Genomic DNA, 106,972 nt, shown 5'->3' on the forward strand with positions numbered 1-106,972 from the left:
ACTGTAGCTTGCTACACACGTCCCTTCAGATTCAGGGATAAACCATTCTGACGCCATAGGTGTCTCAAGTTAGCAAACGCGGCCCGAGCCTTGCAGATTCGTGCATTCACCTCATCTGTCACACTGCAATCAGAACTAATACAACTTCCAAGGTACGTAAAACGCTCCACAACTTCCAGTACCTCTCCCTGGATTGTAAGGGGCGTGTTCAGTGACTGCACGTCCACAAGCATGACCTTACACTTTGTGGGTGCGAATCAGCAGATATAACACAGAGAACTAGTGGTACTGTTTTGTCGATGAAAAAGTAGTCATTATCATCATTTTTAGCCGTAAGAACCGCATACTGGTGGTACAGTGGTTGTAGCTGCCAAAGTTTCGTTCACCGATGATTTAGGAAGTGGGTTAGGTAGGCGCGCATTGGAGGCGGGAGCTGCTCAATTCGTGTGTAGATACATACCTGTCAGTGGAGTGCTAAGTGGGAGGACTGTGAAGGGAACTATGCATTAAATGCAATAGATTGTATGCAAGAGCGTTATTCAGGGCGCGACTGTCTGACAATGTCTCCAACCAATGATGTGACCTGTCTCGGGGTCCCCATCCAAGAAGACGGCAGTGACCAGAGCAGCTGGGTTTGCTGGTATTAGCTTTCATACTTCGTTGCCTCGCCTGGCTCAGTTCCATTTTCCACGTGGTTGTGCGAGTATGCATTTAATCCACAGTGCAACCACGAGCCATGCTAATCACGCCATTCGAGCGATTGGACTCGGATTGGTGACAATTAGACAAAGTGAGTCGCTGAGGATGGTAGGTTGATACTCATTTTGTCAACTTAGGGAGATCGGATGGTAACTGAATCGCCAAACTTTCACAACTGTTGCGCGACCAGAATGGAGTCGTGTACCCCAGTGAGAAACGTTGCTCACCACTGGCAGCTGATTGCTGTTGATGTTACAACGAATGAAGGTGTAAACCCGGTGGACAGATCAACAGCCAATCGATCTAGAAACAATTGCACTCAATTGCACTCAAGCTACCAGTGTAACGGCGACAATACTGATGGGAGAGGCATGCAAGTAGTATGTTTTTTTCTCCTGCGACTGCAACGTGACCATTGGTGCCTCGGGAAGTTTCCGGGCCAGACGCATCAGCTCCTCCACACTCAACTGGCCAGTTATTCGCGCTAACCGCAACTATGCGCCAAGCGCCGGCTGCACACCTTCGACGAACTGGTCCGACAGCAACTGGTGGCGCGAAACTCCGTCCAGCCAAGGCAAAGCGCGATCCAACGACTGCTGCAGGCTGGCGAAGAACACGGTCGGGTCAGATCCGTGTGCCATTCTGGCCGTCTTGAACCGCCTCATAGCCTCCTGGTGGCCGGCCGGCCCAGTCCATCTTCCGAGGGCCTCTTCTGGCCGTATTCAGGGGCCGCCTTCGCCCGGCCTCTGAGGAGGGTCCTCAGCGCCGCCAACTTGCCCCGGTCGGTATCCAGTTTAACAGCTTCCGCGACCTCCTCAAAGTCCTCCACAGAGGTCCGAACATTCCCACCCTCAAAGGGTTGTGGCCATGGGATTTTCATCCGTATCGTGGTCATCGCACCAAATGGAAGGAAGAAGGCCTTCGCTGCGGAGTTTTTATTGGAAAATGCCAACTCAACGGTTACAGACTATTGGACAGGGGAGCAAGACTCTCATATGCATCTTGTTTACAAAAACTGACTATCAATCTTCTCTTTGAACGCGTCTTCCTGAACTTTCCTGAATATTCATTGACTGTTGCTGAAATCCAAGCAAATGCTCCAAAGCGACTCCACCAATTCTGTAAGAGATCTCACTTTTCAAGAGACGCAAAGCGAATCTACAAGAAAACATACTACTCACATTCCTCCCCCATCGGTAGTACCACCGTTACACCAGTATCACAATATATTACAGTTTCCGGATGGCCAGAAATGGGTGGTGACCAGCGCACAACCAAAAGAGCCATCTCAAGCTGTCCGTACATTCATTCCGAACCAACCATCCATAAGGAATTAAGAGATCTACTTTTCAAGAGACGCAAAGCGAATCTACAAGAAAACATACTACTCACATTCCTCCCCCATCGGTAGTACCACCGTTACACCAGTATCACAATATATTACAGTTTCCGGATGGCCAGAAATGGGTGGTGACCAGCGCACAACCAAAAGAGCCATCTCAAGCTGTCCGTACATTCATTCCGAACCAACCATCCATAAGGAATTCTATGGGACGCAGTCAATTGGATTGATGTTTCCACGTCACTTCTTTCCACAAGGCTAGACAGAGCTCAGGAGGCAGTATTCTTCCCGGCCTCGGAAAACTAGTACGTCGGCATGTATGCTGGTGCCAAAGATTACCGCTTATCTCCTCGACTGGCATTCCAACTGATTGACCTGGATAAATGCCATGGATTCTATCTGGTCCTTGGTTTGCTGTGCCGCCCACTATTGTAGATCAGTGAGCATGACAGGTTGAGACTGTCCTGTAATGAAGACGATGATTGTCACAGCTTTACCTGAGCACTGGGTTTTCCTGAAGCTAGAACCTTCAGGATAGTAAGAGAAGGGCCAAGCTAAAAATGCTTCATTCAGAGCGGACCACATTCTGACCACGTAGTCAATTAGTGATACATCAGTCCAATCGATGTGGTGTTGGGTTCTTTCGAGTTACTCGTCTCTGTGTAACCAACCACAGCATACGCGGTTTAACCGACAGTGGGCTGAGCGGGTCTTCATCGGTGTACAACATTTCAAATGTGAGACGACTGGATGTACCTGTAATTCTCCAAACAAAGGAAGCATCATCATTTCCATAAAACGAAAATACTGTCCCGCAGGGTGAAACCTCTCACTCATGTGTTCGCGGAGAACGCGACTAGTTGCGGTAAAGGTGTCCATTGCTCCACTTAGGTATTCCAACAGCAGTTAAACTCTGAGGAACAAAGTTGGGCGAGATGGCCCAAGTGGTTAGAACGCGAATTTACTGGCCGCAAGGTCCGTGGTTCGAATCCGACCTCTGCCTCTCGACTCCCCCTGTCTAGGTGACCCGGCATTATCCGAGCCCTTGTGCAACCTCCCGCTTGTTGACTTGTTTATCACCTTAAATCAAGGTCATCATCATCATCATCATTGTCAGCTTTAATAACCGCGTACTTGTCGTACAGTGGTTGTAGCTGCTGCAGTTTCGTTCATCGATGATTCGGGGAGGTGGGTTAGGTAGCTAAGCATTGGAGGCGGGAGCTGATAACTTAATGCGTAAATACAGGACTGTTAAGTGGGGGGATCGGGAAAGGAGCTATGCATTGAAGGCAATAGCTTGGATGCGACATAGAGGGCGCGACTGGGTCATGTCTGACAATGTCTCTAACCATTGATATGGCCTGTCTCGGGGTCCCCATCCAGTAAGACGGCAACGACCAGCGCAGCTGAGTTTGCTCGAACAGCAGCGTGCATCTCACCAGACTCCAGACGGGGTTTCGAACTCGGAACGCTCCGGTCACTAGGTGAAACATTACGCATTCTGCCTGGAGCGGCTGAACAGCAGTGTGACTAGGACTAACTTTTCGTAGGATTAATTAACATAGGAACGGTGTAGCTCGCCTGATTGTGAATGGGATTCTTCACCGGTTTTCATTGTTTCTTTTCCCCTTAGGTAACTGTTGCTACTGCATCTTCTGTTGTCCTTGCTTTATGGCGGACCTCTTCCATTACGCGAATTCCATGCCATGGGCGATGGCAATACTGCTTGGAATTCTGTTACTTCCACTCAATTTTTTTCTGTGGATCCCAATGAGAGCGAGAATTCGTTACAAGCACAAACTGGAGGGATCCTGCTGCAGTGACTTGTGTTGTCTACTGTTCTGCTGTTGGCCCTTCGTCTTGTGCCAGATTCGTGATCAAATTCAGTACCTACGATCCCGCAAAAAGTGGCAGTTGGGTTATCCAGACGAAGTTGGTGGGATGTGGCAGTGGTGCATATCGTGTTGCAAGAAACGTGCGAAACGCGAGGAGGGTAAAGAAGACGATGAAGCAGAGGAGAGTGAAGCGGACGAGAAAGACGACGAGGAGGATGAAGACACGAGTGACGAAGAAGAAGAAGAGGATGAAGAGGATGCCTCGAAATCTGGTGACAACTGATTGGATGCCGACTTTTGATGTTTTCATCAATCGAAACGAAGGGTGCGATTTTGTGAACCTTCCATTCTTGTTGGGAAGCGGCAAATAGTTACCGGACGACACTATGCCATCAAGTACAAAACATGTTGCCGGAAAAATCGATTGTCATTTTAAATATTCAAATCTTCTTATCGAGCAAGAAGAATAGATGGAAATCAACAAGACGTTTGCTGAAAGGTGAGCACAAAAAAACGAATGTGAAACTTTGTACGAAGTGAGCGGATTCGAACTCTAGAATGGGGTCGTGAAATCGGAGTTTCCGAGGGAGCGGAATACACGCTAAATCGTGAATTTTGTGTGTTGCCCAGTAAATATTATCTTCATTTGCTTCACATGGGAGTGTCTTTTCTTCGCCGCAGTCTTTCGAGTAGAATTGCCGTGTAGAGTTGTGGGAGGCTTTATCCCGAGCCAATATCCACGAAACAAAGTAGTTTTATGGCGAGAAAGCTTATAATTAGAGACTTTTTGTCCCTGAGACCATCAGGTGGGACCATGGAATGTGGTGCGGTGTAGATCGTGAGAAAAGTATCAACATTCTGCGACGCGTGAAGGTGTAGGAACCTCTGAATGCTTGTGATGGACCAACATCAGGTGCCTTTATCTACTCTTTCCTTCCCACTACTTTAAGATCATAGTTAAATAAACATGTTGGTTGTACGGCAGTGTACAACAATCTCTGAATATCCTCACACATAGAGCAGTCAAATGCAAGAGACAAAGTACGGATCTTCGAATCATGTGACTTCGTATTGGTCAAGAAGCACCTCTATCTGAAAAGACTACCATCCGTATGGTACTGGATCAGTAAGCCACTCTCGGGTCTACCAACCGATTCGGCACAAACGTGGGGTAGACGCCGATTTGGAAACGGAACAACAGCTGTGATCCACCTCGGTGACAATTTCGAATTAGGGGAGGCAGTTCCACAAGTGGGCATTCGGGACGACATGGCCCAAGTGGTTAGAATGCGAATTTACTGACCGGAAGGTCCGTGGTTTAAACCCGAACTCTGCCTCTCGACATCCCCTATCTAGGCTTGGGCAACCTAGCAGTATCCCAGCCCTCGTGCAACCCTCGGGTGGCATGGAAGCTAGACACCGGAAGGGTGCTACAGCTGAACGATTCGGACAGTCATACCGAATTAAGGGGATTTTACAACTGTTGCGGTTCTTTCCTACATCTTCAATAACCTCATTTGTCAGCCAACGAACAGAAAGCACACCGGGATTTTGCCAGCGGGTCACAGAACACTGACCACTCTTCCGTTTGCTGTCGGCTTCTGTTTCTCTAAACTACTGGTCTAGTTGTAAGGTCCTTGAGCACTTGTGCGACACCTTCAGCTTCCCACGTTGTGCAAATCAGGTGAAATATTTCCCGGTTCGAACACTGCTGTAGATAATCTGACAATATAAGTGGTCTTTCCAGCTTTTAGGTCATCTATCTTCACCAGTAACAGCATAACATCAGGGATAGGAACCAGTGCCTCACTGCTGAACAACCATAAATTAATTCAGAGTTTTATAATCGTGAAACAAAGGAAGGGACCCAGTGCTAGTCTACCACAACCATTCTGAGGAACGTACACCTCAAGGCACTCATCCATAACAAAAACCATTAGCATCGATAACCAGTCAAAACTTGCAGCGTCTACACAGGGGCTGTCTCGCAGACCCAGTTCCGGAAGGCATCGACAGCACCCAGATTTGTCGTAATCTCTTTCATACCCCTCTGCCAGGCCAAAAGTTCACCATCTCTCTGCTTGCGCTACTCTGAAATAGACACGCGAATAGCACGCTTTTCGGTAAATGACGACTCAGCACGCGCAGAACATGGTCAAAGCTTGCTTTCTAAATGCCTCACTGTGTATTCCTTGGCATTAACCAATACGCGGTGTGATTCCGAAATACCGGTTGTCGAAGGTCTGAGGACGCTCCAATTCTCCTGCCCACAGCACGAACTTACAAAGGGTATATTAAAGGATGGGATGACTTCAGTCAGTTCGTCGGAAAACACGTTTTCTTTGTCCGCGAAGTCGAGAGCGATGTCTTCCGCATATTCCAGATCGACACGGTTCTAGGGAGCAGCTATATGAAAACCAGGATTCTGAAAACCTGAAGATCGATAGTCGATCACGAAATGAAAGAGGAAGAGTGAGCATCCTTGCTGGACACCTTTGTGCACGGAGGTTTTTGGGAAGCTCCACGTACACTCCAACACATCCGCAATTATGAGAGTACGACGCATGCCTTGCGTGTCAAGTCGACTAACAAAGTCGTAGGTAACCACTCACAAGGTTGCTGAAAGCTCTTCGACAGCCCACGACCGGTTTCGCCCTTCTTGGGGCCAGCTCATCAGGTAGGCGCAGTCCCCCAGTTTCCCTCAACCTTACGTTCGACTTGAACCTCGAAAGTCCAAAAATACAAAATTCTGGGCCACTTACAGGTATGACAGAGCATGAACAACTAGTCAAAGGCGCAGTCCCCAGTTTCCCTCAACCTTACGTTCGACTTGAACCTCGAAAGTCCAAAAATACAAAATTCTGGGCCACTTACAGGTATGACAGAGCATGAACAACTAGTCAACGCAACCGCTACCAGTCTGAAATCACGCCTGCTGCTCTCGAGTCAGTGCTTCACAGGCCACCGCAAGGCGACGAAGAACAGGTGATGCGGAGATACAAACGGAGTCAAAGTGATCCACCCATGATTGCTGCATTGACTACGGGCTGCTTTGTGAAAATGCACTATTACCGGTTGTCTGAGATAGTTTCCGTTTCCGGATGCTGGCAAACAGATCAGACAAGCGCTGGGTACCTCGTCGCAGTGAACCAAAAGCGCAGGTTGAAAGCTACGAGCTCGGTGATGCTTGGGAAAACATGTCGTAGGAGGTCCTAGATTCACTGACCACAGTTCTGGTGTAAATAAAAAAAACGTGAGCGAGTGACACCAGATAGCCATGACAATTCGTGTTCCAAGTGGTCAGTCCAGAATCAAGGTGTCCTCCACCTTCGCTCACAAGAGGTATTCAGCGATCGGTGGCACAAAGCAATCGAAACAGTCTCCAAGCATTCCTGGCATTCTGGTTTATCATTCCTTAGCTTCCGTGTCCACCAGATCTCACAGTCGGCGAGCACGCTGGCTTTCACTTGATGTCTCATAACTCGCCGGACTAGGGACAAGAGTTCTCCGAAATTCCAGTAACACCAATGCTTGAGTGGAGCTGACTATTTCGTGCCGCAGGTGTGATTCCCAACACTGTGCAAATAGGTAGCGACCTCGTTTCAATGCGAACATCCAAATGTAGAATAGTTGAATGAAAGTCTGGATCTGTGAGCCTCTCAATTGATAAGGGAGTTGTCCACTGTTTAATTGGCCATGAACATCGAAGAGATAGAGGACTTCGAACGACTGCATGTACGGCAGTCGGTTAGTGATCCAAGCCATCAATAAGGAATGATGATTTGGGATCTGTGAACGGCCCGCTGTTTGGGGACATCACATAGACAGAGTCTCGATTATTCCGGGAGATGGCCCGGCGTAGAAACAGTGCAGTCAGCACACGGCTGAAGCGGTCGCTCACCATTGTCCGTATGTACCGAGTTCAATAAAAGTACACCCAATTGAGCTTCAGATGTGGATTTGAATTCCTGGAAATCAGAATGGTATCTCAGCCTTCAACTCGCTGTAAAAGGATATTCAAGGCGACACAAAAGTTGCCTTCGGTGATGACAGAGCCACAGTTACTACACATGTTTCAATTTCCAACTTGAAACACCAGTGGAGTGCTTTGGCCAGAGCTCTAACCACTGACCAACATGATATGAGAATGCGAGTATCATACGGATATTTCTAGGGGCGAGAGGGCGAATTTACTGACCGGAAAGTCCGTGGTTCGAATCCGACCTCTACATCTCCACTTCTCCTGTCTAGGCTTAGGCAACCTGGTGGTATCCCAGCCCTCGTGCTTCCCTTATGGTGGTACGGCAGCTAAGCACCGAAGGGGTGCTACAGCTGAACGATTTTTTTACGGATATCTCTAGTGGAGCTCAGTGGGCCACGAAGTTGCATAAACTGCTACACCACAGTGAGATAGAGCATCGTGGCGGCATCTGGGCTTTGTTCCCATGGTGTAAATTCCCATCGTTCTGGACAGTGGCACGCCAGCCGCTGTACCATAAAACCACGCAAGAAGAAAGGGAAAAACTTGTAGTTACAGACAAAAAGATTAAGAGCCTTCAAACAGCAATGAAGTAAACACATTGGAGCATCATGTTGGACTAGGAAGCCACCAATAGTCAGCATTCTTTGGCAATCTTGTCTAGCTCAGAAACACAAACACGGTTGAACGTAGTCCAGCTAAAAGTGGCAGCATACACGTGATTCGAATCGACTACTTTCAGATTCTACACATACCAAGAAAATCACATGGAACCCAACCAGGAATGCACCCAGTTTTTCCACAACGACTTTCAATTAGCGCTCCTTGAAGTTTTCACCGGCTTGAGATGCGGATGAAAAACAGCGCCTTTGGTGTGTAGGGTGGTTAGGCATGTGTGGTCTGGTAGGCTTTGCCCGGTGCTGTAGCGATTCTAGCCCTACCAAGCAGCCGCCTACGTACGCATCACTTCGCTGCGTACATGTTGAAGCCAGTCCATGCGGTCATACTGCAGCGATACCGCCGAACAAAAATGTGGATGGAGGCATCTGAGGTGTCCAGGAAGTGACCTTCTACAAGACATCCAAAGGCGAATCTCCGAGTGAACAACGCCCAAAACTTGAAACACGTGAACGCGTGTAAATCAATAATGTTTAAGTAACAAAGCATTGGCTACAAACATAGCGCACAAACAGATGAAGCCTCTATTGGGACACAAAAGTATCTCACACATGTGATCAAAGGCAGTTTTCAAGATGAGGGGGCGGGGGATGGGGAAAGACATGCGAAAAAGCGACCTATCCGAGAATCTGTCAGTCCCGGAGACCATTTATTGAAACTAAAACGGTGGTATGAATGAATGTTGGTGGTGGTGGTGTGTGTGTGTGTGCGGCTACGTGAATGACACGGAGCATAATTATTCCAGGAAGAATGGAGACAAACTGAGGAGAAATTAGAATGATGCGAGTCAGCATCAATCGTAGAAAAACAGCGCGAACGACAAGCACACGAATGAGGAGGCTAAGATAAACAAATGCGGAACAAGGAACTACTCTAAAGTCATGACCCGATTAGATTAGAATGTGGCGAATCACAATAAGTATCAAATTGATACCATCACTAATAAGCGTGGTGGTGAGGATAGTCTTTTGAAAGCAAAACCAACAAATGGGTGAGGGGAATGGCCGCCGGGTAGAAACGATCTTAAATGGGGTGAGTGATTACCATGGCAGAGCACACTACAGTAACACAGAGCACTTTGTGTGAAAAATGGTGAGAGAAGGAAGGAAATGCGGCGCATTTTGTTGTTGAACATTCGGTGAGTCGATGAACACGAAAAGAACCTAGAGAGCACACAAACACCAAAAGAACACCATTGTAAGGGTGGGACGGACTGAAAACCGCTAATCATCGTTGTCATAATTGGCGCAGTACCAATCTCTCACGATGTTCGGTCGGAACCGTGGCATATGGTTCGGCTAACAGATAGTGACTGGATACCTGCTCACAAGGTGTCTCATTGGGGGTATACGAGTCAGTCAGAGAGTGGCAAGTGTAGTCATTCGCGAGAAAGCGTAACGAAAAGTCTTGGGAGAGTGTCTCATTGTTGAGCGATGATAGCCTGTAGATTTGGGACTCGGACCGATCCGGTATCCAACAGGTTTCAGCATCTGTGAATAGAAGAGAGATAGGCGGGGCAAAGGGGAGTAATGACTTGAGAAAGTAGTTCTCAAGCGAAATCCAAAAGTCAGAATTTCGCCAAGTCAGCTGAGTTGTACAACTTTTTATCTTTATTTCAATCCATCATATACAAAGATTGAATGCACGCTGAAATAAGGAGAGACAAAGGGAAGAGGACAAAGTTGCAAAGCCAGCATTTCGGATGTACGAAATCGTTGTTCATATCTAAGGCAAAGTAACGTATGACCTGAAACAGGTGTGGTACTAGATCAGTTGAGAAATCAATTAAAACGTCTGCTCTGTGTCAGTGGCGATAATATCCCACCTGACTCAAATGAGACTGATGTTCCCGTGCGTGCTCTTGATTGTCTTGTTACAAGACGTCTGAAATGAATCTCTGACCAGAACACGGAGATTATAAAACTGTAAAAAATCATTTAAGTTACATTTCACTTATAAGCGTGTCATTATGGACATTAAGAAAAGTGAGTGGATCCTGTATGAAAAAAACAGAACTCTTCGTAAAGCCATTTTGACCAATTGTAGTCGCTATCTATCTTTTTGTTCCTATACGAGCTGAGACAGCCAGAACCAACGTACAACAAATGCCAATAAGAATGATTAAGCTAGTCCAGGCTAGCACGAGGGCTCGGATACCGCCGGGCTGCCTAGACAGGGGAAGTCGAGAAGCAGAGATCGGGTTCGAACCACGGACCATCCGATCAGTAAATTCGCGCTCTAACCACTTGGGCCATCTCGCTCCAGGCTAGTAATGGCTCAGTTTTTAAGGTACGAAGTGGAACGACCAATCTCCGAATCTCGACCGGTCCTGTCTAGGCTTGGGCAACCTGGCGTTAACTCAACCCTCGTGCTTCCTTTGAGTGGCATGGCACCGAAAGGGTGTTACAGCCGAACGATTGTGTGTGTCCAATCGAAACAAGGATACAAGAAGAAGGCTATCTAAAATGAAACTTGTTCGGGTTGACATTCTGCACTATTTGTTAAAATATGGATTCGAGCAGACTATTAAGTTGACGGAGCCTCAAGAAGGGCGAAGAAACCGGTCGTGGAGTTTCCAGCAACCATATACGGAAACCTGTTTTTTTCAACTAGAAATAGTGACTGAAGTAGGTTCAAGAGGTGCGTACATCTGAAAATAAGACGATACACAGAACACCAACTCACGCCGTCGCCTTTTTGATGACCACACAGATGAATCGGGCATCAAATCAGTCTGCGTAAAAAAATAGCCGTGTGGAACACTGAAAATCTCCGCTTGGGGCAACAGTTGTCCAACCTGTTCCATAGGGGTGTCAAAAGGATCATTTCTAACATCACCGGGCATATTGAAACGAGGGTTCATCAGGGTCAGGGAGTCGAATTCGTCCTGTGAGGTCAGCGAACACACTGAGTAGGATCGAGAGTAGGAAGTTTCCGAATTCGGTGTTTGCATCAAACTGTCCACATCCGCGGTACCATTCGAATCAGCCGACGAATATAGCTTGTACGCATGACCGGGATCAAACTCATGTGTATCCGGAATAATGGATGGCGCTTGTTTAGTCTAGAGAAGAGGGGCACAAGGCAAAAACGGTGATACAGTAGACATTGTGACCTCACACCGAGCACCGAGCAACATGTTCAGCCGCAAAAGCATGAAACGAGCAGGGTAGGTGATTTACGCATAAGCAATTGGACGGCGGTGAACCGAGTCAAACCTAGGACATGTGTCAGTAGTTCGGAAACGTGGTCCCTAAGCGCAGAGGACATAGGGAAGATGCCAGTGTTTGATCATCGGTGTCTCCGCAGCATTCGTCGGGTCTGGTGGGAACATCGGATTAGTAGTGCTGAAGTACGCCAGATGGTCCTAGGAAGAAGGCTTTTTGATGACCACACAGATGAATCGGGCATCAAATCAGTCTGCGTAAAAAAATAGCCGTGTGGAACACTGAAAATCTCCGCTTGGGGCAACAGTTGTCCAACCTGTTCCATAGGGGTGTCAAAAGGATCATTTCTAACATCACCGGGCATATTGAAACGAGGGTTCATCAGGGTCAGGGAGTCGAATTCGTCCTGTGAGGTCAGCGAACACACTGAGTAGGATCGAGAGTAGGAAGTTTCCGAATTCGGTGTTTGCATCAAACTGTCCACATCCGCGGTACCATTCGAATCAGCCGACGAATATAGCTTGTACGCATGACCGGGATCAAACTCATGTGTATCCGGAATAATGGATGGCGCTTGTTTAGTCTAGAGAAGAGGGGCACAAGGCAAAAACGGTGATACAGTAGACATTGTGACCTCACACCGAGCACCGAGCAACATGTTCAGCCGCAAAAGCATGAAACGAGCAGGGTAGGTGATTTACGCATAAGCAATTGGACGGCGGTGAACCGAGTCAAACCTAGGACATGTGTCAGTAGTTCGGAAACGTGGTCCCTAAGCGCAGAGGACATAGGGAAGATGCCAGTGTTTGATCATCGGTGTCTCCGCAGCATTCGTCGGGTCTGGTGGGAACATCGGATTAGTAGTGCTGAAGTACGCCAGATGGTCCTAGGAAGAAGGAAGTCTCCTGCGATAGATGAATTACTCACGCTTCATGGGTTGCGTTGGTTGGGACATGTACTGCGCATGCCAGAAGACCGTCTGCCTCACAGAGATCTTTTCTCCCAGCCTTGTGCTGAGTGGAAGCGACCGAGAGATGGACAGTGTATGACCAGGCAACGAAGCACGAAAACACTAACCAGTAAACTTAGTCGGGTGGGCAACTGCCACCTCCCCGGATGGGGACCCTGGGACTCAAATCACCAGTGGTTAATGACATTGGCGGAAATGGCCCAATCACGCAGTCAGTGGCACTCGTGCATCAAAGCTACCGCCTTCAATGCGCATCTACCCAATTTCTGAACATGCATTCGCCTCCAAGGCTCGGCTGTATGTTCCACTTTTCCGTTTTCCAGGGGATCGAAACTGTAGCAGCTGGAACCAATATGTCTATGTCACACGGTTTATGGCTGACAAATTAAATCCCAAAAATCAACTTTCAAACTTTTAAAGAACAGACGTTACCGAAGGGTTTCTCTCCAATTCCTTCCTAAATCTTCCTATTACAAGGCTACTCGAAGGCTAGTTTGAAAGTGTGAGTCTTTTAGATCCAAAATGTGTTTGCATGACCTTAAACAGATATCGATTTTATGAGAACACTGAAAGATTTAGCGCGAAATAGTGGAAAGCGCATTGACGACGGCTGTCCCACGGGTGCCTTCCGCTGAATCGAAATGTTTGAACTGAAGCATGGGATACAGTGTTGTTTACCGGCGTGAGTGTAGCTACGTCTACCTGATATAACTACCCACTCCTTTGGGATGCTACGCTAGCGTTGGTGGAGCACCAAAGAATGTCAGAAACGGTATTAGGTAGCTTCTGATGATCTCCGTCAGCTGATTCCCCTTGAACAGCACAGGTGCTACCTAATCGAACAGCTTTATTAGCATCAGCTATCCGTAGTAAAGGCTACGTGAAAGTAGAGGAGACACCAAAATAGAATAAGATGTGTTGGACCCCGGGGAGTGATGAGTTCCTCAACAAACCAAAACGGGTTCAAATAAAACGGCAATCGATTGATGCTTTCTGCCTTTCTGCTTCCGTCTTTTGGGCGTTGGTCGTCATACTGGCCACTCCAAACTCGAACTCGACAGTTTCAGTCTTTTCTGCACACACGAGCCAGTCATCGGCGAAGACAAGACCACCCACTAAGGTGCCAGGAAAATCGACAGCCCAGTTGCGCCGTCGACCATTCAAGAACACTGTCCACTGCCCTGATGAACAATATTTGGGAGAGTGGATCTCCCTGCCCTAATCCTCTGCTGCATTAAACCTCTCAAAAGAAGAAAACTGCTACAGCATTCCCATAGGATTGTTCAATGTGACAGTGCTCCAAACTCTCCGAACCCGAATAAGGACCTTCAAGATGTCAACACAAAGGTATGGTTAAAAGCACTAGACGAAGCAAGTTGTACAACAGTCAGATAGCTTCAAAACAATCGTCTCGATGTAGAAATGCAAAGTGGAATGAAGACAGCTAAAACCACAGCTTTATCGACCACCAAGTGCTTTAGGAAAACGTGGACGAATAGATGACACGGAACTTGGTACAACTTGATTCGCTGGAGTCGGATCTGGAGCCTTCGAAACTAGAGTAAACAGGGGGTGACATAAATACGGTGGACAACCCTGGATAATGACAGTGCGTTGAAACTGGAACGGTGAAGCCTTCAATATTCAACACTGATCTAATGTGCTGATCAGAAGAGATCTTGTCGACTGACTCTCCACCAACTTGGTAACTTACTCAAATGGCCTGACGGAGCTTTTTTATCAAAAGGTGAACGTTGAGAAGCTATGAAACCACTGGTTGTTCAGCGAACCCATCTGAAACAGTGTAAACCGCGTTCTTGTTGTTAATTTCTGTCCAATGTCAGAAGGCCTAGTCACGGCGGAATGACTGTAAGTAGATTCCCAACTTGATTGTGTTTCTTTCCTCATAATAATGTCTTCAAATAAATTATGGCTGCACGGCAGCGCAAGACTATTGCTGAACACCAATGCGCTTTAGAAGATATTGGTGACGGATGCGGGCACGAAACCAGTTTTCATAAACTACTCATGAGTAGCTCGTTATTAAGTGGAAGCTTCCTGTTTCCAAAATGCACCACCGAGCAAGAGATGTTTTTGGCGATAACCAAAACCCCGCTGATGTTTCTGCCTACCAACGTTTAATCCATCTTCCAAAACAGGCCTAGAAAACAACACTCATTTCGGTAGGAGCTGATCCAGGGAGTGTACTAAACCGCGAAGTTTGTTTACCGCAAATCAAATTCTAGTCGACAACAAGACGAATTATGAAAGCCATTGCCAACAAACTTAGTTGCACCGGTTAGTGTGCCATCTCCCTGGGTGGGGAGGCCGAGACGGGACACACCAATGGTTAGAGACATTGCCAGATATGGTCCAGTCACGCCCTCAAGGTCACTCATGCGTCCGAGCTCCCCTACCGATCTCCCGAATGAAAACTCCACTGACACCAGTGTGTTTACGCATCAACTTCGTGAGCTACCGCCTCCAATGCGCACCTATCAACCCCCCAACGAACGACATTGTGGCAGCTATAACTACTGTGTTGGCAAATAAGCGGTTTTTTACAACTGAAGATGAGCCGCGTCTTTCGATCGATCAGAGATGAAACTGCTGACCACCGAACTACGGCCAGACATCGGTATCCAAAGGTCTGAGGATACAAGTCACGTCTGAGTACCGCACTGTAGTTCCCTGAGCCTCAGTGATCGGGTACTCACAGTGCCCAATCAGCCTTGCAGACGCAAGGTCACTTCTTGGATATCCTTAATTTCCTTAGACTGCTCAAGAGCTCCAAACCTTTTTCTTCGAAGAATCGAATTCAATTGAAGGGGATCGGCAATCTTGGTGCCGAAAAATTGAGTCAGTGACGGACGTAAATGTATCCTAAAAACGATTCGAAGTTTGCAGTCGAATGAAAACTGACGGTCACGATAAGCTTGACAATTTTTCGTTCCAGTGTTGGACAGCAAGGTGGGAATAAAAAGATGATTTCTTGTCAAAATGTTCGACAACAAAAACTTACCCACTCCAATTTGGAGACGACAGAAGAGCCGTCATAGGTGGCGATTTCGCGGCCAATCTTAAGTTTATCGTTCACGAACTCCGCTGAGTTAGCCAAAGTCACTCCCCCATCGATATGCACACCCGGTTTCCAGTTCAACTCCAAGTCTTCTAAGTCACAAAGATGATCACCGCACGGGTTGAACAGCGAAGGTTGATATGTTGCATCCGAAAGTTCGGGACCGACTGGATGAAATGTCTCTGCGATGGAAGTTGAGTAAAATATTACGCGAGAAGGATTAGGGTACAACAGCAAAACAATGAAGTAATAAAGTAGAACATCACTTATCCGTAATTATGGATTTTGTAGAATGGATACCTAGAGTACTCCTCGCGTCCTTGTGTGATTATTTTGGCTAGTTCACATCGGGAGGGTTTATATATCGCTGGAGGCGAGTTTCGCTTTCAGTACAGCGCACCTGGTAAATAAGGTCAGATAATAATGGACGCACATACTGGCGTGCGCTTTTTCCCGACACCTCAATTGACAGTCCGGCAATGGCTTTAGTGGTACTAATCCAGACCTTTAAAGAAAAAGAATTGCAAGTGCAGTGCTTCCCAACTCTGTTTGGGACGAAACAGAGCATTCCGGAATACAGGGTAAAACCCTGTACCCTGAATATACCACAATGATTTCCTCAATGTGGAGTGGGCGAGATGGCCCAAGTGGTTGGAGCGCGAATTTACTGACCGGAAGGTCCGTGGTTCGAACCCGACCCCTGCCTTTCGACTCCCCCTGTCTAGGCTTGGGCAACCTGGGAGTATCCCAGTCCTCGCGCAACCTTCGGGTAGCATGGCAGCTAGGCACCGGAAGGATGTTACAGCTGAATTATTATTATTATTATTATTATTATTATTATTATTATTATGTGGAGTATGGTATCATTTCTTGGTTGGATCGTCCGCCACACTGCTGAACTTTGGCCATGATCGAGCACGTCGTGGACACTAGAGGTCTTATGTCAGTACGGCAGGACACACTTGCTGTCGCTCGTCAGAAGGGTTTCGTGTTGCCGCGCGCGAATTTGCACCATCGACTCACGACAGCGACTAAAACACGCGACAAAATTACAAAATCACACATGTTCCTTTAACCATAACTCCATTCCCTGTAGATCAGATCAACTGATTTTTCATTATGGAAGCATGAATCCCATCACAAAGTAACACCCAAAATCGATTGACTTTTGTTAAAACTACGATAATTGGGAAATACGCACAAAAATTTGGATCATATGATGGTGCCATAATGGTGAAAGATTTCTTTTTTTCATATTTTTGCTTCAAAATCCTTGCAGATCACGAAAGGGTGTCTCGATTCCCTAACATGTTCATCGCTTTTAACTTCTCTAACTCAGGTTAAGTGTAGCTTGCCGTACGACATAAGGGAATTTTATTTTTACCAAAGGTTCAACATCAGTTGTGAGTACACAACCCCGTTCGATTCCACATTCCAAGTGAATTTATTGTCCACAATTTGAGGTGGCACCCTCATTCGTCCCACAGCGCTTCGCGGGACAAGCTATTTTCGACTTGCTTACTTTCCTGCATATAGGTCCTTGCCAGGGAGCGACATTGTTCACAGCTTAAGTTTAACCATGCCAATGTGCATTTTTCTCATAGTGTCCTAGGACTCTTGCGCGTTTCCCCATTCGCTTAGCTCTCGACAGTGTGTCTCAGTCCGAATACAATGTAGATCGCGCTTAACAGCCGGCTTTTGACTTGCTTTTGGTTTGCTTATCTACATGCAGGAATACTTTATCCAGTGTAGAAACGTAACCAGTCTTGATACCGTTCAGTGTTGTTAATTGCTCATTCTGCAGTTAAGCACAGATCCCAATCGATCGAGAACACATCTGATGTTATAAAACGCTGTGTGGGCACAAAAATTCGGAGGTTTAAGGATTCAACTAAGAGATGTATGTCGGGTTCGGGAGATTGATGAGGATAGCGGACAAAGCTTGCTTTCTGTGATTGTTCCTCTTGGCTAGGACATAAAAACTAACTATCTAGGACATCAAAACTATATATGGTACCACAGTTTACGTGAAAAAGATTAAAACCGGGTGTGTGTGTGTGTGTGGGGGGGGGTACATACACCTTAGATGAACGGAAATCAATCGAAGGGGGTTTGAATTAGGATTAGGTTGTTGGGTCACGGAATCAGACAAGGGACGTCAATGTCAGACAGGCTTATGGGACCAGAGTTTTCGCAGGCCAGTTCAAGTTCGGAGGTCACATAGGTTTCTTTTGGACGCAAAGTTGTGGATCCAGCGGTCGGATTCCAATGACCTCTGCGATTGATAATAGTCTGGATCGTACCAGTCGTGACCAGTTCAGAGGTACCCCGTATATAGTATTGAAGGCTTGCTCTTTGTCGATGACAGGACTGGTTTCGTCCAAATGTGATGCAATTGCACTTGAGCCTGGTTTCTTCCAACTACCACTCAGGGACACGGGATTGTTTTCCCACATTCTGTCCGTACGACCTGCGTATGATGCTCGACACGAGCATACAAATGAGTACACACAAAAGCTGGTGGTATGATGTAACAATTTGTCCTTTGAGCGGAAACTGATGATGGGGCTAAAGTTGAAGCTCAAGCACAGAATAGCAGCCAAGTATGTCGTATCAACAGGGTTTTTATAAATTAGTTCAGCAACCGAGTCACCTTTGAATGGAAGCCTCATTTAGACTCGCTTCTTTCCAACAGAACATTGCATCGGTTTGGGATTAACTGATTTCAGTCTTGAGTACGAAACCTTCAGGATATCATTCCTGCGTTCCAAGAACCTCAGTTCCTTCTTTCATGAAGGAAACTACTCATAAGGTTGCTGAAAGCTCTTCGACAACCTTCAGCAACCTTGTGAGTAACTTCCGTTATGAAAATACACTGCGATATCTCGAATATCGTGCCAACTGAAACATGAGGCGGCCTGTGTGCAGCACTTTCAGTTGTAGAATATCACAAACGAGAGATTCAGTTGAGTCTCGTGAAAACCAAATTGATTTGCAAATGAGTGTGTTTCTCAATTTGCTATTCTTTTTTTGAGACTAAGAAAACGGCTTGACAACGCGCTTCTGAAGAACAGGATGTACGATGCGCCATCATCTGACATAGCAACATCAGTGTTAGCCTGACGCTTCCCTGGCGTAAATGAGATGATGGATGAATCTCTCTTCTCTATCGGGGCAAAGATCCGCCATTGAATGCACCAAATGAAGGTCGAATTCCGAAGTTCGAGTCCGATCAAAACATTCGAACACTCGATTCTTACGGCAGCCCCAGTAGGGGGAAACAGAGACGTTCGCTCATCGCAAAAAAACAGCTCCGAAATTCCATCCTGTCTACCCGACCAAGTCAGTTTTCAATAACTTCAATTACCATGAAGTGTTCCTCGTTCTGTCAAGTCCTGATGGTACTCCTAAAATTTCCTTCAGAAACCGTGCTCCATCACTCGTCCCGATCATCCAATCCGCTTCGGTGGTCCTCGGAGAATCCATATCCCAAAAAATGGTTCCTGGTCTGATCGGAACAAGTATCTTCCGCTCTCATTCTGTCCAAGGGGTCCACTCTTAAGCAAACAACTCTGGTAAATACATAGCCTCCTGAGTGCGCATCAGTATGGATTCGGACGCCATTACCCCACTGGGGACATGGTATTAAATAGTTGGTAAAACTGGTAGTGCAGATACTAATGGAAACAGGACGACTTACCCATAGTCTCGGGGGAGGTGGATCGTTTTCTTTTCAGCGAGTAACCGGGACGGGGCAGTCGGCGCATAGAATGAGTCTGTGGTGAGGTCATATCGCAAACGGTATTCGGTGGAATGCAAGCCTTTTCGTGATTGAAAGACATGCGACCAGAAAGATCTTCACATGGGAGCGGTGCACTGAGACTGTGTGCATGGGAGACGTTGTGGTCGCTAGCAAAACTGGAAAGATGCGTGAAAAGATGAAAAAGGTTAGGCGATAAGCATCACACGGACACAAGTTAAAAATTTCATGTCTGCATGGGGATAACCGGATTCTAGATTCTCCGAGTACTGGCTCTGAAGTAAATAAGTCGAGAGGTTCGGTGTTGTCGTGGCAAGAAAAAAATCGTTCAGCTGTAAAACCCTTCCGGTGCCTGGCTGTCATGCCACACGAAGGAGGCACGAGGGCTGGGATACTCCCAGGTTGCCCAAGCCTGGACAGCTGAAGTCGAGAGGCTGGGTTCGAACCACGGACCTTCCGGTCAGTAAATTCGCGCTCTAGCCACTTGAGCCATCTTGGCCCCCCTCATCACCACCAAACCGCTGACAAACAGGAAAGTGGAGTCATTCTTAGTCCTAACAACGAAGTGCAAACGAAAAGACCTATCAACTGTAAGGATGAAGCGTTAAACCGGTTGTAAATGATGAGTTTGAATTGAAAAGAGAGAGAGTGATCAGAGCCTGAGAACAGCCACTTCGAGTAGGTCAGCTTGTTCTGTTCGTCAGTCTATGTGGCCTATTTGAATTCGGTGATCGAGACCTCTGAGGAATGTTGGATTAAGAAAAAAACAATGGGAGTTAGGCTGTTTGTCAAATGTGGATCCACTTGCACAGAGTGAAACGGAACAACAAAACGACTATGGTGTGTGCAGCGCGCCAGACAGAGTTAAGTTGGTCAGCACCGGCGGCGAAAAAGTGAACCATTACCACGCCCAAACGTTCCGAGGGCAGAAAAGGACAAACGAAACAACCTAAAAAGAAATTCTCGTTCTGACCAGATATTCCGTCGGAATAACGGATCAGACGAGCACCGTCACTCTTTTTTTTGACGACACATACAAGGTGAGAATTTCCCTCAGAAGCTTTCGCTGGAGGTTCCGACATTACCGTCGACACCATCATGATTACTTTTACTGTCATTATTATTAATATATTAATATTATTTTTGTGTTCCTTACATACGTATTACCTACATCGTCATCATAATTTTTTGCAAGCAGTGAAAGTAACACAAACGTAAGGGGTCAGCAGCGGCTTGTCTTCAAACGACAGCACTGACACGACCTCTACTCTATAGGGTGAGTTTCTTCAACAGCTCAGGGATCGACTGACTCGGCGCGCTCAACTACCACCACAACGGGAAGCCGATCGGGTAGCCTGGAAGTCGGGGTGAGATGTGACTTTGGCAATTCCAGATGTGGACGACCACCTAATTTGGTTTTCATGTGATGGCCACTTTGGTCCTCAGTATTCGCACAATGGAATAGAAATTTCGAGAGCCATGACGTGTCTCTGATGGACTAAAGCAATCGGACAATTGAGTTCAGAGTACCAGTCCAAACTTTTGAGCCCCATTTAGGCATCTCTGAGTCTCAGCGATGCTGGGAAATTATTCCACCAGACATTTCTGCCAGAGGTGCGATTGCTTCAGTGGACAATGAAATTTAGTGAGCTGCAAAAATGTGAAGGTAGATTTTAATTGTTTCCGGTTGGAGCACATACACAACAAAATGCAACATCTTGGCGCAGAAAGTTTTATTCCCCTCTTCGAGGTTTTTCAGCTAAAAGCATTGTGCGGCTAATGGGCACCGGTCACTGTGGTCGGTAAACAACAAGATAGATTTTGGCACCAGTTCCGGGGAGTACGTTTGCAAGAACTGTGGCAAATGCTGCGAGCTGGCTCTTTGGCCCACCGTCGAATTCACGTCCATGAAAGTGTTGGCACGAATGTTGTCGCTCATTTAGTCCGTCTTGGTTGTTTCCACCGGTCTCTGGTAAGGATTGGCCAACAAGCACACCGTACTCATCACACTGTAGATAAGCATGACCGAGTGAAGATTACCGATGCACATCACAAGTTACGGTAACTATTATGCCTGGGTGATAAATTATACCCGACTTGCAATACGCGAACCGCGCTGTCCGCGAGACTGCACAACAGCTTTGATTAGCTTGCGATAATTTGTCGTTCCGCACCTTTCAATTTAACAATTTAAGTCTTCAGAACGCGTTTATTCAGGGATTTATCCGCAATAGTTTGAGTTCCAGTACAACTCGCTGGGGACGAGATTTGGAGACGCCTAATACTGTCATGGTAACCCGGCGATCTGCTGTGAAGCTGCTCAGTCGGAGAGTTTGGTGCATGCCACGCAGTTCTGTCGGATCAAGCATGATACTCCAAAAACGCCTCTGCCGTCCGGAAGTTGAGATGGTCTGCTTCAATGCCACCTAGTCCCTTTCCATAGCGAGCGTTATATGAAGGACACCTTGTACCTGATTTGCGAATTTTGACAGTACTGACGAGGTCTGCGTCGTGAGAAGCATTGGGCATTCTTCGTCCTTTCATCAACCTTTGAGCTCAACTCATGTGCTCCCGCATAATACATTCGGGGACGTTTTCAGTTTGCTGGAAAGATTAGTGGTGCCAGGCGCGTTCGGTTGAAACGTTGCCTTGCTTTTGCTTCCTCCGTTACATCCTTCCATACCAGTCGCCTGTGTTCTTATGTTCTTAAAAAACGATCACCGTAATGTGTGATACTTCTGACACAGGGCTTGCGAGACCAGACACGGGAGTTGGAGTGTTGCGGCGGTGTGTATGCCAGTGATTTGGGAACGGCAGCTGATCACACACACGCGACGCTCTTAGCAAATAATCCAAATGTAAATGGACCAAGATATTGATCGGATCGACCGACAGCGTCGAACCGAAGGTCATCACTCATTGTCAGAGCAGGCTATGTTCATTCACCATAAAATACCCGAGTTCTGGTGAGGTGTTAAACCTGACCTAATCAAATCAAATCAAATTTGCTCAACTCGACACGGTAACACATTACAAAAAACACCCATTTGGGGCCTTTCGTTGGAGAAGTTCGGAAATATTAACATTCAAATGCGTGAAGTGCTGGGTATTACGTACGAATGCCAGTTGGAAGTCATGGCAACACTACCAAAATCTGTAAGAATCTTGGAAATCGAAGAGTAGCTTTGCATAAGTCCATAACTATCTACCGACTGACACGTAGCTCATCGGAAAATAGCCAAGGGCAAAGTCATGAAAAGACAGGCTGAACCTTACATAGCTTGCAGATACAAAGTGCCCTCCCTGTACCCCCGTTTAGGCGCAAATCGATACGGACAGCTTGAAAAGACTGGTGACATCAGGGCTCACAAAATCAATGAGTAAACGTGTTGCTAGGATTTTTGTAGTCAACGAAGGCAACACTTTCCAATCTGATAAGACAGGTCTGGGGACAGGATAGATAGACAAACGGAAACAGTTCAACCAATCCATTCAAGAGGCATTCAGAGCTAGAAAATGCTTAGCTAACTACTCCACCTCCCCAAATCATCGGTGGACGAAATTGTGGCGGCCTCAACCACTGTACGACAAGTACGCCGTTTTTACAGCTGAAAATGACGATGATGATGACTATTGACCATGCACTTTGCAACGAAGTAGAACTTCATTGTCAGTATTTTTGGTTTCTCCAAGGTGATTGTAAATACTGGGGGTTAAAGATCACAACAGTGATGAATGAAGGTTTCACACTGAGTAACTAGACAGCCGATCACGCTGAGGTTTAAGCGCAAATCCAGTCCAAAGCTGGTTGCGTGGAGCACAGATAGGTGGCTTCGCTTTTCATCTGCGTGTCATTCGGTGGAATACACGGTCGTGGACAATATTCGATTTGATGCTCTGAGCCCAGGTTGCTGGAAGCATCATCAACATTAGGTATAGTCAAGTAGTGCTATTGGCTATTGGATAGGTGGCCGAGTTTGGCAATCGACTTGCAAAGGTTTCGCCGCTATGCGAGGAAACATCATCAGCTCGAGGTTTGGTTCACATCCACAAATTGACTGAACTGGTCCTTTCAAGGTTTGCATTAAAGCTATGCAACGAACCAACCAGACGCAAGATAATCGGGCCACAACGCAAAGCACATCCCAAAAGGATCAATCCAGTTAAGTGTAAGGGCAATCCTGAAACAACCAATCACGGCGCGGATATAAACTACTCTTTAGAAACTGTATATAAATGGAAACAGTCACGCACTGAAAAGGTCTCCTCGCAGGGTGAGTAAGCCAGTGGTCAAGCTCGGTGAACGGGCCAACTGCCAACTGCCACCTGACCAACGGCCCATTAACCCACTCGAGCTACCAACATTTAGACAATTTGCCAGTCAGTACCACGGGCTCGTATGGAATGAGTACAGTTGTAAAGTGCAGAACAATGAGGATTGTGACAATAGATGAGTTTTATGAGTCGTCGGAACCAACTAGCAACAAGCTAGTCTTGTAACCGTAGGACACTTGGGGGCCAATTCGTTACGGAACATCAGGTGCAATGTGAGACAACATAGGCTGTGCTGCTAGGCACAATTACGAACAAATCGGTTCGTGTATATTGTGCTAAACCATGATTACATCCCAAATGTTGTGTCAGTTGGTTAAAGGTTTCTAACGAAATTCGGGTAGCTTACAGAGACCTGGTCTACGACATACGAAGAGATACAGATTCAAACTCCGAGAAGACCTCAGTCGAAATATTCTGGTCTTGATGCGAACCGTATCCTTACTGACCAGTCTAGAGCAGAATTCCAAGGCCAATCCAAGGTCTAGTAGGGTTTTCAACCTATGCCTTTCGTGCGAGTCCAGTTGATCACCAACTCTTCCGAGGTTGTGACAAATAGGAGCCGAATATTACTTTTTGACTACCAGATGTGAAAAAAATTCAATGCATTAAAAATCAATGGATCGCTCACCAAGAAAAGTTGGTGATTTCACAAAAGCAAAGAATGAAGAACAACAGGAAAGTGGCCTTATTTAGACGTAATACACTACTCATAAGGTTGCCGAAATGTTTGGACAGTCCACAACCAGTTTCACCCTTCTTGGAGCTCATTAGATAAATGCAGTGCCCTAGTTTCCGTCAACCTTATGTTCTAATTGAACCTGAATTGCGCGAAATTGGCGAACTACACTCATTTGCAAAAAAATTCGGTTTTGCGGGGGACTCACCTGGAACCCAGCTGAATCTATCGTTTTGGATGTTCTTAAGCGGCCTGGTGCGGCACATTCAGTTGCTTAAAAACATCATAAACGAGAGATTCAACAGGGTTTTACGGCGAGTCTCCCGCAAAGCCAAATTCGTTTGCAAACAAGTGTGTTTTGCCTTGATTACTTAAGCATAAAAGCAGTTTATTTACGCGATCAATATGAACGATAAATTGTATCCAGAAGCGGTGTGGCAAACGAAGTATCCGTAGTTCAGTGATCGCATCTTTTCGGCAAGTCATGAATGACTTTTACCATTCCAAATTAACGAGCGAGCACGAACGGAAACGGAATGCAGATTCAGAAATAAGACAGCCAAAAGTCTGACTTCTAGCCGTGTGATAAGAACGGCATTTGGCTGTGGATACAATCAATCGATGGTTGTTAGTTCAATCGCGTTAACCGCTTCTATGCATACAGAGTTGGGCTAAAAAGACTTGCAGCGGTCGAATCGGCTGCAGTCAACCACTCAACTACTTTTGATCGACTCTTTGGAGTCGGATAGATGATGCCAAGTGATTCATTCGGATCGGTCTGGTGGCCCGAATCCACCAAATGGTTCGAGGATCGCGTCATTGCAAGGCTAATTAACCCTCTTTCCGAAAGAGTTCAGGTAATAGTCTTGATGCTGTGTGACGAACTCCAGACGGTTTATGGAGCACATCTATTGGTGAGTCGAGGACAGACTATTTGCGTTTTAGCTTTGTACCGAGCTTTCGGCCAGTGGAATTAAAGGTTCTGAGCAACTGTTGATCCCATAGCGAGATGGCCAATTTACTGATTGGAAAGTTCGTGGTTCGAACCCGAAGAATGCCTCTCGAATTCCTCTGTCTAGGCTTTGGCAACCTGGCAGTATCCCTGCCCTCGTGCATCTCCCGGGTGACATGGCAGCTAGGCACCAAAAGGGTGTTAGGGCTGAACAGTTGATGCCGTCTGCAGTGACCTCTGTCCTCAGAGGATACACCTCGCGGATATACAACAAAACAGCCCTTACTGTGACCTGGTACACGCGACCCTTAATACCGAGTGATATGCCTCCCTTATCCAGGTAAGGGCAACCTGGCAGTATCCCAGCCCTCGTGCAACCTTCGAATGGCATGGCAGTTAGGCACCGAAAGGGTGCTAGTGCTGAACGAACGCCTTTTTTACGCCACAAGTGACGTAAATTAGCAAATGTGGTTCAAAACTTCGAGTTTCTTTCGCTGACTTCCTCAGACACAGAGCCACAGCCTCCAGTGATTCTCTTCGAATTCTTAGGAGAATGTTCAGGGACTGTATGTTCTCGAGCATGACTTTACACTTTGAAGGTGCTAGGCGCATGCCGAAAGATCGTATGATGGACACTTTGTTCAACAGAGCTCGTGCCACGGCATTATCTTCAAAAAATGAGGACAATGTAGTCCGCGCACTCAGGGGCGTCTCACCGGCAACAATTTTTACACCGGGATTTTAAAGACCTTGCAGCATTCGCCTCAGTACTTCATCATGGATGAAAATCCATAATGATGGGAAGATTGGACATTCTTGTTGGACACCACAGTTGTGGGCATGTCTAACAAACACTCGAGGTGTGTGGAGATTTCGCCGATCCACGCTGAAAAGCCGAAAAGCACTGTACAGCTGACACCACAGTGGCATGTCTAACAAACACTCGAGGTGTGTGGAGATTCCGCCGATCCACGCTGAAAAGCCGAAAAGCACTGTACAGCTGTTTGTTTCTTATGAGGAATCATCAGCAGTGCGTATCAGCATAGATTGGCTTCACTTACAGGACGAAATCTCTACAAAAATCCCTAATCTCCTCACACTACCAACAATCTGTAAGTAGCTCAGTGGAAGGATAAACTTCACCCGATCAGTGAAACCTCTATCTGAGAAGTGGTTACTCGACGAGCCAGTGACCACGTGTGAAGAAGCGGTGTGGCAAACGAAGTATCCGTAGTTCAGTGATCGCATCTTTTCGGCAAGTCATGAATGACTTTTACCATTCCAAATTAACGAGCGAGCACGAACGGAAACGGAATGCAGATTCAGAAATAAGACAGCCAAAAGTCTGACTTCTAGCCGTGTGATAAGAACGGCATTTGGCTGTGGATACAATCAATCGATGGTTGTTAGTTCAATCGCGTTAACCGCTTCTATGCATACAGAGTTGGGCTAAAAAGACTTGCAGCGGTCGAATCGGCTGCAGTCAACCACTCAACTACTTTTGATCGACTCTTTGGAGTCGGATAGATGATGCCAAGTGATTCATTCGGATCGGTCTGGTGGCCCGAATCCACCAAATGGTTCGAGGATCGCGTCATTGCAAGGCTAATTAACCCTCTTTCCGAAAGAGTTCAGGTAATAGTCTTGATGCTGTGTGACGAACTCCAGACGGTTTATGGAGCACATCTATTGGTGAGTCGAGGACAGACTATTTGCGTTTTAGCTTTGTACCGAGCTTTCGGCCAGTGGAATTAAAGGTTCTGAGCAACTGTTGATCCCATAGCGAGATGGCCAATTTACTGATTGGAAAGTTCGTGGTTCGAACCCGAAGAATGCCTCTCGAATTCCTCTGTCTAGGCTTTGGCAACCTGGCAGTATCCCTGCCCTCGTGCATCTCCCGGGTGACATGGCAGCTAGGCACCAAAAGGGTGTTAGGGCTGAACAGTTGATGCCGTCTGCAGTGACCTCTGTCCTCAGAGGATACACCTCGCGGATATACAACAAAACAGCCCTTACTGTGACCTGGTACACGCGACCCTTAATACCGAGTGATATGCCTCCCTTATCCAGGTAAGGGCAACCTGGCAGTATCCCAGCCCTCGTGCAACCTTCGAATGGCATGGCAGTTAGGCACCGAAAGGGTGCTAGTGCTGAACGAACGCCTTTTTTACACCACAAGTGACGTAAATTAGCAAATGTGGTTCAAAACTTCGAGTTTCTTTCGCTGACTTCCTCAGACACAGAGCCACAGCCTCCAGTGATTCTCTTCGAATTCTTAGGAGACTGTTCAGGGACTGTATGTTCTCGAGCATGACTTTACACTTTGAAGGTGCTAGGCGCATGCCGAAAGATCGTATGATGGACACTTTGTTCAACAGAGCTCGTGCCACGGCATTATCTTCAAAAAATGAGGACAATGTAGTCCGCGCACTCAGGGGCGTCTCACCGGCAACAATTTTTACACCGGGATTTTAAAGACCTTGCAGCATTCGCCTCAGTATTTCATCATGGATGAAAATCCATAATGATGGGAAGATTGGACATTCTTGTTGGACACCACAGTTGTGGGCATGTCTAACAAACACTCGAGGTGTGTGGAGATTTCGCCGATCCACGCTGAAAAGCCGAAAAGCACTGTACAGCTGTTTCATCCTTATGAGGAATCATCAGCAGTGCGTATCAGCATAGATTGGCTTCACTTACAGGACGAAATCTCTACAAAAATCCCTAATCTCCTCACACTACCAACAATCTGTAAGTAGCTCAGTGGAAGGATAAACTTCACCCGATCAGTGAAACCTCTATCTGAGAAGTGGTTACTCGACGAGCCAGTGAACACGTGTGACCGCGTGATGTGGATCCCGTGATTGAACGATGAGCGGCGCTATATCCTGTCTAAGTGCGAGTTAATCACACTGCTGATCAGCCACTCGTGGCCGAACGGTTAAGTGTTCAAACTACTAGCCGGGAGGTCGCAGGTTCGAGACTCTTCGGAGTTTTCGTGAGATACGCACTGCTGATGATTCCCAATAAGGATGAAACAGCTGTACAGTGCTTCTCGGCTTTTCAGCATAGATTGGCTTCACTCAAACAACGAAATATCCACAAAAATTCCCAACCTCCTCACACTACCAACAAACACTCGAGGTTCTGTGCGTCACAGATAGACGAACATGGAAAATCTTAGCTGACAAGAATGGACATGAAACAAAAGTCAGATGAGCAAAGTGGATGTTATGGGAACACAGAAAAGGCGATGAGGACCAGTCGTTCGGCTGTAACACTCAGTGCCCAGTCGAAAAGCATGGTCACAGACATAAAAAGTGAATGCAAGCGATGAATGCGAGATTATCAGTCTGTCTTGAACTCGAGACAGCTTAGTGAGTAATGCAAGAACTTACTGACCAGAAGGTATGTGGTTCGAATTCAATCCCGGCGAATCGACTGATCTTGTATGGCATTAGGCGAAGCGCCTGCCTTCTTCAGGTGGCATGGCAGTTTGGCCCCGAAGGTGTCTTACGGCCGAACGATCATTATCCACATTTACCTTACAAACAGTTAGGGGCATCAACCCACCCATAGCGGTAAGGACCGGAGATGATCGGAATAGGGCTTAGGATATCATAGTTAGAATGGAAAGCAGAACACTGGATTTATGGTATGAACGATGAATGGTGTCATCTCTCCTGAAATAAATCATTTCAGCACGCAATTCGGGATCTCTTCGTATCGAACCGAACTGGATCACATGCTCAGTAATGGTTGCCTAGATAACTTTCAAGAATTTGGATGTTCCATGCTGAATGGAGTTGATAACGCCAGGAAAACAGAGGGCTATTAATGCCTATGCTGCGAGGGGGTGAACGATTGTTTGAAAAAAATACCCGGGGTCAAGGGTTCGGAGGAGGGAAGGTAAATTGACTGGCTCGTTCCGGACATTCGACCTGAAGGAAACATGAGGGCTGGGTTGCCGAAGCCTAGACAAGGGGAGTCGAGAGGCAGAGGTCGAGGCGCGGTCAGAAAACTCGCGCTCCAACCACGGAGCCATCTCGCAGTTTCTATTTTACATTGAATCAGTGGCACGTGACGGAAGCTGGTTTCACATCATGATGATACAGTTGTAGTAGGCAAATGGCGGTGAGGTATTTCACTAACAGCCTACTTACTGGACAAATTTGTGACGAGCATGGTGGTAGTTAGTCAGTAAACCGATATAGGACTTCAGGGATTTAATAATTCAGTTGCACAACGATCAATACTGGAGTCCGCATCGTCTAGATAGATGAACACGCCACAGGTGAACCGCACCCATAAGCCGTCAATCGATTTCCTACGTTAGCTTCTCATCGCATCACTGCAATAATAAGCAGCGAAACGTCACAGTCCACACCGTTCCTGCCCACTAGCTGGTGGTGACAGGTTTGAGTGTTAGCATAACACAGTTTTCCTGTAATACCGACCAGTTCTGCGTCACAAGTGGAACACGCTGAGAACCCGGCGTGCATCGGCGCCGCTACAACACTGAGTGGATCGAAAAAGGGGCTAAAATCGCGGTGGGATGATTTGAGTAGTCAGGTGACCGCCGAACTCTCCGGTGTATGGAACACATGCGACGACTTTCCCCATCTCCCAAAAGAAAACAAATTTGACCAACCGTTGCCGCCTTGCAATCAGGTCTTTGAACATAAGCTTTGGTTGAGGATATTTGTCAACTTCCTAACTACGCTTGGTCTACCGCACAGTCTTAGGAAAAACAAAGTAAAGATGCTGGATAAGGAGACACTGATAAAGAAAGCAGCCTGGTGGAAGAATTGGGTGTTAATTCAGAATGACGAGTCTGACCACGGATTAGGTGGGAGGCAGTAAACGTTACAGACTAGAGTTATTACAAGGGTTTGAATGAATTCCCAAAGGGTTTTGATTTTCTGTGTGGTGTCAACGGCAAGCCCACAGTGTGTGGAGAAGGCCTAGGCCTTGGGGTCTACGAAAGGTTAAGGATAACACGATTGGTTGGCGTTTCAAGTCGAACCAGCTGGCTACATACACATATTTAGATAGATGTCCGTGAATGACAATCGCTTACCTAGAAACAAAGATGACATCGCACAGTTTAACCTTCATACCAATCAAAGACGAATCAATATCAACTTATGCCATGCAATGGAGGTAACGATGTGCCCGAAAAACAATATAAGCAAAGCAAGACATGGCAAAGAAGCTCTTCACGCACTAGTTCTATGAAACTTACTGTACGAACTGATGGCAACAAATAAGCCAAAACTCGCAAGTGGTGTTCTTTACGGCATCCAGGAATTCACCCTCATCACATAGACCAGCCGAGGAATTGCAATCTCCTGAGCATCTTCTCTTGCGGGAGGACAAGTCAGCCGCCAGCGATGAAGCACCGGTCGTAGGGTGAGGACGCATCATAAGAACCCCTTCAGCTGAATGACTGGCACAACTGGGGGAATCTGACAGACCAGTTATCGATCCGAGCAGTTGTGCAGAGTCACGCCTCGTTAGAAATGCAAGAAAACGAGCCCATCGATAGGCTCCCGATTTCGATCTTAGACGATGCAAAGTTGTGATCACCGGTTCAGATTCCGAAACTAGAGGAATGAACAACAAGGGAAGGAGTTGACAGATATTGCACACGGCTCCTCCGGTATTTTCAAGAAAATGGGGCGGAAACAAACCCAGCAAGCAAAACTAACGTTCGATTAATTTACTCAAAACGAACATTATGAGCACAACTCACGTGTTGTGGCGAGTTTACAGTGATACCTGTTAGGGGATGATCCGATAGCACATGAATCCAAGTTACCTCGGAGAAGTGACCAGATTATCTCTGGGCGTAGCACCTACTCACATTGGTAAATGCTCCCCAAGGGAGACTACCTCCGATCAAGATCGCTTCACTCAGGTTGCATGAGATGCATCACCTGAATATTCACCAAATCTACCAACAAAGTTCATTTCAGATGTCTTCGTTACACAAAGTTCGCTTCCGTGGAAAACACGGTGTGAAACAAATGTGCGTTGAGCTCTCGCGTGTTCTGAAACCTGTGACACAAAGACAAAATCGTCCACAAAACGGTGCTGATGATGTCTGGGGACGAAAAAGTTGCTCGTATGGTGGATGAAGGGCGTTCTCTCCCGAATTAGCACCAGTCAGTATTCGTACCAGGTGTATTTGACACGTGACAGGGGTCGTATGGAACACTTATTTTATTCAAGGGGGGCGAGATGGCCCAAGTGGTTAGAACGCGAATTTACTGGCCAGAAGGTCCGTGGTTCGAACCCGACCCCCGCCTTCGAATTCCCCTGTTTAGGCAACCTGGCAGTATCCCAGCCCTCGTGCAACCTTCGGGTGGCATGGCGGCTAGGCATCGGAAGGGGGCTACAGCTGAGCGGTTTTTTATTGATTCAAGATGCCCTGCGCCTCATACGTTTGTTTTAAGAGGGAACTGCAAGTGTGTGGCGAAAATTCAATTACCTGCGGTACGAAAGTGATCAATAACTTTCATCCACACTGTGTGGTTCCTGTCATAGTGCGTTCCTGATTCAGAAGCCCCGTATCGGTTATTCTCTTTGACACAATGTATCAAGTGGAGTTGAGCAAAACTAGCGATCAGCTAGAAAGCCCATTTGATGGAACGTAAACATAAATTTTTAGGAGATACCTGAGTGAGTTATATCTTTGTTCAAAATGGCCAAAATAAAACCTGTTGATAACGTGACGTTATAGAAACCAGCCATGGGGTAAATAATCATCAACGCAAGTCTGAGAGGAAGTGAAACGGGACCAGTGACCAGTTCAACTTTTGAACCAAATTTGAAATCACTGAGCGTAAATCACCAGGTGTAGCACCATTTCAGCACCTAGCTGCCACGACACCAGGAAGCACGAGGGATAGGATACTGCCAGGTTGCCCAAGTCTAGAAGGGGAAAGTAGAGAGGCAGAGGTCGGGTTCGAACCACGGACATTTCGGTCGGTTAATTCACGCTCTAACCACTGAGCCATCTCGCCCCAGTTACGAGGTTTAACAAACAATGATGAAAGAACTCAACGATGCAGGAATGTTTTAGTTATTCATGTGTCCCTTCTTGAGGAGTACGAAGTTTAGGACTTTTCTGAGACCCATCAATTCGCAAGAAACATAGTGAGCGAACAATTGTAAAAAAAAATGCTACCGCTTATTCGATTCTTCTAGTACAGGGAGTTTGGAAAAACCCTTAGCAACGGAGTTTCCCAAGGTATCCGCTGAACAATTAGGTATAAACCCATCTGTAATGTCATTCCCATACCCTGAAAAAGCAGTTCTACTGTCCGACTAATCATATCTCCATTTGTCTGCTCCTCGGAAAGTTGGGGAATGAATGGCATTAGTTAATAGGGCAAGGACGATGGTCGATTTAATGGGGAACAAGAAAACCATGAGAGATCAATGGCTGGCTGATAAACAGACAGATACAGTTGTCTCCGGCTTCCTGTCGAGCCAAAAATAGAGCACTGACGTCATTGTCTGCTAAAAATCGACAGGCAAAATGTCAAAGTTGGGGAAAACCTGTGTAGATAAGTGGAAACTCTGGGGATTAGTCTGGTAGAGTGTGGCAGCAACCGAATTAAACCAACTGAAAGGACCAACCAACAGATAGTCACATTTGAGAGGAAATCAGTCACAAATGGATGGTCTTTTTCCTAAACAAAAAAATGAGTGATGTTACCGTGCGCGAATTACTTGCAGCGCCTTCTAGCTTGTTTTCCAACAATGATGGTAGAGGCTTTTCTTTTACTGATTAGATTCGTCCCGAATTCGTGGATCATCCAGGCTGAAGAAAACGTTTCTCGTGTAGTGTCATCAAAAGCGTTGTGAATTCTTAGCCCCGAATTAATTCGGGGCTACACTTGTCACGTTACCAAGTCCTTTTGTTTGATCCACAGTGTTTGAATGGCTCTTTGAACCTGTCCATTTCAAACAAGCTCCAGGTTAGGTTCCCCGTATCGCCCAGCTGTAACACCCTCCCGGTGCCTGGATGCCATGCCACCCGAGGGAAGCACTAGAGCGGGGATACTGCCAGGTTGCTCAGGCCCAGACAGGGGAAGTCGGGAGGCAGAGGTCGGGTTCGAACCACAGACCTTCCGGTCAGTAAATTCGCGCTCTAACCACTGGAGCCATCTTGCCCCCTAGGTTCTCCATTCTCTCGAACCATTGCAGTACTTTTACTATTCGGTCATCTACCAAGTTTATTGGTGACAATGATGGGTATTGTCAGTAAATCAACTTAGTTCTATCGAATTTTCAGATCCGCATGTTGTCATTCACTGTGAAAGTGAACAAAAACACTTAGCACGATTCTCCATAGATAGTGGGCATTCCCATACAGCTATCGATTTGTGCTGAAAAGCCGAGAAGCGCTCTATAGCTTTTGTTTACCGAAAATCATCACAAAACACGATGAAGTCTCGAACCTGCAACCGCCCGGCCACCGCCTAACCGTTTGGCCACGAGTGGTGTGCGATTAACTCACACTTTATCAGGGAAATAACGCCATTCAGTGAAATCCACATCACGTGGTCGCGTGTTGACCGGCTTCCCGAGTGACCGCTTTTTTTCGATGGAAGGCTCACGCAACCCGTGGATTGTTCCTCCTGGTGAGCTACCTAAAGTCGGTTGATAGTATAAGGAGAATTGGAGATTTTAACCAACATTTCTTCCCCGAAGTTAATCCGTGTCCAAAAACAGACGAATTATCAAAACACAGCTCATCATCATCATCACCACCATTGTCAGCTGTAATAACGGCGTACTTGTCGTACAGTGGTTGTAGCTGCAACAGGTTCGTTCACAGATGATTCGGGGAGGTGGGGTAGAAAAAGAAAGCGTTCAGCTGTAGCACCCTTCCGGTGCCTAACTGCCATGCCATCCGAAGGAAGCACGAGGGCTAGGATACTGCCAGGTTGCCCAAGCCTAGACAGGGGAAGTCGAGTGGCGGAGGTCGGATTCGAACCACGGACCTTCCGGTCAGTAAATCCGCGCTCTAACCACTTGGGCCATCTCGCCCAACTTTGTTCCTCAGAGTTTAACTGCTGTTGGAATACCTAAGTGGAGCGATGGTGGGGTAGGTAGCCGCGCATTATAGTCATGAGCTGATAAATTAGTGCGTAAATATAGTACTGCAGGCGGACCGTTAACTGGGGGGAATGGGAGAGGGGCTATGCATTGAGGGCAATAGCTTGGATGCAAGAGCGCCAGTAAATACGCGACTGGGCCATGTCTGACAAAGTCTCTAATCACTGATGTGATCCGTCTCGTGGTCCCCATCCAGGAAGACGGCAGTGACCAGCGCAGCTGAGTTTGTTGGTGATGGCTTTCACACTTCGGTGCCAAGTCATTGTTGGACCGCCTCTGGTTCTCTTCCACCCTTCACGTGGTTGTGAGAAAAGTGCCTTTAGAGGGAGTTGGTCGACTGGTACATGCAGTACGTGACCAAGCCCGGCGCAACCCATGCAGTGTGATCAGTTCATCTATCGAGGGTGAGTTATTTCTCCCGAATACCATTCGACGAACTTCAGCATTGCTGATCCGGTGTTCTCACCAGATTCGGGTAATGCTCCGGGGACATCGATGGTCAAACACAGAAACCACGGCTAAAACTGAACGAAACCGAAACCAGAAATCCGAGCTTCCCAATTCAGTGGATTTTTCCGTTGGAGTCTGCTTAAACACCGTTGTGCGACCAAGCTCCTCCAGAGCTCCGGAACTGGTGAGAACGCTAGTTGGAATTTGGATGTTGTGCCTTCTTAGACCCCAGGTCTACTATCAACGAAGTTTCGGGGAAGTTCAGAGGTTCCTAGTGAAATTCAAACATCTGCCATGGTTCGGTCTGGAATACTGAACGCCGGTCATCAGTAACGACATGAAAGTTCAGTACTGTGAGATCAGTTCCCTCGCCCTACAAATGAAACAAAACGCCACCAGTGAGCGAGACGCGATACGCCAACGAGTGGCCAACATCTTTTTCCCTATTATCAGAATAGTTTCGGCCGAAAGGAAAAGCAAAGTGGTCTTTTACTCATTATTCTACCATTTAGCTGGATTTATCAACGATTTAGATCAGGGAATTAGAATTAGGCGCCAGTTTCTATTCGAAACCGGCGCTATTTTTGAAAACGCGCGATCCATTGTTGGGAAAGGTAAAGACCTTAACTGAAGAGTTCATTTCATTTGTACACTGTATATATACAAACAAATATTTCATTTTATGTCCTAGTTATGAAAGCACCCTGTGGTTGGAGAAATCGCCTGTCTAAACCCTAAGAACGGTGTAATGAGGATAGATTGTAGTGGCTGTAGATTGTGTGTACGTGGGTCACATGACAGTACAACTAGAATTGCGCCAACTTCGAGATAGATAACTACGTTTACCTGATCGTGAGGAGTCAGCAAGGAGCACATAGCTGTGGCGGATGTGAATTGATTGCTTGACTGTGATTCTCTGACGCAGCATCTGAATTTCACGTTATGACACAGACGAAAAACGTGGCTGATTCAGTTTTGACATCCGTGCCTCTTGACCACGGTGAACCGGCGACCATCATCATCGAGAAGCTATTGGTCCGAAAGGTGTTCGTTTTTTAAGATTCCTAGTAGGTTCGGTATCCGCACTGTTGTCTACCATACTCAGGTCAGAAACCTGAAGAGAACATTCCGTTTACGATGGCTGTCGACGCTATCCTTTGGATTGATACTGTTATTAATCTGGCGTTAGTGACTGTGTACTTTCGCACATGTGTACGGTTGTTCAACGTCACCCTGGTTAGACACTACCGAAATCAAAATTAGTTCGTTACCTTTGTTTTTTTTCTATGGCAGTTTGCCGAACTCCACGCGTTCACACACTGGGCACATCTCGAGTAACTGAAATCCGACTGTAGCTATGTTTCTGTAAGCTACGGTAATCAATCAGCCTTACTAACGAAATGTTTCTTAATTTGTCGAAAAACAACTTTTTGAGGAATGATCATGAGGATATGACAACAACTCCACCGGAACCTTAGAGGAGCCACTTTGTAGTTCCTGAAGTACAAGGTTCCATCACAGTGATAATCGATTTGCCAACGAACGACGTAGAGCAATGGAGTTGACTACTGACGTCACTATCAGACGATGCTCGCTAGTGTCTTGACACCTCTGAATAATCGTGCTGGCCTAGATGAGTGAGTTATTCTTTGTGATTCGTTGCGGTTAATTGTGTACGCTGATGAAGTAAACAGGAGAGGCGAAATTCCTGCATCGGTCACCTGACGGAGACAAACATGTAAGGTACAGTCGACGATGAGATGTCACAATATTATCATCAACATCGAAAGCATGACATCGTGTCCAAAACCGATGCTTCACTGCCGTACAACCATGATACAGTTCATGGTGGGCTGGGACACTGCCAGGGCGCCCACACCTAGACAGGAGGACGATTAAGGTCCTCAACAAAGCCTTTGGTTAAAAAACCTAACCGCAAGGCAGCGGTGTTTGGCGGGAAATGCAACTGCATTACCATTTCCACGGAAGAAGTCGCCACATGTTCCAACCTCCAACCTGGAGGGCCAGGAGACTGTGTTCGTCAGACCTCTACCCATGGACCAATCCGGTATGAGAGACTCTGTGAGTGTCACGGGGACACTCCCCAGTATAGCTCAATGGGTCGCTGAGGTGCGCGAACCGTCACACCACGGTAAGGTTCAGTCTCTTCGTGACGCTGTCACCATATCAGTTATCAACGTATGAATAACCGAGCTTTTATAAACCAACGGTCCGATTATTGAGAAACTTGAATCCCGTCGATGAATCAGGTTCAGCTACCTAGATGACGGCATTGCGACACTGGTTGACCAATCCGTATGCATGAGAGCGCAGTGCACCTTCCAGAAGACAATCCGGCACGACACACAGCAGCACATTGATATGTCGTCGGTGGAATAGTTAGCTTACAACAGTTTCGCTTTTTGTTTGTTTTTCGTAACCCGTATAATTCCTGTTGAGGTCATTACCAGTGCGACTCAAGATAGTACCAAGGAAAGTGGTATGCAGGTGGGATCAGTCTGGAAGAACAAATGACACGCGGTACACAGATCGCCGCTGCAAGTGGAGATATCGCTGTCACGGAATGAAGCACTGGAGCAGCCCAAAAAGTGATAAGCCACGTTACGATAGTGTCCGTTGGCTAATGTTGGTGACACCTGAGTATGACGAATTTATCATAGATGAATAGGAAGAAGGCTCGGATGGTGGAGGGGCGAGTCACTACCTCCCAAGAGAGTCCATGTTTTATGCCCCAAGTAATGGATATAAAAAAATCGTTCAGCTGTAACACCCTTCCGGTGCCTAGATGCCATGCCACCCGGGGGAAGCATGAGGGCTGAGATACTGCCAGGTTGCCCAAGCCCAGACAGGGGACGTCGAGATTCAGAGGTCGGTTTCGAACGGACCTCTCGGTTAGTAAATTCGCGCTCAAACCACTTGGGTCATCTCGACCCTATGGATATCTTAGTCCGTGATTAATAGCAGAATTCACGTTGCAAGCTTATGATAGCAACTGCAAACGACGTCGACTCGGAATACAAACCGATGCACCCTGGACTGTTAAAAATCTGGCTAAAATAGTTGGATGAATTCAAATTCGAGATCCCCTATCCAGCTCCCTTATCTTACAAGGGACAACATGCGTTATTCCAATGTCACTCAGTGGACACTTCGATTAAGAAACTAGCAATCATGCTCTGGGAGAGCATTTAAGCACTACGCACACGTTTTAATGAACGGTATCTCGAACGTTGTTGAAGACAAGGGCATAATCAACAGCAATGTGGCGGTAGTAAGTACTCTCTAGTAAATAGCGGAAAAAAGCCTAATGAAAGCTACCAACAGGAAGGCGATCCTAATCTCTAAATGAACTGAAATAAAGGCATGTGGACAAAATGTTGAAGACGCTCTCGCCCAAATAGATCGAGCAACTGCAACCCAACACAAGATCAGTGTACGGCGACACACTTCATCGGGTGGATCTGGCTAGAAACTGATAGCAACCTCGGCAAACTGCCACTCCATTACCGACAACTGTCCATCACCTGCAAACGGCACCGGGTGGGAAGACAGCCACCCCTTTGACTAATCGATACTACTTTATGTGAGCATACCATTGTGATTTCCCCGCAAGATTCCTACCGGCCAGAGTAGACGGTGGTTGGGCATGTATGGTGTACGCTCCATCACCCGGTAACTCTTATTCAACAATGAAGATTTCGATTTGTTATCGAGCAAGAATTCCGTGGCGGACAAGCTACAGTCAGCTAACAGTCCGTGTTCTGAAGAAGCCAAATGAGCGTCAAAGAGGATCCAGCTGGGACTCTTCTGAGGTTGGACGCTAATCGTTCAGCTGTAGCGCCCTTTCGGTGCCTAGCTGCCATGCCACCCGAAGGAAGCACGAGGGCTGGGATACTGTCAGGTTGCCCAAGCCTATACAGGGGAAGTCGAGTGCCGGAGGTCGGGTTCGAACCACGGACCTTCCGGTCAGTAAATTCGCGCTCTAACCACTGGAGCCATCTTGCCCCTTAGGTTCTCCATTCTCTCGAACCATTGCAGTACTTTTACTATTCGGTCATCTACCAAGTTTATTGGTGACAATGATGGGTATTGTCAGTAAATCAACTTAGTTCTATCGAATTTTCAGATCCGCATGTTGTCATTCACTGTGAAAGTGAACAAAAACACTTAGCACGATTCTCCATAGATAGTGGGCATTCCCATACAGCTATCGATTTGTGCTGAAAAGCCGAGAAGCGCTCTATAGCTTTTGTTTACCGAAAATCATCACAAAACACGATGAAGTCTCGAACCTGCAACCGCCCGGCCACCGCCTAACCGTTTGGCCACGAGTGGTGTGCGATTAACTCACACTTTATCAGGGAAATAACGCCATTCAGTGAAATCCACATCACGTGGTCGCGTGTTGACCGGCTTCCCGAGTGACCGCTTTTTTTCGATGGAAGGCTCACGCAACCCGTGGATTGTTCCTCCTGGTGAGCTACCTAAAGTCGGTTGATAGTATAAGGAGAATTGGAGATTTTAACCAACATTTCTTCCCCGAAGTTAATCCGTGTCCAAAAACAGACGAATTATCAAAACACAGCTCATCATCATCATCACCACCATTGTCAGCTGTAATAACGGCGTACTTGTCGTACAGTGGTTGTAGCTGCAACAGGTTCGTTCACAGATGATTCGGGGAGGTGGGGTAGAAAAAGAAAGCGTTCAGCTGTAGCACCCTTCCGGTGCCTAACTGCCATGCCATCCGAAGGAAGCACGAGGGCTAGGATACTGCCAGGTTGCCCAAGCCTAGACAGGGGAAGTCGAGTGGCGGAGGTCGGATTCGAACCACGGACCTTCCGGTCAGTAAATCCGCGCTCTAACCACTTGGGCCATCTCGCCCAACTTTGTTCCTCAGAGTTTAACTGCTGTTGGAATACCTAAGTGGAGCGATGGTGGGGTAGGTAGCCGCGCATTATAGTCATGAGCTGATAAATTAGTGCGTAAATATAGTACTGCAGGCGGACCGTTAACTGGGGGGAATGGGAGAGGGGCTATGCATTGAGGGCAATAGCTTGGATGCAAGAGCGCCAGTAAATACGCGACTGGGCCATGTCTGACAAAGTCTCTAATCACTGATGTGATCCGTCTCGTGGTCCCCATCCAGGAAGACGGCAGTGACCAGCGCAGCTGAGTTTGTTGGTGATGGCTTTCACACTTCGGTGCCAAGTCATTGTTGGACCGCCTCTGGTTCTCTTCCACCCTTCACGTGGTTGTGAGAAAAGTGCCTTTAGAGGGAGTTGGTCGACTGGTACATGCAGTACGTGACCAAGCCCGGCGCAACCCATGCAGTGTGATCAGTTCATCTATCGAGGGTGAGTTATTTCTCCCGAATACCATTCGACGAACTTCAGCATTGCTGATCCGGTGTTCTCACCAGATTCGGGTAATGCTCCGGGGACATCGATGGTCAAACACAGAAACCACGGCTAAAACTGAACGAAACCGAAACCAGAAATCCGAGCTTCCCAATTCAGTGGATTTTTCCGTTGGAGTCTGCTTAAACACCGTTGTGCGACCAAGCTCCTCCAGAGCTCCGGAACTGGTGAGAACGCTAGTTGGAATTTGGATGTTGTGCCTTCTTAGACCCCAGGTCTACTATCAACGAAGTTTCGGGGAAGTTCAGAGGTTCCTAGTGAAATTCAAACATCTGCCATGGTTCGGTCTGGAATACTGAACGCCGGTCATCAGTAACGACATGAAAGTTCAGTACTGTGAGATCAGTTCCCTCGCCCTACAAATGAAACAAAACGCCACCAGTGAGCGAGACGCGATACGCCAACGAGTGGCCAACATCTTTTTCCCTATTATCAGAATAGTTTCGGCCGAAAGGAAAAGCAAAGTGGTCTTTTACTCATTATTCTACCATTTAGCTGGATTTATCAACGATTTAGATCAGGGAATTAGAATTAGGCGCCAGTTTCTATTCGAAACCGGCGCTATTTTTGAAAACGCGCGATCCATTGTTGGGAAAGGTAAAGACCTTAACTGAAGAGTTCATTTCATTTGTACACTGTATATATACAAATAAATATTTCATTTTATGTCCTAGTTATGAAAGCACCCTGTGGTTGGAGAAATCGCCTGTCTAAACCCTAAGAACGGTGTAATGAGGATAGATTGTAGTGGCTGTAGATTGTGTGTACGTGGGTCACATGACAGTACAACTAGAATTGCGCCAACTTCGAGATAGATAACTACGTTTACCTGATCGTGAGGAGTCAGCAAGGAGCACATAGCTGTGGCGGATGTGAATTGATTGCTTGACTGTGATTCTCTGACGCAGCATCTGAATTTCACGTTATGACACAGACGAAAAACGTGGCTGATTCAGTTTTGACATCCGTGCCTCTTGACCACGGTGAACCGGCGACCATCATCATCGAGAAGCTATTGGTCCGAAAGGTGTTCGTTTTTTAAGATTCCTAGTAGGTTCGGTATCCGCACTGTTGTCTACCATACTCAGGTCAGAAACCTGAAGAGAACATTCCGTTTACGATGGCTGTCGACGCTATCCTTTGGATTGATACTGTTATTAATCTGGCGTTAGTGACTGTGTACTTTCGCACATGTGTACGGTTGTTCAACGTCACCCTGGTTAGACACTACCGAAATCAAAATTAGTTCGTTACCTTTGTTTTTTTTTCTATGGCAGTTTGCCGAACTCCACGCGTTCACACACTGGGCACATCTCGAGTAACTGAAATCCGACTGTAGCTATGTTTCTGTAAGCTACGGTAATCAATCAGCCTTACTAACGAAATGTTTCTTAATTTGTCGAAAAACAACTTTTTGAGGAATGATCATGAGGATATGACAACAACTCCACCGGAACCTTAGAGGAGCCACTTTGTAGTTCCTGAAGTACAAGGTTCCATCACAGTGATAATCGATTTGCCAACGAACGACGTAGAGCAATGGAGTTGACTACTGACGTCACTATCAGACGATGCTCGCTAGTGTCTTGACACCTCTGAATAATCGTGCTGGCCTAGATGAGTGAGTTATTCTTTGTGATTCGTTGCGGTTAATTGTGTACGCTGATGAAGTAAACAGGAGAGGCGAAATTCCTGCATCGGTCACCTGACGGAGACAAACATGTAAGGTACAGTCGACGATGAGATGTCACAATATTATCATCAACATCGAAAGCATGACATCGTGTCCAAAACCGATGCTTCACTGCCGTACAACCATGATACAGTTCATGGTGGGCTGGGACACTGCCAGGGCGCCCACACCTAGACAGGAGGACGATTAAGGTCCTCAACAAAGCCTTTGGTTAAAAAACCTAACCGCAAGGCAGCGGTGTTTGGCGGGAAATGCAACTGCATTACCATTTCCACGGAAGAAGTCGCCACATGTTCCAACCTCCAACCTGGAGGGCCAGGAGACTGTGTTCGTCAGACCTCTACCCATGGACCAATCCGGTATGAGAGACTCTGTGAGTGTCACGGGGACACTCCCCAGTATAGCTCAATGGGTCGCTGAGGTGCGCGAACCGTCACACCACGGTAAGGTTCAGTCTCTTCGTGACGCTGTCACCATATCAGTTATCAACGTATGAATAACCGAGCTTTTATAAACCAACGGTCCGATTATTGAGAAACTTGAATCCCGTCGATGAATCAGGTTCAGCTACCTAGATGACGGCATTGCGACACTGGTTGACCAATCCGTATGCATGAGAGCGCAGTGCACCTTCCAGAAGACAATCCGGCACGACACACAGCAGCACATTGATATGTCGTCGGTGGAATAGTTAGCTTACAACAGTTTCGCTTTTTGTTTGTTTTTCGTAACCCGTATAATTCCTGTTGAGGTCATTACCAGTGCGACTCAAGATAGTACCAAGGAAAGTGGTATGCAGGTGGGATCAGTCTGGAAGAACAAATGACACGCGGTACACAGATCGCCGCTGCAAGTGGAGATATCGCTGTCACGGAATGAAGCACTGGAGCAGCCCAAAAAGTGATAAGCCACGTTACGATAGTGTCCGTTGGCTAATGTTGGTGACACCTGAGTATGACGAATTTATCATAGATGAATAGGAAGAAGGCTCGGATGGTGGAGGGGCGAGTCACTACCTCCCAAGAGAGTCCATGTTTTATGCCCCAAGTAATGGATATAAAAAAATCGTTCAGCTGTAACACCCTTCCGGTGCCTAGATGCCATGCCACCCGGGGGAAGCATGAGGGCTGAGATACTGCCAGGTTGCCCAAGCCCAGACAGGGGACGTCGAGATTCAGAGGTCGGTTTCGAACGGACCTCTCGGTTAGTAAATTCGCGCTCAAACCACTTGGGTCATCTCGACCCTATGGATATCTTAGTCCGTGATTAATAGCAGAATTCACGTTGCAAGCTTATGATAGCAACTGCAAACGACGTCGACTCGGAATACAAACCGATGCACCCTGGACTGTTAAAAATCTGGCTAAAATAGTTGGATGAATTCAAATTCGAGATCCCCTATCCAGCTCCCTTATCTTACAAGGGACAACATGCGTTATTCCAATGTCACTCAGTGGACACTTCGATTAAGAAACTAGCAATCATGCTCTGGGAGAGCATTTAAGCACTACGCACACGTTTTAATGAACGGTATCTCGAACGTTGTTGAAGACAAGGGCATAATCAACAGCAATGTGGCGGTAGTAAGTACTCTCTAGTAAATAGCGGAAAAAAGCCTAATGAAAGCTACCAACAGGAAGGCGATCCTAATCTCTAAATGAACTGAAATAAAGGCATGTGGACAAAATGTTGAAGACGCTCTCGCCCAAATAGATCGAGCAACTGCAACCCAACACAAGATCAGTGTACGGCGACACACTTCATCGGGTGGATCTGGCTAGAAACTGATAGCAACCTCGGCAAACTGCCACTCCATTACCGACAACTGTCCATCACCTGCAAACGGCACCGGGTGGGAAGACAGCCACCCCTTTGACTAATCGATACTACTTTATGTGAGCATACCATTGTGATTTCCCCGCAAGATTCCTACCGGCCAGAGTAGACGGTGGTTGGGCATGTATGGTGTACGCTCCATCACCTGGTAACTCTTATTCAACAATGAAGATTTCGATTTGTTATCGAGCAAGAATTCCGTGGCGGACAAGCTACAGTCAGCTAACAGTCCGTGTTCTGAAGAAGCCAAATGAGCGTCAAAGAGGATCCAGCTGGGACTCTTCTGAGGTTGGACGCTAATCGTTCAGCTGTAGCGCCCTTTCGGTGCCTAGCTGCCATGCCACCCGAAGGAAGCACGAGGGCTGGGATACTGTCAGGTTGCCCAAGCCTATACAGGGGAAGTCGAGTGCCGGAGGTCGGGTTCGAACCACGGACCTTCCGGTCAGTAAATTCGCGCTCTAACCACTTGAGCCATCTCGCTAAGGTCGCTAAGGACGCTAAGGCCTATCTAGGACAAACAGTGATGAAGAGGTGGATAAAGCTTGTGTTGCGAAAACCCGCGAGGAGAGAAGCTGACTCTCAATTGCCAACCAGCCCACTTCGGTTCCACAGCGCGATTTGTGTTCGCGTGTCCAATCACCACTGCATTTCTAGTTTTCTTTTCTCAAAGACACCCTGTTCATCTATCTCCCACTAAAGTACGAAGACAGTGTGGCTCACGACATCGTTGTAACACCCCAGTTCGACGGCTACCTCAAAGCCGAAAAATCGTTCAGTGTCCAGCTACCACGCGACCCGAAGGAAGTAAAACGGATGAGGTAGTGCCCAAGTCCAGGCATGAGCAGTCAAGCTGCTGAGTCGAACCTTCCGGTCACTGAGTCCGCGCCTTAACCATTAAGCTATTCCGAGCTCAACATGGCGCCTCTTGATCGAAGAATCTCGGGTTGGAAAAAGCAGGCTGTGGCAAGATACAGAAAGAGCGAAGAAAACACTAGTTAAACAACACACACGTACACTTGATAGGAGAAGGCTGCGCGTAATTATGCACATAGTGAGTAGTATAGCACGGGGTTGCCTAATGAAATGTCCATGACGGGGAAATTGGTCAGCCGACCAGTTGAGCAGTTGGTTGATGACATCGATTGACCACTTTGAATAACTAATGAGAAGCGTGCATTATTTGGGTGCATAGGATGGCTTGGGGAGTTTGGATTCTGGTGTACAAGCACCGAAAGGTTTGGATAAGGCCAGCAAGATTCTGCGTGACGGATGTAAATTCACAATTTAAGCCTACCAAACGGATTGTGTGCACTTGCGAATCTCAACCGCTTAGACTGATAGTTCGGATCACGTCAGTCACGCGGCAACGTTGTGGAATACGTAATTTGATCGCAACAAGGATGAGAAATGAGACGAAGCAACAAAAATTGGGGTTCCTGAGGCATTTGACCACCAAGGATTATGCTCAATGAAGCCAACAGAAAAAGAATTTCACAACAAACAACGCAGCTAGGAGTATTTTGCGCGGACAAAGATGACCTCGGTTGCGCGTACGATAGACGAATCGGATGAGAATCAGTGTCAACGATATTCACACGATTAGATAACAGCCTTCGACGAGTTCCGACATTCAGCAGACCGCCTAATTATTTCGTATGAGTTAGGGGGGATAAAGTATTAATAAAGTGAGTGGTTTGGTTGCTAAGCAACGCAGACTCATTTCCTACCTTGTGCTGAAACCGCGGCTGTAGGTTGATCAAAGTGTTGTGTGAAAGAGAGATCCCGGAGCTGGAACCAGCACTGTCATCACAATAGATAGTAAAGTCACTATCAATACAGAAGCTTCACTGCCGTACGCCCTTAAAATGAAAGAAAGAGTGAGGGAGGAAAGGATCCAGCGATAACCTCATTTCATCACTGTCAGCTGTATTAACCGCACATTTGACGTAGAGTGGTTGTAGCTGCAACAGTTTCGTTCACCGATGATTCGGGGAGGTGGGATAGGTAGCTCCGCGTTGGAGGCAGGAGCCGATGAATTAGTGCGTAAATACAGCACTGTCAGTGGACTGTCAAGTGGGGGGTTGGGAAGGGAGCTATGCATTGAAGGCAATAGCTTGGATGTATGAGCGCCATTAAGGGCGTGACTGAGCCATGTCTGACAATGTCTCTAACCATTGATGTCTCGGGGTACCCATCCAGGAAGATGGCAATGACCAGCGCAGCTGAGTTTGCTGGTAATGGCTTTCACACTTCGCTGCCAAGTCATTGTTGGACGGCCTCTGACTCTCTTCCAACCTTCATATGGTTGTCCGAAAAGAGCACTTCGAGGAAGTCGGTGGAATGGCCCACGCAGCACGTGGCCAAGCCAGCGCAACCTATGCAGTGTGATCAGTTCATCTATCGAGGGTGAGTTATTTCTCCCAAATACCATTCGACGAACTTCAGCATTGCTGATCCGGTGTTCCAACTAGATTCGGGCAATACTCCGAAGACATCGATGGTCAAACTCTGAAAGTCTTTTGACGACCTTAGCGCGCAGCGACCAGGTTTCTGATCCATATAGTAATATGGAGCGCACCGCAGCATTGTAAACTCGACCCTTGACGAATAAGCCGTCACGCCTATGCCACAGGTGACGCAGGTTCAAAAAAGCTGCTCTGGCCTTCCCAATCCGGATGAAAATATCTTTCGCGACACCATCGGGACTGATACAGCTGCCCAGGTAAACAAATTTGTCTGCTATCTCATTTAGGTATTCTGAGATGCCTACACTTCCAAAGACTAAGTCAGGTGTGAGACTAGAGCACGCGGTTGACAGGGTTTGGACAACGGTGAACGATTGCTTCAGCTATGTGCTGACCACATGCTGTTTTCGTGCAGTACTAACTTCCGAAATAGCTTAAGTCGTCTGGTCACATGATGTCCTTCAAAAGCCCCGTGGCTCCGAAATTAAATTGATCACAAAGCTATCAGTTACCGATGGCGCGGATCAATAACTGACTGTCGCTCGTTTTGGAACACATTTGTGGATTTCGACCACGGATCGTCCGGAATCGCTTCTCGCTTCGTTTTCCAGGGGCGCAACAAATGCAAACAAATCACTTGGCAGCCGAAAGTCCATTAGATACGGATGTTAGACGGATTCACCAGAACCGTCTTCCGGAGTCTCTTCCAAATGCTCCACCATCATATGTGTATTCGTAATGGGAAGAGATCGCCAACTCTTTGCACAGCGCTGGAAGTTTGACTTGTGACAAGGCGCTACCAGGAGGCGGCTGTCGGACCGGACAGTGGCACTGCTTAAATCTCGCAGAACTATCCGAGGCTGTTCCCAATATATAACTTGACGCGACGAACTATTGAGCGTGCGAGCTGACTGTGAAGTATGACGGACACAGAAAACCAAATAAATGGAAGCGGTTCAGAAAACCGGTAGTGAACAGAAATTATTTAAGTCGATCCGTGCGACCAGTTCACGGAAAACACCTGTAAGGAGTCATGAGGGCTGGGATACTGCCAGGTTGCCCAAGCCTAGACAGGGGAAGTCGAGAGGTGAGGTCGGGTTCGAAAAACGGACCTTCCGGTCAGTAAATTCGCACTCTAACTACTTGGTCCATCTCGCCCCCAAGGAAACCACCTGTGACCGAAACCATGAAGGATCGGAAAGGAGTGACCATCTTGAATAAAGAAGAACGCCTCGATCGATCAGCAAGCAACCATTGAGTTCCGCGTCGAAGCCTCCTTGAGATCGGGGAGAAACAGTAGTTGCGAACCGAACTCGGTTGTCAGTTGGTCAACAACCACTAGACGTACACGGGCTATCACTCGCTCGAAACAACAGAGACTGTCTTGCTACCAAGCATTAGTATTCGCCGCTAAATAGTGCAGAGAATACCTCTGAGGAAACTGCTCACAAGGTTGCTGAAAACTTTTCGACAGCCCACGACCGGTTTCGATCCTCTTGGGGCTCATCAGGTAGGTGCAACCTTATGTTCCGCTTGAACCCAAACTGGACTGTTTTTCGAGAATTAAAACTCATTTGCAAATCAATTTGGTTTTCACGGGAGACGCAATTGAGTCTCTCGTTTACGATATTCTACAACTGAATGTGCTGAGGACCGTTAAATGAGGCCGATCAAGACTTTAATCATCGTTGATCCGAATGGAAACGACTTCATTCCGCACAAAACCGACTTTCGTTTTCACGCTAATCTACAGTTTCTACAGTATAGAATACAATGCGTACTCCAGGAATTGACGATCGAGTCCATAAATACCGTGGACACAGCTCAAGATAGCTGAGGCGCATACCTACTGACCAGCAGGTCCGTAGTTCGAACCCAACTGCTGACGACTCATTTGCGAACGGTCTTGCTTAATCTTTTTTCTAAAGAGGAATGTTTATCCGTAAATGAGTTCTTCTGAATACAGGCTGTATTGTGAAGACAAATGGTAGAAAGACACAATGACGTCAATAGCTATCAATACACCATGTTAGTTGGTTCTCGGTCACGTGTTGGAGACAACTAATAAACCATCGTTTCTAGGGAAGTAACGGAGTGCTATGCGATGGAGTTTTGAACAATCGCCCTGCTTACTATTTTCAACACACACACACACAAAGCATAAACTGCAGTGATTATTGATCAGGTGGCGGTTGATCCGTTCGCCGAGCCTGGTAATTGACTTGCAAATGTCTTGCCACCATACGGGGAGACATTATCAGTGCGCAGTTGGGTGGGTACTTACTGTGTGTAGTTGTATAGCATTTGAGGGTTATCGGTTGTTGGTCTGTTCGCCGAGCATGGCAGGTGGATTACAAACGGTTCATCACCAATCGAGGTGACATCATCAGTGTGAGGTTGTGTGGGTGAATACCTCCTCTCCTGCCTGTGTTCATATGGCTCCTAAACAGCATCTGGTAGCTCTGAAGGCGGTGTTCGCATAGTTTGATTGGTCCCCTATGGGTTGGTCTCTTGTATTTGATTGGTTCATCGGGCGCATTCGATTACACAGTTCTGTGTGTGATTGTTCTGTTGTGATTCGTTCGTTTTCTTCTTGTTTTGTGGTCTGGATTTGTTCCCTTGATTGGTTGATTTTGTTTTTGGTGGTTTTCATTCCTTTGATCCCGTTAGGCCGTTGATTATCGTTAGATTTCTTGATTTCCTACGTAGCTCAAGGTCCCGTGACTGTGTAGTTCTTTTGCTCGTAACGGCTGATAGATAGACTGGGTCAATATCGATGCGTTTATTGATCCATTTTTGTGTGGAGTACCATGTCTAGGCAAACTCTCGCTCCCGTTTTGATCTTGAGTAAGCAAGTATTTGAATACTGTCCAAATTGAACTTTTGTCCTTCTCTGTGGATTGAGACAAGTGATATCGGGTCATGTCTTCTGCTGGCAAGCTTGTGCTCATGTATTTTGGAAGCAAGTTTCCTTCTAGTTTGACTAATATAGCGTTTGTCGCAGTTTTTAGACCACGTTCATCTTCTTCACTGCATCCAACCTCCCCTTTGGTTTCGGTTTTCCTCAACGTGTTTGCAGGCTCGAAGGCGACTATAATTCCATGTTGCCGCAGATGTCGTGCAGTCATCTCCGCGAAGTTTCTGATGTACGGCAGTGTTATCTTCCTCTATTCTGGTTGTGTCAACAAATTAGCTTGGTGGTGGTCTCGTAAGTACCTCCGTATGAAATCCCTCGGGAAGCCGTTACTTCGGAATGTCTCGTAGAGTCCTCGCTCTTCTTTTTTCTCTTTGCCTCTGTTGTGTTGCAATGCGTCTCGATCCGTTTGAATAGGTTTCGAACACAGCGCCGTTTGTGGCAGTTCGAATGGTTGCTGTGGTAATTGAGAATCTGGTCTCTTTGCGTTTCTTTCCTGTATACTTCAGTTTGCAGTTGGCCGTTTGTTGTCCTTGTGACGAGCACATCTTGGAACGCCAATTTGTTGTTCTTCTCCGTTTCCATTGTCAAGGAACACGTCATTCGCTCGTAACAGTTCTTTTTTTCTTTATAATAGCAAATGTGTCGTCCACATATCGTACCCATATTTCCGGTTTGATACCTGGTAGCACGATCCACGATAAATCCAGAGATTAGTGACCCCATTGGCATTCCTCTGATTTGTTTATAGTATTCTCCATTCAACTCAAAGTAGATCGTCAGGCACAGATACAAGAGATTGGGACCATCCCAGATTTATAGGGAACCAATCAAACTTCACAAAGACCGCCTTCAGAACTACCAGATGCTGTTTAGGAGCCATATAAACACAGGCAGAAGAGGAGGAATTCACCCACTCAACCCCGTACTGACGATGTCACCTCGATTGGTGAGGAAACGTTTGCAATCCAGCTGCCAAGCTGGGCGAACAGACCAACAACCAATCAGCGCACCCGAGCCACCTACATCTCACAACACTGGTTATCTTTCAACGTGACTTGCAAATCGGCAGGCAGCGTTTTCGTGTGGCGTCGTTAGTTCGCTTGTCGTTGGGTTGTAGTATGTATTTTTTGAGTAGATTGATTATCCGAATAGCCCTCCGGTCTTTGTATCGTTTCTTCTCGCTTTTATTGGCCCCTTCTCAAGTTGCACTGCGTTGCGGTCTGACCTCCTCGAGATTGGTCAGTCTGGAGCACCGCCCTGTTGTCTCCACGGTAACCAATGGTGTCTTTTGGTGGTACTTTGACTTACTTTCTCCAATTAGATAGATATGTCACTTTGAGTCGGACTTTCCTGCCTGTTCTGTGAGTTCCTCGTCTAGTTCTGGCACCTTCCCGTTCTTATTGGTTGATAAATGAGGTCAATTTCGATTCAAATGGACGCATCAATCTGATTGGGGGAGGCGCCTAATCTATAAATCAAGGTACCATATTAAACACATGCGGACAAAGAGAAGGCACGAAATGCGCATCGATGATGTCTCCTCATGTGGTAACGAAGTGTTTGCAATTGAGTTCCAAGCACGACGAACAGATCAATAGCCACCTGATCAACAGCCAATCAAACTCAGCGGAGCTACCAATATTCCGACACATATTCATATACTGCATAGTGAAAGAATTATGTTCGCTACGGAGATGTACTGATCACCATTTCGCAACCGTTAGGAAGCTGGTTGTCCACTAAAACATTCTTATTTTCTAGCACACGAGCGTGATGATCTCACCCCTCCCCCAAGCAACTTTTCCCCAACAGCGTGCCCTTGTTCACTGCAGTGAATGCAAAGGAGATCCTGTTAGACACTCACGAGAATTGAGTGCGTCAGCCACAAACTCCAAATCGTCCGGATGAACGAGGTCCAGCAGGGTGTGATCCAGTAAGTCCGCCTGAGTATGATCCAGAGCAGAGAGAAAACTGAAAAAGAAAGTAACGCGAGAGAATGAAAAGGGAGGCTGTAAACATCTATCACGCAATGGAAATTATCAGAGAATGTGGTCAACAGTGTGTGAGTGAGTGACATCCGAGTGGTTAGAGCGCGAATTTACAGACCAGAAGATCCGTGGTTCGAACCTGACCTCTGCCGCATCTCGACTTCCCCTGCTTAGGCTTGGGCAACCTGGCAGTATCCCAGCCCTCGTGCTTCCCCCGGGTGGCATGGCACTTAGTCACCGAAACGAAAGGGTAGCTGAACGATTTTTTTCAACGTGGTATCAGTACCACATGGAATTGTTTCTTAATTATGGTCAACATTACCGAGTCAAGCAAATTACGCATTCGTTTGATTAATTCAATAAAACAAAGGTAATTGCGTCACTGATAGACGAGAAGTAAGTGATTACCGCAAAATGTGCATTACACGGTGGCAACCACGTTGTTGATCAAGATGGTAGTGTCAGATGCCAAATGGTGAAGCACAGTTAAGTTTGGAAACGAGTATGAAAAGGCGGCATTCCACATTCTGTAATTTCGCAATATCCTATTCTATAATATAAATTCACCAAAGTAAATGAGGGTAGATAGTTCAGCAAATACTGTACGCTTGAGCAACCAAGCGAGAGCAGCCAGATAGAGGAAAGTGTGAAAAATGAAGCTATCGTATCACAAATATAACCTCATGGTGGTCCTGTCGGACCTCCAAGTTCCAGGTTTCGTAGATGCGTGCTCACTAGGGATACGGGGAAGTTCATCTAATTCGTCACCTATTGGCTGAGTGATGAATAGGTCGGAATTTACTGTATTACGACAAGCCACCGAAATAAGAACGCATTCACCTCATAAGTTTGTAACCTAGATTCCCACTGGTCAGATGAGAAGATGAACGGATCTGACTGCCGGTTCGTTTGCCAAACTGGGTAATTTGATCGCAAACGATTCACCATCAGCTGCGGTGTTTATCTGGGTAGCTGTATAAGTTCCGGTGGACTGGCTGGAAATGAGATTATTTATCGAATCGGAAAGGCCAGGGCAGCTTTTGCCAACCTCCGATACCTATGGCGCCGACGTGATGGGAGCTGGTCTGTCAAGGGAAAAGTTCATACTGTGGTGGTGCGATCCATACTGCTTTGTCGAACAGAGACGTGAACTTTACGGGCACAGGACATACGGAAGATGTCATTGTTTGATCGTCGGTGCCTCTGAAGCATTGGTCAGGACTGGTGGGAATATAGGATTACTAGTGCTGAGGTATGCCAGATGGTCTTAGGAAGAAGGAACTCTCCCGCGATAGATGAATTACTCACGCTTCATAGGTTGCGCTGGTTGGGACGTGTACTCCGCATGCCAGAAGGCCGTCTGCCTCACAGAGCTCTTCTCTCCCAACCCTAAGCTGATTGGAAGCGACCTAGAGGTGGACAGTGTATGACCTGACAACGAAGTGCGAAAAAACTAACCGGCAAACTAAGTCTGTCTGAATGAGGACCCCGGAACTCAAATCACCAGTGGGGAAATGGCCCAGTCGTGCAGTCAGTGGCGCTCGTGCATCAAAGCTATCGCCTTCAATGCGTACCTACCCAATTTCTAAACAACCTGAACATGCCTTTGCCTCTATGGCTTGGCTGTATGTTCCGATTCCTCGTTTTCTGGTGATCGAAACTGTGGCAGTTGAAGCCATAAAACGTGTGCCGACGACACATGTTTTATGGCTGATAAACTGAATTGAACTGAGGTGTGTAGAACTGCGTTGAGATTGGAAGGCACTTCTAACCTCAACGCAGTGATAATGTTATGTCGATGAAACGTTTCCAAACGAACTGTCCAGCTCAAAGGAAAAAGTAGCATGTATCCTCACATGTTCAGCTATCAATAATCTGTCCAGTGGACAGAGCTATCTTACAAAATGAAGGGGTTTGCAATCCAAGAGCTTCATGCTATATTCGGATAGAGTCCACCAGGCGCCGTAAATCCCAAAGTGGGTGTCAGGAATTCAACCTTATACTCGACGCACTTCCAAGTTACCCTACTACGGTTGCATTCGGTGGAAGTCAGAGATCAGAGAGTTTATTGAAACCGACAGGGGCATCAAACACCCGTTGCTTCGCCACCATCAGCCTTCACGGCAGATGCCTCGCATCGCTGACCCTTTCACAGGGACACGACAACACGAATTGAGTAGACTTGAGACGTTGTCACATATCTCGTGTTGAGGCAAACAGACGCACGAGTTCCAACTGGCCAAGACAACAAACTTCAGTAGATAGTTATGCAATGAGCAAACAAGGAAAGTCGTCCATAATCCGGAGTATCCCATCATTAGTTCTTACCAAGCAACACAATGTGGTGGCATTGCACCAGATCACATGCTGGGAGTCAGTTTTGACGGAAGCAAGCAAACAATGGAACTCATCAGTTCATGAAGTCGAAATATTATGCACATCGTTCAGCTGTAGCACCCTTTCGGTGCCAGCTGCCATACCACCCGAAGGTTGCACGAGGGCTGGGATACTGCCAGGTTGCCCAAGTCAAGACGGGAAGTCGAGAGGCAGAGAACGGGTTCGAACCACGGACCTTCCGGTCAGTAAATTCGCGCTCTAACCACTTGGGCCATCTCGCTACATATGCAGTGTATGAAAACAGATAATGATCTTTGGCTTGTTCGCTGAGTTGGGCAATGGTGCGCTACGCGCCACTACGCTCCCTCACAACGCACTGATGATGTCACCTGGATTGGTGATGAAACGCTTGCAATCAGATTCCTTGGCTCAGCGAACAAGCCAACGATCATCTATGCTACATGAGCTACAAACGTGTGCTCGAACCCAATCAATGAGAAACGTTCAACCGACCAACTGCTATTTGTCAGCAATTTGTAGGAATTTTAGTTTTATCTCTTGGCTGCCCAAAGCAATGGTCTGTTAGAACGCAGTCATTTGAAGTTCAGCACAATCTTACAGCGTCCGATGGACTGATCCCCATGTCCGTGTGATGAAATGGTGTGACAAGTGGAGAAAAGACAGGAAAGTGTATCAAACAAAGCGGGAGAAGTAAGTGTCAGATGACCGTAGAGGTCAGTGAGTGTAAAACTTGACGTGGTCTTAGATTAGAATAGGTTACTGGGTAGTGATTCAAATGGGACCTGGGAAAGGGGTGTGACAGAACATGCGTCTGTAGTTGACACAGCGAGGCGATAAGTGGACAGATGTTAATACTGACAGGTCATTTCGGTTGATTTGAATTATCAGGATACTATGAGTCCACAACTATTGGGCGACGTTTTAAGATGAGTCTGCCAGAGAAGAGCAGAACTAAGTTTTGTTCGTGACCGGTGGTTCAAACTCAAGTACAACTGTCTTATTAAAAAGAATGAAAAGAATGAGGAACCATCAAATGAACCGAACCAGAAGAACTAGACTCTAGACTGGACCCAAACACATGCAGGTTTCCCCCACCGACCCAACACTTGTTCAACCACTCACACTAAAAATCCCTCGGCCGACACCCAACGGAGATTTAGCTTGACTTAGCTGATTGGTTCACCTTCCACCAACCTCGGAACCTAGTCATTTGGCCTGACGAAGCTTTTGTGTCAAAAGCGAAACGTTGCCCAGCAATAAATCTACCGACTGTCACCAAACTTTTTCGAGAAAAAATGAAGAAACCACTTTCAGTTTGTTCGATATCCCCTGTGGAGAGAATTCTTTCCTGAAAAGATGACTTTGTGACTAGCTCATGGTTCCACGTCAACGGCAGGAACCACGAGGGGTCCACTAGGCTACTGACAAAGTGAAAGTGGACTCAAATCACGGAAGTTTGAACGTTGTCAGATTCCCAACCTCCAGGTGCAAACGAGAGTATCGCATTAGGCCCACCATGAGATCAGTGCCAACATTCCGTACAACTGAATAAGCGGTATGTCAGAGCTTGAAGTCGTTTGGGGCAAGGCTATGTAAACTATGAAAAAGGATCGCTCAAACGAGTGAAGACTTCCATACGTTGGTATTTTAGTGCTCTGACAAGTAGTATTGAAACAAAATGTGGCCGGGATGCGCATATAGCCTCGTCCATCGGATACGCATGCGAGATGCTTGGAGAAAGTCAACTTCACATCTAGCCGAGGTGTTGGTAACAATTAGAAAATTTGACTAATAAATTGTGCATGTTGAATCCCGGCTGTGGGTCACAACAATGAAGTCACATTGTTAGAGAGACCGTCACAAGCGTTGAAAAACAAATGACACAATGCGCTGTACTGAAACACACAACATACGCAATTCAATGTCAAAAAAAGTGATACCCAACATTCAGATCAGATCATGTCACACGAGGTTAACATTCAGCTAAGACAGGATGTTTATGTTGAACTTAAAGCCGCATAACAAAGACCTCTAGCACCTTGAGGAGGCCCGCCCCGAAGGTAACATATTGCGTCTGATAAAGTAAACAAGGATCTGTCTAAACGACCTTCGGACATAGACAGCACATGATTGAGCCGGCACAACTGGTGAGGTTGCATCGATCTGTCTGTCAATCAATTAGTCAATCAACGCAATCACAACACGCCGTTCTATAGAGTAGCAATTACGTGGCTTTCACTGCAGTTTTGTGCAATAATATCGATCAATGAATGCAAGCAGTCGTATTGCAACTTCTTTACAATGGCAGCGCTGCAATAAAGCGCGCACTGCCCCCCCACGACAAAGCCGATAGGCCCGATAGACAACGACGCTAAAACTCGCAGGCTTTTCCGAGTTCACAACTCATTTTGTCGAGGACTAGGTCAACAGAAGTGGATTAAAAACCAAGGTATGTCTATCAGCTAAGTAGCACATTGTCTACTTCGTGGCTAACACCATTCTGAAGGAAGCCTGGAGTACAGCGCTCGTCTCCGCAGACGATGTCTAGGCACGTGTAACATATAGCCGAGCTACCGCAGTTGATATTGCTGAATGTTTTCAATGACTAAGGTACCTGTTATTCGCTCGTTAAACACAGATGCATCGAATGTCGCACATAGCCAAAAGTGCAGTTCGTGCTGGAAAAAACTCTGTGTTAGAATACAAAACGCATAGGCACTTGTATGAGACAGTTATCCTTTTTGTCCCGTTAACGTACCTACAATATCACATTTGTACAATGCTCCATCTTGGTATAATCAAAATTACAGTGATCTCACTCGATGTAAAAATATAAAATCGTCCAGCTGTAGCACCCTTTCGGTGCCTAGCTGCCATGCCACATGAAGGAGGCACGAGGGCTTGGATACTGCGAGGTCGCCCAAGCCTAGACAGGGGAAGTCGAGCGGCAGAGATCGGGTTCGAACCACGGACCTTCCGGTCAGTAAATTGGCGATCGAACCACTTGGTCCATCTCGCCTCCTCATTGATCCAGAACCTCATCATCTAGCATAGTTGATCAGAGTATTCTTGAAACAAGACAGGCAAGGCAATCCAGCACTCGCCCTATCAAGCACGGCATTGCAGATGCTCCCACAGAAAAGTCTAAGGGGGAAGTAAGTTCGCAAACCGCAAATGCGGCGTTTTATGCTTCGGTGGAGGCAGTCACTGTTGTGGATATGATGCGTCAAAGGACAGTCGAATCGCGAGACGCCCAAACAGTAGCGGAAGTAGAACGAGTCAGAGAACACATTCGTCTTCGTTATTACCAATCTGAGCGGACAGCGCTTCATGACCGTTGGCAAATCATTGGGGCGTTCAGTTTTCCAAATCAGACCGCGGTCGTACAAACCCGGTCACATTGCGTATTGCCGCACACCCTGAGTGATATCTGGGAAAACGATCCTGGATTCCTCACTAATTCTAGAACCTCAGTCAGCGAAAATGAAAAAGGGCTGGGGTGTGTTAAAATTCAGTGAGATTCGATGGACTGCTCTCGCAGGTACGGGTTCCGGGGGAGATTTAGTGAGTTAGTCCTAGTGGAACAGGCCACCTGATACTATTCTTTCTTTTATATCGGCTTCAACGACATGACCAACTTTAGCGTTCGCCGGGCACCGATGATGGAGTGCTGACAAATTTCGATTCACATGGTGTCCGTCTGGATTCGTCATGTGTCATTTTAGTGGCCCTCATTGTGTAGATGGGACAACAGTTGGGACCATCTGTTAAGTTTGTGTGCTTGTTGCTCCATGGAGTAGCGTTCAGGTAACACGAACAGCATCCCACGCGTGTGGGCGCCAAATCAACCTCGTAACCCAGAGTTCTCGATGCAAGGACCACGTCAAAGCTATTGGAACACTTGCCTAAAAGTCAGAACACGCTATGATCTGCATCAACGTCACTAGGCGCCTTCCTAGGATCGAATCCATTGACCTAACAAGATACAAATAGACTGGTTTGTTTTTATAGAACGAAATCTCTAACAAAAATGATCAAATCGCCCCACACCACTATCAGTCTATAAGTAGTTCAGGGGATGAATAATTTCACAAGATGAGTAGTCGTCACTAGAGGAGGCAGTCAACAAGCTACTACGTGTCGTAGATCGTTTAATTGAAGGATCTTCAAGTACGAGTTAACCTCAGCGCCGATCAGTCGCGATAGTGGCCGACCGGTTAGTTGGAGGGAGGTCGCAGGTACGAAATTCCTTGGGCTTTCATGAGATGCGCACTGCTGATGATGGTGCTTCTCGGCCTTGCAGTATAGATTGGCTCCACTTACAGGACCAAGTCTCACATGAGGAGAGATAAAATTGATATGTTAAGGCTCTGATAACGGAATAGTTGGGAGGAATTATAACAACGGCTTATAGTTCCGTAGCTGGACAACCAGACAACCGTTAATCTGGAATGGTGCAAGTGAGCCACTCAGTTGGCTCTTCGACGTCGTGGAATTGAGGATAGCGTACGCCATAATGGCGACGAAGCTATGATCATTTGAAAAGCCAAGTCATTTACAGATATCACAGCACGAAGAGGTTTTCCTGCATCGTGAACAAAGTTACATATAGTCCTCAGTTCCAAAAAGAGTGACAGAACAGGTCAGCTCAGTTACAACGGGATAGGCCGAATGCAAGTAGTGTAGGTCCATCCTGAACTGCTTGAAAGCCGCTAGCTAGGATCAAGTAGATTGCAACAGCAATTGCTAGTCAGCCACCCAATCATCATATGGAAACTGCCGGATCTACCAACACCACTGAAGTTGTCCTAGATATCAAGGAGGCCTTGTATTGGATGGGTTGGATTTTTTGTGCGGAAGTACAAGGGATTGCGTTCGGGTCCATAACTAGCTCTCATTACCACACGATGCGCGTCAAGGATGCCTGGTTTACTCATCCTCTCTCAGTTCCATCCTTGATCTTCAAGTGAACGTAAGATATCCTGACTATCGATGACAGGGCCCGCGACCTGGACTACACGGACGAGGTGATCTTACTGGGAGGTGACCTTCAGGCACCACGATCAATATTTGAGTATATTATCTTAAGGGTGAATCACGGAATAATTGAAATCCACGACTTATTTTACCCAGCTCGGAGACCGAATCTCAACTTCGGGGGAGATTGTAACATAAAAAGACGCCTGTATCGTGCTCTCCAACCCTGACACCTTTGGCGACAGTGTGACGTCGATCAATTCAGCAAACATCGAGCATACAGTGTATCTGTCGGGGTAGTGTTGCTGCATGGATGTGAAAGCTTCGTACTGTGTCTTCGTGTGATCATCACTCCTTACGAAGCATTTTGCGTGTTCACCGGGAGCAACACGTGAGCAGTGGAGAGGTATGACGATGTACCTCATGTGATGGCTGGGAGACAGACAGAACTCGGGAATGTGGTGTCTTTCTGTCAGCCTCAACCACAACAATGACCGTAGGTAGCGAACTGTTTGGGATGCGAAGAACAGACGTGAAGAAGCGAAATGGAGGAACAACACGAAGGATGTGATGTCCAGGGTGACTTCATTAGTTCAGTTCGACTGTTTATGACTAAGAATCTGGAGAAATACGACGTAGGACGCTCCCGTTTTCCCTTTTGTTATTGGCCTTGTTACCCTTAAATCTTTCCAACATGTTTTTTCAAGTTAGACGCGATGCGTTATTTACTGGCCTTCAGTCGACCACGATGGTATAAAGTCATTTGCTGCATTACGAGCAGCTTAGAATTGCTCCTAGAAAGCGTTGGGATTCTGTCTCACGAAGACAAACTTGACAAGGATGGTATTGCGTTGGACAATATGTACATCCATTTGTTAGATAGCACTGTGTGATCAGAAATCTTGCCACCTGTCACCGTCTGATAAAGCGAGGCTAACTAGACAACCTAGATTTTAGCGACGTGCTCCATGAAACCAGTATGTTCACTCTCGTATCAGAGACTGATCGATGACAAGTAACTGGACGGAGTAGCTCCGTTTTTGCTGCAAGAATTGACAGGCACCCCGGTTGGTATTTGATTGGTGACTGTGTAGCGGCGATTTATGGTTGACTAACTAACAACGATTAAATTGGGCGTCCACGGTCGACTGTGTTTAACCTAAGAAATGATGTGATGACAAGTATGATTGGTCTCTCAGTGAAACACAATCGTGTGCACGGATGTATCAACAACGCTATCTTTCAGCGAAACACACCGGTGTGGGAGCCATGGAAAGACAGTCTTGTAGCCACGAGATGCTACACAATATTACACGGTTTTGTACTTTGGTGTGCGGTGAACTAATTGCGAATCTCATGAACGCCAAAGGAATATTCACCATCCTATATTTGCACCAAAGTAGTTTTTCTGAATCGCATCCTGGATATCCCTGGAATCAGAGTGTGAAATTCATGAAGGACCCTGAATCCAGTGGAAACAAATGGAAGCTTTCGTATGTCTAATGTGGGCTGTATAACAATCGTTCAGCCGTAACACCCTTCAGGTGCCTAGCTGCCATGCTATCCGAAGGTTGCACGAGGGCTGAGATACTGCCAGGTCGCCCACGCCTAGACGGGGGAAGTCGAGAGGCAGATGTTGGTAAGTAAATTCACGCTCTAACCACTTGAGCCATCTCGCCCCCTGTGGGCTGTATTCCTGACGTGGGAGCGTTTGAGCCTATCCTGAGTTCCCATAATTCAGGCAGATGCAACTAAACCACAAGCGAATCTTACCCATGTCAAAAAGTACGGTAACACAATCCACAATCATCTATCGTTATTGAAAACAGTCATATAAAGCATCATTTGCTATTGGCGTTATTCGTTTGGACTTCAATGGGATCCGCAATATCAAGGCTTGTCAAAAGGGCGGTAATGTAAAGATCAGAACACGCGGTACTACCAACCATCAATCCAGAACAATGGATCCGCTACATGAACGACACGTTTATCACCACGAAACGAGATTCAGTACACAATGCGCATAAAGTACTCTGGAAACCTTCGCATACCGGAACGAGGCACATACGGATCAAATACTGCACTACAACAACAACCATTCAGTAAACCACAAGAAGAGCTGCGTCCAGACCCTGTTCAAGAGGGCTGAGACACATCACAGAACCAAAGAAGAAGGAAGGAAACCATCTATTCAGAGTAGTCCAGAACAATCGATATCCGGGGAATCCTATCAGGAAAAGCTTTAAGAAGGAGACGCCTCAATGACATCAAAAACAAGCGACCAGGCAAGTAGACCTATTTTGAACTCAATGCCAGATTATTAGCTCAAAAAGGAATCATCAAAGCCTAAAAAACCGAATGTTACTTTAAGGAAACTGATGTCATGACCGAGGAATAACCAAGACAGAACCAAGACGAACAATCTGACATACCAAATCAACTGCAACGAGAGGTTGATCAGATGGCAGTTGATCTGTTCGCCGACCTTGACAATTGGCTTGCAAACGTTTCGTCTCCAGTCGAGGAGCATCGTCAGTGCGCAGCTAAGCGGGTGGTTCCTCCGCGCCTAGTTGCGTTTATATAGTTTTTGAAGATTGGCTAATTGGTATATATCTTTGCTGTATTATTGCTGGACTGATCGTGATTTTTGTTGCGTTGTGGTCTGTATGCCTCTTATTCCATTGGTTTGTTGGATCGCTGCTTTCGGTGCACACCTGAGGACGAAACGTTTGCAAGCCAATTGCCAAGCGCGGCGAACGGATCGACTGTCATATGATCAACCACCAGTAAGCACACCCGAACTAGCTATATTTTGACAAACTAACAACTGCAACAAGTTCTACGTTGGACAAACTGGGAGAAGATTATGGGCACGAATAACAGAACATGATTCCCTATCCTTAGCACCCACACAGAAAGACTAAGGTCATGAATTCGGTCTGGGAAACGTAGAAATCTTGACAGAGGAAAACACGAGACACGGGAGTGCTTCGCTGCCCTACAACCATGATCTGTTTGAAAGCCTTGTTGCGAGGAAAAGAATAAAGGTTGACGGGGAAGGGACTTGGTGCTAGCTTACTACAATCATTCCGATTGTACAACTGGACGCACGGCACATCAAGACGGATTCGATCAGCCGACGCATTGAACTTGATCTAATTCGCGTACCACCACGTGCAAAGGATCAATATCTCAGCCATAGTATTCAAACAGAGCCGAATATCGGTTTGACAAGCCAAGAAACAAAAAACTCCCTGGAGTTGGATCAAACTGGAACTCAGAGGGGTCGAGGACAGAATGGAGTACGAGAGCAAGGGAGACCAAGCTCAAAGGTCACGTGGTCACCGATCAGACAGGATTTAGGATAACGGACCAACCAATGGAACCACCCGACCGAACAGCCAGTCATGATCGAAGGTCAGCTCCGGTTAACAGACACGCGCAATAACCGACACACTGCTGTTCTCCCTGACCGCACAGTGATGATGTCGCCCCGAGTGGCGATGAAGCGTTTACGATCAAACTGCCCAGCTCGGTAAACAAAGCAAACACTTGTTTCCAAGGTCACACGTGGTTATCGATCGAACCAACTTCAATGACATAAGTCGACAGCTGACTTTAGCATCTTCAAACACGGATGATCAGTCAACCTACGTCTTAAATTGCTTTTTGTTTAGTCAAAGTCAATCTATTTCCTACCTTCAAAGTCGCTCTCAAGATCCTATGGTAACGTCTCTTACGCCCAAAACTCTACATCATCATCGACAGCATGACATCAGTTTTCAACACTGATGCTTCACTGACGTAGTTCAAGTATATGGGCATAAGCATGAAGCATTCCACTATACCGAGATCACTGAATCAATCGTTTGCATGTATCGAACGTAGAAATAGTGCCCTGAATATGACCAATCTGCGCTAAAGAACGGACTATGAGGTCGTTCGCTTTTGATGTTATGGCCGAATGACAAGTGCTCATTCCAACTAATCATGCAGAACCAGCTAGGGTGAAACGGAAGCGTTCTTACCCCCCCCCCCCCCCCCCCACCGNTGATTGGGGGGGGGTAAGCAGCACCTGCTTCGCTCGCCTGTTTTTGATGGAATCACCCATTCGCCTACTGTTTTGAGCAATGAACGAAGAAGAAAGTTCTGCACTTTAAGAGCACCCCAAACCATCTTCAAAGATGAGGCTCAGTGAGAGTATGTGGTTCATACTGAAATCCTCTGGCAATCCCTCTCGAGGTGCGCTCAATTAATGTGTTACTCTGAAAGCCATCCACGTCATTATCATCATCAAAGATAGCAACATCAATGTTGACACTGATACGAGGGCTGGGATACTGCCAGGGCGCCCACACCTACACAGAAGGACGATTAGAGTCCTCAATCAAAGTCCTTGACTCAAACACCTAACCGCAGGACAGCGGTGCTTGGTGGGAAATGCAAATGTATTACCATTTCAACGGAACACGTCGCCATATGTTCCAACCTCTCAACCCGGAGAGCGAGGAGACTGTGTTCGTCAGACCTCTAACCATGGAAAATCTGGTATGAGAGACTCTGTGAGTGTCACGGGGACACTCCCCAGTATAGCTCGATGGATCGCTGAGGTGCGCAAACCGTCACACCACGGTAAAGTCCAGTCTCTTCGTGACAGGGACGTAGGTATCACTTATGCAAAAAAATGAGGCAAACACTGTTCAACACGCTCGTTCTAAAAGTATGAACGCAAGAGCTTGCCGAATATCAGTGAGCAGTCCAAACGATTCCCAGCCTCCCGGACAGGAAGAATGCAGAGACAAGCTGATTAACACATCCTAGGATCGCTTGGCACACGCTTTCCTGTTCACATGTCCAGGAACACGAACCGGTGGTAGATGAAGTAGGAGGTCTTAAAAGCCTTGCTTCCACCTGAGCGTGAGGATGTGTTGCGAGACTTAACCTCATTGTTTAAACGATCTGAGGAATATTCGTAGTACACTACTCATAAGGTTGCTAAAAATTCGTCGACAACCCACGACCGGTTTCGCCCTTCTTGGGGCTCATCAGGTAGGCACAGTCCCCGAGTTTCCGTCAAATATGTTCTGCTTGAAACCAAATTACACGAAATTAGCGAATATACACTCGTTTGCAAACTAATTTGGTGTTTCGAGGGACTCACATGGAAGCCAACCGAATCTCTCGTATGTGATGTTTCCAGGCAACTGAATGTGCTGCACCAGGCCGCTTCATGCTTCTGTCGCTATGATATTCGAGATATCGCGATACCTGTATATTTGCAATGCACTACTCATTGGGTTGCTGAAAGTTCGTCGAAAGCCCACGACCGGTTTCGCCTTTCTTGGGGCTCATCAGGTAGGCGCAGTCCCCGAGTTTCCGTCGACCTTATGTTCTACTTGAAACCAAACTGCACGAAATCGGCGAAGCATCACAGTAAGGAGATTCAGCTGGGTTCCAGGTGACTCTCTCTCAAAACCAAATTAGTTTGATCTGAGGAATACTTCCATCTTCTAGCAACAATAAATCGGAACCAGAAGGTGGCCTAGTTGTGATGGGATAACTGAAAAAAACAGTGCACTTCAAACAGAAAAAGTATTTACCCAAAAACCAGGACTTACGAAGGTTGGGCACCGACAAACTTCAAACTATCCCACAAATGATATGAACGAGGAGAACTGGCAAGTCCGGCGTGTGAATTGACGGAGCCATCCCCAGGCGAATCCGTCAAACAAGACACAGGTATGATGGGCGAAGAAGATGAGTAGAGGTCCGATTCCTGCGCACGTTTGGCCGTAGCGGGATTTATAACCGGATTGAATAAAAACACCCGCAGTGTACACGCAGCTGGGTATGAATCGCTGCCAGGATTCCCGAGATGATCGGAAAGCGTAGAGCTCAGTTGACGATGAGAAGTCGCAAAACATCTGGCACCTGGCTTCTGCGAGCAACTGGATAGAAGATAGCTGGCCCAGCAAATCACATGCTGTAATGAAAGCACGAGTTACAGTAGAACTGCCAGGCGTAAATACATGAACCAGGCCATTCAAGCCGCGCTCGCAAAGGACGTATCACAACCACAACAATGGCGGCGGTAAAATGTAAGTCGTACGAAAGGCATGCAACATCGAATCCCAAGAAGACAAACAATGGACAAGAACATGTAGCCCCGAATTCACTCTGTGGTACAAAGATGACTTACGACACTGGGATAGTCCTTCGAGGAGGCTCGCGACAGGACCATATTAGAGTCGACAGGACTGGAGAGATTGGGGGAACCGAGAGAGGAATCCGGAGGGATAAGTGTAGTCAAATGACCATAACGATCACCGAATGCCACCGGCCAGCTTGCCCCCGGAACCAAGCGTTCAGACTTTTCTGAGAAAGAGGAGCTGGATGGCGAACAAGCGGTACTACTTGGAAAGCACGCATCGGGCGACCAGCGCATGGAACTGTTCGAATCAGTGGAACGGGTCTGGGTTACGGGCGGCTTTACAGTTCGCAACTTCGGGGATGGAGAAGTAGAGACCGACGCTGCCGCAACAAACTGTCTTGCGCGTAATTCCGGTAGCTGAAGGCCGATGATAGAATTCTGATAGGTGGGAGATGGAATGAAAAGTAGACAAATTAGGGCGGAGAAACGCGCCAGGTAAGCAATTAGAATAATAAATTATCCTTCAGCTGTAACACCCTTTCGGTACATCGCTGCTGTGCCACCCAAATGAAGCACGAGGGCTGGAATACTGTCAGGTTGCCCAAGCCTAGACTGCGGAAGTCAAAATACAGAGGTCGGTTCGAACTACGAACCTTCTATTCGGTAAATTCGCGCTCTAACCACAGAGCCATCTAGCCCCAGGTGAACAACTCACTGGAAACTTCGAACGTGTATATTTTGGAAGGATCACATACCGCTTTCAACTGATTAGGGTGGTTACCGTCAAAGAAAGACAGAAAACAGCCTCAAAGACAGCTTGGCTCCTCGAGGAGGTAATCCATTTCGTCACCTCCCGCCAGTCATTGTCGGCAGATCCTGGAAGCTGCTGGTAGTGTGGCATTTTGGCAATTTTCAGTTGCAGTACTCGGCCATGAGCGAGTGATCTGCATTGCGATTAACTCGCACCATCAATCTTCAAGTAACTCAGAGAGAGAAAATTCATCGGACGAATGAAAAGTCCATCTGAGTCGCAACTCGAGGAGCTGGTTAGAGTGTGACGTGGATCCCGTGATTGAAGGATGAGTGTAGCTATATCCCGTCCAAGTGCAAACTGATCAGCTGATCAACCCGTTGCTGAAAGGTTGAACGTTCAAACTACTAGCCGGGAGGTCGCGGGTTCGAAGCTCCCTGGGGTTTCCTGAGGTGCGCACTGCTGATGATGCCCAATTAGGATGAAAGAGTTGTACAGTGCTTCTCGACTTTTTACCATGGATTCGCTTCACTGGCAGGATGAAATCTCGATTGAGGATACTAGAGAAGCTAACACAGTAAACCGCCTCGAAGAAACACTTTCATAAGACATCAAGCTTGCTAATAATGTATCGGCTGACTGGATGCCTTGGACAGTTCCGGTGAGTGCACTGTGTAGGCATTCCCCCTGGTCTGTTTTGAATGCACCAGGTATGTAACATCCTTGCATATTCATGACTGGGACAAACTGACGTTCACTTCGTGGAGATCCCCATTTGGGGTGAAATGGCCCAAGTGGTACGAGGGCAAATTTACTGATCGGAAGGTCCGTGGTTCGAACCCGACCTCTGCCTCTCGACTTCTTCTGTCTAGGCTTGGGCGATCTGGCAGTATCCCAGCCCTCGTCCAAACTTCGGGTGGTATGGCAGCTGGCACCAAAAGGGTGCTACAGCCGAACGGTTATTATTATTTTATCCCCATTTGACAAAAAGTTTTCTTTTCCCGTGAATTCCTCTATCCGTAAAAGATCATTTGTGAGTTCACACAAGGACAGATTTTAGCGACCAGAGCATACGCTGAAATTTGAGTCTTTGTGCAATGTCTGATGCAAGAAATATTCACAAACTAGCGAACTTGGAGTGTGGTGGATCGTGACTGCCAAACAATTGAGATGCGTTAGGTGTTGTCGCTGGTTACATGCTGTGCGTGCCCCAGTAGCTTACACTGAGTGAAATTCGACCAAAATACTAGAAACGGAAAAGCGTATGCGGTGCCTTTGGGGTTGAGTTTAGATTTGGACGTTCGGCAGAGGAACAACAGCTAAATCAAAGATTGGAAAAGGGCCAACAATGTGAAACATTGCATTCAAGTTATGGAAGTCAACGTGCCCACGGAAGTCCAATGAGTTGAGAGTATGATGGGGGTGCAAAGACCACGGTGTTCTCCGCCGTATCGACCACCAGTGCGAGCAAGCTTTGAGACCACAGACTGAGCGAAGGCTGGGAAAAAACAGACTGAGGTTGACGAACAAGTGGTCCGAATGCGCGAGCCGTATCGCAAAACGTGGTAGTAGTTGATGGATCTGTGGGGGGGGGCAACATGAAGCAAGATTCCACCAAATTTTATTTAAAGCAGCAAAATGAAGCGCCATGCAATCAAAATCACACGCACAAAGCTATAGAAAGGAAGGACATTCTGAACGATTTCATCCACGGTATGGGTAGGCGAAGGGACAATTCTACACATAATATGTGGTTGTGTCAATGAACAAATACGCACCCCCTAGTCATATACCCCTTTCCAGACGAGTCAGACAAAAAGCCGTTACTCTGATGTGGTGATCAAGTTTAAGTGCTACCGCGAGTTATGCTAGTTAGGATTCCCTTTCTGGAAGTTAAGCCGCGCTAGCGAAGCCAGCAAACCCCTTACTGTGAGCAATAGGAGACGGTTTTGAGGTGAAAATTTACTGTGGTGAGTTTCCTTCGTTCAGCTGTAGCACCCTTTCGGTGCCAAACTACCATGCCACCAGAAGGAAGCACGAGGACTGGGATACTGCCAGGTTGCCCAAGCCTAGACAGGGAAGTCGAGAGGTAGAGGTCAGGTTCGAACCACGGATCTTCCGGTCAGTAAACTCGCGCTCTAACCACCACATTCGGGCAACTAACAAATCCATAAACATGGAGACAGCAATGTTGGCTTGGCCCCAACAAAAACAGGTCAGAAAATTTGGATCCTAATGCTCTCGAAGTTCGATCGCCCAACAGCTGGTCAGATTTCCATGACTTATTATCCGTTATCAAACCAGACCAACTTCTCACACCCAGGTGGGTCAGACTTTGGAGTCATTGGCTCCGGACAGGTCCCACCCCCACTGCTTTGCGTATAAAACGGATGAGTTAAAGGCTACGGGGAGGGGCGAAATGGCCCAAGTGTTTAGAGCGCGGATTTACTGACCGGAAGGTCCGTGGTTCGAACCCGACCTCTGCCTCTCGACTTCCCCTGCCTAGGCTCGGGCAACCTGGCAGTATCTCAGTCCCCGTGCTTCCTCCGTGTGTCAGGACAGTTAGGCACCGAAGGGTGTTCGTTACAGCTGAACGATTTTCAAACGGCTCAGTAAAATCTAACCACTCTTGTTATGTATAAATGAAGCTTTCAAGAAAACCCCTCTTTCCCATCCAGTGAAGACTCCGAAGCACCAGAGGATGGTAAAACCGTGGAAGCAGACAGGGTTTCATCCAGGCCGTGAATACATGGGCCATTTCTCCACCCTCCGTCAACCACTATCGTTACCAATAATCGCCTTGTCTTATCTGAAGGTAGCTCACCTTGTTGCTTTGTATTATGGCTGAGTCCAACTGATAATGACATTCTGGAATTCTTTAACGCACTTCTCCGCTTCCAAAATCTGAGTATGTGAGGTTCAGTGGAGAAATTTCTCCAGAATTCACCTCTTGTCCATACTACCCACGTTCGTGAACAAAGTTGTCCATCAAACGTGTACTGACTTAGGAGCAGCTCCCATAGACCTGATTGATTTACACCAAGTAGATGATGTCCTTCCTGGATCAGGTCCCAATAAAATTCGGGATACTGCGAAAGAGTTGTCTCCGGATGGGCTTTCTACAACCAACTGCAAATATCTGCTTGAAAATAGAGTGGAACATCATCTAACCTGGCTGAGACAACCAACCCACTAGAAGTGGCTGACAGATATCATTCATCTGTCTAGCTGCCAAAAGAGGTACGAGGGCTTGGATACTGCCAGGTTGCTCAAGCCTATGCAGGGGTAGTCGAAAAACAGATATCGAGTTCGAACCAAGGACCTTCCGGTCAGTAAATTCGCGCTCTTACCACCGAGCCATCAAGCCCCCCTCAGCTAACAGACATAGTACTGTCACTTCAGCCAGCCGATGCGAGTGCTGAGACAGAACAATCCCGTTCAGCCTGTGTTCAACCTAACCACTGGTGGCACCTGCGCCGTTTGGCTTGCAACATGACCAGTGCTTTTGTTTGGATGTGAGGCATGGTCATTTTACGCGGGAGCTGACGACTATTTGTTTTCGACCATAGACTACGCAGCATTGCATACGTCGACGATAAACAAGTAACTGATGCCGAGGTCTTTTATTACGCCATCAATGTTAGGTCGATCGATGGCTTGTGACAGGCCTCGGCACATCCGTCCGCTGACCGCATTATTTCGGTTTTACGTCGGTACCAAGTACTTGCATGCAGCACCAGATACGCATGAGCCGCTGTTGGTTTACTTACTGCGCGCGGCAGTTCAATGGATCAACGACTACTTACGGGTAGATCTGTCTAGGATGCAGGCCAATCGATGCACCACTACGTGAACGACTGTCAAGATTCAAAAATTCTCTTTACCCATGTAAAACTCTGTCCATCTCTAAGTTTGCACCACTCCAAAGTAAGCACAAAAAACCAGCGCTTATCTCGGCAAACAGTAACTCGGCATGCGTAACACATGGCCCAGCCACCTTAGTATGCAGTGGTTGGGTGCAGGAAAATGTCACTTAGTCTTCTGACACGCCCAATAAGACTTTCATACTCTGACTCATACGCGACCACCGGACAAACAGACAAACGATTCCAATGACTTCACGTATTTTTCTCGAATCATTCGGTTTCAGTGTTGCAAGCCCTCTGCTGTTTGACTGACCAGAGGAAATCTTGAAAACATTAATGTTCATCAGTTTGCGTTCTGAAATCTAACTCAAAAAAATCGTTCAGCTGTAGCACCCTTTCAATGCCTAACTGCCATGCCACCCGAAGGTTGCACGAGGGCTGGGATACCGTCAGGTTGCCCAAGCCTAGACAGGGGAAGTCGGGAGGCAGAGGTCGGGTTCGAACCACGGACCTTCCGGTCAGTAAATTCGGGCTCTAACCACTTGGGCCATCTCGCCCCCAATCTAACTCAAACAATGTTTAGAAGAATGACTCAAAATTCGAAATTCATCCCTCAGTACTGCTAGGTTAGGACTATCGCGGCACACATCCGGCAAATTCAGGTCAGTTGGTATTCCACATCCGACTAAGTGCGATTGACGAGTCTCCAATCGGTATCAGAGTTCATCCACAACAAATCGTTAAGCGACCTAGCTGGCGACTCAATTGTGTATCAGAAGCGTTCGCTCTGCATGACGCCAAGTGTCTACATGGCCCTTACACATTGCTTTAGAACAGGATCTGTAATACGTTGGATCATTTTCAAGTCTGTACAAGGTGACCAACCTGACCAAACGTTCAGGAAAGTTCGCGGGCTCTTGCTTGAAATTAAATCTCCATATTCGAAGACCTTGTCAAATCAATCGGTTGACCTTACTTGCGGGACTTGTGCTTATTTCCTACAGCGACGACTTATGAGTATGTCGATATAAGGTCAAAGTACTACAAGAAATTTTGGACTTTTTGAGGAGCATCGGTTTCAGAAAAGAACGTAAAGGCATAGGCATATTGGCTAAATCCCGACTGAGATACAAGCTGCTATTCACACATGCGACCATTGGTTCGCGAATTGATGATCGAGCCTCTTGTGAACATACATATCGTACCCTGAGAGGTAATCATCCGCTTAAAACTTCACATTTGAAGATAAACAGTCTTCTCGAAGTTTTAGGATCCTCAAAAAGGGCGGACGAAAAAAATGTGACCAATATTGCAACTCTTTTATTCTCCTAAAGTCGGACAATATATTCACTAAATTATAATTTTCGTGTGTCTGTGGCATGCGTTTTGGCCTTTTAGATTTGAGTTTCAAATGAAGTCAAAAAATTTGAACTTGAATGCTGGCGGAGCTTCAGGTTTCGTAGACAGGGAGAATCGGTGACTGTAACGGTTAGCGGCATCAGAGTTACTACTAGTGGATATCTGCCTGCCTGCCTGTCTGTCTGTCTATCTATCTATCTGTATGTATGTGTGTCTGTCTGTGTGAAAACCAATAACATGAGTGTTTTAATCTGCAGTTTTTGACATTAACCGCATGAAAATGGACAATAATGACAGCAACACAATTAGGGGATATGACCAGTTTGCCACATAGATGAGTTCTAACCTGAATGTTCCTCTGGATAAAGCCAATTGTACAAACAAAGCGAGTTGCCAGCCAGACGAATGGTTACAGCCTTTTCAAATTCCGGTGCAGCCATCTGCTGTTGTCGGGACACGGAGCAAGCAGCGCGGTAGCTGGGTACTTCACACAGAGCGAAGCTGTCCAGCCGGTCACCATTGGATGAGTCATTGTCGTCATCAACGACGGAAGAGTAGCTTTCTGCTGGCTTTCGAATGTGCGGCGGGTGAGTTGCTTTACCCGCATGAATGGGTAGTGTAAGCCGCAGTCGAACAAGTGACTGGTTTTCCTTCTGACGACGAACTTTGGCTGCAATCCGAGATTTCTCCCGTCGCAAGCTAGCCTGAGAATCTTCTGTAGGAACAGGTACACAGTCAAGCGTGTCAGTGCCAGTGAATTGTCCACCAAATGGAAGGTAGGCATCGTAAGATGACACCTCGGAGACTGCAACATCTGGACTATGTTGGCGTTTGTGTTGCTCATCGTTCCCGGTGAAATGTAACTCCTGTCTAACCTTGTTAGGTCTGTATTGTGGGCAAAATATAGAAGAATGACGAAAAGCAACATGAAGTGGGGAGTTTCGTACGCGGTGGAAATTAAACAACGAAATATTACAAGGGCTAGCAATAGACGGTTTCAAAATAGCGAGGATAGTTGTAGTAACCCATGCAGGATGATCCTATCGGTGTGGTAGACCCGCGAACATGTAGGAAGAACCAACAGGGTGAGTTGCCTGACAGATAAGGACTCACTAGGACATGACCGCGTCATCAGCACCCATACAGCTGTAGCACCCTTCCGGTGTCTAACTGCCATGCCACCAGAAGGGAACACGAGAGCTGGGATACTACCAGGTCGCCTAAGCCTAGACAGGGGAGGTCGAGAGGCGGAGGTCGGTTTTGAACCACGGACCTATCGGTCAGTAAATTCGCGCTCTAACCACTGAACCATCTCGCCCCCAGCATGCCATACACCTTGTATCCTACATGAGGCCTCTTAGCAGCAATCCACGAATTATCAAAATATCTGTCGTACGAAGCGTCCATGAAAACACATCTCGGGAAATCGTGCCCTTGTTGGAAAGGTTCTATTCTAAGAGCACGGCTGTGGCAGCACAATAGCACTTAAGATTTTGAAAATGAAGTAACATTACTAGAGCATCAGCTGTTACGCCGTAAGGGTTCGAATATGTTTATGATGACTCGTGTTGAACATCACGGCACATTCCGTAATTAAGCAAATGCCATATGCGAAATGCTTTTGGTAGATGCCGCTATCGGCTGAGTGTGATTTCCGTGGTATAATGCTGTCCATTTTTCGCCTCTGTGGGGCGGTCTAGTTCATTCAAGATTTCCGAGAGATTCGTATGGTATGCGTATCGGTTAGACATTCAAGAGATTGCCCAGATCTGTCTACATTTCTAAAATAACATTCGCTGGTAGAAGTAGGGATCGGATTCTACCAGTAGAACCGCATTTAGTTGTCCTGAAACTAGTCAAACATTCCAGTACAGTCTCGTGAGGCATCAAAAGGGTCAACGTTCCAAGCTTTTCTCGAGCTTCCAACCATACATGTAAAAATGTCCCATTAAAAACTGTATCCTGATGCTTCTTTGTGTACTTGTGCCTGCAAGAAAGCGTCCTGTAGCGTGACTCCGTAGATCAGTTCAATAGTTGGATGAGTTTTGTCCTAACTTACTGAGAGAAAACGAAGAACACATTACAGCAAGTCAGCTCTTAAAAAATCGTATTTCTGCTAATTAGCCAAGGCTGAGATGGTTACCTGGTACCACTTCTTGAAAAAAATAAGAAGGATATGGTTACAAATAGTGTGCTTTTGGTATTACTTAGGTCAGGCGAATGCGACAAGAAACCATCAGCCCATACATAGGCATGTCCACAAAGTGAAGCAAATAGTTCGAATTTTTCTTTCACAGTGGTCCAAAATTCCTAGTTTTGTAGCGTAAAAATCTGTGAATTTGGGCTCAAAGGTTTGTTTTACGCAATACCTGACGGGATCACTTTGGCAGCCCGTAAAGCGGGATCGAGTAAGCAGCATCGCTGTGGAATCAGTCTGGTCTTTTCGACTCAAGAGACGGTTTGTTCTCTGTCCAGCCTGGAAATAATCTAGCATGCTGATTGACCGGTCGGCAGGTATTAGTTCTGGACGACACCATATACGTCCCCCCCCCCACTACCTTTAATCGCAACATCGTACGCTTGACCTTCAAATCTACCTCTTGACCCGCTAGTCGCATAAAACTGCTCGAGACAGCTCAGTAGTTAGGACGCTGGGTTAGTGACAGAAAGATCCGTAGTTCGAACACAACCTCAGAATCTCGACTGCTCCTGTCTGGGATTAGGAAACCTGGCAGTATCTAAGCTCTCGAGTCTCGTTCAAGTGACGGGGCAGCTGGGCACCGAAAGGGTGTTTCAGCTGAACGATTATTAGCCACCTGTGTCTACTACACCCTTCACAGATCCCGTTTCTTCTCCGCACACATTCATTCTTCCCACACATGGGGCGGCAAACTTATAACCAGGAACCAGTCAGCGCTTTCATCGTCCATTTTCCGTGTGAAATTAGATAACAGGTAGGCCTTCGATGTATGCTGCGTCTCGGAAATAGGCACACAAGACCTCAGTTTACCATACACCTCAAACAGCTCGGAAAGAACCCGAACTTCTGACACTAAACTACTCTGGCGTCTCATGATCCTGATGCAGTGGCTTGTGGTACGTACGGCGTAGGAGTTGTGCTTCAGGGCTGAACGCGCTACGCTGAACTATTTCAGTAAACAGCCGTCTATCCATTACTAGGTTAAACAAGACCAATGGATCTAGACCCAGCAAACAGTGTTTGTTTATTATGTGCGCATGCTCTCGAACAGGCGGCGGCTCTCAGGCCGAGGAAGACAGCTTCTAGGATGATTTTCGTGGTTGTTCAGGTCAGCGAGAATTACAGGTATCGCGATTCTGATAGAAGAATAAGGGCATGATAGCCACGCGTTGGAGGCGACGGCCAGCCAGTTCAGGGACATTAAGTGATTCTCTTTGTCATGGTACAGTGAAAGAAGTACGCGGCGTGGGCGGTAGCTACAATTCAAGATCTTCATTGGCTGAGCAACACAGCAAATTTGTGTCATTAGCGATTGGTTTGTCTCGTCCCGGGGTTGGGGAGACGGTTGCTACCAACGCTATCGAATTGGCTAGGGAAGAGTTTCACGCTCCGTTACCGACAGCATGACACCAGTGTTCAACACCGATGCTTCACTGCCGTACGAAGAGAGTTCTGCAAGGCTCCTCCTGGATACGAAGTACATGGCCTAACCAGCGTAACCTGTGGAAAATGACCAGCTGACCTAGCAAGGATGATTTACCTTCCTTGAAATCCATTTGACGAAATTTAATATCAATGACTTGATGTTCTCACATGGTACGCGCAATGCTCCGGAGAAAGCGACGGTCCTCCACACAAAACCAACACGTCTCTGAGTCAAAGACTAAAGTGCACTGAACCACAAGATTGTACACTCTATTCTACACAGTGAAACTGATGTCACCCGCAAACAACATCATCATCAGAGACAGGAACAACAACGTCGACACTGATGCTTCAACGTCACACAGCCATATAATTCATCTAGTTATATTCAAAGTCTTGGAGTGAAAAGGAAAGAAAAAGAGTGGGTGAGGGAGGGGTCCACTGCTGGCCTATGTCGAGCATTCTGAAGCGCCTACACCTCCAAGCTCTCAGTAAGACAATCTGGAAAAAAAACTGACGGCACGCACGCCACTGACACCGAACAGCCGCCAGTTCTCGCAATTTCTTCAGCCACGCGTAGACAAAATCACGGGGATCCCATCCTGGAACGGACGGCAACACCCGTTTTGGTTGATGGTGTCACGGGGGGGCGAGATGGCCCAAGTGGTTACAGCGCGAATTTACTGACCGGAAGGTCCGTGGTTCGAACCCGACCTCTGCCTCTCGAAATCCTCTGCCTAGGCTTTGGGAACCTGAGAGTAACCCAGCCCTCGTGCCTCCTTTGCGTGGCATGACAGCCAGGCACCGAAAGGATGCTACAGCTGAACGATTGTAACTTGGTATTTCGATATGCGTAGCACACAACTGAGCCACCGCAGTTGACGGTGCTGGATGGATTCTGCGACAGAAGTATGTTTCACAGACGCAACAGCTTTCTAACCACCTCGTCACGAAGTTGTTGAAGCCATCCTACACCTGAACACTTCTGAGGCATTACAAGCCTGAAGACGCCGCATATCATTGGTCCGCAGAGGCCACGTTTCGCACCCAAACAACAAAACTGCCCTTACTGTAGCCTGGCACACGCAACCCATGAAACCAAATGATACGCTACAAGTGGCGCAGATTAGCAAACGAGATTTGGGTCTTTGAGATTCATGCACTGTCTTCATCAGACGCACTTACATCAGAGCTACTACAACTACCGAAGTGTGTGAAATTCTCTAGAACCCTTCAATTGTAAGAGGTAGGTTTTGAAGCACAACTTTGCACTTTGAAGGTACAAAGCGCATGTCAAAGTTGGTCAGTTTATTCAACAGAGTCCGCGCCACAAATGTCGAATGGTGACATAAATTGTCCCGAACTTCCCAACTCGTAAGTGCTTTCGTCAATCTGACAGAGCCCATGCAGCCGCCCAAACAGACAAACTTATCCACCACACTGATCGGTTCATCTGCAGGCATGAGTCTGACTCAAAAGAGTAATATCGCAAGCGTACTCAATGCCTGTGAGTGAACGCCTCGAGAGTACTTCGATCCCCGGGGTGTTAGAGGCCAAGCAAGGGAAGTCGAGAGGCAGAGGTTGGATTCGAATTACGGACTTTCTGGTCAGTATATTCGCCCCTAACCACTGAGCCATTTGGTCGCAAGATCTGCGAGCGAATGCCCTGAGATGCACACGGATTATGATATGAGTCATCCATGGTATGAGTCATCCACGACCACATCAATGGCGGAATTGCCTGGCACCATTTGGTGTGGTGAACTCAGACGTCCACGGGGGTAGATGAACAGCGCTTCGAAGGGATCAAGAATTTATGAGGAATATCTCTGCTGCACACACTACCATACTGTTTGACGGTCCCCACAGTCAAAGACAGTATTCAAGTTAAGAAGGACCACCATTATTAGTTGTCGGAAGTAGTATCACTGTTCCGGGATCTGTCGAAGGGTGATCTTTGCATACCCTAGCAGGACGAGACCCAAATTGGTTTCCACATATCTGAAGGATGAGACCAAAGAGTAATTGTGACGCGAGAACCGCCATGCTAATGCCTCGATTGTTTCACGACGTGTAAGCAACCCCTTTCTTAGATAGGAACCTCGAGATAGCGCAATGCTTAAGGCGCCAGCTTACGGACCGGGAGGTTTGTGGTTAGAACTCCACATCTGCATCTCGACTGTTCCTGTCTAGCCTTGACTGACAGTACTCAGCCCTCGTGCCTCTTTGCGTTGACATGGCAGCTGGGCACTGAAGGGGTGGTCAGCTGAACGATTTTTAGATGGAAATAACTGTTGCATTCAGCAGGCATTTTCACGTCATTCCATATAGTATCAATAAATTTTGTCAGAAATGCAACAAGGGATTTTTCGCCTTCTTTGAAGAGAGTTACGGCAGTGAAGCATCGGTGTTGAACACTGATGTCATGCTGTCTTTTTTTGAAGAGAGTTGGATGCAAACCATCCGTTTCTGGTGCCTTCTCAAGTTTCACTGCTTATATTTCGCACTTTATTGATTGAGGTTTACATTTCATTCGCTCGCATGCACTATCTTCATGGGATGTGTTGATTGAGGCCAGCTAGACTGCTCTTCGGAGTGTTCGGTACACCATTTCTATCGGCCTTCTTTTAAACTAACTACGGAGCCACCTTTTTCTTTCGCTATTTCACTGACGGTTGCTTTCTTTGAAAAATTCGGTCGTATTATCTGGCTTAGGGTGAGGCTGTTTCCGGTGGCAAATGTCTTCTCCATTACCGAAGAGTTCATTGTTCACCAAAGCGCTCGATAGTTTCCTTGAGTCTCCACTATTTGGTATTTGCGGAGTTTGCATGCGCCATTGTATTCGCTGCCTGTTGGTATGTATTTCCGAACATCAATCAGGATTAAAGGTCACGATGATTTTCGATGGTCATTCGACCGTGTCAAAGGTCGGACAGACAGCTGTGAACGCCACTAGCATAACTCATTTTACATGCTATCATGCTTCACCCACGTATTCGTACCCAGTGGTGTTCGTTTACTTCTTAGAGTATCTGAGCAGTGGTAGCTTTCCGAAAATGGCATATCGACATACTTCTAGCTGAATTGCGAGTACCTAAATGAAAGCAGATTGCCAGAGGTGCTCGCACCGTGGATTGATTGGAATCAAGTTGAGTGTCCGAGGAAACGGTAGTGCTGAATTTGGCTCTTCACCGGCGGCTGATAGCAGTGACCTAGCTCCATGGATCACTTGCACTTTGTGGCCAGGTAACGCGATGCGAACAATTACGTTGAAAATTAGTGCCCACCAGAAACAGTTCATGGTCAGCACAAACAGAGGAGCCACTATCCGTTGTCTGCGCCGAATTGACCGCCAGGATGTATGTCTAAGGAACCAAGAGGAACTTACATCACCCGCAGACATGGCAGTGTTAATGCTTCTTGCTTGGCAAATGAGCCCGAATGAATTTCGACAGAAAGCATCCTTCTCAGCATCAGAACCACAGTTCATTGGAAATATGCTGACAGTACAAACAGGAACCAGTTTTTATGTGGAGTAGTAATGACCCTGACTGAGCTGGATAACCGGACAGCAAAGTGTTTACTGGAATCCAAACCAGCAAAGTGCATTCAGCTTCAGGACTGAGCGCAATCCCCACGCCACACATTCCACGAGTCATCGAATCACCCCCATCATATGGATCACCGGATACACAGAGTGAAATGCGTGAGGGCTGGGTTCGCCATGGGCCCTTCAAGATTCAAGGCAACGGTTTTAAAGACACGATACACAAATTTCCAGGGGGTACAAAGTTTGGGCGAGCACTAACTGTCTGGTGAGTTGAGATGGGTGCGGAAGTTGAAAGCTTATATACAGAAAAAATCCCATGGTTTAGCGAAGCGTTATTTTGTTTATTGCCAAAGTGCAGCTCGGTAGATAAGATATGCAATCAAATAACAGGCAACGTTCGTTTGTAGAGTAGAATGGGACTGGCAAAACACATCAGTGAAAAACGAAATGAGCGGACAAATGATACGTCTTGATTCCTAGTGGGAGGACGAGTACTCCTCCTCGAACCGCGGGCTCAAACTTCTGACCCACAAGGAGGAAAGGTGTGAGGTTTTGTCCGGGAATACTTGCCCTAGCCTCTGACTAGCCAGACAGCGAACAGTAGGGTTTTCTTGGGAGGACTCTGCATGGAGCCGATTAATCAATACCCTGACCTGCACAGCTGCAGGGTGGGCTGACCTGATGAGTGTTGAAACGCACAGCAGATGAACTTAGAGCCACATTAAGTTCATGACAAGATTTATTTGCTTCTAGACAGCATAGACAACTAGTCGGCGATCATGCGCAATCGTTGGGCGATCGGAGTGTCCGGTTGTTCGGCGCTGACCTTATCAAACCTGTACTTCCTCAATGGAAGGAAGCAATGCCGCCTGCATGAACCAGGATGTACTGCGTGTCTATGGGAAACACCTCCCTAACTTTAAACTTCTATCCTCGTGAACAGGAAGACTTTAGCTTTAGACCGCCTTCATAATACGGGGGCTAGCTGCTTTTGATTTGAACGCTCTTCTTCGGTTTCCCCTGTTTGCCTGCACCTGTTGGAAATTTCAGTTAGTATGACCAGCTGGACCACTGCAGCATTCAAGTCCGACCATCACGCCGAACAGGCAGCCGCTTTAGAACTGTCATGAGACAAAAATCGTCCAGCTGCAGCACCCTTTCGATGCCTAACTGCCATGCCACCAGAATGAAGCACGAGGGCCGCGATACTGCCAGGTTGCCCAAGCCGAGACAGGGGAAGTCGAGAGGCAGAGGTCGGGTTCGAACGACGGACCTTCCGGTCAGTAAATTCGCGCCCTAATCACTGAGTTATCTCGCCCCAGATAGCAGCAAACATACTAGACGGTCACTGGTTGAGGAATTCACTGCCTTCCACGAACAGAGCAGGTGGGGGGTCGTTAGGACTAGAACCACGATAACGCTCGAACAGAGGTATGCACTTGGACGCTTCTGAGGTTGGAGGCGGCTCTATAATCACATTCCGAATTGTTATCATGAAACAAGAATTTGGAATGGACGCCTTTCATCGCCAGACACTCGCGGTTTCTAACGACCAACAGAATCAAAAGCAGCGTTCAAGACGAGAAAAATGAACATTATTGCAGGTCAAAAGGAATGTCGCGCTGTTCCAGCATTTGTCACCATTGTCTCTAAGATAACGAGTCGGTATTTGAGCTGCGTGTGCTCCGGCACATGCACTGTTGTAGCACACACAAACCAAAACTGAAATTCATTCACTAAAACCCTACGACGCTTTTCATGGTCATCTTATAGATTGAAATTGGAAGTCGAAAGGTTGTGGTAATAGTGATATTCAGTTTTAATAACCCCAGGAGACTGCGACAAGAAGAAACTCCGGCGTAATACAATGATGGTATAAGACAGTCACAGACATTGCACGAGGGCATCCATACCGCAGCACAAAGGTATCATATACACATATGCTGACTTTCAAGCTATGAGTAATAGTGTAATTAAGAGCAGAACTCACACTCTGTAGCGCCTAGGTGAGTCCCCAGGTCCACACTTCGGCAGGCACATTGTGCTTGTGAAATAAGCGTCCGGCGCGACTACACAAGTTGAACGAGTGGTAAAAATACTGAGCCCTCATTGGTTGGAATCTGAGTCTGGATCGGATGAGGGGATTTTCGTCATCCGCAAGAGTTCCTTGCAAATTCAAGGAAGCTAGATCTTCCAGTGGGGTTCACGTATGTGGAGATGATGGAGTAGAGAATATTGCTTGTCCGCGGGTAATCCGTAAATATAGCAAAATAACCGTTGGATAGTGATGGGGGCGGGATTCGGGTAATGGATCGGTTAATGAATTTCCTCCCGCTAATTTTGCATATCTTTTCTCCATCCTTTCCTCATTCCGCCCCCTTTTCCAATTTTTCTTTTCCAAATGAGCAGGGTTTGTTTTTCTGCGTCCGGGGTTCTTCGCCACCTCACTATATTTGAGTAAAAAATTTTGAAACCTAATAGGATATAGCCATAAAATAGAATGTGGTTTGATGGTTATTATTATTTAGTGCAGTCTATCTACATCTAGAGTGAAGCCCGCAAAAAAGTAAACGAATCGCTGGAAGTCTCGGCCATTCCCCATTGTTTCAACAGCCATGCAAAAGATGAGGATCACGGACATTATAAGTCCTACCTTAGTCGTCAACAGAAATGTGAATTTACTGCAAGAAGGTCCGTGGGGGTAATTAAACGATCTTAAAGGCAGGGCCATGAGCGTCCACACCACCAAACCAGATGTTTGTCGCCAATTCGCTATCTAAGCTTCCCGAGGGGAATGACATCGAGGATCGTAAGTTTAGAATGGCCTTTTCGTTTCATTTACACTTCTAAACTTGGAGCTGATAGGGATCTAGGAGATCATGAAATGAAATCCAGTATCACCATGAATGCGCAGTGCGACCCAGAGGCCGGACAGCCACGAAAATGCAGTTGCTTCTAAATACTGGCCAATTTCGCAGTCGGGAATAAAATGATATTAAAAGGCGATTGATTGTTTCAGGCGGGTGGTACCTGAAAGATGATGCGCAGTGTTCACTTGTCGTATAAACGGACCGGTATACGCCAGAGTCAGTTTCTCGATAAGCGCAGTGCTTTCAAGGTTACTACATTATCACCTAAAATGCCTATATCCAATAGGTTTTCCTGTTACTTTCCACTATGCTGGACTGATTCAACTTAGCTGGAATGGTTCATAGTACTTGCTACAACCAGCATTGCACTCGTAGACGCAAACCATGTGGGAGCGTCGCACCAGTAGCCAATTTTTGTCTTGCGTCTTTCGCTCGGCTACGTGGAAGAGGGGGAACAGGGGTTATTGATAGTAGAGACATGTGTGGCGCGGGTGGTCTCCCTTGAGTCCGGTCAGGTCAGGTTTGACAACCGTGTGCAGTCAAAATAGCATATCTAATCAGGGCGAATAAAATGGTTACCCTTAGTGTACTGTGTTTTGGACAGACTCCACAATAGTTCCTCACTATATGCATAAAATACCTTCTGGATTTTGTACCCTCGTTGAAACTCGACTAACAAGTATTTGTGTCATCACCTACTCAATGCACACACGTGACGTCGGAGAACAATCTAAGCGACGTTGTCTCCCAAAAGACATACAACCTCATTCCGCCGCGTGGATGAATAACTGGGCCAAGATGCTTAATGCAACAAAATAGTAATTGGCCTCTACTGCCCCTATTGACGTCACCCGAGATGAGGAGCTCTGTAGGACATGTCCACCAACTCGGGCAAAATGATATCATGTGCTCAACTACTGGCTGAGTTTTCCTTTCGGGTGAGGCCACAGGTTGTTTCCTGGTCACTACGTTACAGCCAGCATCTGTTGAATAAACTGGGTATGGCGAGCAGAGCGGCCCCATTTTCTTGTATACTCAATGTCCAAACTCCACCAAGCAGTTAATTGTTTGATAAAGATTGTGCAGCTCGCTTACGTCGCACTGAATTTGCACGCGGTTCACTCATCTGTATTGAATGAAAAGTGTCCGAGCAATGGGATTCAAAACGGCCGCTCGGGGAAGTAGCCACTCATCTTGAACGATGATGAGTAGAGATAGAATAAGAGACCCAAACCACAGTTGGTTCATTTCTCCTTCCGACAGGGCACATCATTCTCGTGAAGTCGAATAGCACTGTAGTGTGTCGTGGATCTTAGCATCTATCCGAGAGCCATATCTGATTATCGGCGGAAGTGGTGGCGTTAAACGAGCAGTCGTTAAGTGCTCTCATTGTAGTTGCCGCATTGCACAAGATGAATGATCGTTTCACGGCATACAAGTGCTCAGTGGATAAGAGCATCTCAAGAACTGAAGCGAGTGGAGTTAGTCTCAGGTGAAGATGGCCTATAGCGCTGGTAGATAAATATGAGGCCAGCTCAGATAGCTTAGTAAGAACTTTGGCATTTTGGAAAGGCGGGCGACGTTCTCAGGGGAGATTTCGGGAAAGTATATTTACACGAGGGACGAAAATGGATTTGTGCTTTATCACAGTCGGCACATGAGGCGCCAGTGGGCTTGTATCATTCTTGTTGGTCTCCTATGGGAGGCGTAGAAAGAAGCTGAGCATAGGTGGGGCGCCAGAACCGGGTCTCCCGCTGAATCAATGCGGAGAATTTGAAGGGCGGTATATCGTCCATTACATTGACATTTGAAATTCTCCGTGTTTCCTCTGTCCACATTTGTAACTTCCGTCCACTTTTGTGTTTAATGCGTGCGTATGAACTGGCAATTGTTTGTCTCTGCCAGCACTCATTTGACCTTGACGGTATCCTTTGATTTTGTGGCTGACCTTATGCAGGTGTAACTGCCTCACGTATGTCTGCCTGCTCGCTTGGTTCGTTCTTTTTTAGTCTAAGTGGAAAATTTTTCGCGGACTAGCATCTAATGACGAGGTTTGCATATTTTTTTGGATTCATGTCTTATATGTCTTGCCGGATAGGAACACATCTTTCACTTCATTTGGCTGCTACAGCAGGTGTCGGATTTATAAGAGTAACATTCACGCCGTTGCCTTGGAAAAATTACTGTTCACTCCGTAAGAACAAGTTAAACCAATATACTCGACTATCTTTCATTAGGGACTTATCATAAATACCTCTCCTTGATCGCCCTGGGTTTGAATCAACACAAAATCCCAGTCATTTTGAGAGAGTACCGGGCAATAAGGCGCAAAATCAAAAGCACGTTGCGGATGTAGTCCCCCACTTATTACAGTGGGTGTAAACCTGACGAATCGCAAAAAGAACACTATAAAATCCCAAAACCTTTAATGCCGATCTTCGAAAAATGCGGTTAAAATTTCAGGCTGTCAAAAACGCCCCGCATAATCTACTTTTGCCTCCTGTTCCATTACCTCTCTGAATATCACGGCTGACTGAGCGGATATCGCCTGTGCTCCTAATCAATTGAAAGCGATTTACTCAGAGATTTCGCCCTCAGATATTTCGCCCTGACAGGTCACAGGTTGAATCATCCTTGATAGGGACCACTTAAAGTGTACTTCAACTGCTCAAAAGCAACTGAATAGTGCTTTCTTGGAATAAGCTTGAGAGTCACACTTGAACAAAATAATAAAAAATCGATTTCCCAACGTGTAGGGAACATGCCGATCGAGGCGTCATCGGGCGTTAAAACGTGGCGGGCCGCAACACAACAAGGGGAAAGGTACGACAAACGAGACATGTTTATGACGTGTAAAATTCACGAGGTTGTGGGAACCAAAAAAACACAATGGGTGTGTGGTGCGACTAGTTCATGACTGGTTCATGAACAAAACTGATAATTATCGTTTACCATGAGTGACCTTGGCGGTTACGTAGATGGTTAGTGTCACCAAAAGCACAAGTGTAGGTTGAAATGGAAGAATTTAAAGTGGAGACAAATGGCAAGTTTTGTCTCAAAAATATGGTTTGCGTTGCATCTAAGTGAACCCACTGGTGTCACTATTGTAGGGATTTCAGATGTAGGGGATAGTCTCTATGGAATATAGTGCCAATACACAGGGCCAAACGAACACCTTAAATGAGACTGAAGTTGTGCATGGGGCAAACCGAAATCGCAGCGGAGACCCGGGTTGGTTAAATTGGAACGAAAGGTTCGGCAGGTTACAACGAACTCGTCCGAGGAGCATTTAGGGCCAGGTGAAAAATTCAATCGTGGTTACGATCTTAGGTGGGAAGCAAGTGACGGTCGAGGGTAGGCAGATGTGCCATCACACTAATTATGGCAGTGCTACGCTATCAGTGACAGACATACTCCGGCTTCTGGACAGCCCCATAACGGTCATTGAGGCCGCCGGCTTAGAATTAGTGCCTTCGCATTTACATCAACGGTACGGATCCAAATCTGATTGTCGCTTGCTCCGAAACACTTGTGGCCACCCGGTCGTTCGGAGCCGTTTTCGTATTTGGTTTCCATGCCCGCGCAAGAAATGGATAATCTCCTCCGCGACCGGAAAGTGGCACAATACAAAGCCAAGCAAATTTTGCAGAACCGTCCGCTTGAATCTTTCAGCCCCTCCACCCATGGATAGGTACGCGTTCCTAAACGCACCGGCCCCATCCTTGCAAAGTGCTAGTAATTGCTCTCGTGGCCCATCGCTACCAGGTATATCCAAGCGGTGAATACGGGATGATGCTGGGGCTTGAAAACTTGTTTCTGCCTGTCCAAAAACTGATTCAGCCTAATAAATCGTTTGACTTAAAATGAAAATTGGCGTTCGCACTAAACGTGGAGAGCGGAACTCAAAGGAAATGCAGTGAAGTATGATGCCAGGACTAGTTAAAAAAGCTTTGAGGCTGGTCCGCATAATCTTCCGATGAAAGAACCCACATTGGTGAGAATATCCTCAACGTTAAAAGAAACCCTGAGCGGTTGGCCGGCCACTTTAAATAATACCACCAGCGGGATTCGTGGACAGCCCCAGAGTCCTGCAACATAATCTTGAATTCCCTCAGTGCCCAAAATGTTCGCGGTTGAATATGTTGCTCCTGGGCCACCGAACGGTCGAATGACCTCATGCGCCCACCGTTCAAGAGTAAAAAATGAAGCAATTAGTCGGCGCTTGTATGAACTTTCCGATCCTCCCTAGTCAAAGAAGAATTTCCATTACCTGGGAAGCCACAATCCCAATCATTTTCAGAAAGAGGGCAGGCATTTGACATTATCTAGTCAAACAGAATCTTGAAATCGCCCGTCTATCACTCCATATGGTGATACAAAGAAGGCACACGAAATTAATCTTCGCAGGATGCAGGATGACAAATCTTCACACATTACTCATTTGTAGAACTGTAATGTTTATACTGTTGGCCCATAATTTTGGCAGTCCCTCGCTTTTCAAAGGCACGTTTCCTTCCGCTGACCTTCCCGTCCTTCTCAAATGGCTTGATTGCTTAAAATGCCCCAAGGCTCGTCAATATGGTGGATTATTTTCGCCCACAAAGCCCGATGGAGTTCAGAACCGAGACGTTCAAACACCTGCCAACGAGCGTCTTATAATCCAGAATATCTTGGCAACATCGCCGTTTTCTTTGAAGAAAATGAAGCATGGGCAGTCCTAAACACAATGATTAAAGTGGTCAAGCTCTTTGGCATGTTCTTTGCACAAAGTGCTACGTCGTGCTGATAAACCTGAGATAACTGAAAATAATAATCCAAATCAAAGGATAGTATTCCAGGTACTTTTATTTGTTCAAATTCTAATTATAGTGCGATATTTCATGTCATTAAACAAATACATGTTGTTTGAGTCCTCATTGCTGCATTGAGACACTTCTTTGACCAAGCGACATACTTTCGAGTCTCGAAAGACAACCTCAACTGGCTACCGTTCATGCTTTTGTGTAAGCTGGATTTATGGAGCTTTTATGAACCGAAAATTTGTCCCAAATGCACATCTGGTGCAGTTCAACGTAGTTGAGCTCTCACGAGGCAATTAGAAAAAAATTTCGTTTGTGTGACAGAGGTATCAATCAATTATAATGTGTCTAAAGCAATAATGGTTCAGCCACGTTTTGCTTTCATCGAATAATCGTTCAATGAATACAGTGGTGTATTGTGAATACAGACTAGCGCGGCCAACCCAAGACCAAGCAGAAGGAATGAAAGTAGCCATAGACCCATAGTGTGCTCCCAAGTACCCCCCTCTTTGGGCAGGACACGCCTAATCTCTACTGTGCAGGGTCAGAGAAGCCGCAATTTGTGGGTGCCGACCGAATTCAGTGACAAGTTACTAATCATTCCCTGCAGTTTCATTGTACGGCGTGCTTCTGGGATTCCTGCTATCATTTACCTGCACTGTTAATCCCTCCACTTCATTATCTTTACTAGCGATTTTCATGACCCTGGCCATAGGCCTAACAAGTCAGAGCCAGGGGGCCTCAGTGGTGGTCTCGGGTTTTAGTTCAAATTGATTGGCTGGATAACGCCACCTCTTCTGCTTCACCATATCCGTTGTTCTGGTTCCGCATTTTCCGCAACTGGCAGTTTTCTTGTCCTGTGTCAGGCAATGTGCCTCCTGTTTTACCCTCTGATTTCTTTTTTCCCGCCAATTCCCAGTTCTTGCTACGGATTGATATCTTATTATTTTCTTGCCACAAGTTGACATGTTCCTCAAGGGAAAAAAGTAATATTAACTGCGCTTCCTCCGGTGTGCTGGTTTAAGGTTGACCGCGTCTGCATCGGATACACCTTACCGTCAAGGTTCCCGATATTGAACTCCGTTCTGTTTTTGTTCGGTGCGACATACGCGGGCCACAGTAGCCAAAAACGGATAACGTCTCATACAAAAAAAGATAAATAAAATGTTAGTACCAGGGTAGTCTCTGAATAAAGCAAATTTTACACCGGAATATATTTTGTATTTTTTGTGACGCCCAGGAAAGTTTATTTATTCTGAATAACGTCAATTACCATTGGCACCCAAAGACTGGGAAAAGTACGTGTAATACTGCTAGGTAAACTTTTGGGCATAAATATCTTTCCCCTGTGCGTCTGCCGCGGTGTATTGGTATGGGTGCTCTCTCTAAAGGAACGATTTGTCTAGGTCAACAAATGAACCATGACTGGAGGAAGTGTTTGATCCAACATATTATCCCACCTTACTCAAAAATGTGATTGGTTCAAAACCAAACGATATGGAAAACCTTACACAACAGCACAAACCAGCTGAGACAAACAGTAGTAGGCTCTGTTCTGTGGAAAGTTGCATCTAAATTTACCTTTGTTTGAGCGGGTGGATGTAGACGCATTCCTTGTTTCACCCGTGGAAGGGTCATTTTGTGCAATCACAATAGCTCACAGTGAGCTAATTTGTGCGAAGGTATGTGGATGCAACGCCTGCATCATACACCATTTATTGGATGGATCTATTTGCTAAAAAAAGTCTGAAAGGCTTTATATACACAGTGGCTAGATGCTCTATGAAAAATTCTTTGATATCGCCCCGAATATATTGGATGGCGACTACACCAAAACCTGTCAACGACGTCCGGCAACAAGTATTCAGCGTCTGGTATCAGTTAACCGTCGCCTGAACTGACGTGCAGGTGAATAGTATAGCAAGGCACAAAATCAAACAGTAAACACCACCCTAAAGCAAGAAATACCTCAAAGCTCCTGACTGAAATGGCTCAGAGTTGCCTAAGTATGATGTTCCACCGTCACCAACGCCGGTGGAATATACGAAAACTGGCAGGGATATCAGACGCTCTTAAGGAAATTATGGTGTTTTTTCAAGGGCATTAGATACTGCTAATGATACCGGCTAGCCGTTCTCCTCTGTGGGGACTGAGAAGAGGATTTGACTGCTGATACGACAGCCGAACCTGAACACAGAACACGTGTTCTGTCTTATTGACCTCAACGTATTTATTGTGCTTTCAACCCAGTCACAAAAGACCTGTGCCTAGGTCGTGCTTCACATGGAAGAAGATCCGTTCACGCTTTCACAAGACGAACTACTTGGGACCTTTGAAGCCAGATGAGGCTCATCAAGTTACTCCTAATAAAACATGGTTTGCTTGTTTTGGCGATACATTTCTACCTGATATTGCATCGAATGCTCGACAGAATACAAACTAACCTGGACCTAGAAGAAGGTGATTAACAGGCTAGCTTTTAACCTGGTTGCCGCTTACTGCCCGACAGCTACTGGACTATTAGTCCATCTAGCATTCGGTTCAAAGTGATGAAAATCCGTCCAGGGCAGACCGTTTTAAATCACCCAACCAAAAACAAGTTGACATTCCCGGCATAACGCAGATACGTATCACAATGACTTGCGTAAAAAACGCTTCGTGATAATAGACAGCTTAACCCAAAGCAAAAACGAAGAATGGATTTCGAACGCCGTATCATACCAATTTTAGAAGAATTCAGTAATACTACATACGTTTCAATGCCACGAAAAGAGAATTCTAACAGGAGCCATGGGGGACTTTCGCACCAAATTGAAGTCTATTGCCTGGCAGAACATTTAAATGAAGGCAGGCTCAGCTTACACTGAGAATAGACGGGAAGTTATTAGGAAGCTAGATGCCAAAATGGATCTGGCTCCTGTCTGCCTTCAAATATCTTCTTTCTACTCCACATGAAAAAAATTGGCTCCCACTGCAATTTTTATTTGGGTGATTTGGGGCAGCTTCTTCCACATTATGTGCGTGAAATTCTGGATGCTGCGTAGAGTTTATGCTTAACCGCTCTTCGGATAGGTCAACTGAATAATTTCTGATCAAAGCATGTAAATGTGGTGTGTGTATGTATATAGAGAGTGTCAGTTGACTGTCCAAAGAACTGCCACAACGACGGCTGATGGCCTCAAATTATCTAGTTGTCAAGCGCGTCACAGGAAACTCGAACACTCCGAAGACCGATGGTTGAAACTTGGCATTTCCCATTGATCCAAAGAATACAAGATGAGGACATGGTGAGTTTCCAGCTTGGATGGCACAATTGTTCTAGGTGGTCGGTCCTTGGAATAGCCTCCTTTTACGCTGAACCTAGAACCCCGTTCAAACTGCATTTGAATGTTTCCCAATGTGAGTCTTAGCACCTTCCTTCCCAGCGTGGAGAAATTATAGCGCGGCTCATCACCCTTTTTTGCTTGTGCCCTCTAGGAGAACGAAATAACTTGTCCGATAAAGCACGACAATGCAAACTTGAGAATAAGTTTCAAACGCGTGTGAATCCATAAATGTGGCCTAGCCGAATGAAATCAATTCAAATCCAAGGTTGTCATGCCGTTTGAGGTTAATGTTGACCATTTAGCTTACGAAAAGCGTCCTGTCTGTAACTTTTTATCGGGAAAAATCGGCCGTTCAGCTAAAAGGATAAATGTAGCCCTCTTTTGGGCACACATTGGCAGCAGTGTAATAATTCTCATGGTGTGTGATGTTTAAAGAGTTGTTTGCTCTCTGAAATGAATGGAGCTGTATGCCGAAATATACTGGGTATCAGGCTCCAAGAAATGGAGAATTCACATGAAAGTCAAGAGGCCAATAAATACCCTTGCTCTTTAACGACAATTATTCCGTCAACGTAACTGTAAAACCTTCTAGGTTTGAAATCTAGTTACACTGTTCTGGTGTCAAAAAGTAAAGTTGCAAGTTGGTGGATATATCGTCTAACCGGATCAGTGAATGGAGATTACATGATCAGTGCAATGGTGCGTGTACAATGGTTATCGGCTTTGCACTCATCTGCTGGCCTTCTTGGTCCGACTATACGTTGCGGAAGGACGTTCCACCTAGTGAAGCTTTTGGTGATGTAACAGCTCAAGTATCAGACTAGCGTAACTGTGCTGCAGCAAGCGCTGAGTGGAAGGCTCTGAGGAGAAACGAGAGCATACCCATTCATGCGTTTCGTGTAAAGTAAAATGCCCGTGACTCTTATCCGCCTTATCGGCCAAGAATAGTAATATACTAGAAATAAGTTTCGGTTTAGTCAATCACGGAGGCGAAATGCACGATGAATTCTTGGACATATCGTACTATGCCTTAGCGCTTCGGTTTGACCTCATAAGACGGAGTTTTGTGGAATAGCCCACGGTCACAATTGTAGGCTTTTTGTGGTGGCCGGTTTCTGAACGTCAGCAATATTGCCACACCCGTACACAACACGTGGACAAGCCTGACTACTCCTACGGAAACATTCAGTATGGTGGCACAGTTGTTCTATTAGAATCTTCGGTCAGCAGAACGAGTAGACAGGAAAAAACTTGAAGACCAAACTTTGAGTTGAGATTATTGTTTGGTTTGTGATTAGCTTACCTCAGTCACAGAAATCTGGTCATTTGTCAAGGAAACTCAGCATTAGTGCGGCAACATTTTTCCTCATTGCATTTGTGGGCATTTAAGTTTCCAGACCCTCAAATTCGGCCATTATCTTGATGAGCTTTTCCCCAGAAAATCGATGGGAAATTGCAGTAGTTGAGAAAACACCGTGAAGGACTCTCTTTTCTGCGGTGAACTGTGGTCCGAAGAACGCCGTTCATGGATGAGGACGCGACCGAAATAAATACATCTGGATGAGTTTTCCGGATGTAAGAAACTAAATGGACCTTGAAAATTAGGAATGCGAGAGAGCTGTATTGATTGTAGAAGGGGCATGTGCCTTTGCCGACACAGATACCGCTCATCTAGAAGCATTTGTAGGGTGGCGCCGGAAGCCGTAAGTCGCCTCCTATAGATTTCCCATGGGTGGGCAAAGTGATTGGAACAACCATGAGACATTTTGCGTACATCCAAACCCAAGTGAGCAATTGTTTTGAAGAACACGTTTTACACACACAAACAGACGCCGGGTTGATTGATCGATAGAAGCCTTTCCAACAAGGCCTCCTACTTACAAGTTTGAGGGTTGCAACATTTGTGGAGATTCTTAAAATTTTTTGATACATTGGCGTTTCTTACAAAAAAATCCCGATCGCCTGCGAAATAATCCTGAAAAAGTGAGGTCCATCATCCCCTGTTTACCGCATAGGGTTGTGTCCCGATCGACCATGGATTTGAATCCGCCACATCAGCTACCGACTTAATTGCTGCATGCAGCAATGCGGAATGTTTAAGTAAGCTTCTGACCCCACCATTCTTTCCATTTTATATATTAGCCCCCCCGCCGCCCTCCCGCTGCTCAATCACCTGCGTAGTTCCAGCCTTAAGTACTGAGAGATGGGCTCGCTCTCCATTGCCGCTGACTGAGATATCTATGAACTATTCGGCCACCACGAACACAGACAATTCAAAATCATTCCTTTTCTCCAAAAATGAGAACGGCTCCTCTCGACAGCATTCAGCGTTTGTGATTTAAGGGGAGCTGGTTAACAGACTACTGATGCATGCAAATTGCATTTTTTATTGGTGTGCCGTCTTTCTCTGAGAAGAGTGATTCACGACCCAAACGCAAGTGTTGACCCAACCCGTCGGCATCCCATCCCTTCCGATCGAGCACCTTATGTGATGCAGAAGCCGTTGTGGGTGGCTTTGCTTTGTCTGACATAAAAATAAGCCACCAAACTGAAGAGTTTCCGATGAAATTGTTTTTCGCCGGTAGTTTCCCGTGTGCGCTTCATTGACAGCGTCCCAGAGATATCCAATAAATGCACTGTTATTTAACTCCTGTTCATTGTAACTGCTTCGGTCTAAAAAGATTACAACCTTGATGCGCTCAAAGACAGTAATTAGGGAGCTTTGGCAGCCTCAAGGTAGTTGGCTAAAATATAAGCCGCAGTTGTTAGGGCTGTCTGCTTTCTGAGTTTGAGTCACGCGTGCCAATCAAGGAAAACGACCAAGAAGTCCAAATTCTGGAATCACGGTACTATTGCTGATGTATCAGCCCTTCTCCAAACCCTCAGAGTCTCCACCGTACCGGGAGGCGACGGCATACAATCGCGTGTCCTGAGATATGGCGGTCAAGATGTCAAAACCCTTGTCCCAAATCTTTTTACTCACTCAGTCAACTCTGGAATCGTCCCTTCTCAATGGAAACAATCTGTTGTTCGCCCCGATTTTAAATCCGGATCCAGGCAAACTGCTTCCAATTACAGAGGGATCCACCACACCCCTTTTTTAATGCGAACCCTCGAACGTCTGGTAAAATGCCCCTTAATCAGGTTTCTCCTAGCTACAAACGCCATAGATGATCGACCGTATGGATCCCCACCTCAGAGATCCATAGATGGCTGCCAGCTTCACTTCTTTGAGATCGTCACAGCAGCTTACGACGGTGGATACGCCATAGTAGCAGTCTATCTGGACGTCCAAAAAGCCTTCGACCAGGTCCCACACGCCTCCCTGCTACACAAACTTAGCACCGTTGGCATCACGGGAACCTTAGTTCAGCAGTTTGCCTCCTATTTATCAGACGGGAGACTAATAACGCAAATCGGGGACATACAATAATCTCCACTACCGATCACTAGCGGAGTCATCCAAGGAAGCGTGCTAGGCCCCATCATTTTCTCACTATACATCAATGATCCCACCTCAGAGATCCGTAGATGGCTGTCAGCTTCACTTCTTTGAGATCGTCACAGCAGCTTACGACGGTGGATACGCCATAGTAGCAGTCTATCTGGACGTCCCAAAAGCCTTCGACCAGGTCCCACACGCCTCCCTGCTACACAAACTTAGCACCGTTGGCATCACGGGAACCTTAGTTCAGCAGTTTGCCTCCTATTTATCAGACGGGAGACTAATAACGCAAATCGGGGACATACAATCGAGACTAATAAAATCGGGGACATACAATCATCTCCACTACCGATCACTAGCGGAGTCATCCAAGGAAGCGTGCTAGGCCCCATCATTTTCTTTCTCTACATCAATGACGTCTTCGGCGCCATACCCCACGGTAAAGCCTCCCTCTTCGCGGACGATATAAAAATTGCGTACACATTCCCCACCTCTGCAAAAACCCTTGCCTTTCACCAGATTAAGCAAGACCTATATTCACTGACTCGCTGGTCACACGAGACCAGCCTAAGCTTCTCCTCCACGAAATTCTACGTAACTTCCTGCTGCTGCTCTCTCCCTGCTGATGCTTTCACAATTAATGGAAATCCTATTACGCATTCTACAGAGATCAAAGATCTCGGCCTCAGATACTCCTGTACTTTTAGCTTTTTCCACCAGGTGCAATTTCGGGTAGCAAGAGCTCGCAGGCTGTTTTTTAGTACCACGCTCCTGCCACCTTCCAGACACGATGGTTGCAATCTTTAAGCTATTGAGTACGACAATCGTGGAATTCGGTCCCACGTTCTCCTCCCTCTACACCCAAAGTTGCAGACTCGCAGCTGAAAGCGTCCAACGCTCATTTTCGAAAAACTCTTTCCTCGGTCAAACCTCTCTTTCAGCTCCCGCTGTCAAATCCTAGGCCTTGAACCACTATGGCTTAGACGGTTAAAATTGAATCTAGCTCTCTTGCACCGTTTGCTGCATAAGAACGCCTTTATAGCAGAGGCTAGACCAAGCATAAACTCACAACCTCGCTACAGGCTCCGAAACTCCTGCAATCTCTTAGTGTGTCCCCCAGCCCGCACAAACCTACGCCACTACTTCTTTCTAGTTTATTACGCTCGCATCTGGAACAGCCTTCCTGAGCAGCTGCGAAGCATCACGCATCACCATGCTTTTTCTCAGTCTGTAGACAAATTCCTTACCTGTGAAACTGCTGCCGTCTTACTTAATACTCAACTACCCTCTGACCTCCTCTACGAATCAGGTCCAGTACGCATATGAGTCAAGCGACGTTACAGTTAATAGGCAAGTAAAGGATCTTGTTATCATTTCTTCCCATCCTCTTGACCCGCTTTAAGCTAACCAAGGACTAAATGCCAACTTGATCTAAATATTCAGCGTTACTGGCCTGGTTGTTTTCTTTTTATCTTTTTCCCCGTACAAACTTACACCTCGTACTAGTCTAGTTCCTGCACCGGACTACTCTATAAACTCTGTCTAGCGTCTATTGTTCTCGTCCAAACTCTACTGGCAAAAACCAAATCAAAATTAGCTATTTCTTCCCCAAATCACTGCACGACTTACCTACTAATTCTAATTATGCTGTGTTACTGGCCTGATTGTTTTCTCCTACCCCGCCAACTTTCTCTCCTGGTATATATCCAACTCATGTAATAAACACTCGATAACCAGTTAGCTCAGAATACCATTCCCGCCAGCCCTTACACACCTGATTCCCATGCGACACTTTTGCGCGCTTATATCGGCTTTTACTAGATCTCTTGTAATATAATACCGTATATCAGCGAAACCAGCCCCTGGTCGCTAGCCTACTAAGTAAAATTTATCTACTCCCTACTCCATGTAATCGCTTGTCATCATCCTAGTTGCATCAGACGCCAAGTTTTTCTTTCTATGTATATAAATGCATATTATCCCATTTCATATCCCCTCAAACTCACTATGTTTTGCAAATCTCCTCCCATCCCCTCACCTTCCCAAGCTTTAAACTTCGGAAGTGCCCGCTTTGGACGACCTGGTTAGCTGATCTCCACTCCACCTGGCCTATGATCTACAACTCCGGGATCACCAAGCGGACCAAGAAAACCTGCAGTCCCATATCGGCTTCGTTCCAGCTTGTTTCCTCGACCAGGCTGAAATGAATACCGCTGCTCAATGAACTGCATACCCAAGACGAATCATCTCAAATGTGACGTCCGTCACGGGGCTGTCCAAAAACTGAAGCATGTCAGGCCAATGATGGCACGGCACTGCCATACTCAGTTTGATAGCACACCCGCAACTGTTCCATTCCTCCTCTCAACCGTGCCCCATTGCCTACTCGTTTCATTGACCCCGACGACCACCATGACATTCATTCCAACCTATTGGACTACTCGTTCAAATTCAACTGTAAGCGCATGATCATGCCAGAGGGCATGCCACCCACAAGTTGGGAATAAACATTATCATTGTCATTAACATTATCATATTCAACAACCCGCAACGGATTCTCCTCTGTAGATACCGTTGGGTACAAAAGTAAGGCGGTACAATCACCAGCCTAAGGATAAGCGCAGATCACTTCGCCTCAAAATCGATATCGTCACAACCAAACAGATATCGACGGCGAGCAACCGCAAAAATCACAATGTCCGACCAAAGTCCGTAAGAGTTATAAAATAGCTCAGTAAAACAAGAAGGTTTCAGTTCATCTGGTCAAGGGGAATAAATATGGAGATTGGCTGTCACATGGGGTTCGAAACGGGAGCACATTGTTGGCAAGCTTTCTTCTAGACCGCCACCCAAAATCCCAGTGGATTTTCCTCCATCAAGCTATGGTCATTCCTGGCTCAAATATTTTACTTACCCCAAGTTCCGAGTGGACTTACAGCAGTACGCCAAACGGAACTTGCTCACGCGTCAACTCCCAGTGGTCGTTCTGTATGCGATGAGTTCGAAAACCCATCTCCCACTTGCGGAGAGTTGAGCGCGCGGTTCCATTCTCCTTCCCCCACCCTGACTCACAACCCTCTATCAAACCGATCTTACGCACATCCCTCCTAAGCCTTCTGTCTTGTGTGCGTACAACTAAGGTCCTATCTAAACCATCACCTGATGTTTCACATCCATCAACTACACCTACGGACCACTATTCCCGAGAGAACGCATGTGATTGCACCAGGACTACATCCCCTTTCCTGAAATTCCTGTGAGGTTTCTGCCACTTAGTTCGTTCTTGAAGCAGAGGCATGTATTCCTTCACCCACCGCTTCCAAAATACTTGAGTCAAGTAGTTCACCTGTTGTCAACCTCCCGTATATCTCTCTGTTATACTTCCCGGCACAACTCCGTGTACCCTGTTGTTGAGAATGAACAAGTCATTCGGTGTCAACGCCTGCTTGTCGAAATAGTTGGTTTGGTTGGGTACGATAGGGTGCCTATTCATTACCCGCTCTGCTTCCGTAAGAAACGTTACTAGTTCTTCCTTGTTCACCTTTTGCTCATTTAATTTCGACTTTAGTATCCGTCTTACGGAACGTACGAGACGTTCCCATAATCCGCCCCAATGGCTGGTCAACGGTGGAATGAACTGCCACTCGACGTTATACCGCATTAGTTCAGCGCTGATGCGGGAATGTGAAAGTCGATCTATGGCTCGTCTCAATTCCATCTCAGTCCCGACGAAATTGGAACCGTTATCACCGCTATTCTTTCCTGCCCCCCCCCTTCGTGCTATTAAACGCATCAACGTCTTGATGAAGGAGTCATAGGATGATAAATATGCCACTTCAAGTTGCGCTGCCCTCACCTGTAAGCAGGTAAATTAACAACCATACCCTTTCTCAGACTTTCTTCCATTCTTTACTGTCAGTGGTCCAAAATAGTCACACCCAACTATCTTGAAGGGATGCCAGCCTGCCTGGATCCTGTCGACCGGTAGTGGCGCCATAGCTTGTCGTGAAGCCGTCGTAAGATTCCTTCGACATGTCCAGCAACTGTGGAGCACCCGCTTAGTCATCGATACTCCTTGAACGACACAATATCTTTGGCGCAGTTCAGCCAACGTATGCGATAGCCCACAATGCCCATTCAGCACGTGATCGTTCCAAACTATCAACCTGATGACGTTATGCTTCGGGGGTAGTATGATAGGATGTTTAGCAACATGCGGCCACTAAAGGTCATCCAACCTACCACCTACACATGGCAAGCCATCTAGCAATATCGGGCATAAGCATATTAGTTTGTGGTTGCGTACACTTCGTTCGTCAACCTTACCGGCGCGTTCTAATCTCAGCATGATTTCTGGGTATACCGTCTTCTGAACCATGCGAATAATATCACGCTCAGCTTGCCTCACTTCTGTGAGTTTCAATCCTCCAGTGTCCAGTGATAATTCAGTTGAGCCGCTTGCCATCATTCTCAGGTATGTTTTAAACCTCGTCAACCATACCACAGATCGTAGAAGTTTAAACCAATCAGAACACCTTTCCATTAAAAGATGCAATCCAGCTGGTTCCGAAGCGGCGGTAACGTTAATTGAAGCACATTTTGTCTTCAATTCTATCACTTCTGGTATGAAATTTGATTCGTAGCGTGACCACTGGGCCTCGGACGCTTTCAGAATGGCCGGCCCCTTGAACCAATATCGAAGAGCAGTCAGAGAACCTACTCCTCTAGAGGCTGTCTGCCGGAGTGTCCTCACTCATTACGTGACGCCAATCACCGGGTGATGACAACTGATGAATCATAGATATTTTGTTTGCCACTAAGGTACTATAGCGAGTGGCAGTGTTCTCTATATAGTGAAGCGCTCTAGTTGAATCCGTCCAGTAAGTTGCTCCTGTGAACGCAAGTCCTGCTTCTTTCCGCAGTTCTTCCGCCACCCTTGTCGATAGTCGCGCGGCATTCAGCTCAAGCCTCGGCACTGTTACAGATTCCAAAAGCGCCCCTCTAGACTTGGGGTATATCAGCATGCATGTGAATTTCTCGGGAATGGAAAGCACCGATGGCGAGACATCCGACTCACATACCTCACTCAAGAGAGACTCTCTATTACATATCCATCTTCTTAAGTGGAAACCCCCCTTTGATAAAACTCCACTTAGCTCACGCACAAATCGTTGAGCCACGCTCATATCCGGAAGTGCTGCTAAACAATCGTCAACGTAGAAATATCTATCCACTGATTGTTTCACTTCAGTCGTGCAATTCAATTCCCAGTCTGAGATTGTTTTTTTCAAGGCAAAATTGGCACAAAATGGTGAGGACGTGGGGCCAAACGGATGGGATGTCATTTGGAAATGCTTAGGCTCGCCGGCCAAGTCTTCCGAATCCCACCATAACACACGTAATGCACCCGTGTCGCCTTCGGTAACATTTGTTTGCATGAACATTCCAGAAATGTCTGCAGCCACAGCTACATAATTACTCCGAAAGCGCAAGAGAACTCCCAGCAACTTTGCAGTAGTGTCGAGACCTTGATACAATCTATCGTTCAGGGATACACCCACAAACTTGGCAGCGCAATCCAAGACGACTCGCAGCTTCTATGGTTTCTTCGGGTTCGAAACGGGGTGATGAGTTAGATACCACTTCCTTTTGTCACCTGATTTAGATTGATGAATGGGTACATGTTTGAGGTAGCCTTTAATGATGCTATCGTTCATGCGTTCTCTGTATCGCGCTAACAAAGTCAGACTCTTTGCAAAACGCCTCCTCATATACTGCAGCCGAGAATGGGCTAGACGATAATTGTCAGGAAATCTTTCAGATGGTACTTCGTAATGAACATTCTTGAACACTGAAGACTCTTCAACAATTCGAAGCGCTTCTTTGTCTTCGACACTTTGGCATAGGCCCAGAAATTGAAATCGGCCTCACACATAGCCTAAAGATGAGCAGTGATGTCATCATCTTTCATACTTACATGGTGCGCATGTCTCCAGACTCTATGTCCTATGGACAACGGACCAAGTAGAACCCAACTCAAAGGTGTCTTAACAGCGTAAGGTGCCTTTTGCCTGCCCAACCTTTTCTCTATAGGCCAATGTGCATCTGGAACGTGTTCTCCTATCAATATTCTCACACGCATATCTGGAAGCTCCACAACGGTAGTATCCTTCAAATGATTACATTGACAAGCTATCTTCGTTGGGCTGATGATTGGTGGGCTGATGGGCAGAGAGTGTATTGCAAAGTCTTGTTCAGTCACTACGGTCTCACCTGAATCTGCCGATTCAAACTCAATTCTGAGACTTGCGGCCTCCACAGTGGAGGTGCCACTCACTGTAGATAAATTCAAAGTTGTTGGAGTGCCAGTCAGACCAACCTTAACAAGTAAGTCTTTCGTTACCAATGTTACGTTCGACCCGCTATCCAACAACGCGTACGTAAGAACGCTGGCTTGCGGACCATTCACACGAACCGGAACGACGCCGAGGCAGGTTCCTGATTCCGTCTGAGATGTCGAGTTGCACAAACCAACCAGTGTGGTTTTGTTGGCATCCGGTATTACATGCAACAGATTATGGTGAGACCCCAAGCAGCTCTCTATACCACACTTCTTGGAAGAACCGCACTTGTTACCGGCATGGCCTGGTTTTAGGCATACAAATCATAACCGCTTCCTTCTCGCCACACGCCATCTTGCTTGCGTTGGTAGGTCAGCAAACTCACAACATTGCGCCGGCCCAAGCCTTCTGTCGCAAAAGGGGCACGAGTCATCGGTTCCCTTCTGAACGGTGAATACACTATGGCGCCTTTCGTTGCCTAACCGATGATGCAGCGTTTGAGGATGATGGTGTTCTGAGCTAATGGTAAGCATACCATAGCGGCTGCGAGCAATGCGGGCCTCTTGAGAAACGAAGTTGCATGGGTCAGAGAAACCTATCTGTTTTCCAAGGTTGTCCACAGAGTCAGCCAACCTTGCCCAGTTCCGACGAGCATCCTTCGATAACACACCGAGAATACGCTCTATGGTCGAGACGGAATTCATGTTGCTAATGTGATTCATCTGACTTAGAGCAACATGACAGTTTTGAAGATTTATCGATTAACGAGACGGTGAATCTGCATCGCCATGCAACGTTTTCAATTTCTTGCACAGATCGTCCAGTACGGCTCTGGCCGCCATATGTTCCCTCCCGAAGAGATCCTTAAGTATTTGTCTCTCTCTACCGTAAGCAATCTCCGGAGGCAAAATTACGCATCCAGCCAAGGCTTCCTTCGCTGGACCCCTGCAGTAATGAATCAAATATAGCATCCTCTGTCCACTGTCTTGCACTCTATCCTCTATGTAGTATTTGAGCTGTTGAATTATTCTCTAATAACACCTTGGTTTGCCGTCGAAAGCCTCTAGGTCCACTCTAGGTAGGTCTGCTTTAACCACGCAAGAAGTCGGTTGGACGGCTAGTGCCTCACATATGGGTGTGCTACTTACAAGCCCGACTAGGTAATCCTTTATTTTACCCTGCGGATCAACCTGCACTTCAACGACGGAATCATCGTACGAATCCAGCACTAACTCCGTTAGACGCACCTCATTACGCGCCCGCATAAGCTGCAATTATTTCTCCATTTACTCCGCCTTAATCTGCGCTCGCAACAACGCAGATAACTTTAATTTTTTATGCTCAGATGAGTCAGAGCCAGGAGATGAACAAATAACTAAAGGATTGCCAGAACGGCCGACATGCGTCGATTCTTCCGGTAAAGAGAGACCCGTTGACGGGGCTTTCTCCATCATCTCCGAGTTCGTAGATCGTTCAGGAATGCCTCCGTAGATAGTTGGGTATTGGAACCGTTGAGTACTGTTACGGCGATCTGCTTTCTGAGTTTGAGTCACGCGTGCCCATCAAGGAAAACGACCAACAAGTCCGAATTCTGGAATCACGATACTATTGCAAATATGACAATATGCATATTCAACAACCCTCAACGGATTCTTCTCTGCAGATACCGTAGGGTTACAAAAGTAAGGCGGTACAATCACCAGCCTAAGGATAAGCGCAGATCACTTCGCCTCAAAATCGATATCGTCACAACCAAACAGATATCGACGGCGAGCAACCGCAAAAATCACAATGTCCGACCAAAGTCCGTAAGAGTTATAAAATAGCTCGGTAAAACAAGAAGGTTTCAGTTCATCTGGTCAAGGGGAATAAATATGGAGATTGGCTGTCACATGGGGTTCGAAACGGGAGCACATTGTTGGCAAGCTGTCTTCCGCAACCGTTGTGGTTGTCAAAGTATGAATGCGACTGTACGTGGAATTAACGCTGCACAAGCTCATTTGAGTGATAAACTTAGACGGAAGTCGTGACGCACGAAAAATTGCGAAAGACTGTTTCCGGCCAAATATTGCTTTTGTGGAATAATGGCGTTTTATCAGCTTTTTCCCTTAAAAGCCATCAATGTTGTACAGCGTGTTAATGCCTAAAACCTGGTCAAACAAATGTACAGCGCGTCGTTTATAAAGTGAATGGAGAAGCGCATTTTGGGACTTCAGTGCTTCCTAGTTGTGCCACTGGTGACTGAAGTCGCATACTTGATCATTATCAGCTTTTGGAATCAGAATTGTGGCCAATCCGAGCCCGGCTTTCGGTTTGAATGGCGAACGGCCGAGCCCTTTTGGCCAATCACATGCGGCACGGAATTTTTGGCCGTAACAACGCCTAACTGCGCGTAACGCGGCATTGATGCGTATTTCCGCCTAACCTTCCATGTAGTGCCAAATTAGGCTTCTGCTTGGCCAATTGATGCTCTCTTCCCCGTATGCGTGCCAATCACATACTTGTTCAGGGATAACTTTGTCGGTTGGGATCATGCACAAGTTAGTTGCTATCTCTCGTGGCGCTTTTCAGTGGCGTGACAGGACCGCACACCTCGCCATCCGATTGTGAATCTCTTAGACACTCATGTGAAGCTCGTTTAGCTGAAGTCCCTTTCGGAAACATGTCTCCTGATGTCGAAACTTGCCGCACCACTGCGAGCTGCTGAAAATTCAGCCTGTAAGATGGCGCATCGAAGGAGATTTTAGAACTGGATCTCGGGCGACACTATAAGGTCGTCCAAGGCTCTGACTCGTATTCCTACTGTTCGGGTGTACATTATGGCTCGACGAACTTCCAGAATTCAGGACAAAGCATCTCGTGCCTAGATCAAGAATCCTAGTGGATCCAGTAACCTAGGGTATGAAGGAGGCCATAAAACATAGGACGTGCGCAAACTATTCCCGCTGATACGCGCAACAAGCTAAAAGAGGACTCCTGTGAACGAGGCAGTCACTGATGACACAAAAGCGCCCGATTCACTGAGTTGTGTACTTTAAACAGGAATATCACTATTACCACAACCTTTCGAATATCAATTTTTGTTATCTATGAGGAGATGATGAAAGGCATATTAGGGTTTCAGGGAGTGAATTAAATGTTGATTTATGTGTACCGCAACAGTATTCACACGCCTTTGCTCCAGGTACACTCTGTATTCCCCCAACATATAACGTGGAATGTAAACTGCGGAGATTTACACGGTCTCGATATGCCCACGGTGAGAATGCAGTTGACACCAGTCAGTGAGAACCAGAGGGATGTATACCATTATGCAGACTTAAAGGAGATATTTATTGTGCCAGTGCAGTTTGTGTTATGTTGTTGTAATAGCGGTGCTTCCCCTTTCCTGTGTGAACTCATTAGGATTAATGTGCCAGGAGAAGGAAAGGAACGGTCAAAAGATAGCAATTTGAACACGGAATGAAGAACGGCATGATCAGTATCAGATTATGTAACCCAAAAGAAATGACCAGTTTGAACTGAGGCTCTGGATCGGTAACTGATGGCCACATTGTGAGAGTCTGTGACAGCCCAGCGGTTGGGGGCCTACAGGCAACTCGATATGAGCATTTGAGTTCGAAGTTCGTACTGGCCAGGAACAGACGATGATCTGAATACAACAGAAGCACTCGCTTTTCATGATTCATACGTTAAGCATCGACCCCAAAACCACAACCCACTTTTGCTTCTTTCTGACTTAGTCATCCAGAGTTTCTATATCCTTCTTTCTTGCTGACCGAAGCAGTCATGACAGATCTTCTCAAAACTCATCCTTCTCAGTCTCAGAACTGCAGTTTGTCTTGGCATGCGCCGATAGGATCAACTGCAATAGAGTAAGACAACTGCGCAGCACACTGACTGGGATCTAGTCCAGTAAGGCCGTTTCATCCTTGGGACTGAGTGCAGCAACCACACCGTAGGTTCCACGAACCACTGCGTCAGGATCACGAGGCACTGGAAGAGTGAAATGTGAACCATCCGAATTAGTTTTTAGCGGCCTGAGGTACGCCAAGTAAGTGATGTCTTGCACGCGTGTTTCTAAGGCGCAACATGTACGGACGGACAGGATGAGGAAGCTTGCGGTAAGAGATGCCTGTTGTAAAATTTTACATAGTGTACGACTGCAACGTGCGTTAGATTTTTTTGAGGTTAGTAAGTATATAATGAGATAATCTTTTAACCGTAGCCTTTCGGTGCCTAGCTGCCAAACCACCCGAAGAAAGCACGAGAAATGGGATACTGCCAGGTTGCCAAAGCATATACAGAAGAGTAAGAAATTCGCGCTCCGATCACTGAGCCATCCCGCCCCGAGGTTAGAAAGTGATTATTTTGATTTATTTTTCTAGTGGGTGGTTTAGTTTGAACAATGGCTATGGGACTGGCCGGTGTGTTGATCACACTGCAGCTTGTGATTACTGAGGAGAGTTGCGGTGTGAGACAGGGGTAAGAAGTGCTTTAAGGAGGTATGACACTTCTTGGTTGCCAAATCCAAAATAGGAGGACTGGTTGAGATAACCAACTCTGAAATTTGACTCAGAAGTCTGACCCACAGTGCAGCGGAAGGATGTAGGGTTTTGTGCGGGGCCACTGTCCCTAGCCTGCAACTCAAATTTCAACCGCGAGGTAGCGGTTGTCGTACTTTTTGGAGGAGCCTCCTCGGAGCCAATGACTCAAATGTCTGACACGCTTGGTTGCAGGGGGCCGTCTCAGTCTGATAATGCGGTAAGATATTACTGTTTCACTCATAATGCGGCCGCGCACAGCAGTATCACTCTTCCATAACTTTGGACGTGCTAGTCGTCTGGGCGAAGTGCTCTACTGCCTTCACGCTCCTATCACAGGAGATGGTACGAATATACCTACAAACCACATCGTACTACGCTTTCTCCCAGAGTGGGAACTTGCCAAATTTCATCGGACCGCTCCCGACTGTCTTTCAAGCATGGTTGGAGTTCTAAAAGCTGAGTTCCATAGGATCATTACAACACAAAAATCCGACTACCGCTATAAGGTGACAACTTTACGTTGGGTGATGATGTGGGTTAGATTTCGGCGGGAAGGTGTCTCTGTCCACCTTCCTGACGCTACTGAGTTATAGACAGAAGACAAGAAGGCGACTAGAAGGAGCTGTGTATTAACGCAATCACAAAGTTATATACATATATGATACACTTGTGATCGTATTTGTTGGTCGATCCATTGTAAACCAACAATGTCCCCTGCAGGGCCACACCGGTTCTCGGGCGGTTGTTCCTTTCTCTCGGTTGATCATAGATGGCCGTCTGCACGCTTGTGTACAAAGTGCCTTGGTCATGGAGTGGGCGTGAATTCTGTGTGTTCTCGGGCGTTGTTCCTTTCTCTCGGTTGATCATAGATGGCCGTCTGCACGCTTGTGTACAAAGTGCCTTGGTCATGGAGTGGGCGTGAATTCTGTGTGTCCCTTTTTGACCTTTCTTTGGCACAGGATGAAATCTGACGTGATTCAGACGTGTGGGCATAATCGCACGGCCTTGTTTCACATGATTGTTCCGCTGCGCAGTAGGCTGATGCGCAAACGTATTAGAAAGCTACGATGAGGAATGCTGCTTCTCGAAGAGGATTATCTGTTTGGGGTGCCCACCAGCGGACCATTGGCTGGACAGTTCAGCCCACTTGACATTTAGAAGGGGATTAGTCACTTTCAGCACGCCGGTCTTACCTTTGGCTGTATGGCAGCAGATGCTTAATTTTTTAGAGACGCCCACCCAGACTCCAGAACTCAAACTAGATTCTTTTATTGAGGTAGCGGCCTACACAAATACACTTGCATGTGTTTGTTTATTCCAGCATTTTTGCTAACTACACCGGCCAACCTCCGATATGGCTATCCAACAGAATGTCAGTTGACGCCACTCCATTTGACCGTTTTTTTAGGCGACCTCCACACGGATCCCTTTTTACCACTCACACTCATGTGCTGCTACGGCCGAGTAGTCCATCCCACGCAAGATTGGCCAAGAATCGGGGCCCTTGCCGGTCCGGCATCAAGGCAAGTCATGTTTGATCGAAGGTCTGGACCCAGCAGCCAATCATCATTAAGTATTGCCCGAATGCCGGTTGCCAATGACGCATCCAGAGCGCGTCAGAATTCCCGGTTGTTGCCCCCTATGCTATGTACATGAATCGCTGTACAACTGTTTCTGACTTCGTTTTGTGCGCTAATATACCTTGTGCAGAATATCACCATTACCACAACTTTTCGATTCTTCATTTTTGTGACCTATGAGGATTTCATGAAAGGCTCCGTAGGATTTTAATAATAAATAGAACCTTAATTTGGTTTATATGCACTGCAGCAGCGTTTTTGAGTGTTTTTTTCCAGTCGCTCTCCGTCTTTGCGTAAGGTGTAACGCTTTTTTTAAAATAATCCTCGGTTTATATGGTCTCTACATGCAGGTGATGGGAGTGTTGTTGACACAAATCAGTGATACCTAAAGCGCCATTCAGCGACTATGTGTAACTGTACAGTCGAAAATGAGGTATTTATCGTGCAGGTCCAATTTGTATCTGACGAACTAAAGATAAATTGTTTCCGAGGTCGTGGTAATAGCATCAGCCCCTTGTGCACCTTTGGCGTGAACGCTAGCTTGGGAGGCTCAGACCGAAAATCTGAGCTGAAGAAAATTCCGTTACTACAATTGGCGAACGGGAACCCACAATGTCAATTGGATTTGATCATCTCCGAGAACTATTGCAGCGGCAACAAAAGCAGTTTGAAGAAGCGCAACTGAAGCTCATTGAATCACTGACTCAGAAACTGCATATGCAGACAGCAGCAGTCAGTACTGGTGAGTCTTCTGTTTCCTCAACTGATGCAGCCGCGGCCTCAACTACGGATTTCACATACGGCCCTCTTTCTGGTCACACTTTTGGTCACACTTTCCAAGTTTGATGAGGGATGGAAAGCCAGACTATTGCTACGAAAACTCGGCACACTGAACCATGAACGGTCCATAAATTTCATTCTCCCCAAGCTGCCCCGCGACCTCAACTTTGATAAAACGGTCAGAACACTGTCTCAGATATTCGGCGATCAAACATCGCTGTTCAATATCCGTTACCAGTGCCTCAATTTGGTCAAGAAAGATTATAATTTTATCACGTTTGCAGGTGTTATCAATCGAGAATGCGAGCTCTTCAAGCTCAACTCAACGACGGAGAATCAGTTTAAGTGCCTCATTTTTGTATCCGGTCTCCAGTCTCCCCAAGATGCTGACATCAGAATCTGGGTGCTCAACAGAATTGAACAGGATGCCGAAATGACGTTGCAGAGCCTCACCATTGAATGTTAATACCTCATCTACCTGAAGCACGACACAGCTATGATCGGTCTGTTACCCGTGACTTCAAGCAGCTGTGTACAGGCAATCAACTCCAGCGCGCCCAAGACATCTGACAACGCTCGATCGAAGGCAGAGTAAGCCTCCCACAAGTTGCTGGCATTGCGGTGAGTGGCATTTTGCTCGTTATTTCCGGTTCGGGCGTCATAAATGTTCCAGTTGTCGTGGCCACAAAGAAGATTTATGTCGATCTCAAAGGCTGCAGCCACCCGCAGACCACAGGGGAGCCCACAAATCGCGGTCCAACCCGGTGACGACGACATTCAAATTTGATTTTGTTTGCCGAAGGAAGTCCGTTGTAGTTCGTATCAACAACATCCCAGTTCGTTTGCAGATTGATATGGGCTTCGATATCACGTTGCCCAGTGAACGAACGTGGAAGCCACATGTGAAGCCGGCTGAACATTGGGCCCTTAGTGCTTCTGGTGGTAAACTGAAGCTGACTGCTCCATTAACTTCAATGGCCCGGCAGCACAAGCCACCTTCTATCTGACGTCATGCCCCAAACTTGATTTCATGGGGCTGGATTGGATCGAGAAGCTGAATCTGTTGGAGAAACCAATCAATTCTATTTACAACCGTGTTCGGGGGCCAGCCGTCCCTAATATACAACCGTGGGGGCCAGCCGTCCCTAATAACCGAACATGACATCATTTGGACGCATGTGTCACGTGCAGGACACGGGCCAGACGTAGGCAGGCACTGATTGGTCAGAATGCCAGCCAATCCGAGCCAA

At 46.7% G+C, this 106,972-nt stretch overlaps 1 protein-coding gene across 1 annotated transcript; it reads right to left on the reverse strand.

Annotated features, from left to right (window-relative positions):
* Window positions 1-9,165: 9,165 nt before the first annotated feature.
* Window positions 9,166-80,112, reverse strand: T265_09891 (hypothetical protein; the record flags this gene model as incomplete). Its single annotated transcript, XM_009176103.1, has 13 exons — window positions 9,166-9,373; window positions 9,611-9,696; window positions 9,788-10,023; window positions 11,219-11,597; window positions 15,693-15,931; window positions 19,450-19,667; window positions 30,721-31,081; window positions 51,274-51,380; window positions 64,351-64,715; window positions 64,932-65,321; window positions 67,067-67,215; window positions 71,206-71,744; window positions 80,025-80,112. 13 exons carry the CDS (start codon window positions 80,072-80,074, stop codon window positions 9,166-9,168), a joined length of 3,327 nt encoding a protein of 1,108 aa, XP_009174367.1.
* Window positions 80,113-106,972: the final 26,860 nt, after the last annotated feature.

The sequence above is a fragment of the Opisthorchis viverrini genome (genome assembly GCF_000715545.1).
Source record: "Opisthorchis viverrini unplaced genomic scaffold opera_v5_317, whole genome shotgun sequence".
Taxonomy (NCBI): Eukaryota; Metazoa; Platyhelminthes; class Trematoda; order Opisthorchiida; family Opisthorchiidae; genus Opisthorchis; species Opisthorchis viverrini.